The sequence below is a fragment of the Dioscorea cayenensis genome, chromosome 20 (genome assembly GCF_009730915.1).
Source record: "Dioscorea cayenensis subsp. rotundata cultivar TDr96_F1 chromosome 20, TDr96_F1_v2_PseudoChromosome.rev07_lg8_w22 25.fasta, whole genome shotgun sequence".
NCBI classification, from domain to species: domain Eukaryota; kingdom Viridiplantae; phylum Streptophyta; class Magnoliopsida; order Dioscoreales; family Dioscoreaceae; genus Dioscorea; species Dioscorea cayenensis.
Genome location: NC_052490.1, coordinates 32,349,303 through 32,487,673, shown reverse-complemented (window position 1 = coordinate 32,487,673; position 138,371 = coordinate 32,349,303). Strand labels below are relative to the sequence as shown.

The 138,371-nt window shown below is 33.0% G+C and overlaps 19 protein-coding genes, 1 long non-coding RNA gene and 1 pseudogene across 35 annotated transcripts in view; 11 read left to right on the top strand and 10 right to left on the bottom strand.

Moving 5' to 3' along the window:
• The window catches only part of LOC120251107, a 2,552-nt gene extending 383 nt beyond the window's left edge, over positions 1–2,169 (bottom strand). Inside the window, exons 1-2 of the mRNA XM_039259647.1 lie at positions 2,013–2,169; positions 903–985 (exon numbers count right to left, since the gene is read on the bottom strand). Of these exons, the coding sequence (XP_039115581.1) occupies positions 903–985; positions 2,013–2,091 (162 nt within the window). The 5' untranslated portion in view covers positions 2,092–2,169. The remainder of the gene's footprint in view (positions 1–902; positions 986–2,012) is intronic.
• An 812-nt stretch (positions 2,170–2,981) lies between these two features.
• Positions 2,982–4,729, top strand: LOC120251664 (protein ABIL2-like). 2 transcript variants are annotated; one of them, XM_039260269.1, is made up of 9 exons: positions 2,982–3,171; positions 3,238–3,320; positions 3,412–3,562; positions 3,654–3,753; positions 3,837–3,917; positions 4,014–4,050; positions 4,141–4,250; positions 4,333–4,436; positions 4,529–4,729. In XM_039260269.1, exons 1-9 carry the CDS (start codon positions 3,076–3,078, stop codon positions 4,700–4,702), a joined length of 936 nt encoding a protein of 311 aa, XP_039116203.1. In that variant the 5' UTR covers positions 2,982–3,075; the 3' UTR covers positions 4,703–4,729. The 2 variants fall into 2 exon arrangements, with proteins under 2 accessions (XP_039116203.1, XP_039116202.1); XM_039260268.1 differs by having other exon boundaries at positions 4,014–4,068.
• A 24-nt stretch (positions 4,730–4,753) lies between these two features.
• On the bottom strand, positions 4,754–7,025 carry LOC120251663. Of its 2 annotated transcripts, XM_039260267.1 has the most exons (4): positions 6,851–7,025; positions 6,060–6,497; positions 5,626–5,978; positions 4,754–5,261 (listed from the first exon to the last, which is right to left on the bottom strand). In XM_039260267.1, exons 1-4 carry the CDS (start codon positions 6,998–7,000, stop codon positions 4,778–4,780), a joined length of 1,425 nt encoding a protein of 474 aa, XP_039116201.1. In that variant the 5' UTR covers positions 7,001–7,025; the 3' UTR covers positions 4,754–4,777. The 2 variants fall into 2 exon arrangements, with proteins under 2 accessions (XP_039116201.1, XP_039116200.1); XM_039260266.1 differs by having other exon boundaries at positions 4,754–5,249; positions 5,626–6,497.
• A 963-nt stretch (positions 7,026–7,988) lies between these two features.
• LOC120251662 lies at positions 7,989–14,721 on the bottom strand. 2 transcript variants are annotated; one of them, XM_039260264.1, is made up of 15 exons: positions 14,669–14,721; positions 14,312–14,436; positions 12,919–13,120; positions 12,763–12,834; positions 12,531–12,605; positions 12,032–12,129; positions 11,548–11,683; positions 11,232–11,330; positions 10,953–11,048; positions 10,444–10,503; positions 10,244–10,345; positions 9,569–9,992; positions 8,567–8,886; positions 8,391–8,452; positions 7,989–8,183 (listed from the first exon to the last, which is right to left on the bottom strand). In XM_039260264.1, the coding sequence occupies exons 2-15, from the start codon at positions 14,432–14,434 to the stop codon at positions 8,010–8,012; spliced, it is 2,043 nt and encodes a 680-aa protein (XP_039116198.1). In that variant the 5' UTR covers positions 14,435–14,436; positions 14,669–14,721; the 3' UTR covers positions 7,989–8,009. The 2 variants fall into 2 exon arrangements, with proteins under 2 accessions (XP_039116198.1, XP_039116199.1); XM_039260265.1 differs by having other exon boundaries at positions 10,953–11,045.
• Positions 14,722–15,747: 1,026 nt separating this feature from the next.
• LOC120251894 lies at positions 15,748–30,530 on the bottom strand. 4 transcript variants are annotated; one of them, XM_039260543.1, is made up of 17 exons: positions 30,081–30,530; positions 26,726–29,425; positions 24,438–24,909; positions 23,727–23,955; positions 23,249–23,413; positions 21,587–21,859; positions 21,248–21,493; positions 20,249–20,638; positions 18,746–20,104; positions 18,536–18,592; positions 17,979–18,407; positions 17,445–17,668; positions 17,192–17,325; positions 16,835–17,092; positions 16,571–16,749; positions 16,333–16,481; positions 15,748–16,221 (listed from the first exon to the last, which is right to left on the bottom strand). In XM_039260543.1, exons 1-16 carry the CDS (start codon positions 30,496–30,498, stop codon positions 16,386–16,388), a joined length of 7,629 nt encoding a protein of 2,542 aa, XP_039116477.1. In that variant the 5' UTR covers positions 30,499–30,530; the 3' UTR covers positions 15,748–16,221; positions 16,333–16,385. The 4 variants fall into 4 exon arrangements, with proteins under 4 accessions (XP_039116477.1, XP_039116478.1, XP_039116479.1 ...); XM_039260544.1 differs by having other exon boundaries at positions 26,726–29,462; positions 30,081–30,302; XM_039260545.1 differs by having other exon boundaries at positions 26,726–29,405; positions 30,081–30,302.
• An 8,562-nt stretch (positions 30,531–39,092) lies between these two features.
• Positions 39,093–51,647, top strand: LOC120251273 (general transcription factor 3C polypeptide 3). 2 transcript variants are annotated; one of them, XM_039259831.1, is made up of 18 exons: positions 39,093–39,463; positions 39,570–39,672; positions 39,999–40,106; positions 40,665–40,846; positions 42,033–42,228; positions 43,181–43,441; positions 43,765–43,911; positions 44,648–44,726; positions 45,628–45,741; positions 45,872–46,038; positions 46,300–46,418; positions 47,312–47,435; positions 47,536–47,607; positions 48,729–48,855; positions 48,948–49,062; positions 50,534–50,721; positions 50,796–50,908; positions 51,127–51,647. In XM_039259831.1, exons 1-18 carry the CDS (start codon positions 39,189–39,191, stop codon positions 51,394–51,396), a joined length of 2,760 nt encoding a protein of 919 aa, XP_039115765.1. In that variant the 5' UTR covers positions 39,093–39,188; the 3' UTR covers positions 51,397–51,647. The 2 variants fall into 2 exon arrangements, with proteins under 2 accessions (XP_039115765.1, XP_039115767.1); XM_039259833.1 differs by lacking the exons at positions 50,534–50,721; positions 50,796–50,908; positions 51,127–51,647 and adding an exon at positions 50,154–50,526.
• Positions 51,648–54,064: 2,417 nt separating this feature from the next.
• Positions 54,065–60,754, top strand: LOC120251678 (RNA-binding KH domain-containing protein RCF3). 5 transcript variants are annotated; one of them, XR_005533470.1, is made up of 9 exons: positions 54,067–54,998; positions 55,209–55,685; positions 56,639–56,887; positions 57,036–57,305; positions 59,035–59,117; positions 59,208–59,316; positions 59,406–59,532; positions 59,630–59,814; positions 60,321–60,754. XR_005533470.1 is itself a non-coding variant. In XM_039260291.1 (8 exons), exons 1-7 carry the CDS (start codon positions 54,279–54,281, stop codon positions 59,527–59,529), a joined length of 2,049 nt encoding a protein of 682 aa, XP_039116225.1. In that variant the 5' UTR covers positions 54,065–54,278; the 3' UTR covers positions 59,530–59,532; positions 59,630–59,916. The 5 variants fall into 5 exon arrangements, 3 of the variants coding, with proteins under 3 accessions (XP_039116225.1, XP_039116224.1, XP_039116223.1); XR_005533469.1 differs by lacking the exon at positions 60,321–60,754 and adding an exon at positions 60,221–60,294; XM_039260291.1 differs by lacking the exon at positions 60,321–60,754 and having other exon boundaries at positions 54,065–54,998; positions 59,208–59,311; positions 59,384–59,532; positions 59,630–59,916.
• A 3,858-nt stretch (positions 60,755–64,612) lies between these two features.
• Positions 64,613–66,231, top strand: LOC120251157 (bidirectional sugar transporter SWEET4-like). Its single transcript, XM_039259696.1, has 5 exons — positions 64,613–64,752; positions 64,929–64,965; positions 65,063–65,441; positions 65,524–65,643; positions 65,774–66,231. Exons 1-5 carry the CDS (start codon positions 64,710–64,712, stop codon positions 65,957–65,959), a joined length of 765 nt encoding a protein of 254 aa, XP_039115630.1. The 5' UTR covers positions 64,613–64,709; the 3' UTR covers positions 65,960–66,231.
• Positions 65,542–70,143, bottom strand: LOC120251158. Of its 2 annotated transcripts, none has more exons than XR_005533388.1 (3): positions 69,743–70,143; positions 66,444–66,534; positions 65,542–65,664 (listed from the first exon to the last, which is right to left on the bottom strand). It is a non-coding gene; the product is annotated as an uncharacterized LOC120251158 (long non-coding RNA). The 2 variants fall into 2 exon arrangements; XR_005533387.1 differs by lacking the exon at positions 69,743–70,143 and adding an exon at positions 67,517–67,990.
• Positions 70,144–73,221: 3,078 nt separating this feature from the next.
• Positions 73,222–73,868, top strand: LOC120251886 (LOB domain-containing protein 1-like). Of its 2 annotated transcripts, none has more exons than XM_039260536.1 (2): positions 73,222–73,377; positions 73,472–73,868. In XM_039260536.1, exons 1-2 carry the CDS (start codon positions 73,228–73,230, stop codon positions 73,694–73,696), a joined length of 375 nt encoding a protein of 124 aa, XP_039116470.1. In that variant the 5' UTR covers positions 73,222–73,227; the 3' UTR covers positions 73,697–73,868. The 2 variants fall into 2 exon arrangements, with proteins under 2 accessions (XP_039116470.1, XP_039116469.1); XM_039260535.1 differs by having other exon boundaries at positions 73,222–73,392.
• A 201-nt stretch (positions 73,869–74,069) lies between these two features.
• On the bottom strand, positions 74,070–78,490 carry LOC120251482 (protein NLP3-like). 3 transcript variants are annotated; one of them, XM_039259998.1, is made up of 5 exons: positions 78,115–78,490; positions 77,033–77,604; positions 76,515–76,562; positions 75,392–76,424; positions 74,070–75,222 (listed from the first exon to the last, which is right to left on the bottom strand). In XM_039259998.1, the coding sequence occupies exons 1-5, from the start codon at positions 78,419–78,421 to the stop codon at positions 74,210–74,212; spliced, it is 2,973 nt and encodes a 990-aa protein (XP_039115932.1). In that variant the 5' UTR covers positions 78,422–78,490; the 3' UTR covers positions 74,070–74,209. The 3 variants fall into 3 exon arrangements, with proteins under 3 accessions (XP_039115932.1, XP_039115933.1, XP_039115934.1); XM_039259999.1 differs by having other exon boundaries at positions 77,033–77,595; XM_039260000.1 differs by having other exon boundaries at positions 77,033–77,608; positions 78,115–78,413.
• A 5,352-nt stretch (positions 78,491–83,842) lies between these two features.
• On the bottom strand, positions 83,843–84,832 carry LOC120251465 (transcription factor RSL3-like). The gene is made up of 5 exons (XM_039259980.1): positions 84,524–84,832; positions 84,325–84,432; positions 84,168–84,233; positions 84,024–84,089; positions 83,843–83,938 (listed from the first exon to the last, which is right to left on the bottom strand). Exons 1-5 carry the CDS (start codon positions 84,830–84,832, stop codon positions 83,843–83,845), a joined length of 645 nt encoding a protein of 214 aa, XP_039115914.1.
• Positions 84,833–96,297: 11,465 nt separating this feature from the next.
• Positions 96,298–100,730, bottom strand: LOC120251960 (annotated as a pseudogene).
• A 1,789-nt stretch (positions 100,731–102,519) lies between these two features.
• Positions 102,520–102,992, bottom strand: LOC120251787. Its single transcript, XM_039260434.1, has 2 exons — positions 102,836–102,992; positions 102,520–102,745 (listed from the first exon to the last, which is right to left on the bottom strand). The coding sequence occupies exons 1-2, from the start codon at positions 102,953–102,955 to the stop codon at positions 102,638–102,640; spliced, it is 228 nt and encodes a 75-aa protein (XP_039116368.1). The 5' UTR covers positions 102,956–102,992; the 3' UTR covers positions 102,520–102,637.
• Positions 102,993–104,011: 1,019 nt separating this feature from the next.
• Positions 104,012–107,732, top strand: LOC120251148 (protein LOL2-like). Its single transcript, XM_039259686.1, has 4 exons — positions 104,012–104,168; positions 105,269–105,376; positions 106,909–107,018; positions 107,376–107,732. Exons 1-4 carry the CDS (start codon positions 104,081–104,083, stop codon positions 107,445–107,447), a joined length of 378 nt encoding a protein of 125 aa, XP_039115620.1. The 5' UTR covers positions 104,012–104,080; the 3' UTR covers positions 107,448–107,732.
• A 990-nt stretch (positions 107,733–108,722) lies between these two features.
• On the bottom strand, positions 108,723–111,303 carry LOC120251464 (protein AMEIOTIC 1 homolog). The gene is made up of 7 exons (XM_039259979.1): positions 111,256–111,303; positions 110,508–111,124; positions 110,005–110,465; positions 109,818–109,914; positions 109,665–109,748; positions 109,067–109,552; positions 108,723–108,972 (listed from the first exon to the last, which is right to left on the bottom strand). The coding sequence occupies exons 2-7, from the start codon at positions 111,120–111,122 to the stop codon at positions 108,901–108,903; spliced, it is 1,815 nt and encodes a 604-aa protein (XP_039115913.1). The 5' UTR covers positions 111,123–111,124; positions 111,256–111,303; the 3' UTR covers positions 108,723–108,900.
• A 3,092-nt stretch (positions 111,304–114,395) lies between these two features.
• On the top strand, positions 114,396–117,188 carry LOC120251269 (riboflavin synthase). Its single transcript, XM_039259828.1, has 2 exons — positions 114,396–115,314; positions 116,830–117,188. The coding sequence occupies exon 1, from the start codon at positions 114,457–114,459 to the stop codon at positions 115,291–115,293; it is 837 nt and encodes a 278-aa protein (XP_039115762.1). The 5' UTR covers positions 114,396–114,456; the 3' UTR covers positions 115,294–115,314; positions 116,830–117,188.
• A 1,457-nt stretch (positions 117,189–118,645) lies between these two features.
• LOC120251271 (signaling peptide TAXIMIN 1) lies at positions 118,646–119,479 on the top strand. Its single transcript, XM_039259829.1, has 2 exons — positions 118,646–119,057; positions 119,151–119,479. Exons 1-2 carry the CDS (start codon positions 118,951–118,953, stop codon positions 119,272–119,274), a joined length of 231 nt encoding a protein of 76 aa, XP_039115763.1. The 5' UTR covers positions 118,646–118,950; the 3' UTR covers positions 119,275–119,479.
• Positions 119,480–119,719: 240 nt separating this feature from the next.
• Positions 119,720–121,667, top strand: LOC120251268 (GDSL esterase/lipase At1g28600-like). Its single transcript, XM_039259827.1, has 4 exons — positions 119,720–120,129; positions 120,249–120,470; positions 120,555–120,980; positions 121,328–121,667. Exons 1-4 carry the CDS (start codon positions 119,880–119,882, stop codon positions 121,588–121,590), a joined length of 1,161 nt encoding a protein of 386 aa, XP_039115761.1. The 5' UTR covers positions 119,720–119,879; the 3' UTR covers positions 121,591–121,667.
• Positions 121,668–124,635: 2,968 nt separating this feature from the next.
• Positions 124,636–129,332, top strand: LOC120251109 (GDSL esterase/lipase At1g31550-like). Its single transcript, XM_039259649.1, has 4 exons — positions 124,636–124,910; positions 125,089–125,310; positions 128,091–128,516; positions 128,940–129,332. Exons 1-4 carry the CDS (start codon positions 124,640–124,642, stop codon positions 129,209–129,211), a joined length of 1,191 nt encoding a protein of 396 aa, XP_039115583.1. The 5' UTR covers positions 124,636–124,639; the 3' UTR covers positions 129,212–129,332.
• Positions 129,333–134,565: 5,233 nt separating this feature from the next.
• On the top strand, positions 134,566–136,231 carry LOC120251062 (GDSL esterase/lipase At1g28610-like). The gene is made up of 5 exons (XM_039259604.1): positions 134,566–134,819; positions 134,938–135,159; positions 135,255–135,406; positions 135,497–135,764; positions 135,840–136,231. The coding sequence occupies exons 1-5, from the start codon at positions 134,570–134,572 to the stop codon at positions 136,100–136,102; spliced, it is 1,155 nt and encodes a 384-aa protein (XP_039115538.1). The 5' UTR covers positions 134,566–134,569; the 3' UTR covers positions 136,103–136,231.
• The last annotated feature ends 2,140 nt before the right edge of the window (positions 136,232–138,371 follow it).

Genomic DNA, 138,371 nt, shown 5'->3' with positions numbered 1-138,371 from the left:
GCTTAACTCTGTTTATTACAATTGTGGTAATGATAAAAATAAAATAAAAAACTGGCATGCATAAAATGGTGATTGGAAGCATAAAAACATAAGAGCCCAACAACAGAATTTTCAACTCTAAATTATTGTCTTCTGATTACCCTATTCTTGACATTTATGTATTATTTATTGACTTGTATAATACTGGTACATGGGTTACCAAGAGCCTTCAGAAAAGTTTTGATTTCACTAGGGAGGGTTGTTCGGGAATGCCTGCACAGCAAGGAGAGTTTTGAGGCTCATCATACTACAACTACCCTTTCTGTTCTCTATGTATTTTAATCTTTGAAATGTTTTTCACCCTTCAAAAATCTGGTTGTCATATATCACCTTTCAATAATCCCTTAAAAATTCATCCACATATACACATAAAAAAAACAAAAACATAAAAAAATAATTGGTTCATGAGAAGTTAATGTCAATTCATAGTTCCACAATGGCTATTTAACTATATGAGAAGTTCATGTCAATTCAAAGAAAAATAACAAGAAATAGAAGCATAAATATGGGATAAATGATTTGTTGCAATTTCAGGTAAATTTAGGAAGAAGCTCGCAACTAGATTTCATGAAAGCCTAGAATTTTTTTTTCCTAAAAAAAGGCACCTATGATCACAAACAATTAGCCTTGTTGTCAGAAAGTGATATAAAAGAAACCAATGACAAAAACAAAGAACAGGAATTATATTACTTGATATGGAGCTTGTCGTTGTGTTTACCGCCAGATTAGCGTAATAATTAGTTTTAGGAAGCAATAAAATCTTTGACAAAAAAAAATAAAGAAAAAAAAGGATGGAAGGCTGCAAGTGAATGAGAAGAGAATTTTTAAGCATTTTAAAATTAGCAGAGCAGTGTTAAACATACATCACTGAGAGCTGGTTGAGGAACCTCCTTGGCTGTATCAAATGAATCCAAGATAGGCCTGACCACGGCTGGAAGGAACAGACCTGAAATTGCAACATAAGAAACCAACAAACTCAAGGCCACACACACACACACACACACACAAAACCTGTACTTAACAAGCATGATTTTAAGAGCTTTGTTTCTATTTCATTAATGATTTTATAAACGAAACATGATTACAATCATATTCTAATGTAGTGATCATATCAGTTTTTTTGTTTGCTGCTAGTCTTATCTTACAGATCAAGACTAAAGTAAAAAACAAGTAGAAAATTAAAACAAAAAATTACAAATGATGAGAAACACAGTAGTAGAAGAACATTCAAGCAAGACAGACACATTCAAGCTAATGAACCATAGGAAAAGGTATTTCACGCATAGAGATAAGAGCAAATTTTATGCCAAACTTCTAGTTTTAATTACATTACAACACTTCCAAACTCTTATGTCTATAAATAACTGAAGACAGGATTACACCACACAATGGAGCTGACCAACAAATACAACGAACCAGCAAACATATCCAATGTTTGACATTCGAGAAAATTACTACAACTATCTTTTACTGCACTTCCACCTAAAACCACAAAAGTTTCTGCTTTTCCTGATTACCACATAACTTCATAGAATTTTTTTTGTAGTGGGAAGGATTAAATTTACAATTTACTCTCAAATAAATAACAAAAATTTCCATCGTAAGAGCACAATATACTGACCAATATGAGCTGCACTTAAAGCCACATATGAATTTAATTCAGTATAGAGTAAAACAAGCATATCAAACACAAGTTCAAGTTCAGTTTAATACCCAAAGGCATCAGTTAAAAAAAAAATAATTTAATTCTTACTTATCAAGGCATGGTTCCAGGAAACAAGCAAGCATTAAAAATCCAATTTTTCCAACCCTAAAACTTGTAATCAATCAATCAGCAATTTTTTTCCAGTGTATATTATAAAAATCACTCCAAATTCTCCATGAAATTCATCATTCCACTCCGATCGAAAAACAGCAAGGTTTACAATCGAATCAAAAACGAAATCGATTGAGAATCAGATGGGAAAGAGTACCAAAGCCGGCGATAAGACAGGATGCAGCTACCACAGGCTCTTGGACGACGAAAATCTTCAGCTTCTCCATGATCCCCATCTCCTCGCTTCTTGTCGTCGTCTCCTTCTCTTCTCCTCGATGCTCTTTCTTCGCGACGACTGAAGATCTAGACGAATCCAGAAGCCGAGTTTGGGCCGAGTCAGTAAATCACGTGAAAAGCACGTGAGTTGTAAGTCAGTAAATCCGTTTTTTATCCAAAGTTTAAATTAAATTTTTTTTTTTTTATGTAAATCTCCAGGCATCACATGGCGGACATACTTTAGTGATTGGCCAAATTAATAAATCTCAAAAATATTGGTTCACTTCAATATTTATATATCTTTATAAACTCTTAATTGAAATACTTGTTGTTTATTATGTTAAAAAAATTATAAATTTTACTGGTAACTAATTTTACTGACTTATATAAAGAAAAACAATATATGTATATATATAATAAGAGATTTTTTTTCTTGGATTTTTTTAACAGATTTGAGCTGAATTTCGTTGATTTTTTTCTTGGTTCACTTCAATATTTATATATTTTTATAAACTCTTAATTGAAATATTTGTTGTTTATTATGCAAAAAAAAAATTATCTAAATTTTACTGGTAACTAATTTTACTGACTTATATAAATAAAAACAATATATGTATATATATAATAAGAGATTTTTTTTTCTTGGAACTAAGGGTTTATATATATATATATATAATTTCTTTTAATTAATTGATTAAAATATAAATCAATATAAATTTATTGATGCAAAAAAAAAAAGGTTATAATCCTCTCCATTCATAATGAAAACCAGGCTTTGTAAAAAGTTTCTGCCGCGCCTGCAGTAAACATACTTCATTATATTGCATGCATGAACGTTTTCATTTTAAGCAATATAATGAAACCTTCTTTGAACTATTTTCTCTCATCTTAGCATTTCCTTGCTTATAAAATAGCAACAATAAATTCCTTGTTTTCTTCTTTAACTTTCAGTTGGAACAAGTAAAACATAACAAAGATTAGCTTGGTATTTGTCACAATTAAGGATGAAGACTCTATCACATTCTTCCTCTTCTTCTTCTTCTTCTTCTTATGATGAACTCTCCATTCAACAAAGCCTTCTCTTTTCAGACAGTCTCAAGGTTACAAATTGAAGTTATTTCTTAACATTTGTTTCTCTGATCTTTTAACATCTCTTTGGTTTTCAGGAGTTGAAGAATTTGAAGTCACAATTGTACTCAGCTGCTGAACATTTTGAGTACTCTTTTGCAAATGACATCAACAGAAAGAAGTGTGTTCATGTTATAAAATTCAATGTATTTAATTTGTTTCATATTTATTTATTTATCTATATATTTATTTATTTATTTATTTGGGTGTAGATTGCTGAATATGTTGAAAGCTTATGTTGTTAAGGCATTGGTTAATAGTGTGGATCATTTGGGTTGTGTAGCATACAAAGTTAATGATCTCTTTAGTGAGAAAATGGATGAGTTCTCTGAAACAGAGCTCAGGCTGTCTTGTTTAGAACAGGTATACTTTGTGATTTTGCATTTGTTTCTTTAATTCACTGAATCTGTTAAGTTTAGGACAATTTTATCTTGTGATTTTTGGGTAATTTCAGAGAATTCAAGTGTGCGAAAATAAGTTCAAACAACAAGAACTTGTTCAGCAGAAATTGGAGATCAAGGCTCCCAAGTTTAATAAGAAGTACATTTTATCAGGCAAGACATTCTTTCTTATGTTCTAAATTGAATGCAATTAAACCTTTGGAAAATATTACTGTTTAATACCACTTGTCTTTCAGATGGGAAGTTCATGCATGAATCCGGAACAAAAACTCTTGTAATTTATCAACAAATGAATGAATCAAAACAAATCAAAGATGGTAGTTACCACCACTGTGCTTCATTTTTTTTTTTTTACCATTATTGATGTTGATCAATGAATTAGAAAGCTCACAATGTTTATTCACCTGAAACAGTTCATGCAACACTAAAAACACGATCGAGCTCAATGCGGTATAGATCGAACTCCTGGTAACTAACTAACAAATGTTCTATACTTCTCTTTATGTTGAGCAATTCTGATTTGCCGAATGTTTAATGAAGCAAAACACAGTCAAGCTCCTCCCTGCAACGAGCACGGTCCTTATCGCCTTCTTACAGGAAAATGAGTTACATATCACCATCACAACGTGCTGGGAAATTTTTGTCTTCAGGTACTACTTTCATCTCAAATCTCTTTTTCAATCTACTCAAATAAATTAATCTGTGAACCTTATGATGCTCACTGAAACACAGATAAAAGAAGAGCGATCTCACCGCATCCATCGTCAGATGTATTGATAAGATCAGGATCATTCTCATGCAGGCCGATATCTCGAAGCTCATCAATAGTGAAGAGGGTATTATACTCATCATACATTGACAATAAAATTGCAAAATATCAATGATATCATTATGTATTCAGAGTTTAATCACACTGTTAATGCAACAGCAACATCCTTCAAAGCCTCAGAAATCAGCATCTATGAGGCTGCATGGCGAGAGGAGTGATTGCAAAGAGTCCGAACAAAACCATAGCAAAAGCAAGAGCTTGCTCAAGTCCCTGCTCAGTCGGCATAAGGGAAGGAACGAGGATATGCTGTTTAGTTACTTGGACGAATACTGAGACTATTCCCTTGAGTATAGGTTACATTAACGGATGAATCGTAACATAAATCATGCACCTACAACACATATATGCTTAAGCATGGTTTGTTTCATATGAACATTTTATAGCACGACGATAAACAGCCCAACCTAGTAGTAGACCTGCTCCGGCCAAGCCTAGGCAGACCGAAGAAAGAATAACATTCTTTTGCTTCTTCCGGCTTAACCTTGTTGATTCATTGCTTTCCTTGTTAGACGGTCTTTGTTTGAATGAAATCCAAGGCAGGAAATTATCGTCATTGAGCTTGAGCTGGAGGCACAGGATTTCCATTTGCAAGATGTGTAACCAGAGTTTATATCCAAATAGATGAGATGCTTGTCTAAACAAAAGCTTGATTATATGTTGTTTCTCCTCGTGAGCTTTCTTTGCAGCAATTTCGGCTTTTCTAGCTCGAGTTTGAGAGTGACAGAGAGCTTCTAACAGCTGAGCTCTGCTTGGATCAGCTTTAAATGTCAGTCCGCCTTCTGATGGTTCTTTTGTGGGAGTGTTGTCTTCATGAGAACCACTGCACACAATTCTGAATCAAGTTAAATTTGTAAGACATGACAAAGATGAAGACAAGGAAAACAGATTTTAATTACTTTCATTCAAGCAAATAAAAACAGTCCATAGCAGCTTATTCAATCCTCAGAGCTGAAGGATTGGTCTTTATATAATATTATTGTCGAAACTTAGTGTGAACATTTGTTGGTGCATTTATCAAAATTGAACTGAACCTCAAAAAACTCCTGCTCAAGTGTGTGGAAATCAAGTTTCCATGATAAAACTATGTCCGAATAACTATCCTGGCCAACAATGCAGCATAACATTTGTTTGCTAAACATAAACAGAGGGTAGCAATATACAATCACCACAGAATAAGAGAGATTTGTGATAACTACCTGCTACTTATTGAAGGCGATTTATGCGTGAGCCAAATGGGATTGCAGCTTCCAGCTTGTTGTGACTTTTGACAAGAAGAAGATGATAAAATCAGATCATTATTGAACCTCTTAAGGCAAGTAAAAGGGCCTGTGCAGACAGGCAGTGCTTGGGTGGGTCTAGGAAGATCACAGTTCTCAATATGCACTAATGATTTTTGCGCAACCAATGAAGCTAGCTCATTTTTATCAGCAATGCGCCACCATGGCTCAGATTTACTAACTCCATTCAACAGTGTTTCTGCATGTAAACCCTTCTCAGTTTTTTCAGAAATCATATGGCCAACAAGTTCCCATCCTACAAGCTCCTCATCCTGAAAAAGATATTCACTCAAATCAGTGTTATTCTTAGACGGCAGCCGCGAGTCATGGTTGAATGTCTTGAGTTTTCTCACTTCTGTCTCCCAGTCAGATTTCAGAGGATGATTAGTCCTTTTATGTTCAACATCAAGGGATTCTTCCAGCAGTGCATCCACAATAAGTCCAGAGGCCGACGTTGAATTTCCGAATCCCTTTTCTCCAAACTCATCCTCTGAAGCATGTAGTGGTTCACATATAACTTCCTTCTGGCAGCCCAAAGTTGGTTGCAAGCATAGCCACCATTTTGGGTCAGGGGGAGCAACGGAATTCAAGGATTTCCGGCCTAAGTTCACAAAATCAGGGGCAGGATTATCTTGAACACTTGAAGCATTAGAGTTATTTACATCAAACTGAAGATTAGATGAGGATGAGGGATAACATGCTAATTTAGGAGCTCGCTTCGCATCTTCTTGAACAAAGCATCGATGTGCAGTACGTTGCCAGGCAGCCCTTGTTTCTGCAGTTGCCATTATCTGCAATTTTTGGGAAGCTTTATTACTTTATCTGTCAGGAAATAGAATAAAAACACAAAAACAAAATTGTTATGGTTCCTCAAGAAAACAATGGGGTATTTAAAGTGCTCATGATCACAGAATTTAAAAGAATCAGAAGTTTTCCAGTTAATGATAAGAAGAAAGGAAAACTACAATTAGTTTATTCTATCTCAAAATGCACAACAGAACAGAGTCCTTCAAGAAAGAAAAAAAAAAGTGGGGGCAGAAGATAAGAAATTGGAAAAACCATAACAGATCATCAAACCAAATCCATTCGCCATAAAAATCGGATGCATGTATGTAAATCCAAGAAATAGGATAAGACAGTAGACCTTGTAGAAGTGATTCGTTGGAGGGCATGCATGGAGATCAATGAGGCCCAGAATGAGTTGAAGAGCCAGAGAAAGAATGGTGATGCCTCTCTTCTTTAACAACGTTGCTTCAGCTTCAAAAGGTTCTTGTTCCTTTGTAACTTGCAGCATCCCATTCACCAGCCCAGTACATATATTGCCATTAATTATTATATTTATTTATACATAAATCTAAAAATACCATATTTTTTTTAATTTTTGATTTAATCATTTTATTGGAAAATTGGCGCGTAGTACAAAGTACAAATAATAAGTGCATCCATAAACAAACGTAACCCTTCGCCGAGGGCTACGGCCAAGAACACAACCCTGGTCCCAACTCCTAACTCCATTGACATTTTATGCACCAAATTGGGACATGATGATCCTCAAAAACCAAAGACTGATGTGGGGGATATTCTGGACTGATGTGATAGCAAGGAAACAACTTGTTGTTTTCCATATGCTCTTAATACCATGATGAATTAGATACATACCTGATTTATCTTCCAATTTTGCATTATACGAAAAAGTAGATTTTATAAAAATATATACCTTGGATCAGTGATTCTGTGTGCTGGAAAACGCTGGCAACTTTACACAGCCGCAGGATTTCGGCAAACTGGCAATTAAGTGGTTCAAAGTTTGGTCAGCAATCCTTTTTTACATGAAGCGAATCATGAGTGAGTACACAGGTTGAAAAAGAATGAGACTTATCAGGAACCAACAGAAAGTTGTATCTATGGGCTTTTTTCATTAGTAAACAATGTCTGTCTGGTGTTCTTCCAACTCAAGACCGATACAGTGGAATGAAACCTGCATCCTTCTCAATGGCTGATCTTTTTTATGCTCAGTCTGCCTAACTTTTCTTGTGGAGTTCCAGTTGTCAAACCATTTGATATTACTCGCAGATTAAAACAAAAAAAACCATCAGAGATGGGTGTCAGTCTATTGAAAGTAGGATTCTATACCATGTTGGTCAGCTGCAGTTGTCCTGTTTTTATATGACAGCTTCTAGTTTGAGCACGTGGAAAGGCTTCGCTAGTATAACGTGTTTCGGCGAGCTTTAACCTGGCAATGTTCTTCCATTACTAATTTGAATCTTTTCATCAAAAGATGGTTCTGAACTTCTAATATGATGTTAAAAACCCAAATCAAAAGTAGGAAAGTCCTCCGCAGTATGGCACTTTGTTGATAATGACTCAAACTCAGAGTCCTTGTATTTCTTGTCGCTTTCTATGGCTGCACAAGTGGGTCTTGATGCAACTGAAGCACTCTCACATATTTCCCCCTCTTTAGTGCTCGTGGCAGGAGTCTGCATGAATGTTTCAAAGTTATACGCTATCTACATTTTATCATGATACCAATGTGTGTAGCTTACATGGCCTGATTATTGGAAAAATTACCTAGTTTCCGTTGTAAAGCAGATTTATAAGAAATTACAGAATGCAGGGAAGCTATTTTCTATTAGGTTACTGATGGTGCAATTCAATTTCTATGTAGAAAGGAAAAAATATCCAACCTGAGCAAATTTATCATTATTCTGGTTGCCACCACCACTTTGTAAAATATCACCCTTCAATCCTGTTAAATAACTACTGTATCAATCTCTTGATTAAGATTCTACACCCATGGATAATAGATATTTGCAAAGTTCAGCATCAGAAAAAGCAAAAGCAAACCAGAAAGAACATTTACCAGAAGTAGCACTGGTTTCAATATCAGCAAAAGTTTCCTTCAGAATGTTTCTAGAAGAATCTGGAAGTTGTTGCTCTACAAGCGTAGAACTTGCAGATGTTGCAAAGGGAACGGTTTCATTTGTGCTGGAAACAATGTGCCAAAACAGTCCTTCACCTGAGAAAGATGTACCTGGTGTAGCTGTGTGACTCAGTACAGGTAGACTGCTGGCATGAGCATTTGTTTCCCCACGGATGGAAGCTGAAGTTACTCTTCCTTCAGAAGATTTCACAGAGCACCCCACATTTAATTCATCTGCTGACGTTTCAGATGTTAACGGCCTGCGCGCAATAGAATCAATTAATATGGAAATACATGATAAATTTTGACATAGTTATATATTTTGCCAAGTCAACAATAAATTCCGATCACAGAATATGGATGAAGTATTAATGCATTGATCATATGAGAATTTGGCCATTGCATCAATAATTATGTTGTTCTTTTTGCCAGCGTCAAGTTCACAAAAATTCTCAATGCCTGACGACCATTTGTTGATCTCGGAGCTTTCCTTGAGCCAGTTCTTTGCTGAAAAGAGTGTTACAAAGGGATGAGAACCAGAAGGCCCACAACTGCATCAAAATGAGGAATATGCCGCATATCCTTATTGCAGGTGGCGAAATTATGTTTGCAGTAATTGACTCAACCAAGACGACAGAATTTTAGTTGGACATCATACAGATTAATGAATATATTCAATTTTCTGCCGGCTGCTGAGGCATGACTTCAAGTCCACAGAAATAAAGAAGCGAAGGAATAGTTGGAATAAATATACCCTCTAGAAGCAATCACTAATAAGCTTCAAGCACATTAACTTGCCAAGGTTCTCCTAAATTTTTATCATTCAAAACTGTTCGAGGCTTTTCATAATTCAGGTGAAAAAACATAATGTGCGAACCTACTACCTACTGCATACTAAATTTATCCAATCGAATCAAATAAAAATGAAGCAATGATCCATACCCAGATAATATGTGGACTGAGTAATGCGAATTATGTAATGTTGATTTCTCTCCATAGTTGGTGCTCATTCCACTAGTAATGCCTGAATTTGAAAAGTCCTCAGAAGCACTGGAATCTAACGATTTTCTAGAATAACCACATTGAATATGATTGCCTGCACTAAGTTCACAGGAATCTGCTTTAGAATTATCTTTTGCTGGTTCAATCAGTTGTCGTTCCTCTTGAAAGTTATCCTCCAGAATCATGCCCTTGCTCTGCACATCCAAGTGATTAAAGATGGAAGTAGAATGAACCTGCCCTATTTGCAGAATTCTGCCAGCATCCTTCAAAGATTGTGCTGGCTGAACCAGCTCTTTAGACAGTTTTTCGTGGACATTATTGCTCTCAGAAACTGGCTTTCTAACTGTGGTCAAGATCTGGCAGGCTGGGGAAGAACGAGAAAAGTAAAATAATATTAAAAAAAAGCAAGTCACAAAATTTTTAAACAACATTTGCTTCATTTTGCTTTTACTTTTGTACTTGCACAAATAAAGTAAATATTCACAGCTAGATCTCCAAAATGCACACCCTTTTAAATTTCAGCCGTCAGAAACCATCAATGATAAAAAACAACAAAGGAATCATGCAATAGTATAGATTGATATCATCACTTCAACATAAAAGACAGAGGCAAACCATCTCGCAATGACTTATTAATTTCTGTCCTGCTCATGATCTCTCCATGGCTTGTGGTGCCAGTATCTGTAACTTCCCGTTGGGTACCTTCCGGAAGATCCACTAGATATAGACCAACAAAATCATCGGAATAACTATACAATAATTGCATATGAAATGGCAGAAAAAACTAAGGAAATCATTAGTCTTTGTAAACTTGCCAGTAGCTAGGGAGCTGGGGACAGTAACCTTGTAATGGAAGAGAACCTTCTTGTCGTCTACTGTACATTGATAAAATATCAGTCATAACCTTCAATAAAAATAAAAAATACGAGCAAGAAATATGTTAGTAAATAATTGGGTGAAAAAATATTTAGTAGCAGAATCCTCCAGAAGAGTAACCACCATTAATCTAAACCAAACGGATCTATCTTTAAATTGAACAGTAATCTCAGCATAGTTAACACAGCTAAAATACAAGCAAAAGCTAAATTCACAGAGCAACCTCATACTACTTCGTCTTTCCATTATGACATCAACACAACAGATCCTTAAGTATTAAGATCATGCTGGATAGTTAGAAAGTTACAGTCCCTTTTTCCGAATATATATACCCATGACACTCGTATAATGTTGGAGAGCCTACCAAACTTATGCCCAAGCATTTTTGTTGAACAAGAATGCTCTCAAATATATCATCCTTAATGATAGCAATTAAAATGAGACTAACCATCTGATGTGGCCATGATACTTCTATTCTTGAGTTTTCCAAAACTTGAGCTGCTAGAACATGAAACTTGACTGGACGGACCCTTTGAAATATCTCCTAGTTGATCACAAGCGCGTTAAGATATACACAAGAAACTTTTAGATACAATAAACCAAAAAGGAGAATGCATAAAAATATGTCATAGTATACATTCATCAATATGAAGATTACCATCTAAGGGATGGATATCATGCACGATCATGAAATTTCATAAGAAGACAAGAATGGAAGAGCCATCACCTGAATGCTTGTTATTGATCACTAGTCTTGCACTTATAAAGTTGCTATTGTTTAAGCAGCCAGAATTTGCTTCTTTTTCTGGAGTGGCCTTCCTGATTTCTACAGATAGATTGATGAGAAAAATGACAGTTAAAACAAATGGGCAGCAGACATATTGGAAAAAAAAAAAAAAAGTATTTAATTTCAAACAAAATTATCGCTCATTCAGTCACCGACCCTCTAAAAAAATTGTGAAAATAACAAACGAAATATATCATGAAATTTGGCAATTGAACCTAAAAGATGAATTATATTTAAATTTCTGGATTAGTTTTACCTCCCTCAACAGTCCTCAGCTCAAAAATCTCAACCAGATAATTCGGCAACTCAAATGTCTTCCCGGTCTCAATGAATTCTGAAGACTTAACATACTTGCTGCCGAGAACAACCCCTTCTTCATTTAATAAAGTAACCTGAAAACTTATGAAATCCATTAGTGAGAAACTAACAGCTAACAGAATTTAAATTGATCCCAACAGGTTTTTATTCATATATTATCAAATGTAACACATCTCGCTTTCACTGCAGGCTATATTCCCCATAGAAACTCACACACTATAATAGAGTTTGAAGAGACAAGTCTTTGTCACATACTTGCAATGTATCATGTTATTGGCATGCATAGGCCATCAAAAAAATAAGTGACCACTTCCCATAAGAAATGGATACTGAAAATGATATTGGTAGATATTCTGAATCTTCAGATGGACAAAAATGAGAACATTTTGAGAGGTCACACAATAAAGCAAAGAAAGACAAACCTGGTCCATATATGAACCACAAACTGAAAGCCGCAAGAAGCCATCGTGAAATTTCTTTGCCTTCTGAGTAATTTGAGTAGTGTATAAGGCATTCCATTCTGCACAAGCTCACAGGCAATTTTGAGGAAAAAAAATGAATCAGTAAGTCACATCTGTCCAAGCTATCGAAAGTCAAAGCATACAAAGATAAGGAGAGTTGTGAAGGGTAGAAAATAATTGCTTTATTTGATAATCATGCCAATAATGTGAGGTAATCTTGTGAGAATTTTGTTATTCTTTTAAAAAAATTTTGGACGAAGATCATTTCACAATTTCTCTAAACTCGCAGATCTCAAATTCACTTGACTGTGTTATTCTAGGAGAGAATAACGTCTTTGAGCCCTCTAGCAATTTAATTATTGTACTTAATTAATATAGGTCACGTTGCTAGAATAACTGGTGATGCTTTTAGGAAAAAAGAAAAATAAAATAAAAAGAGAATTATAGTTAATGTATTAACCTTTCACAGTGGTCCCTGAGGCATTTAATAGACTTTGTGGCTTTCCAAAGTTCTCAAGTTGCATCTTCTGAGTTACTGGAGCAAAATAAAATTATTTATTCTCTGAGGTCTAGATTTTTCATGCATGATAAAACATATGATCAAAGTGCCAACCAATGAGACGGAAAAATCAAGTGCCAAGTAACATCAAGAATAAGAAAGAGGAGTGTGCAATAATAACAAATTTACTAACCTCCTTCATTCATGTTTGTAGCATTTGAATGGTTTTGTGGCAGTCTGCGGTGCAACATGCCTTTCTTTCTCTCTAAGGATAGAAGCATTGAATGAAGACTAAAAATAATCTTTAAAAACACCAAATTTTCACTTCATGTGAAAGATATTTGTTTACCCTTTTGAGGTCCAGCCCCGTGTCTTTCAGTTGATCTGACACCTGTAACATTTATATCAGCCAAGGGGGCGCGGCTTTCTTCAAGAACCCCAATATCAACAAGATGAGCTTCCAAGGTTACTGTCCGCCCACATTCAATCACGTCGTCATTTTTTAAAAACTTGCTATCTATTAGCTTCTCGCAGTCATCATACAACAACGCCTGAAATTATAAAAACAAGTTACCAATGATAAAAGCATCATCATAATTTCTAATACCCCAAACAAAGTGAAATTGTCTGCAGAGCAGAACTTGGAAGTTGACTTCTTGTCTTTTTTGAGATATTAACCATAAGGCCATGGGCAATCTTCAACCTGAATTTGATCCGTAACTAGGTGAGGCATGCTACCTAATAAGCTGGATGGCATGTGGGGAGATCTTCACAAAGAGTGCTGGACATAACTTCTTAAAAATTAACTCTGATATAGGTGATATACTGGAATCAGTTCATGTGATAAACAAAGTAGTGCTTCATCACAGGACAACTTATTCTTTAGGGGCCGTTTGGTTGGCGGTAATGTGCAAACATTACCTCCTGTTACGTGGTAATCTTTTCACATTACCACGCTTTGGATTATCGATGCTAGTAATATCGACTGGAATCGTGATTACTACCTCGAAAAGATTACTAAGAAACTTGGTAATCCCATTACCACCAAAATAGATGGCTATGTTGGATTACCAAGTGAGTGGTAATCGAAATATTTTTGGACAAATATGCCCTTTGTTTAAATATAATAATTTTTCATACTTTTATTTGTTGGATAAAAAGATTAAATTTAAATAACATTATTTTTTTGGAATATGTTTAGCTTCAAAAAAATTTAATTTTTATCCAAAAATTTTTATTTTTATTTTTAAATTTAAACTTGCATAAAATAGTAGACACAAGGGTATTTTAGGAAATTTAGAATATTACCAAGTTTATTACTATGTAACATGAGTTTCCAACCAAACATGGTTATCATGAATTACCACAACATTCCCCGGGCATATAACATTCCCAATTTTATTACCACGTGAATCTCGTTACGCAGAATATATCATTACCACGAACCAACGGGCTCTCGCTGACTTGCAAAGCACAAAAAAACCATGCAAGTCAAGAATTGTTCCAACCCTAAAACAGAAAGAAAAGAAAAAAAAAAAACCCTAGCATAACAGAGACAAGAAATGTTTACTCTAAATATCAATCGCTAATATGAAATAGCTCCAAGATTTCCCATTAAAAAAATTCACAAAATTCATTTCTTTCGTGAAAAATATCTCTTTCTATTCATCAGAGAACATATCAACAAGCATATCAAGACAACAATTTTATTGAAGATCATTCAAAATAATACAAGATCTCACCTTCTTACCCGAGCCATAGAGCTCCAAAACCCCATCTTGATACACCTTTCTCTTCTGCTTCAAATGCTTCGTGTAGGTCACTACCCATCTCTTCACAATCGGCATATTTGTGCCACAATTCATATCTAACTCACAAATTCCATCCACAGAAACAGTGATTTCAACCAATTTGAATTCAATAAAACCAAAACAACCACAGAGACCATCAACAACAAGAGAAACGAAACAAGGCAAAGAATTGTCAGGGCATTGATCACAAACACCAAATTCCAGAGTCAAGAAATCGATCCAAAACAAGAGAATCGAATGAATTCACGAATAATCTCAAGAAAATGAGCAAGAATCGTGAGATCGTACCAAATTCGTGCTCGGAGTCTGGACGGCGATTTCAAACAGCCCGCGCTTTTTTCTTCGAAATGCTTTTCATATAAACTTTGACGAACTCGCGCGGGTTTTAATCATGACCATTCGTTGTTTGTGAGAGATGATTAGCAAATTAAAGCCGGTAGATGTTAGCACGGCTTCAATCTAAACCGTTCATCGCACTCAATCAATCTGAGCCGTCCGGCAACTGAGAGAAAGGAATCGAAGGTCCATGTTAGAGCCGGTGAATGTTGCGCCGTCTTTCATTTTATTCGTTATTTATTTATTTTTTTTTCCTATTTCTTTTGCATTCAATGTTATCATTCATTCAAAATTGTTTATTTTGACTGATTCTTTTAAATTATAGCTAGTGTAGCATGCTTATGGCACATTTATGTGAATCTATAAAGATAATAAAGCGAATAAATTTGTGAAGCTTATACTTCAAAATGATTTCCTTTTTCAACTTTATATAGTAAATAAATAATTATTATTTTTAACAAAGTTGTTCATGTGTCACCTCAGTATAGAACTAGTAATTTAAGCTTGCACTTGTAAACCCATGGGTACTTGTTTGAAACAAACGGGTTGGGTAATCTTTTATTTACTTGTAAAAATGTAGGTAAAACGAGCAAGTAATTATTCTTTAAAGATTAGTCCTCGTGGGTATGTGAAAATTAAAACACGCTAAATGCAATGGTACCAAAAATACCCGGTTGTCGATGAATAATATAAATAACGTGTTTATTTTATTAAAAAAAAATAAAAAGTTAAGATTCATACTTAGAGACTACAGAGGCACCCACAGGATACCTGCAGGGATACAGGCCAAGTAATACATTATCCATAAATTTACCGAGCATTCACATACTCGTGGGTAAGGTGACCCATCGGATGGGTTGGGTTGACCTGGCTAACATTGAGGCATTTTTCATAAAACATAACTTCTTTATTATAAACTATTAATAATATAAATATATATGTATAAAATTCCCATTAACTATAATAATGATGAGAAAAAATATACAAAAGGCAGGAAGAGAAATATAAGATTTAAAATTACAAAAGTCACATGATTCTCATTGCAGTAATACTGAAATTTATAGAATGAATGTCACCCTTACGCATACCAATTATATAATATTACAATGAAAACAGACAGAAAACTATATAATCTTGTAAAGACAGCAGAGTTATTAGCTTTATGCCTGTACAATAGTTTTGTGTGGTTTTCATAACAACAGTCCGCAGACAAAGCCATAAAAGCAAAGAATACGCAAACAGACGACAGAAAATTGGACTTCTGAAAGAAAGAACAAAGAGAACAATCTGAAGGTCTTCTGGTGCTGCTGCTTAGAGTGGTTTTAATCATTCTTCACTTGATCAACAGGTGTTTGACATCAGATTTTCTCGGCATTCGAATTTCTTTAAGCGCAGAAAATAAAGGGATTACTTAATTGAAGGCATTCCCTGCATCATTGATATGGTTGGATAGTTTCTTGGCTTATATTCTGCGTGAAATCCTCAAAGTCTTCCGAGAAATAACTCTGCCGGAAAGGGAACAGAGATGGTCTTCACGGTTAGAAAGGCGATAAAAAACACAATGTTAATGCTCAGATGAAAACCCACAAGATCTTATGAATACGCGGGTCACTTACTGGTTGAAGTTTCAGTAATATTGAAACACTGACCAATATGATAGCTATTCATGTCAAGATGTTTGTCTAAGTTGCACCAGTTTCACTGAACCATCTCCGCCGCATGATAGGAAACCATTAGAAAGAACCTGGATATTTGTTACCCCAGCCTGCAATGTGAAAATTGAGAAAATGGATGAATGACAATAACATAACTAAGTTTTCAGAATTTATATATATTTCATCTTAAGTAGAATACCCTGACAACGCCAGCGAAGCCCCTAGAGTTTGGTTGAAGAAAAGTGTGCTTATCATGGAGTTTTGGCCAATGGAAAACCAACTGTGACTTTTTAGCGTCCCAAAGCTTGACATCACCATCTTTACTACCAGTTAAAAACAAACTAGTATGCGGGATGGTTGATATTGTAGTAACACTTCCTTTAAACAGGAAAAATAAATAAATTTCAGAAAATATATTAAAGAAAACAATTAGATATATGTACACACCACAGGAAGGACATACCTGAATGAGCTTTCGGTATGTACCAAAGCATCCCATTTGCATTTTCACCATGCTTTAAAGTCTCAGTGTTATTATTTTGTATAGAGGAAGACTTTAGGTCCTGATCACCCGATTGCCGATGTCGCTTGGACTTTCCAGTTGCAATGTAACGGAAGTCATGAAGACCCACGTCACCACCTTTTCCGCCTGTGACTATCAATGGCGTAACAGAGCCACTCCCAATGTCACTGCCAAAGACAGAGAGAGAACGAGCACCACCTGCAGATGAATTCATTGTTGAAATGTTTTTCTTCGAAACAAAAATTAAATGCTTAAAAAAAAGTCAGATGCATCAACATGTGATATATATCACGGCACCTTCATGACAGGCAAGAGAAACTTGAGATGTTGAAGGTGGAGCCAATGTATCCCATACAACAACATTAAGACAATTTGAACTATATCCAGTGGCTGCCACAACTGAACCACTTGTTCCCAAATACGCAACATCCCTGAAATCATATTATGGTAAGTTGACATTAAAATAATAAGCAAAAACATAATTTGCAAGAAATAAGAGTTCAGGAGTGAGGAGATAAGTATAAAGCCTAGATCAAAACAAATTACTTACGACGCGTGATTACTAAAGCAGAGAGATGACTCGGTAGGGTGGACATTGCTTCTTCCTCCAACCTCGAGTTGCCATGTGCATACAGTTCCATCTAATGCAGCAGTAACAAAACGGTGGCCACAATGGTCAAATTTCAAAGCAGAGATTGATGCTAATGCATATGGTGGAGGAACATTAGCAGCAGGAAGGACCCCATAGGTAGCCAAAGCTCTGTCCTTGCCAAACTGCAAAATACAGCATCACTGGAAAATCAAGTAGTGTCTACTTCATATCCTTGAAAGTAGTAAATCATGACATAAAAATGAGAACTTAGCAAGTGTGATAACAGACTACAAACCCAAGTGGTAAGCTCTGTAATGTAGCAGTTAATAGTTGATCATAACAAACACTGCAGACTACTTATTACAATAAGAATCTCTAATTATGAAGATACAGCTCTCAGGTTGATAGCCACATGTTTAATCATCTTAGGGATTATACAAAACTGAACCAATTCGTAAAAAAAAAGCATGATAATCAAAATAGTTTACTTACCTCCCAAAGGTAAACATGGGTGTTGCTAGAACCAACTAAAAGGAAAGGCTTTGAAGGATGACTTGTCAAGGCACATGATCTAATGTTCTCAACCGTTGCTGGTGGATCTACATAATCTGTGACATCCTCTTGTTCACCCCAACCTAAGCCTGAGGCCCCAATTCCAGCATAACCTGGAATGCCAAATGCCCCTCCGCCTGTCAAGTCCCTTCCTGGTCTTGCCAAAGAACCATGCCCAGTTGTTGCTCCACCCAACCCAAGGTGTAACCCTTTTTTGCCTCCAAGACCAATGCCTGTTGAAACAAACGTAGGAATTGGAGTAGATTCACACCCTGCCCATCCACTTTTGGGCCAATCTGACTCTGACCAGATATAGTCTTGTTTCTCATGAAACGATTCCTCCATATTCCAATTGAAGAAAAGAAGTCCCTAGAGAAAAAGCAATGGACTATGATCAAGCTAAAATATACCACATTAACAAAGCAAAGGTGAATAAGAGATGTTTCTGCAAAGTCGACTGAGGAGGATGTCGTTGATTTGGAGAACAAATAGTGTACCTTGCGGTTACTTGCAAGTGCAACTTGTTGTTCATCAACCGAGTTAAAACAAATAGACTGCATACGTAAAAGAATTAAAGAGCATAGTTAATTAGACCATCCAAATGAAATTCCTCTCAACATGTGAAGTTGACAGAAAGAGTCCTAATAAACAGATCCCATACTGTTAATTTTGTATACAAGAACAATTTATATAAAAAAGGGGAATACCTCAATTAGTTCTCCATTTCTCTTAAACACATCCTTCGGACTGTGGAAAGAAATGGTATATTCTTGGAGAGTTGAATCTGTTCTTTTGGCCTCAAGAGGGTCATTGGTTTTGAAGACACTATTCTGAGTAGGTAATCTAAACTCATTTTTAGAAATCTCATTGCTTACTTGAGTTTCAGTTTTACGATTCTCAGAGGTGGCTCGATCAACCAGGAAATCTTTATAACCATCTTGCCAGACAGTACACTTCGCCTTGTGAGAAGGAAAGCAATTAAGTCTGTCGTTCAAAAGGTAAGTAACAAGATCCTCAGGATTAAGAGAAATTTCACAAAGTAAATCTAGCAAGGATTCAATGTCCTCATTTCCAGTCAGTTGCAATCTGCCAACTCTCTGACTAGAATTATGGCACGCAGATCTGGGTTGAGACTGACCAGATTCATACAACCAAGGAAGAGAAGATACAGGCAAGCCTTTTAATGCTTTCTGCCTAAGTAATGCCGTAAATTGCTTGCTCAAAGAAGAAAAAATATATTCCAGAGAGGTTATTACCATCTTCGCACTGAAAAAGGGGAAAATATTTACCATGGTATTCTCACCATCATGCATTTCAGTCACCGAGGAATTAGTCAAGTGATGCTTGGCAAAAGTAACTACATACAGCCATAAACAAGCCCCTATTAGCTGCCATCTATCATCTTCTGATATAAATCCTATTCGTGAATCAATTTGTTTTAGATTATTTTCTTCACATTTAGAATCTGGAATATTGCAGATATCATCCCTTGGCATGTCATGAACCCTCGACTCTGAGGTCTGACGTAAAATTTTCATCAACTCACTGGCAGTAACTCCAAATGATGACTGGTTGTTTGCAGACAAATTTAAAATTGATCTGAATATCAGAATTAGATCTTTTACGTCCCTCTTAATCCAAGCAAAAGCAATATGCACACAACATTCATAAAAATCTAGAACAACTAACGCTCTAGAAGTCAGAACTTCATCAAGAATACCACCATTGTAAAGTTTGAAAACTGATCTAAAAGTGCTCAATGAATAGAGCAAATTCTGCAGGCAAAAATTGACTGGATAAAACTGACTGTAGTAATTCTTTCTAAAGTCGACACTATTACTAAAATTCAATTTCAGAGTTGAATCAGTCAAACCGCAGAAGACCACATATCTAGCTACCAAATATGAGATTTCTTTGCTTGATTTTAAAAGCATCCTTGGCAGATAGGAATTTAAAGTAAAACCATCAGGGCCATAGCAATCGGTTTTCCGCCCTCCAAAAATATAGCTCTCTAAAAACAAATAACCAGAATATAGATGTTCCTTATTGCAAGACAGTATTAATACCTGCAAGGAAGAAAAGTGATGACACCAAGTCAGAAAAAAATTAAAGGAAACAGAAACAAGAGATTTCCAAAATAAATAACAAAGTGAATTATTGGAAGCAGAATGGGCAAAAAATTGTAAGGGTTTTGAAACTGCATTTCATACCTTGTTACTCAAGTCAACTGGATTCAGTGAATATTTCTGTTCAAATGTTGACATCACCATGTTCAGCTTATCTTTGAATTTCCTTATCTGGAGTTCCTCTTTCTGAATATCACACCCATGAATGGTCAATTTTTCTGACGGTACTAAATCAGTGGATGGGGAGTTTAGATGATCATACAGCAACATTGTGATATACTGCAATGCAATACTTAATTTAGCATTTGACTCTAGATGACAAGCCACGTCTCCCAGCAGCCAGTTGCAAGCTCCATTACTCAAGAATGAATTCAGTAATCCATGGAAAATATTTTGACTTCCAGTGCCTGGTAAGTTTATCTTATCTTTACCCTCTATGCCAAAAGAGGAAGCCAAACATTCAAGCGCTTCAAACTAGGAAGAAAAAATATTACAGTTAGATTTGATTGCCAACAACTTGAAACATATATGAAGCAAAATTAGAATATATTATAATGTGCATCCTATCACATAAGATGCCATGTTCAAAAGAAGGATATGTCAAACTTATCCATCAGTGGTGCTTGTTAGAACTTTTCATGCTACAGCTTACAATCAGACCCTTCATGTTCTAATCAATATATAAGAACGTTCACAACATTTTGCAGAGTGGATAAGACAATTATATAGAATATCCATTTGACATATATATATATATATATATTGTGGATTAACCACAGACATTGAGATTGATAAGAAAAAAAAAAAATATATATATATATATATATTATATATAATATCTAGTTGATTTTCTTTTTTGATAAAATTATATAAAACAATGCATCATGTTAAAATAAAAGGGTCGGGATATCCATCCAGTTGATATTGAAAATCCAAATTGTGATAGAAAATCAAATGACCCCATATCTGAAAAAAAAAAACTACACATGTACAATTTAGTAACATGCAAATGACAATAATAAGTGTCATTCATAGATAGAAAAAAATATTAGTTATAACAGAAAAGGCCTAAAATGAACTTACAGGTAGTCCACATCTCTTCAAGGCAATCGAAACCATCACCATTGCTAATTTGGACAGCGTTATAGCCAAGTAGTCACCAATTGAATTTTTCAAACTATTTTTGGTAGCTAAAATCGCACAATAGCGGCCAATACTTGGATCTAAAAAAACAGCCTTATTGGCGGAAGTAGGGGGTTTACTGGTCGTAGGCCCCATTTGACAATTGATTAAATTATTCATGCATTGAGAATAATTCCCCAACATGCACTGCAAAACCAAAATCATACACTTCAATTGAATGGAATGAAGAAAAACACTCAAAATGATTAGTAAGAGCAATAAGGATAAAACAAGGCTCACTTCAAACATGCTCGAAAGCCAGTAATCCCCTTTTTCTATTGCAGAAGGTAGCAGAAAATTTGATATAAGTTGGTGCTCCAGTGGCCCGCCAATCCCCTGAATAAGCCGGCAAATTACAAGGGCAAGTTGTTCATCGCCAAGGTTTTTTGCACAGACTGTAACTGCAGAAGAAGGATCACCTCCCAACAAGAAAAAAGCAATAGCAAGTTCTAGTTGATGCCTTCCCATTAAAACGTAGGCATTCTTTAAGGCAGCTGCTTTGTTTTTTTCTTCCTGAATAGTTGTAGATACATGAAATCATAATGTGCATTCAAAACAAAATGGCAAATGTACTGCAACACAATAAGCAAAAGGTAAATGACATCTTTTAAGTGATAAAACAATTTCCAAGAAAAACATTGAATATATTGTGAGCTTCCACATAAGTTTTGTTCATGAACAAAAGAGTGACAGATCAATGCTGAGAGTAAAATTCTTGCCTTCTTGCCTTCTTACCACAACTGCCCACTAGCAAAACAAACATAAATGAAGTTGATAGAAAAAATTGATAAATTCAAGTATCCCTGAATTTAACCATATTCATTAAATAAGCATTTTAGATGTGTTCCATGAGCTAACTTTATAATTTGCAGGGTTTCTTCACGTCAATTTACTGAATTCAACATTAAATCTTAATGATGCATAATATGTAAGAACAAAAATCAGGCACTGCAAAGTAAATAAAGAATTAAGCCTTCAACATTAATTTACCTAGATCAGGGTTCATAGTTAGGATTTTTGACTTAAAAAATATTTCACAAAGCATTTCAGGGGAAAAAGGGAATGAAGAACTAGTCTTTTGACAAAAGGAATAAAAAATGTGTGGAACTTACTAATAATGATCATATATTTTACAAAACAAACAAACTGATATTGAAGCCAAGAACAAGACATGCCTTCTTAGAAATTACAAAAAAAGGCTGCACTGAAAGATAATCATGATAATATTATATTATAATAGAAGACCAAAATCCACATATAGATCAAGCTTTCACATTCTAATAGTCATATCATTTCTCCAAAGAATACGATCAGCATCATTAAGAGACTTCGATCAGTGGAGACAAGCTGTTTATATATTAAAAAAAAATAATTAAACTAATATAAAATCAAATTAGGATGAGATAACATTCCAACTATATAAACTAGAAACAAAATAGACCAATAAAGTATATTCTAATAGTGAGAAATAGCTTAAAAGGCTCAAAAAAACCAGCCTCTTCCACAGGAAAAATGGAAATAAGTCCAGCTCTCATAAAAGTAATAGAAGTAATTAACTAGCTAAGGTGATCCTTTTACAAGAAGCACAATTACCTCTACTGAGTTCTTCATAAACTAAATTGGAAATGCATGAGGTAAGAAGGCAGGGGCAGTGTTTATGAAATTTGTAGGCCTAAGACAGTACGAAATTTTGCAGACGTAGTTCTCCCCAAATTCGAAACCCATAATGGAAAAAATTAACTGCCAGCCCAAAATTCAACAACCAGCTATAACATTTGATTCGCTTCTTTTACAAACAATATAACAACCATGGATTATAATGGTTAAGCCAACTACAAGGAGAAAAGGATCTGCATATTGATGTAAGCAATGACTTAAATATACTCATCAATGCTGCAATACCTGGAAATTCCGTGAAAGAAATGCAACCAACAATTTGTCCTTCTCATCTCTGCTGATCTTGAACAAACCAGCTAAAACTTGAACCCTGTTCAAGGCTAAGTACAAAAGCGCACAATCTTTTGGATCCTTCTTTTTCAGATATTGTGACCGAGCGAGCTTCTCCATCTACAAGTTCAGATTTAATCATTTAAATAAAAGAGAATAGAAAGGATGCTCAATTATAGATTCATGTAATAGCTTAAAGGGGAAAGAACCCAAGATAAAAAAGGTTATAAGTTTTCCCACGTCCCGTCAGTAGATAGAATTTGCATTCAAATTATATGCCAATGTAGCACTCCCCACCATAAAGGCATAATATCAGGGGTTTAACAATGAGACAGGACAGAAAAGCCTACAGAAAACCGAATAGAATTAACACATAAATTTCATTCTTCTTATCTATATGAAGCCTTGGATAAGGATGGAAATGTTTATTTACCTTTGTTCGTAGTTGTGTAGTATTTGTGAACCAAAATCCTACTCCTATATTTCGCATTTCTAACCATGATGGTTCTGCAGAGAGAATAGAATCATAAAGATTCTCCTTGCAATCAGACAGAAAGGCCCATGAGGCCAATGCAGAGTCAACAACAAGCTCTTCTGCAGCAGCAGATCTTCCATATTTACGGAGAAAGTATAAATGCTGATATCGCACTCCAACCCAAAACCTTCATAGAGAAGCAAAGTAATATAATCAATATTGTGACTGATAAATTCATGACTACATGCTGCTCCATCTTCATTTGGTATTTATAAAGAAGATATGCGTCTCTCCTGTCTAAAGATTAATGAGTGAATTCTTATTTCCAATTAACTCAACTAATGTCTAAGTGAATCAGAAGATATTATTGAAGGAACTCAAAAAGGATTTAAGAATCAATGAGATGCAGAAAGCAATAAATAATAATCAAGACTCCATTACCGGAAAACAAATCCACAAGTACTTCAGAAAATAATGGATAGGATCACAAAAAAGTGCAACGTTGGTTCAAAACTCACAATATGATGAAAATGTAGCTATAATAAAATTCAATATCCAAAACAAGTTGATAAAGCCAACATCTGTTTACTGCAAACTAAAGTAAAATCTGAAAGACGTAAATGCAAAAATCTTAGCATGATTTCAGTTGGAAGTTTCCGAACAAAGTACCTCCTGCCAGGTTCATCAAGACTTTGATACACAGAACCACCACTTGCGCCACTGACTTCACCCACAAGATCAACAATTGACAGGATTTGAGTTTTCTCAATGTCAATTATACCAGGAATATAGCAAGTCTTCTCAAGAGTGTCAATGAGCCCAGTTATTTCAGATTTTTCAGAAATAGGAGTTAAAATACTGTTGGGAGCATTAGTAAGTGAATCAAACTCTCCAAACTGAAGCAAGTTCCTTTGAGGTTCAAAGCTCAACATTGAAGAGGAGATGTCTTGACCCCACTGAAGCTTTTTATCGGATAAACTTGTCAAAACAGTTTCCGGGAAGTATGCTAAAAGTTGAATTTCTAAAATCTTATGAGAAGGATATTTAGATTTACCGATCTCCAGAGGACCAGCAGAATCTTCGTTAGACTTGATAGATTCCACGAGATGGCCCAGAATAGCAAGCACATGCCTCCAATTTCCTACAAAAATTTGAGTTCATAAAGCACTCAGATGTTCTACCTGGATGACATATGCTCTTAAGATAAGCCTAAGCCTAAGAAACATCATTTAGGAGATAGTAAAGCCGAAACAATTATTTAGAAGATAATTTTTGGTTTAGTGGAGTAGCAAATAACAACTGGTACACTATCTCCTTTTCAAGAAGCAACAAGCCAAAATCTAACTTTATCAAGTTAGGAGAACTTAAAAGAAAGATATTCGAAGAAACTGAAGTCCCCTTTGAGTTAACTATGAAGGCTCTTGATAAGTTTATAATACTAATCTTACTCCCCCATAAAATTATGAGTAACAAAGAATGAAATCAGGTCCTGACTGTAAGGCTGTTCAAATTAAAGACATTCACATATTAAAACCTCATCCCTTTATGGACCCTGAAATCAAATGAGAACATAATTGATAAAATTGAACTTAAGCCACATCTGAAAAGCTCCAAAAAGAAAGAAGGTGAGACCAGAGACAAATAAAGCAACCAAAATAATTTTTAAAATTGAGAAAAGCTTTCTCATAATCCATGATTTTTATAAGCCCAATTACTCTGCAAAACATTGAATCTCTCAAATTTGAACTTTTTGATACTCTCAAAATTTTGGAAATATTAATATATATAATTTTAAATTTTTAAAATTTCCAAAGAAATAATTATTATTTATTTTATTCAAAAAAAAAAACCCAAACAAATGCAGAAAATTTCACCTAAACTTTCTAGATTTTTTTTAAAATTTGATATTTTGAGTTATGCCAAATTATTGTTGAATCCAAAACTTGCAGCCTATTGAAAATGAAGATGTGAAAATATGAGGGGTTAAAAAGTATAAAGAAGTCAATGATCAAGTGTACATAAGCATGGAAGCTGGAAAATGAAACCAATGGGACCTCATTTACAACAGTTGCAAAAAATAAAAGGGAAGTATGCAACATTATATCGCATTTATAGAGTGGCCAAACAAGGTGGGTGATGTAAAATGTTATCTAATCAATGATTGACAAAAGCAGAGAATTATAGTTGCAAGGACTCCAATAATTAACCATATAAACCCAAAGTGGATAGAACAATGGGTACTAGTGCTCTAAGGGTAATGTCAGACACACATCAATGTTTAAAACAGGAAAACGATAAAATATAGGCAGATTTAGCTATTATGTCTATTAGAGTAATTAATACTCCCGCATTAGTTAATTTGGTAGATATAAATCTACATATATACATTTGGGACTCTCATCCTATTAACTTAAGCTCCTAGGTTGAATCTAACCCAGATAATATATTTAGTTTTCATCTAACAGAGTATCAAAGCTTGATTTATTTGATTTCTTTGTGCCTAGCTAAAATAGACTAGCACGTACCAAGGGGGCATATTGGAATAATTGATAGTTCCACAACGGTTAATTTGGTAAATATGAATTGAATATATAAGCTAGAATCTCTCATCCTATTAGCTTAAGGTTTTGAGATGAATTTAACCCGGATGATATGTTTACTTTGCATCTACCAATACCAAGTAGATAAACAACCCTACTCTGCTAATCAATAGGTTTAAGAAAATATTATTTACAAAAAAATTGCCATGCACAAGGTTACTGAAAATGCCACATTAATATTTTCAAGCCCAATATATAAAAAGACTACAATGTGCTTTTGTTTTAAATGTTTATTTATCTACACCAAATAAACCGGAAGATAAATTTGATATATCAAAAGAAAAAATATTTTGAATAGTATGATATCACTTGAGAACAATTTTAAAATAAGTGGCATATTGCCCAGCTTTATCATACCTGAGTACAGAAAGTGCATGAGTGCCTGAGGATGATAGGCCACCAAACAGCCATGTAATCTCTCAGAAATATCAAGAACACTATATAACCCGCTTGCACCAAAATCATACAGTTTTCCCACAAATTTTAAATTCTGGCCATCATGGTTGTCATTGTGATTACTCTTAGCAACTATTGGTTCATTGGCAATACATATATCCTTTTCAGTATAAAGAGCAAAAGGTGAATTCTTGTTTGTTCTACAGACAAATGTTGCAGAGCAACCTTCATTAAGTATGTTTTCTGCTGTGGATGACCACTGACTGAAAAGAGATATATGCTTCTCATGAACAAGTACAGGAGATAATTTAGGTCCCCAACAGAAGTCTTGACACACAGGGTAAACATGAGATTGTGCAATACAAAACCATATGTTCATATCTTTTGACTCCTTTGACTTCACTAAATCTTTCTTGGTTAATCTTTTTGCAGAATATACACACAATGTGTTTAGCATACAGACTCCAAGGAGCAACCGGCCATCCCCTGTAGTCATCCAATTCAAAGCAATGACAGCCCCAGTCAAGGATATGACATCTTCCAGCAAAAAATTCCCACCACCTATCAGACACACAGGTTCCCATATATGAAGGTTATTGTTACTTTGTCCATCCAAGCCAATGGTAGCAATTTTACCACCACAAGTAGACAAAGAAACTGCACTTACTGGGCCTTGATGAGCATTGAGCATACCCACAATCTCCCATGGAAGGAACTCACTTCTAGAATTTGTAGTGTTTCCACCATAACATATTCTCCACAATTTCAACGTGCCATCAGAGCATCCTGTAGCCATAGTGTACATGCAAGAATTCATCTCAGAACCGGTAGAAAAGGCGACATGATTTTGGACAGGTAATGCTTGAACATCAGGTGGGAGGACAGCAACACTGGTGACTTGGTCATGATCATAAGGATCTGGTAAAAATGATGAGCACATGCCAGCAGTTGCATATACTTGTTTTCCCGCAAAATGGACTACATTTCTCTTCAAATCAGAGACCATCTCAGAACCAGAATCACATTTACAGTTGCTTCCAGATGGATCCTCCAAGTGCAGGACCACTTTCCATGATAAAGCCTGAAATTTGTCCATCCATATGCCACATAGCAAGAAGCCATTTGGAAAAATAGAGCATCCATTGGTAGAAGTCATTGTTGTGGTGAAAATGTGGTCAGGCGGACCATCACGACCAAGCCCACCAAAGGGAATCGAGAGTATTTTCTGACATAGGAGAGCCTCTTCTTTCTCAGATACTTGAATCACAAAACAGTCAATTCCATCAGCATGCGCTAGAAGAAGAAAGTGGTTCTCCCCCAAAACTAAAGGTGCCCACCTTACGGCAGAATATTTAGTAACCGATGATATATCATGGAGAATAATTTTTCCCAAAATTTTCCCTAATGGATGGATGGCTGCTGGCACACGGAAAGTGTAACTAGAAACAGTTGAAAGGGACCAGAAAAGGAGGGAACCATTACAATCTAAAGAGACAGCAAGATCCATTTCAGAATAACATGGATGCACATCAAGTTCCACTATCTTCCCAGTGTGGCCATCTTGTTTTAAAACTCCACCTGAAACACATGAAAGACATTTCTCCATGCTAGTCTGACATGACGATTCATCTTCTTTACTATTTGACATTGGATTATATAACTGCAACCAACTGAAAGAATTATCTGGTAACAACTGAAGCAAGGAGCAATGAACTGGTGGACCATATGGCTGAATTCTTGAAGCAACAGCGTTTACAAAAACTGGTCGATCTTTGAGATACAAATGGTCAGAATTGAAATTTTTGCACCCTTTGAATTCCATCAACTCCTGTGTCTTCCACAAAGTGACCCTTGGAAATCTTAGCGGGGCTGAATCATCGAGACAATGGATGGCCCAGAAAGTCAAGGCTGACCCAGGACCCACACTAATAATCCACTCACATTTGCCAATATGATTATGTTCAGAAGTTTCTGATATCAAACAATAATTACCTCCTTCAACTTCACAAACTATGCCTCCATATTCTGTTGCCCAAGAAATATATATGTCCATGTCAATAGTTCCCCTTAAATGCTGGTTTATTTCAATTACTGCAGTAACATGATATGTTCTTTTAAGAGTTTTTTTATCATGCGCATCCTTACTCGATTTTTTATTTCTCCCATTTTCAATCTCACTCCACAATCTTACTGTGCCATCTAAACAACATGTCAAAAGCACATCCCTCCATGAGCGTGAAATATTTTTTTCTGATTGTGCTGCATTTGATGGTCTCCACTGAATCATACATACAGGTTGAGGCTGAAATAATTGGAGCTTAGTAAATCCAGATTTTTCATCCCTATGATAGACTGACACACATAAGCATTCCTTGCTAGACATAGGTGATGACTTTTTTCCATCTGCTCCAGTGGCTGTCATGCAATTGGATGAACTTGCAGCAGTGGCTATGGGTCCTTGAGCAAACAAGGTTGCAGAAACCATAGTTTGAGGAATATCTGAACTGGATTTCCATGCCATTTCCCACGACATGTTCTTTCTCACCCACAAGGCAACAGAAACACCTGCTGCAATGAGGCCATCGCCTGATCCCGTCCATTCAATGGCCTCTACTGTGAATGACTGCACAATTCCTGCAGTCTGCCTCCAACAGAAAGAACCTGAAGTTGTCAGATGTCTGGTTACTTTAACATCAACCTAGAAAGATGTTTATAAGTTCTCCTCAATTAAAATATTCAAAAAGAGAAGCCATACATTTGAAAGAATAACAATCACACAAATTTGACAGATACACGAAATTGCACTTGAACAAATATATGCAAAACAAACAAACAAACACAAACAAAAAACAATGAAATGAAGTCCATCTGGGTTAGAGTGAATTCATGCATTCAATAATATAACAGGTTGCTAGATTTGTATTTATGCAGTAGATGGTTTGGAAAATATGTATGAACATGAGAAGTCATTTTGCTATTCCAAAGTATAGTTCATCTCATGTTCCTCTTATCAATTTCTTGTGGTTTACATTTCCAATCTAATTATGGATCTCATGTCCCTATTATCATTGAACTTCATCATTTGACAATGATACATCTTTACAAACATCTTGACAACCGAACAAAGCCCACAAACATTGTAAATGGAAGGATGTTGAACAAGTTTACGTCTTTTATGCAAATTTTTAACTACGGAAGATTTATATCGCAGATTCGATAAAAGGAACTTGAGCCATAAATCGTTCGTAAACATTCAATGCCATAAATTTCTCATGTTTCGTTGATAAAAAATAAACAATGTGATGATATCTCTTACTCGGATCGTCCCCGGTGCACGGTGAATAAAACCGGATAAAATTTCCGGCCGCCGCCGCGATCTCCCCCACCGAAGGGCGTGCTGGACACCACCTGACAGCATTCACGTCCGCAAGCTCATCCCCGCCATCCGAAGGAGGTGGCTCGATGACCTGCTGCAAAAGCGAGCCAACAAGAGTCTCGTGCTCGTATAGAGGATTAGGGAAGTGGGAGATAACGAGCAGGGAAGATGCACCGTATGAGACCCATGAGGCGCCGCCAAACTCCGGGAGCCAATCCACGGCGGACTTCCGGCGATTGGGGGCAGGGGGGAGAATTTGGGATCGGAGGAGGTGGAACGGGAGGAGGGAAGCGATCTCATCGGGATCGTTGGGGAGGGTGGTGGCCGGCGCCGGCCCTCGTCCGGCTTCTTCCACCATGGCGATGGTTCTCTCGGCGCGGAGGGAAACGAGTGAAGAGATCTCGCGCTTCTCGGAGTGATGGGAAGAATACTACTACTGTTTAAAATTACTAAAATACCCTTCATGATATTTATAATTATAAATTAATAAAATTCTGTATATATTTGCTGATAACACTTTTTTTTAATTAAATTTAAAAATAACTAGTTAAATAAGGGTAGGGGTGAGCATTATTTGGAACAACCGAATACCAAACCCGAACCAAGAATAAGTAGTTTGGTTCTGTTATCGAATTTTTTCTGGTTTGCTTTGGTAATAATTCTATTGATAATTTGGTATTTGGGTTTGTTTCGGTTTTTTTTTTTTAATTCGGTTTAACCGAACCGAATTATGCTATATAAATAAAACAAAAATTATATGTAGACAAGGCTTTTGTATAAGTTATACATGATTAATTTATAAGCTCATTACTTAATAAGTTATAATCAGCCTAAAATGATAGAATGATGAATTAAAAAAATTATGAAATAATAGTTAAATTAATTGCCCTATAAATCATTTAAAAACTATTTTTTATATAATTTCGGTTAAATAATAAATTTTGGTTAATAACCGAACCAAAAAAATTTGGTTTAGTTAATTTTGGTTTTTACCTTTATTTGGTTCAGTTCGGTTTTTATTTTTGAATATATTTTTTTTCGGTTAACCGATAATTTCTGACCAATGCTCTCTAAATTAGGGGTGGTTTGGTTCATAGAAATTGAAGAGTTAGAAAATTACAAATATAATTGGTGTCTTGGAATTCAAAGAATCTATACATACTATTAAAATACTATTAAAGTAAATATATAAACTGCTTTAAGAGCAGTAATTTAAAAAATAATTTTAATATTTTTATTTATATTAAATATGATATTAATAATTGAAAATTTTAATTGCATAATAGGCATTGATTTAATCATGGCATTAATTCGATTTTATATTAAATATTTAATATGATGTTTTAATGCAAATGGATAGTAATTGGAGAGGATTTTATGGAAGATTAAAAAAATCATGTATTTAAAGTGGCATTGAAAGTACTTTGGGCTAGCCCAATGGTAACTACCCATGGTTGTAAGTGAGAGGTCTCGAGTTCGAACCTCTCAGCTTACAATTCATATTTAGGGTCCCATGTGGGAGTTCTGTGTGAGGATTACCTCGCTCTCCCTCCGGAGTTACATGACGGGGGATTATTCTCGGGAGGTCATTCAAGCCCACCGTGAACCCGTGCAGCCTCTGCATCCCGCTTTGTCATTTGCTTTTGTCGTTTGTCGACTTTGTCAAAAAGTGGCATTGATTTCGTTATGACCATTAAATCAGTTTTATATTAAATCCTTCCTATTTTGTTAAAGTTAAAATATTTAACAATATTTATTTGGCATTATATTAAATATTAAATATGCAAAATATATATATATAGTATACTAATAGATAATATTATTATCTATACATATATTTAAAATATATGTATGATCTGGGTTGAGAGCATTTCAATGAATAATTATGATTTTTTAAATATTATTGCACTTAAATATTTGTTTGCATTAATTATAAAATAAGTAATATAAAAGTTTAATTACTTTCATTAATTTTGCATTAAATACTCCATAAAACCTTTTAAAACCAATCATAGTAATTGAAATATATTTTGTTTTGTGATAATTGTATGCCTATAAGGAGTTATCAAATCATAATTTTTTTTAGTCCATTTGCAAGTCATAATTGAAAATGACCATTTATCTTATATTATATCAAATCAAATTAGAAAAAATTGAAGATATCAAAATATCGAATATTAAAGGATGAAAGATATTGAAATTTCAGAAACTAGATGTATTTCTTACAGAAACCAAATGTATTTCTAAATATAATCCTTAATTTTATTTTATTTTTTAATGAGCTATAAAAGAGGTTGTGATATCTATTATTATGCAGTTAAATTTTCTTTACCCTTTAATTTATATGCTATTTTCTTATTTTTTAATACTTCTTCTCTTGGGTTCTATTCCATTTGGATTTGCTTTATTTATCTTCTCATAAAAACTTTGTGTATGATGTTATAATCTCATTAACTAAAATATTTTATTTTAAATTATGTCTATATGTAATATTGCCTTACAACCACCATAATTATAAAAAAAAACTAAAAAAAGAACTAAAACAGAAGCAAAGCAAGGGAATTATAAAAAAAACTAAATTAGATATATAATCTGTTCTCAAGTGTTTCAAGGAATAAATTTAAATATTTTTTATTACATTCAAGTTTTTATTTATATTATTTATAATATTAATAATTAAAAAGCTTTAATTGCATTCATTTATGCATTAAATGTCTATAAGGCCTTTGAAATCCAATACAAGAGTTTCCATTGTAGAAGTTGTATAATTATATATATATATATATATATATATATATATTACCTCAAAAACCCTTCACAAAATTTTTAAAACTCTGATGGGAAGCGAGGAGAATGCCTATTATTAAATAAGATCTTTTAATGAAAACAGACGATAGTCTAATTGGAGAGGGTGTCAAGGAAGATTTTTAAAATATTTTTTTTTTAAAATTTCCCATAGCATTATGAATGAATAAGATTTAATGAAATTGATTTCATCATTAGATATTAAGTCAGTTTTATATTAAACATTTAATAAGACCTGCTCATGAAAAGGGATGGGCTTTGGAAATTGAAAATCTTTGTTAAATTTATTTGGAATTATTTGTTTAGAAAAAAATAAACACATTTATTTGGTATTATATAAAATATGAAAATAAAAAATAAAATATTATGTTATTAATAAAAAAATATAATTAAATGATAAAACATTAATGGCATTTATTTGATATTGCATTAAATTACAACATGGGATTTATTTTTTAAAAAAATTATCAATAGTTTTATATTTATTAAATGATATAGATTGGGTTTATGGGAAGATGAATAGACAATTATAGAAGAAGATGAAAAATCTAAAATAAAAAATAATAATAATAAATGATGGTGTTAATATATATTGCACATATTCTAATGAAGATGAATAACAATTCTTTTTCATGGTATAGGTTTGTTTTTCACGTAAGTGTCCATAATGTTACTATTTAGTTTGTCATAATTTTGGTATTATTTTTAATTCGACTGTTCAATCATTTGTTGTTTGGTTATGTCCTTTTTATTGCAAATATCACAATTGTCTATATGTTCTTATTTGGATTAATTTGCAGGTAGTGAAAAGCCAAGTATTCTGGCAAAAGTTTTTTAAATCTATTTTTTTTAAATTATTCATTTATATTATTAACATAGATATATAATATCCTATTTATTTATTATAATCAATTAAGATATATTTTTTTTTTTAATTTAATATAAATCATCTCAACTATGTTTTTAAAACTAAAAATAATAAATTAAATTTTTTTTTGTATTTTACTCTAATTCTTAATCATTTATATTTCATGTCTAAACTACTTTTTTGTGTCTTATTTAATAATGTATTTTAAAAGTACTGAACATTTTTTAAGGTTAATTTAATGTTTTTATTATAAAATTATTAGAAGTTTATTAAAAGTTTCTTCTAATTTATATGTATTATATATTTTATTTTTAGCCTTTAAATATATTGATTTCTCGATACTTAATCTTCAAACTTAATTTGATAAGCTAATTTATTAAAAAATAAATAAAACAAAACCAATTAAAACCAAACCAAAAAAAAAAAACTCTGCCATAAAATTAGTAATATTGTAATTATAAAATTTTAAATTGCAAGGATAGAGATGCTTAATTTGTTTTTAATATATTTTTATTCAAATTTTATATTCTTTCATTATTTTATTAATTTCAAATGTTATGTTAATAACATATAAAAATAAAATTTGCAATCACAAGATGATACAGTAATTACTATTTCTTTAATCAATTATCTATGTCAATTAATGTTTTTCAAATATTCTTTTTTCAAATCTATAAGATTATCACTCTGCAAAAAATTTAATACATTTAAGTTTTTATTTATATTACTTGTAATATTAATAATTGAAAAACTTTAATTGCACTTATTTATTTATGTAATAAACTTTAATTATATTATTTTTATAATATGCTCCTATAGTGTTTGAAAGAATATATTTAAATTTTTTTATTACATTTAAGTTTTTATTTATATTACTTATAATATTAATAATAGAAAATTTTTAATTGTAGTTTTTTATTTATGTAATAAATATCCATAAAACCTTTGAAATCCAAAGTATACAACAATTTTCATTGTATGAATTATTTAATTATATTATTTTTATAATTTGCTCGTAAAGTGTTTTGAAGAACATATTTAAATTTTTTTTATTACATTTAAGTTTTTTATTTATATTACTTATGATATTGATAATTTTAAAAAATTAAATTGCACTTATTTATTTATGCAAAACAATGATGGGAAGCCGGGGAGAATGCCTAGTTCTTAAAATTCCAATTAATTTTGAGATTTGGAAAGTTTAACAACTCTGGTGATCCTGATGTTTGACTAAGTAGGCTTGAGATGTCAGACGACATCTTCTGTCTCCTTAGCTCCCTTTCCCTGTTTGTTTTTTTACTGTCTTTGACTATTTTGTACCTATTCACCTCTGGTGAGAGATGACTCTTCTCCTGTACCTCTATTTTATCTTTGTACTGTTGTTTTCTTTTTAATAAATCTGTGGTTTATCCACATTTTTTCAAAAAAAAGTTTAACAACTTTTTTAACTCCAAGATCTTACTTTTCAAAATTTATAAACTAATTTTAAAATTTTAATGGTTTCTAATTTTTATTTTACAAACCCACATAAAAGATATTATGCTCTAACTCCATGATAAAAGTCACTCCTCACTTTTCTTTACTATTCTCTCACTCATGCATTCGTATTAGAAGCTCTAGCTCGTTAAAGTTGCAAAGTAGTGTTATTTTTGCAATAGGAGATTGGTGTATCATAAGAAGCATATGCTAGTTTAAACATAAACACATCCTGTGAGCCCCACCCCTTAATCAAATCCTAACCATTGCTTTTATCTTTTAATCCTAGCCGTTGGTTTTAAGGGTCTCATCGTCATGGATTTCGTTTCATTTGAGGTAAGGTTCCGAGTTATTTTGTTATTGCTCTTTCTTATACTTGTTTGTGACATGTTACTAGTTAGGGTTAGGGTTTGGTGAGAATTGATTTGATTTTAGTTTGAGGATAAAATTCAGAAAGTTCCTGTTAGCACAATAGAGATCTCTAATTTATTTCGAAGATCTAGAGATGGAATTTGGAAGAGCTCAGAATAGAAAAATTGTAGATCAAGATCTTGTTTAGATTGCTACCAAATTTCAGAATTTTTGGAGTAGTATCCTGCAAATTATAAATTTTTAGACGCAGGTGACGCGGACAGGATTTCTGTTTAACCCTTGAACAGTTTTTGATTATTTTCATAATTGTAAGTTCTATTTTAGATTTATATTTATATAAGAAAGTTATATAGGACGATGTTATATTTGATTCTACAAAATTTCAGAATTTGTAGCCATGTAAATTGTAATATATGAGCAGATTTCTATAGGTGTGCTCAATACTATTTCTGCAGAAAACATTACGATTGCTTAGACAATTTTATGGTCTTGTATATGGAATTTGGAGAAGAGTAATATAACAAAGTTATATAGTTTGATATTACCTAAATACCTGCAAAATTTCAGATTTTATGCATTTGTAGTTTGTGAGATATAGCCCTATTGGTATAAGTGTCTCGGATGATATTTCTGTGAAGAATTATGGCCATTTTTGATGATCATGAAGATTAAATTGGATAAGGCAAAAAAATAGGAAAGTTGTTCATTTCTGAGTTATCTGATTGTCAATAAGATTGTATTACTTTTGAAGTTATATGTTGTGAGATATTTTTTTATTGGACTAGGCATGTCTGAAGCTATTAGTTTACATAGTTATAATTTTTAATACTGGTGGCTTAAATTCTGTAGGTCTCAAATCATTGTGAAGTTTGGATATGTTTTAGATGAATATGCCTAGTTTACTCATAAGTTTGAAATTTTTATTTGGGTTAGAATTTGCAAAGCTACGCTGATTTTAATCTTAAGGTTTGTAGGGGAATTGGTTATTGGTCTTAACCTTGGTAATTTTGTTAATGTTTGTTTTGTTTTTGCATTCGTGTGAATTTTAGAATTTGTTTATTTGTAATTTTGATGGGTTATTCCCAAATTAGGACTTCCTGAGAAATACTCGATTGGTGTAAGAATTCAAAAATATGGCTGCAATCTTTTTCTGTCCGTGAGGATCCCACCAGAGCGCCTTCTACTTCTAATAGGCCATGAACTAGATCAGAATCATTCTCAACGAATCCATAGGTAAGTATCATACATATAAATCATGTTATATGTATATACTTTAGTTTTCTGAACATCTTAAAATTTTGAGAAAAATAATGATTTTATGTATTTATTTATATTTTGAATTATTTATTTATTATTATTTTTGGAATTATTTTAAATTATTTTAAAGTTACAGATATTTTATTTTGGATAGAATTATCTGGAAGGTTTAAATAATTTATTTACATTTGGATTACTTAATTTTTGAATTCCATATATTTATTTACTTTCTGATTAATTACTATTGTGTTTTTCTTTATTATCTATTCATGTTTGGATTCAATTAACTGGATTATTTTGATATGATAAAAATGGGATCATGTGACTGCAAATTACTTGCATTTTGCCCAGTATGAATTTTGATAGTTTATTGTTTTGTGAACATGAAATATTTTGACAAATTACTCGTAGTCCCCAAACTAACTTTGTAATAACCCTGTCATTGGGGGTTAAACACTAACCGTGTTGACATGTACTATGATATAGAAATTATAGTTTCCCACCGCTTTCCATCGGTGAAGAATAACGGCCTCTGATAAATCTGGCTCGGGTCACCGAGGGTAAACTTATGAGTTCTGATATTCTAGCTCGGGTCACCGAGGATAAATATATGAGTTATGTTATTTTGTTTTGGCAATAGTTGTTTGGGGACCTATATGCTTGGTTTTGACATCTATGTTTATTTGAAATAAATTTGATTTTTGATTTTGATTTTGATAATTTTTTATTTTTGCAAATGATTCCTATAATTTTTTAGTGGGTGCTTACTGGGCTGTCAAGCTCATAATTTATTGTTTAATATCTTTTTAGATCAAGAGTAGAGTTGAGTGACTGATAGCTTAGCGGGGATCGTTAGGCAATCGTTGAGTATTAGCATGTATTAAGTCCCGGTTTTTGTGGGGCTATGTTTTATTTGTATAAGTTTATATTATTTTTTGCAATCCACTGAGTTTGATTCTTTGTTCCTTTTGGATCAGGTTTTGAGGCCTTGTATGCCTACATGGTTTCGGCCTTGTAGGTGTACGGCTGTTTGTCGGCGGCCCAGGTCCATAGAGCTGGGTTCGGGGCGTGACACATCCAAAGGTGTCGAACCAACTTTAAAAAAAAACTAAATCAAATACAAGCCTTAATATTATCAAAATTATTAGTAATTACATCATCTTTAAAATTGATATTTATCTTTGATTAACTAGTGGTTGTAACATGAGAAAAGCTTCTCAAACAAATTTGGCCTTCCCTTTATGATTTATTTTTTTTAATGAAAATATGAAGAGAAACAAAGAGGTGAAAGTACAAAATATGAAGAGAAGTAAATTTGGCATTAGGAACCAAAGCATAGTGAAACCTCTCAAATACAATATAATAATAAAAAAAAATATTTATCATCAATTTGGTAAATTTTTTTTTTTGACCATCCCCTTATGCTTTAATTATGAGAAAGTTTTGGATTTTATACTTTCAAATTGTTGTGTATTTATTTCTTTTTTAATCTTTTTAAATTTGACCATCCTCTCTCTCTCTCTCTCTCTCTCTCTCTAAAGATTTTATTTTTTAATCTCTCTTTATAGAGTTTTTTTTTTATTTTTATTTTAAATAAAATTTTATACAAATCAATCTTTATCATCTAAACCATAATAAATTTTTTATCTCTCTCTCTAGTTTTTTATTTTTATTGAAAAAAATCAAATTTTATACAAATATCAAATTTTATACAAATTAATCCTTATCATCTAAACCATAATAATTTTTTTTTAAAAAATCTTTACAAAAAATTATTCTTTAATTTATTGATATTTTATAAATTACTTTATCTAGTATATATTTTTTTAAAATATATATTTTAGTTTTTACAAATTAATTTATATAATATATAAAATTATATTCTTAACAGAATTTTTGTAAAAAATATTATTTAACAATTGATTTTTATAATCTAAACTATAAATTAAGTGCCATGTCACCGGTTAGGTCATCGGGTTTTTATCCGTTTTCGATCAAATTTGAGTTAAGTGCCATGATCAGACCAGTCTTATGGCCGGTTTGTGAGTTTTTTAGTTGAATAGGTTGGACCGGTTCGGGTCTGTCAACACTATTATTAACCCAACGAAAGAAAAGTAAAAAACCTAATTAAATCTTTACTTGAATAATAATTATTTATCTGTCAGCTAATAATCCGAGTTGCAGAAGATTCGATTCAAAGCTCTGCGCTTCTTTTGCTCGACGGCGGAGAAACCAGTAATTTTGAAACACCTAAACATTCTCTCTCATCGATGGAGCCCGATGACCTCGTCGATGGAGTCGCTGAAGAGCCACTGGCTCACGCCGTGGAAGGGGAGGAAGATGGAGATATCGAGGAGGAAGCGGAGGACGAGGAGGAGGAGGAGGAGGAGGAGGAGTACCGGCTTGAATTCGATGTGGAGATGGACCCTTTGGGCTTGGCGCAAGAGGGTGTTGATGGTGGTGTGGAGCTTTACCGCCAGTTCGAGCGTCTCGAGTACGAGGCTCTTGCTGAGCGGAAGCGGAAGGCCCTCCTGGACCAACCGCGGTGAATTGATACTCCTCTTTCTTGTTGGATTTATTTGAAAAACATCTTCTTGGATTCAACAATCGAAGAGTTACTTTTGTACTGGTTTGCGATTTTTTGCTGATAGGGGTGAGCCTGTGAAGAAGCCGAGGCAAGATGAGTACCTGGGAGCGACCATGGAGGAGATCAACGAGATGATGAACTTTGGTTCACGCAGGAAGTCTAGAGCTGTATGAACTCTCATTCTCATTTGAAACATAAAGCATTTTGTTCCTTTGTTGTGTTTTAATATTCTCTGAATGTCTTCTTTGATAATTTTAATATCTAAAATGTGATATTTGGTGTGAAAAACTAGTTGAACAAACACTTTGGAACCGGGGAAATGTGTAAAAAAATAGGTGCTATTTGATTGTTTTTAGGATCTTATAAACAGGAATTCTTTGGAGTAGGTCATTGTTAAGTTTTTCGTGGTATTTGCTTTTTCATTTGCAAGGTTGTTTAGTTGATTAATGTACCTTTTTGCTCGTCTAGGTCGCTGACTTTTGTTTATGTTCAGCGTAAGAAACGAGGAAGGCGGAAGGGATCACGGAAGAAACTTAGCCCTGAAGTCACTAGAAAGATTGGTGATGCTACTCTTCATTATGCATCTGGAGATTATGACAAGGTGATTTCTTTGCTTCCACAATTTTGATTTCTGGTTTTTGGCTGATTTTTTTATCATTTCAAACATGTTACCTTGGTTGGATATTGTGTATATTGTTATTCTTTATTTTTTTTTAATAGTAGAAGCTAACATCGACGTTGATGCTAGAAGCACAAGAGGCCTAATTGTTCTTGGTTTGATGGGAAGTATGCCCTTAAACCCAAAAACATGCAGATGAGATCATGAGAGTAAAATGGGTGATTATGCTAAACAATTTATGGGAATTTGGGATATGAGATAACAAATATTGGATTCTATAGCACTTATAGTTGCAGTTTGTTCATGATAAATTCCTTAATGCTCCTGTTCCAAGCTTGGTAAAATTTTCTTTTAGAAGATTGATTATGTATTTTGAGTCTTTTCTAAAGTTAACTATCAAAATTGTGATTTTTTTTTGGTTATTGTATGATAGTACTCATAATCTATAAAATACAAGCAGACTTAATTTTTGCCATCAGATTGTTTCTGTATATTATTTCAAATTTCAATTAATGAGGCTGTTCCTAACATTAAATGCAGGCAATTCCGTTACTAGAAGAAGTTGTGCGTATTGCCCCAAATTTGCCTGATGCGTACTATATACTTGGTCTTATTTATGATGCCATGGGTAACCGGAAAAAGGCTCTTAATTTTCATATGATTGCTGCACATTTGTCACCTAAGGACCCAGCTCTCTGGAGAAAGCTCATAGCGTGGTCCATGTATGCTCTCTTAAATCCGGACAATTTAATTTTGTGCAACCTCAATTTACTGTATAATAATCCCTCGACATGTCTTGCTAGAATTAGCTGTCACTTCTTTCTCATTATTATTATTTTAATTCTTTCATGATGTATGATACTAACCTACTTATGTTTGCTCCTGTCAAGAAAAATTTGAATGCCATTAACACTTCTAGTCTTTACGTTTATCTTTTGATTTGTTTTAGATTAGGTTGAAAAACTTTTAGCTTGTGATGGATATTGAGTTGGGCTGGTTTATCTGTTGGTAGTTTCTGAATATTTAAGTTTTAGTTTTCGCAGTTTTGTGCTTTAGGTGCCATAGGTGCTATACTAGACATCTCGGGTTGAAGTAACATTTCCATAAATGGTAAAAGTGTATTATTGCAGTGTGATTTGACATAATGTAGTATTTACTATGACTGATGGGCCAACATATAGAATTGTAATTGAGTAAGTTATCTCGCTCTCTTCATCTGGTTTATTCCTCACTTTCAGTGTCATCTACTTATGTGGCAGTTCCTATTTAAGCTTTTAATGCAAGGTTATTATCATTTCCAAGGATAAAATTCATTTAATTTGGAATTGAAAATATGCAGCATTTGTTCTTATGTTTGTCTGGTTTGTTTCCTAAACATTTTTTTGGTTTAAGCCTTCTCATGTTTTAAACAAGTCTCCTGTAAGTGCTTCTGTGGTTTAAACCTTCTCATGTTTTAAAACAAGTCTCCTGTAAGTGCTTCTGTGGTTTAAACCTTCTCATGTTTTAAAACAAGTCTCCTGTAAGTGCTTCTGTGGTTTAAACCTTCTCATGTTTTAAACCAAGTCTCCTGTAAGTGCTTCTGTGTTGTCTATTTCTGGATATGGATATTCTCATTAACACTTGATGTATATGCTAGATATGTTGTAACCTGACTCATATCTGCCTAGCTGTTGCCTGTTGTACATTCTGAATTTGTGATTTATCAATATTTTTTTTTATTAAATCTTTTCAACTGTTCTACTTTTATGGAATAACAGAAATATTCTTACATGCCAGCTAGTTTCTCCATTGCATATTTAGATTTCTACTTTATGCATACAATGGAAAGGTTCTCTTTGGGAAATTTTCTCTGCTTTAGTGACAAATTGTTGGTGTTTCTTCTTATGCACACCATTTCCTTTAATGCAGTGAAGAAAAAAATACTGGTCAAGTGAGGTATTGTCTTTCAAAAGCAATAACATCAGATCCAAAAGATGTGGGACTTAGGTTTGACCGGGCTTTGTTATATTGTGACCTTGGAGAATATCAGAAGGCTGCTGAATCATATGATCAGATAGTAGCTCTCTATCCTGGCAATATTGTAGCACGCAAGATGGCTGCTAAGGTTAACATGTTTTTGTGTTTTTATGTTTTTATGGATCCTCTCTTTTATTTTCTCTCTCTGGCAGGAATCAAGAGAATGAAACTCTACTTCTACACACAGTCAATATTACTTAAGTTAGTTAAGTAGATATTAGTAAATAGGTGTAGCTGAACAAATCTCTCCATCAAAAGCCATTTATAATAGCGAAGCAGTTGCACCTTTTTCTCACTGAATCAGACAGCTTAACGTGACCTTAATTGTTTGAGATAGTAATCTGTTTCATTGATGTTTTTGACCAGTTTTACAAAAAATCCTGGGTCAGGTTTCTTTGATCATATCTAAGTATCAAATGGCTAAACAATCCTGCAGCAGTGCTTATAGTTGGGTCCAGTGAAGAAATGGATAAACTTCCATGGCTTTAACTCAGTAAACAAAAGACTCACGTCCTTAGTTTAAATAATGCCTGACTTATGTCCTTAGTTTAAATAATGCCTAATCTAATTACGTCTTAAAAATTAATCAGCACCCAAAATATATGGGATTCTCATAGGATTAGTATATCTTGATTTGAGGATTCACTATTCAGTGAAAGTTTTGGTTGTTAAGATTTATGATCCCTTAGTTCCATACTGAGAACTTGTTCCTATGCAGCTCGTATATTAATCTTGTCAGTCAAATAAATATTGTATTCTTTTAGGGCAACCATTGTTTAAAATTTTTGATTAGTCATTTTATAACTACTGAAAGGTGATCTATCTTTTGCTTTTCTCCTTGGTTTATGATCTGTATAAATTAAGGCAATTAATTTAATTTCTTGTTTCAATCTATTTCACTGAAACTTAGGTTAGAATTTATGACCATGATATCATGTGCACCCTCCCACAGAATATAACACAACATTTAACAGAGTTGCTAATATTTTAACGCATAGTCTCATAGAGAATGGGATTCAAATGTTGTGTGATTGTGACAGATGTACCGAGAATGCAGTCAGCTTGAGAAGGCTATTAGTATTTTGGAGGACTATGTCAAGACCTATTCTTCAGAAGCTGATATTGGCACTTTTACCCTGCTCGTTGACTTCCTTATGGAAAATAATTCACATATTCTGGCACTTCATCAGATTGAATATGCCGCTAAGTCAGTTTGTCGATCTGATGAGGAATTGCCACTTCATCTGAAAGCGAAAGCAGTAATTTGTCATGCATATCTTGGAAATATTGAATTTGTTGAGGTATTTTCCTTTTTAGGTGACATCTTATGCATTTTCTTGAGTTGAAAAAAATATTTGTGATGAACCAACCTTTATCATGTCAAATCTCTCTTCCTTTTCTTGTTCCCATGGTGATATTGACATCTACATTATTTATCCATGTTCTTTGCTAATTGTTTCCAACAAGCATGTAAACGCTTATCTCATGCTTAAGAGCTAGTGTGTTCAAAGTTCAGGTTTAAGAACACTGCAAGTTCAAATGTCTGTTTTTGTAGATGCCCTTTCATAGCTCTTGTTAAGATGTAAAATGCCTCAACTAACAAATTATGTCCAATCCTTTCCAGAATTTCCTCATGGATGTGGAATCAGTGGGCACTGAAAATTGTGCGGACATGATTACAGAAATTGGCGATTCATTGAGAGAACTTCAGTATTTTGATGCTGCATTGAAGTTTTACTTAAAGTTGGAGCATACCGCTGGTGAGGATAATGTAGGTAAACTGTGTGGTACTTGTTCATCTATTATTACTTCTTCGTAATCTTGGATATCATGTTAAAAGTCAGCGGTTGTTTGCCAATTGACATTTATTATCCTGAGAACATATTTGATATAATTACAAATTATTTTCTCTGGCAGCATTCTTTGAATTATTACATATTTAATAGTAAAGATATAGCTTTTGGCAAAATTGATATGGTAATGTGCCAGATTTTGTGTGCTGCCTGCCTAATTTTAACTAGTTTAGGGATTCTTTGAATAATAGATCATGAGGCATTATGATATTGAATTTTCATTTATGTATTTTGCTTAATCAATTTTCATGTTGGTTGCTATACATTATTATATAATTTTTGTATTATTTTTTTTTATCTTAATCTATTCATTTTTATCTTTGGTGCATAAAAGTAATCATAAATTCCCTTTTCTGCGTTCAACAATTTGAAGGTTATATATTGCTATTCAAATAATTATTTTGTTTTGCTGAAAAATCTTTCCAGCTTAATCTTTGTATATGTTGCTTGCTTTATTCATAATGATTTTCAGCTGCCTTATGTATTGTTTTTCTTTAATTGTTGTTCTTTGAAGCTCATGCTTTTGACCTTTTATATGATTTATGTATAATGTCTTTCCTCTTTTATGTGAGGCTGTATGATGCTTCTGGCAATGTACTTGGTAAATTCTACTGCAGTTTAATTAAATCCATTTTTCTTGTTTGAATTCTACAGGGTAACTTACATCTAAAAATTGCTCAATGTTATGCATCCAAGATGGAAAGAGGGCATGCAATTTCATTCTTCTATAAAGGTTTCCTTCTAATTTCTCTAGTTTATGACTAAAGAATCAAAGGGAAGCTTTTGGTTTGTAAAGTTAATTTATATTTTAGTCAGACTGGTACTAATGCTTTTGCAGTTTTATATCCATTGAAGAATGCTTTTGCAGTTTTATATAGTCACCTTTAGTACTTTATTTCTGTGATTTTATAACTCAAGTTTTAAGCATCTTTCTTTGAAGCATAGTCATGAATGTTGGACGGATTGTTGTGTTATGATCTTACAAGAATATCAGTCATCATGTTGTGAACTAATTTGTTTTTAGCAATTATACGATCATTAAGCATTTGTTTTCTCAAAGCTCTCCTATTCCTTGAAAAAAAAGCTCCCTTTGATTTTCTTGCCATGTATTTTCCATTTTTCTAGCAAATCATTGGCCACCTGTTATGTCTTATATTCTTCTTGCCTTGTTTATTTAGTTATGAATCCAGGTTTTTATCCACTCTACATCGTGCCATCTTCAACCTCTGAAGTGATGGATATAGTATTGAATGTTAATGGATGTGATATAAGTGTGATGCACTTGAGTCCTTGAAGATGTATTCCTGTGTCCTTTAAGATAAAGTAGGTTACATGCTGCTAACTAAGGTTATTTGATAGAAGGATGCACTCCTATGCTCCAATGAATCTGATTTCAAGAAATTAGTGTTGTTGTTCTGCACTTTTTTGAAATTTGATGTGTATGAGATACTCTGAGCTAAAATGGGCTTTGCATGGTCATCTAGGGTTAGGAGATTAAAAGATACACTTGTCTTTATGGTTAGTTAAAACTAAAATGAATTTGCTATTTAGAAATTGATGCTTCAGTTGTGTGCTTGATGGGTTTCAAATATTATTTATACTGTTTGAAATTTGAGAGTTGCACTTCCTTTCAGCATTATCTAGGCTGGAGAACAATATTGATGCCCGTTTAACCCTTTGCTCTCTCCTTCTCGAGGAAGGAAAAGAGGATGAAGCAATTGGTGTGCTCTCACCTCCTAAAGATCTGGGTAATCAACTGCAGTTATTTCCTTTGCATTATGAACTTTGATTAAATCATCTTTGAAGCTCCATTTTTTCTGCTAGTATCCATCTTTTAATTTTTTTTGCTCCCTAATGTCCTGCAAAATATTTTTCCAGAACAGATATCCAACTTAGATTCACTAGCAAAATCTTGGTGGCTCAATGGGAAAATTAGATTACAGCTTGGTAAAATATATCACGCGAAAGATATGCTCAAGGAGTTTGTTGATGCCATATTTTCATGCATCAAGGACACCCTAACAATTGAGATCTTGAATCAAAAGGTTTTAATGTCTGTGTCCTATGAAAACTCTCTTTTTATTTATATTACAGATGCACTTTTCTCTTTTTCAACATTTATTCAGCAAATGATTATGTTGCATTTGCTTCCTCTGCTTTATGCCATTACTGCAATACTTCAAGCCCATTTTTTCTCGGCTGAAAAGCCTGTAGAATTTGAGGAAGTAGATAGTATTTGTTAAGTAGTCTGACCAAGCTTCTTTTATGTTATACTTCTGATGCTGGTCATGTTGAACTCGGAAAAGGTGAAATCAAAGAAAAAACTTACAAAAAGCGTGCTTGTTGAGAGAGCCAAATTGTTGGATGAAGAACAGACTGCTAATGTGTTTCAAGGTTTCAAACCAATTGCAACTACATCAGATTTGTAAGTTTTCTATACATAGTGATTATGTGAATTCAGTTTCAAAATGTAAAGTGCTTATTACTTCTTTCTATGCTTTTCTAATGTGTGATGTGATAGTAATTCCTGACATGAAAGCCTGAAGCTTCTTGAGCTTGGGTTATAAATTCAGTAACATGTACTGTAGAAATGCTAACTCATGGCTTTCCATGATATACTTAGATCCAATTGCTTATGTTGATGATTTCCTTGAAGCCCTTTTTATTAGATTAACTAATGGTCCTACATCAATTGATGTATTAACTTTGGACTTGATTGTGCAAGTTTTGGTCTCTTATCCTACAATCTTAAGCTTTTGGGTTGAATTGAGTTCATATAATATGTTTGGTTTGGTTTGCATTTTAACAATTTTGTTTGCATTTTAGCCATTTTGTGTGTTCATTGCATCTTCCAGTTAAGTTATATTTGTACCCATATAGTTGTATGGGCGTGTGACTAAAAATTTTACATCAAATACTCCTTGAAGATTTAACAAATCTGTGGCCATTGATTGTCCATCTAGATTACCCCATATAGCATTGCCTATGTTTGTTTCATTGCGTATGTTGTGTCTATGCATGTTTACATTTATTGGATCGCATGTTTCACGTGAATTACTCATATATGATTTAATTTTTCACCATTTGTGTAGTCCTCAAGTTTCATGTGAGCGAATCAAATGAATTTTGCTTGTTTCTTTCATATTTCTTGTCTTTGGTTGCATAAATCCGGAATCAATGTTGAGAAGGTAGTTAAATCCCTTGCTGGAGAGTAAATGCGAGCATTTTAACCCCGTATATTATTTAAATTTTATATGATCATCCTTCGCATGTTTTCATTTTCCATACTCATACATGTCCTTGCTTTATTGCTTGGAGAGTCAAAGCATCTAGAGCTAAGAAGTCACTCCAAAAGAAGGCAGTTATCAGAGAAGAAAAAAAAGCAGCAGCTTTAGCTGCTGGTATGGATTGGCAAAGTGATGATTCAGAGGATGAGACTCCAGTGAGATAGTGTTATCTTGTTTCTTTTGCCTGGCTTATCTCTTTTCTCTTTTATTTTGATATGACCAATTTCTATTCGGTTTTGGTTTTGATATATCCAGAGAAAGTCACCACAAGAGCCTCCTCTTCCAGAATTTTTGAAGAATGAGGAACATTACCAACTGATAATAGATGTTAGTATTTTCCTTAGTGTTTCTTGGCTGTTAACTTGTTTGTGTATCATCTCTTTGGTGTTTTTTGAGCTTCAGTTGCAATATGGTAGGTTATTTGGAATTTTGTTTCCTGAATATGTGGATTTCAAATTCTAAGTTATGTATGTCTTAGTAATGATTATGGATAATTCAAGTCATGTTGTAATTCTAATGATGTTAACTCACGTAAAAAAGGTGAAAGCAGTAACAATAACATGCTTGCTTGAAGAGCGCCCCTGAATTTTATCTTGAGGTTGATAGTCTAAAGCATGTTGAACCAGTTCCACTTGAAACATTTCTATAACTTGAGCACCTCCATATTTTCAGAACAGGTGAATTAAACATAGAACTGTTCATATCAGAAGTCCTTGAATATTGAATTGTGCACTATCTTTGAAGTGAATATATATATATATATGTATGTATATATTGGTTCTTTCAACTGTGAGGCACTGTTATTAAGTTAAATCATGTTCTATTTGTGATTCCAATAGGATGTAAAAAAAAGTTATCATACTCCTATTGGAGACAATAGTCAAATTAGCATATTTAAACTTGAATATAGTTGACTGATTTTTGCTAATTCATGACTCTTTATTGTAAAAGTATCATCTGAATATTTAGGCATGGTCCACGGGAATTAATGTATTGCAGAAAGTCAATTTCGTGAAAAGCCAGAACCATTAATTTCCTGATTACTATGTTCTGCTCATCATCGTATCATGCCTTCACTCATCAGGGCACACCAGGGCATGAAACTTAGTTTTACATTGCACTCACATGTTGTAACCTTTTGCTTGCCATGAGGTCTACATATATTTACTATAGGTGGCTAGGGGCATTTGCCTTCTATGCTTCAACCTGATTTGTTTCTCACAATCCAGGATGGTATCTTGTGTTTCTCAGATTCTTGCTATTCATAACAAGAAATTGAATGATGTTTTAGATGCAGCATATAATTATTTTGTGCTTTTAGTGGTTGGCTTGCTCCCACTCCCTCATATTTATTTTCAAAATCATTGTGTGTTTTCTGCATGATTATTTAACTTCTTCTATCATCTTTATTAATTTAATTTTTTATATTTTTTGTTTAACATTTGTAGCTTTGTAGAGCACTGGCATCCTTGCGACAATATTCGGATGCTCTAGAGGTTATTCTTTTAACTTTGAGATTAACAAACAGTACTATTTCTGACAAACAAAAAGAGGAGCTTCGAGCTTTGGGTGCTCGTAAGTATACATTTCCCCATTTTCTTACCATAGATATCCAAATTTTATCCATTCAAAAATCCTAATTTTTTTTTTCTGTCTTTTACATTTAGAAATTGCGTACAACACAACGGACCCAAAGTATGGATATGGCTTTGCACGAAATATAGTTCGGCAGCATCCTCACAGCATGGCAGCCTGGAATTGCTACTATAAGGTTGTTTCAAGGTAAATAATATCATTAACTTCAATTTTTATATGCTGTCTCACACCTGGGCCATCTCTTAGTTTTGTCCTGCAATTCTTATTTGCTGAAGCATGTTATACACACAGGGTTTGTTCTCATATTTGTCTAAAGTTTGATTGGTCAACTTCATTCCATATCGTGGTTCATTTTATTCAATCTTTTTTCTTAGGTTAATTTTGGATTTCGCCTAGGATAAACAGAAAATAGTGACATGAAGTTGTGGAACCGCACTTCAACCTAATGTGCAAAGTATTGAAATCTAAATAAAGTTACAGTTGTAGGCACACGTTTGGTAAATTATAACCTAATCAAATAGTTCAAAATAATCACCAAAGTCAATGGAATGTAGAGCTCACTTTTGCATATCAAAGCCCTACTGATTGAAGCTCACCTCATGAGATGCTTTATGCTGTACATACTGCATTCCATAAAATAAAATTAAAAAAAAAAAACAACAACAACAACAACAACTTAACAGCTATCAGTGAATTGTGCACGCAGAAGTAGATGTAGATGACCATGGAACCTACTCCTGAACCTAATTGTTGGAAAAATTTGCACTGTAGGCTTTTTGTAAAAAGGTATATATTATTACTTAAACATGGTCATTCCATTTTGACAAAAGACCCATAGTTCAATAGCTTTGAGTCTGTTATCCCAATCATGATTTTCCTACCCCCAGAGGTAAAGGGAAGGTCATTCTCTTCTTGGCCGGTTGTGGGCGAGGAGGGATTTGGACCCCGACACCGTGGTTCGTAACCACGTGCTCTAATCCTCTGAGCTATAGGCCGCACCCCGTCTCCACTAGATCTGTTCCTAAGAGTACCCTCCAAAAGAAATTTTTATTCTTTTCAGCTATTTCAGGTTAAGAAGATGTGAACGCGCGTTTTTCTCTATAAGACTATAAGAACAGTGTGTTCCAAGGTGTGAATTGGGAGAGAAGAGATGTCATAATTGGGGTTTTGAATAAGATGACCTTTGCATTTTTTTTTTATCTTTTTCCTATTTTATTTTTTATTTTAAAGGGGTGTTAAGCTTTTTATCATTATGGCGTCGAGCTATTTTTCTGCAGGACCTCCTCACAGTATTGTCACTGCAGTAGAGTTTAACCACTAAGTTCAGGATGGATTGGTGTGGTTTTTCTACACCTTGGACACCAGAATATCGAATCATCAACGAAGAAAGGATGAGAGACAAGCATATTGGCTAGTGATTGTGAGGATCCAATTCTTGACTGGAAGGGACACCAAAGGCCTCTGGCCTTCCATCCCTTGAATAGATAGAGAAGGAGGGCGGCCCCTGTAAATGGCAAAGCAGAGACTGCTGCCATATGTTACATATTCTATTGTTGTTACTAGGATAGTAATGTAGCTTACGTCAAATTTTAGTACCCAATATATTAAATTTTCTAGTAGCCAACTTATGCATATTAATTATTTGATTGTGTCGTAGATTTGGAAGCCGGTTCAAAAAACACCCCAAGTTCCTCCACCATATGCGGACACAGAAAGATTGTGTACCTCCAATGATCATGCTGGGCCATCAATTTACCATGTTAAGCCAGCATCAATCAGCTGCTAGGGAATATCTGGAAGCATATAAATTGCAACCAGAAAATCCACTCATCAACCTTTGCGTAGGTATGAATAACATAACTTCCTTTCCGGTATGAGTATTTTGCAGTAAATTTATCAATCTACTCTTCCCATTACAGGGACTGCCTTAATAAATTTAGCTCTTGGACATAGGCTTCGGAATAAACACCAATGTATGACACAAGGCCTAGCCTTCCTCTATAACTATCTACGCATCTGCAACGACAGTCAGGTATGGTTTGCCAATAAATTTTTCTTGCCTAATTAGAGAATCTCTAGTAGACTCTGACAAATTATTCAGAACATGTTTGTGTTATTTTTTTCACTCTTTGTAAAACAACACGATTTACCATAGCATTTTTTTTTTCTATTGAAGCAACAAAGACGAATTTTATACCATATGATTTTGTATTCCTAATGTATGGAGTTCAATGGTCATAAACCTTTCAGGAAGCAATGTATAACATCGCCAGAGCATATCACCATGTCGGCCTTGTTACGCTGGCTGTTTCGTATTATGAAAAGGTTCTTACTACTCAAGAGAAGGACCATCCCATTCCTAGACTTCCTTATGAGGAGAACTTTTCGGCTTCTGATAATTATCATCCGGGGTTCTGTAGTCTTCACAGAGAAGCAGCCTACAATTTACACCTGATTTACAAGAAAAGTGGCGCTGTTGATCTTGCTAGACAAATCTTGAAACAATATTGTAATCCTTAATCATTTCTTGTTGGTTTTATGATCCTTTTGTCTTGTAAATTATTGTTTTTTTGGTCGAAGATAATGATTATTTTTGAGGCAAGGTATGGCCAAAATTAGCCATTGCTTGTTTGTTTAGGTTGAGTGAGGAAAAGAAAAACAAGGAAAACTATGCGTAGTTTTTTTTTTAGTAAGCTGTGGATAGGTCACTACACACAAACTTTATTTAAGTTTCAATCATAAGAGAAAATGTATTGAGAGGAAGTCTTCAATCTTGTGCCGGGCAATATTTTTTTCTTCTTTTTTTTTTGTTGTTAAAATTATATATCTATAGATCGATTAGTACTCAAATTATCACTTTAAGATGTGAGCTATAATTAAATATCAATATTCTAATGAATTATTTGAATTAAATAAACATTGTTATTGATTTTAATTAAGATAATTAACCACTTTAAATAAATAAATTTTATTTATTGAATATGCAAGTATTATTATTATTATTCATTTTAATTAATATAATTAAATATTTAATTATAATAATTAAGTATTATAATTATTATAATTAATAATTTAGATTAATGATTTGTATTTAATTAAGTACATGACCAGGGTAAAAACATAATTTCACTCTAATTATTATGATTAAATATCCAAATTAAGTAATTCATGTGTATTGTTAATTGTTAGATTTATCATAATATTTATTTATTGAATGTTCAAGTATTATTATTCATTTTAATAATTTGATTAAATATTTAATTATTATAATTAATTATTTAAATTAATGATTTGAATTTAATCAAATAAATGGGTTGAAAAATCACTTCTTGCGCATTCCCTCATCTAGGGGAACAGTTCATGGCCTCCTATGTGGTAATGAGGTGGTCCTTATAAAAATAAAATGGTTATTTATGATACATATAAAATATAATCATGATTGGAGCTAACCCCGATTCAGTTTAAACCGTAGAATCAAAACCGGAATCGGCACTATTGAAATCGAACTAGAATGGTAAAAACAGTTTCTATTCCAAATCGAAACTTTAAACCGGAGGTTCTTTTCAGTTGAAAACCGAACCATCGGTTCCGGTTCTATTTTTACTTTAAAATAAAAAAAAATATAATATAATTTTTAATATATTTTAATTAATCAGAATCAAATTATTTAGAATCAAATTATTTAGAACTGAACTGGAATCAAAACCGTATTGGAACCAAACCTAAAATCGAAACCTCAAGACTATAGTTCGATTCAGGTTCTATAGTTTATAAAACTAGAGCCTGCAGTTTCGAACTGAAACTTAACTATAGTCAGGTCAAGTTACAGTAATCAAAACGCAACTCAAATATTTTTACAATCCAAAAGCAACATGACTCGGGTTTTCACATTTAAATGGAAAAAAGAAACTTTAATTAATAATGTTCTTTAAGACTTAAATCTTAGCTTCTCTCTCTCTAATTATCTTAAATAACATAATAATATAATATATGCCACCGCTAGGCAATGGCATCTTATTTCTTAGCTAACAAGCTGTCGGTTCTCATACTTAAAACATGCGGTTTAGGACTCTATTTTAGTTATAAATTATTGAATCAATTGAATTAAAATGTGTAATAATTTACCTTAGAAGTCTGAAATATTAGAGTATTCAGCAAATCCATAACATTTAATTTAATAATAAATAATAAATGAAATTCATATAGGATCCAAAAACACTAAATCAGGCCTGATTCGAACTCGTTTTAATTGTGTCTAAATTGAACACGAATAAAGACCTCAATCATATACATATCACATACTTTGAATTCTAATGAATGGAAGATTACAAAAGAAAATTCTCTTGTGTTTTATCAAAAAATAAAAATTCTCTTGTGAGCCACAAGCCTCTCATTTAACTTTTATTAATTAAACTTTAGTCTTTTGAATTCTTTGTTATATATATTTTTAGTCCGACCATCAATGCATTCATTTTAATTTATAATACCTTGGTTTGACTTTTTATCATCAAATAATCTTCCAAAATACTTAAATTTATTAATGATATTTTCTTTTGAATGAACATAATATTATTATTAAATTAATAAAAAAACACTTATTTTATTTATACAACAAGAACATATACAGTAAGAGACAATGACAATTCATTCATGTACATTCACTCACTCAATAAAAAAATCCGGTTGTAAACCCGCCTTCATCCAAAATTTTTTGACACCACTACATTCAACACGATTTTAAACCCAACAATAAAAATTCTGCAAACCAAATCTTAGCCAGTGGATTTAGTGTAATTAGACTAAAATACCGTTTCAATTAAAAAAAAAACACTTATAACAGGAGATGTGATATTATTATTATTATTATTATTATTATTATTATTATTTAAAATCAGTGACAGAGAGAGTTACATTTCATGGCTTGGCTATACTTTTTAAAAAATAAAATAAAATAAAATAAAATAAATCCAGCAAAGAATTGAAACTCCATTATTCCAAATATATATATATATATATATAAAGTTCATAACCGAATAACGACCAAAAAAGATAAAAAATAAAAGGTTTACAAAATAAACCCACCCCCAAAAACCACTCTAAAAATTACAAATATCACCCAAATAATCTAAAAAAAAAAAAATCCTCAATTCAAGTAATCAACACACAAGACATGCATCCCTCTCTGTGTGTCCATCTATTTCCTCTTAGGACTAATAAGAGGACTCCAATGAATGACTGAAGACCGCCATTTCCTCTCTCACTCGTAAGCACTGCCACCAAGCTCACCACCACCACCACCACCACCACCAGCTCACGAAGACAATCCCTAGAAATCCGCACAATGAGCTAAAAACCCTTCCTTGCAACACTCGCCCACACCCACAAAACCCTAGACTGGATTGATGGAGCGATCCCGCTCCAAGCGCAGCAGCTACCACTATGACCATGACTCTGACCCTCCAACCCCTCCTTCTCGATCCAAGCCTCGCCGCCACCACCCCTTACCCCCCGCCGCTGCCCACCATCATCGCCGCCCCGATCGTCGTCCTACCAAGCTCCCTTCCCCTCCTCCTCCCCCTCCTCCTCCTCCTCCTCCTCCTCCGCCTCCCCTTGCTTCTGCTCCTGCAACCACTGCCACCACTGTGTTCCGCATCCTTTGCCCGGAAATCAGGGCCACTGCCGTCGTTGGTAAGTCTGGGAACTCTATCAAGTTCATACGGCAAAAAACGGGCTCGTGGATCACTGTCCACGAGCTTGTCCATGGGGACAATGAGCGGATCATCGAGACGTCGGACTCGATGCGGCGCGATCCTGATGGCCGTCCCCCTCAGTTCTCGCCTGCACAGGACGCGCTGATTTTGATCCATGAGCGGATCGTGGACACGGAGCTGGAGTTTGGCGGTGGCGAGGATGGGGATGAGTTCGGCGGTGGGTGGGAGAGGAGTGGTCGGGGGAGGATTACGACGAGGTTGGTTGTGCCGAGGAGTCATGTTGGGTGCCTGCTCGGGAAGGGCGGGAAGATCATCGAGCAGATGAGGATGGAGACGAAGACGCACATTAGGATCCTGCCTCGTGATCAGTACACGCCGCAATGCGTCTCGCCCTCCGAGGAGGTCGTCCAGGTACCATCTCCTGAAGCAAAGGCCTCGCCTTTTAGCAATGTCGTGATCTATTGCCACTATTTGTTTCAACTATTGCCAATCAGATGCCAGTCTAGTCATGCTGATGAACTTTAGATGCTGTTAATTTTGATTTTGTTTTCAATTTTAGGGATGTGTGTTTGTTATTACTATAGAGAACAATGTTATGTACCTTTACTGTTTTCTCAATAGGTTGTTGGAGAAGGTATTTGTGTGAAGAAAGCTGTGGAGATCATCTCCTCTCGTTTATTGGAAAGTCTGCATCGTGACAGGGGCCCATTTCGTGGGCGATTACATTCTCCAGAGCATTATTTCCCCCATGATGATGATTTCATGAACAATGCTCAAAGTCAATCAGCACTGGAAGGCTTTGATGTTGGATCAAGGTCTTCCACAGGAGCAAACCGAGCTAGAAACAAGCTACATAGTTCAAACTCATCCAGATTTGCATTTGATTCTGACGGTAATCAGGCCGTTGACAATTCACAGTCATTATCTTCCGATGATATTATATTTCGCATTCTGTGCCCAAATGAGAAGGTTGAGAATGTCATGGGGGTTTCTGATGGAATTATTGAAATGCTTAAGTCTGATATTGGTGTTGATGTGAAGGTTTGTGATCCTGTTCCTGGGTCAGATGAACGTGTTATTGTTATTACCTCTGAAGAGGTAATTGCTGAAACCCTTGCCCCACCAATGCAACTGCTGTGAGCTCTATTTGATAATTTTGTTTACATGCCGTAATTTTTTTTTTTGTTTGCTTTTTTGCCTTTTAGCTAGTTATTTCTGCATCTATGTCTTTAGCACCGATCCCTTAACTTTGCTATTTTTTACTCTCCCGTCTGTTGCAGTTTACCACCTTAGATAAACCCTGAACCATTCTTTTTTTTAGTATTGGTAAGGCTTTCAAATCCATTCTTATACTCACGTAGCAGCATATCTTCTTTTATGTAAACCAGTTTTTTTGGTGTAAATCCTCTATCTTACACTACAGAAGTTGAATAATTAGCTTTTAAGTTCATTTTGTTTTATCATTAGAACCCCCTACAATCATAGTTCACTGTCTTTTGGATATTAGAATAACTCATCTGCTGTACACATGATTTATATGAATCTTGAGGAAACATGTCTTCCGTTGTATGGTCTCTTAATTTCTATAAGAAAATAGTTGGGATTTTTTTTGTTTTTTTTGGAAGTTATCTTGATCAAAAGGATTACTTCAGTGTAACATTATGGCATTTGGAATGCTGAACTTTTGTTTTGCAAGTACTAGATTGTTTGATCACTGAATGGTCTGAACCTAGAAGACACATACTCTTGATTATGCTTCTCGAATCCTTCAAAGCTGCCTGCACCAACTCATGCTTCAAATCCTGTCATGTTAGTTTAGGGATAGGAACCTTCAACGGTGACATCCAATCTTGCTTTATTTTTGTGATGCTCCCTCTCTTTTATATTGAACGCATTCGTTCTTTCCAGCTATTGTGAGATTTTAATCCCCTTTGATTTCATTTTACCCCTGAATCTATGTATGCTGACATTTGCTCTTGCTGAACACTGGCAATTGTTATATTTTATCTTTTTTTAAGTTTGTATTTAACTTGCAAAGGTTTATGTTTTAGGGTCCTGACGATGACCTCTTTCCAGCTCAGGAAGCTTTGCTTCATATTCAGACTAACATAGTAGATCTTGGTCCTGACAAGGATAACATCATAACCACAAGGCTTCTTGTTCCAGCCAGTGAAATTGGCTGTCTAGAGGGAAGGGATGGATCTTTATCAGATATACAGAAGTTGACCAGTGCTAATGTTCAGATATTACCAAAGGAAGATCATCCACTTTGTGCGATGGATGCTGATGAGCTTGTACAGGTTAGTTCTGAACTTACTGCCTGTTGGCAGACCTCTAGGTACTAAGTTTATCTGTCATTATCTTTGGGAGACCATTATATCAATCATGACTATTTTAAGACTAATTATGATTCCTTTTATTGATTGTAACACTTGTACCAAATTCAAGTGCTTACAGATTGTTGGTGAGATAAGAGCTGCTCGCAATGCTCTTGTTCAGATTACTGCACGATTACGTAGTCACCTATTTCGTGACATATCCATACCAAAAGATTTGCTGGCACAATCCAATTCTGCTTCAAACCATGCCAGTAGTGTTAGTGCAGTTGAGCCCAGCTCACCTGTTAAAAATTCACCTCTTGAAGGCTACCAAGGAAGTGATCCGTCTGCCTCTGTTCGTCATAATACACATGCACAACCAACTACATGGCAATCCAAGGTACATACATTTCTTTGATGTGTAATTTTCTTCCCTCCTTTGGTATAATTGTTGCGCCATGTCTTGACATATTTTCAACAATTTATGTGTGTGCCATGGCAGCTGCAAGCTCAACTTTCATAGTATTCAATGCATACTAACCATGTGCTTTGTGTTGGGATTAGTATCCATTTTTTATAATACATGTTAATGCAGTCATATGCACAATCTGAGCTTTTGTATGCCCCAATTGTGAGTTGTATATTTCTTTTTGTCTCCGATGATACTATACTTGAAAGTAATATTCATGTTAAAAGAGATATCCTTGAGAAGTTCCTCATACATGTTCACAAACAAGTCAATACGATGTGTATCTCTCCTAAGGACAATCTCAATCAGGCCACCTTTCTGTGAATGTAATTATTGTTGCCACTTCACTAGTACCGTCTAGCATATATTCTGCCAAATCTCAGTTACAGTTTTCTGAGTCATTGCCTTTCTACAGCTAATCTTTTTTGGGAATGGCCAATTGTTATTATTCAGTAGGTTTTTTTTTTCTTCTTACTTTAACAGATTCTATTCCTTGATGGCCCATGTGTAAAATGCAAGCACACCTTGCTTGATTTTTGGCATATATATGCCTGTCCTCTTTGTTCATTTTTCATCAATAAAGTGTTTCCTTTGAAACAAATTTTTGTTTTCAACTTAGATATATAATATCTCAAAAACAAGGTCTTTACATCTAATTGAACAGGTCATTTAATTATCTCCTCTTCATGGGTCAAGGTTGTAAGTGCTTGTTCTCATACTTGCTTGTCTGCTGCTGTTAGTTCTTTAAGTTATTAATTTGTTGGCTGTTGCTCTTCCTCTTCCTCAGCTTCATCTACCTTATTAATCTTATAAAATTATCTGTTCCGTATCTTCTGTTTGTGCAATTAACGATAGCCTGACAACTCACGTGGTTATATTGTCTGCCTTTCTCTTAGTGAATCCGTAAATTTTTTATACTTAAATGGGTTACTTGCTTCCTCAACTCTTATTTCTTTCCCCAGAAAATTTTAGAACTCTTTTTGTTATATTTTATTTTAATGTTTCTGTGTCTAAAGATGTTACAACAATGCAATTGTATATCATAATTGCATTTTGGTCTGGACTTATATGTAGAATTCCATATTGGAGTCCTTTATTTCTTGTGACTTCTGAAAGACCATTTCTTCTGGTTCACTGTCATACCTCATTTGTAATCTCCTATTCCTCATTTGCCTCCAGTGCATATCCATGTCATTTTCGAAGATCCTGAAACACTTGCAATGTCTAGGAATTTCAATTCAGAGCATCACATTTGCTACATTGGCTATAGGATTTCAATTAATATGCCACTCTATTAAATGTATTGTGTTTTTTTATTCTTTTTGATGATTGTCCGGAAGTGATCCTACACAGGTACCGCTAAGCATCTCCACCTATTTATACAAGCTTCTCATGCATGACTTAAGCACATTATCCTTGATGTTTGTTTCCTTCTGGCTATGGTTTTGTTTTCTTTAGACAACCATCTTAATTGCTTTGTAGGTAGCCTCAATTCAACAGTATTAAGTTTTGTTGTGGTAGCTTGCAAGTGTGGTTATAAGTTGAAGACATACAACTGTCGGTTGTTCTAGTTAGATTGTGTACCATATTCCAATGTTTCTACATTTCTAGTTTTAGCAGGCGCAAACAATATATATTTATGTTCAAATTGTGGTTTCAGGAGACTGGAGGAGTTGCTAGTGGACCATTGGAGCAGGATGATAGCACTATAAATGATGAAGGCCGAAGAAGTATGCCAAGAAGGTAATGGATTTTCATCTTTTATAACTACATGCTTGACTCTTACTACAATTCTCTTATAATCAACTATTTTGATTTTCTTTTGTGTCTCAGACTCAGCGCACCACTAGTTACCAAGACTACATTGGAAGTCATTATACCAGAGCATGCAGTTCGGAGCCTAACCATGAGATCAGGAAGCAAGCTTGCTCAGATTAGTGAGGTCCACTCGTTTCCAACCATGTTTCTTTCTTTAACACCTTGTTAAGAGTTTAGAAACTCATTTGTAGGTACTCCTTTCTGTTTGAACAGTTGTCGGGAGCAACAGTTAGCCTTCTTGAGGATGGGTCTGAGCAAACAGACAAAGTCGTTAAGATTTCCGGGACACCTGATCAGGCTGAAAGAGCCCAGAGCCTGCTTCAGGGCTTTATACTAAGCAGTGAGCTCTCTCTCTCTCTCTCTCTGTATGTGCTTGTGCTGGTCGGCTCAATATTACTTCTTGCTGTGATTATGATGCTATCTCATCCTTTTGTCAGCACAAGATGATGTTCCAATGAGCTAATAAATAAACAGCTGGTGTGCAAAGCTTTACTGCTAGCAAAGGGATAATACTACTTCAACACCAATCTGGCTATCACCATTTACAAATTGTCCCTGATAACTCCGAGATATTTCATTAGTAATTGGAAGTCCAGCATGGCAAATTTTAACTTGTACAAAGGTATGTTGGGCTTCCATTAGGATCACATGCCGCACAGACACAGTGTTCTCTGCCTCTCTATTTCTCTCTCTTGAGCAAATTATGAAAAAAAAAAGTTGCATCTTTTTGTTGCCCTTGTTTTGCATGTCTTGAACAGAAATATTAATTTATCACAATTTTCATGCGGATATATGAAAGAGTTTATGGTGTACATGCCATTCAAGCATTGGTCTTGATTCTTGAATCATTTTGTTTTTTCAGCCTCCATTTTTACCCTATATATTACAACAATAAGTATTCAATTTCAGAATTTCTTTCCAGATCAAGCATGCAAACTTTTCTACACTGTTTACTTATATTTCTAATTAACAATCATCATTCATTCTATTTGGTCATCCTCCATTGCATCCAACATGAACATCATCAGGAGTCAGGACTGGACTCATTTACTCATTTTGTCATCTGATCTGCTGCCATTGATTACTCCAAAAGCTTTGTTAGTACATACATAAAGTACATTGTTGCAGATTCAAGCAAACTATGATCAAAAAGTTTACTGGGGAGCTGCCCAACTGCAATCTGCAGGTGAACAAACAAACAAACAAACACTACTCATTACAAAGATGAAAAAGGAAAACCACAGGTATGATTTATTTATCAAAAAAAACAAAAAAAAATTCTTTCCTTCTTAGCTACAAACTGTATCTGGGATGGGACCATTCTATAATCCTATTATGTCAAATCAATCTTTGGTATTATTATTGTTATTAATAATTACAATTAATGTCAACTTTTTCATGATTAGATTCTTCATTTATCTCTTATTGTCTTGTGCCCCTTGTCCACTTAAAAGTCACCAATTCTCCAGACTGAGATTTGTACTTAGGGTGGTGAGATTTGATCCTCATATTAGATCTCATTTAACACCTTGGTGAATTCCATGCAATTAGGGTTAAACAAGTATTAAATTAATACCTAAAATTAGGGAATCAGAATTCCGAATTTTATGGGGGGATTAATTTGGCCGACAGCATTTGTAATGGTGGAGCTCTCTCTTCCCTTCTCTTTCTCTCCATTATTATTTGCTTTTGAAGTGTTGTTATTTACACATCTCTCTATTCAATGAATTGAAACCTACTTCTTGTGTTTTGTATGTTTTAACTTTATTATAATCTATATATATATATATATATGTATTTTTTTTTTCTTTTTCTTTAAGTGTTGGAAAAACAGTAGAAGCATCTATCTGAAAATGGTGATTTGGTCTCACACACTTCAATATTGTATTGTTGAAAACTATCACATTTTGTTTTGCTGGAATGTTTTGAATGATTAATATTCCTTTACTGTTTTAAGCCTACTGAGAATAATTTACTTTTGTTCCCAAACCTAATTACTTTTCTATCCACTAATCAAAAATATAAAGGCCTTTTTGTGTGTATGCTCTCAAAAATTATAAAAATATTCTTTTGATTATTTTGAATTTTTAATTTAATATTACCGGCGCAATAGCTGGAAAGTAATGAATTTATTTTCTATGCAGAGAAGTTTAGGGTTTTGCTTCTCTCCTAAAAAAAAGCTGAGTATAGTGTTTTAAGTTTATTCATATTGTCCGAAATTTAATGTAATATTAATATAAATTTTAAAATATATTAATTTTTTTTTTTATATAATGAGAGCTAAATAATGGCCGATGCATATAAACAAAAAAAGAAAACTAAGTATAAATAAGTGAAAGCCTTGGCAGCCTGACACATGTGCTTTGACATTTGGAAAGTTAAATAGAGTTTTTTTTAAAAAAATAGATAATAATGATTCTGATTATTTGGCTGCTAAAAAGGATTGACAAATAAAAGAATTAATGGAAACATCAAACATATGATAAATGTTGATGTAATGAAGGACTTTATTTTTAAAATTTAATGGACGAAACTATGCCAACATTTAAATGAGATCTCACTGTGCTGACTTAGCTTTTCTTAATTCAACTAGAAAGAAACAAAAGAAAAGTACCATTGGAGAATTGAAGTAAAGGCATGACAAAGGCAAGCATAACCATCCCAACCAAACGTTCAAAATCTTATTTTTTAAAAAATAAATTTTGTATAATATAAATATAAATACATATCTTATAAAAAATATATTCTTTACGCATCTCCAAAAAAGTCAAAAAAGATCAAAATTTATTTTAAATTATTAATCAACATATTTATTGGCTTATTATCTCTCCTTTGCTTCTCTCTCTCTCTCTCTCTCTCTCTCTCTCTCTCTCTCTCTCTCTCGTGTTAAACTATATATTTATTTATTTACTATTATTATTTTTAAAATATGATAAGCTCCATTAAAAAATAGACATGTACAAAATACACTAATTATAATGGTTAAATAATTTTTTTTAGAGATTTACCATATGACCTCTCTAACATGTGAGGCAATAAAAATGTATCACATAAACCCAAGATAATATATTAGGAATCATAACTCCACAATAATAATTCTTCAACTATATAATTTCGAAGAGGTAGAAAATATCATTCCTGTCACAGGAGATTTATACTGAAATTTATTATATAGTGAATGAATAATACTCTATAGCATTGGAATGTATGAACAATAGTACTGTATGAGTAAGGCTTCAAATTCTGTCCCCTCACCCACTTTATGGTAAGTTATCACTGGATTGGTATTTTTCAAAAATTATTTTACTGATATTTATGATATAGATTATTCATATATTACACCCGCATATGTATATGTACATATATTAAGAACATATATACACATATTATATTGTGAGAGTATATATGCATAATTATCCACTTTTCATAGAGTATATATACAAACAAAGTCCATTATCCATTCTTACACGGAAAATGTGCTTATATATAAAATATGAATATAAAAGAGTAAAAAAAAACAATAAAAGTAATTAAATAGGTCCCAAACACCAAGCGAAAATGGAAGAGATGGAAGGAAGGCCACAAGCTTCCAGAAGTAACAAGAACTTACCAAAAATAGTAAATATTGTGCTCTAGTGGAATGGGAGCATTTTTCTTACAATGGCCACGCATGAAGAATGTTTTTTGTGCCACCTTTGCCTACTCTATGCTTTTTCCTTCCATTAATTCAAATTCTATCAAGTTCCATCATGAACCAATAATTCCTCCATTGTAAACTCATAATTCTCCCATTTCTATTACAAACATAACTTTAATGAGTATGATATTCTTTTCAAAACCGGATTAAAAAAATAATTAATTTTATCTAAAAAGTGCTGTCTATTGGCACCATCACAAAAGGTTTAATTTACAGGATTTTCATTATCTGATTTTGAAATATACTGAATGAAGTGGCGATGAAGGTCCTAGCTGTAAAAATGGACTTGTAATCTAATCATTGTATCAATAGAGTGGAGCGTACGGGTAAACTATTATTACTCATGTGTATATGTCTTTAAATTGTATATGCACATATCACATTTGTCAAATTATCTTACCTAAAAGTTTATAGATATATTCCCATTAAAATTTATTTATTTAAACCATGTATTATAATTAATGTTGTTGTTTAGACAGGTATTAGTGAGTCTTAACAAAATGAATTAGCTAATTTTTATTGATTCTGATGATTTGTTAAATAAATTTGTTTTAGTTTAATTTTTAATTTAATTTGTTTTGATCCAATTTTTTAGCACTTAAACTATTAATTAAAAAAAAGTACTTCAACAATATTTATATATAAATATATATATAAACTTCTCTGAGTCAATCATTGTTTACTTTTTCTAGATTTCATTTTGATTGAAAGGAATCTCAAATGGCCTCCTTTTGTTGTTTTTTGCATCTCAATGTGCTTTGTTTCGGTTTGTCATTTCTTCTTTTAAGATCTGCCTCTCTAATTCAATCTGTTGTGAACTTCATTCTTTACTTATTTTATACAAATTATTTTATTAAATTTTTGAAATTAAATTTTAGTATTTTTCATTAATGATCACAACTCACTCACGAGAATAAAATGTAACCGACAATAGGACATAACCTAGTGGTAGCCACCATGAATGATTGGTGAGTGGTGCACCCTTTGTGATGTTGTACTATATAAATATATTGTTAAAATACTGTATTAGTACTGTCCACCCATGTTCACCGTGTTCTATATTCACCCATTGCCTGTGTATTAGTCTGCCCCATATCTAAATCCATAGTGAGTAATTAAGTCACCGTAATTGGTTCACCACTCTATTTATTTGTCTCTTTGACATTTTTTGTGAGCATGGCACTTGGCCATTAGTCAATAATAATAATAATAATAATAATATTATTATTATTAATAATATTAATGAAATGAAACCACTCCTCACAAATTTATTCCCAATGAAGCAAAAAAATCATCTCAAATCAATGAAGTGGCAGCCAACAACCAGTGACTTATCATCATCATCTATGGATTCTATTCCATTCCTCAAAAACTCAAAACATTGATGTAAATTTAAAAAAAAAAAAAAAAACATATGTGCTATATGTTCTTGATGATGCATATTATCTCGTTTATATAGTTTCTTTCCATGAGTAAAAACTCTTGATTAAGTGCAAGAGTTTCACATATCTGTACCTTTGATCTATTTTGGTTGTCAAATCCAAAGCAACCACTTTTTTTTCCTTTTCATTTTCTTTTTGGTAAACAAAACAAAAACCATTTTTTTTAATAAAAAATTTATAACTTTCTATCAAATTTACATTGCACATACACATACATATATATTTAAATTATTTTATAAAAAAAGCTAGAGAGTGATAGAGAAGGCGCACCATATCACAAACCACTATATAAACAGCACCACCTTATGCTTCTCTTTGCATTAAGAAACAACAACAACAACAGCAACACAAGCTCTCACTTATCTCCAGATCTTAACCATGGTTTCCACTGAGATTATTAGGACAGCGGTTGGGATCATGGGTGGGTGTTGTTTTCTATGTTTTCCATACCATTTTCATCATGTCTTCATCCTTTTTTTTGTTTTTACTTTTTTTCATGATCATGCACTTAAATACATGTATCATTTGCACTCACAATAAGTCTTAAGTTTCTATATTTTAGACCTCATTAACACTCTCCAAACTCTTTCTTTTCAGGGAATGTGATTGCACTTTTGTTGTTCTTATCACCATTGTAAGAACATAATCATACTTGTCTCAAATCTTTTTCAACACATATATAATACAAAGCTTTTAAAACTAAACTAAACTAAACTGTCTTCATGTTTTAGGCCAACGTTCTGTAGGATATGGAAAAAGAAAACAGTGGAGCAGTTCTCGGCAGTGCCATACTTAGCAACACTTCTCAACTGCATGCTTTGGGTGGTCTATGGACTTCCATTAGTTCACCCTCATAGCACTCTGGTGCTCACCATCAATGGCTCAGGCATGGCCATAGAGCTCTTCTACGTCCTCATGTTCATAGTGTTTTCCGATAGGAAAAACCGACCTCGAGTTATCAGCATGTTCGTCGCTGAGCTCGTCTTTGTTGCTCTCGTCGGGCTTATGGTCTTGCTTTTCATCCATTCATACCAGCAACGTTCCATGGTCGTCGGAGTTCTCTGTGTTTTCTTCGGTACTATGATGTATGCCGCTCCGCTTGCTGCCATGGTAGGTTCAGTATATGCATGAGTAGATATCTTTAATTGAATAATGATTCAAGAATCAATGGTTGTATTTACATGGGTTGCAGAAACTGGTGATTCAAACAAAGAGCGTGGAGTACATGCCTCTGACGCTATCTGTAGCTTCTTTCTTCAATGGTGTTTGCTGGACTACTTATGCTCTACTGAAGTTTGATCTCTATATCACTGTATGTTATCTTTCTAATTCTCTGAAAAATAAATACACAAAGTATCAGAATAATATTTTCAGTTCAAGAAGAAAAGTTTTGAACAACTGGTATTGATCTAAACAGTGAAAGAACATCGTTTTTGGAACAGATTCCAAATGGCTTGGGCGTGATGTTCGCGGTTGCGCAGTTGGTATTGTATGCACTTTACTACAAATCAACACAGAGAGAGACGGAAGAACGGAAACTAAATGAAGGGCTGGCCATGCAGGAGGTGGTGGTCATCGGAGAACCGGCCAGCAAGGCTTACAGTGCAGCAGCCCAGAATGGCCTGTGAAACTGAGCCTCTTATTTTATTAATCTATGTATGTGTGTGTGTGTGTGTGATTTACTTACAAGATTTTATTTTTATGCACTTTATCTCTTCGTAAGTACTAGCTCTGGAAGGCTGATTAGAGTCTTCAAAGAGTAAGCTAGATGCTCTTTTTGTGATCAGGCAAATCTACAGAAAATGTATCCTGGGATAAGAAATGTAAGGGTGCATGCATTTGAAGTTAAACAAATAAAAGACTTCTCAGCCTGATGTTTACTGGGAAAAATATTGAGCAATTTGTCTGGTGATTGTTTATAAATTAAGTTGTGTTTGGTGCTTTGCGAGTATACCTGATGGAATAACAAATAATTATATGTACCGGAGTTAAGAATTATTTAGCTATGACAAACAATCAAATCTGTTCGACCGAAAAAATAGCATTGGCACAATGAAAAAGGTTGTCTTTTATCTAGTGATATTTGATAGAATTAAAGAAAAGAATATGTACCTAAATGAAGTATCATGTAGCTTTGACAATCACCGCCACTTGATAAATTTGGGGTCTTTTATCTGGTGATTAGGTAGTTCTGTGAAGTCACCTGGATAGAAATTAAAAAAAAAACAAATCTCTCAAAACAGTACGCAGGCAAACAAAGGAAGGAAATAACTAAATTCAAACTATTTAGAAAGGCACATTTACGCCTTTAATGTCAAAGATCAAATAGAGTAAGGGCTATCCACAATTCCACTAAGAAATACAAATTTAGTGATTCCAGGAAAGCAAATAGACTCCATGATTAGCATCATTCCAGGAAAATATGCATATATTAGTGAAACAAATCCACATCTTGACAGAAACCCTGTCCAACAGCATCTGTGAATTGTAAACCGCCACTGATTCATATATCCAAAGCATGATTACATAACAGCATTAACAAATAAACATTATTTAATTTCATTATCAAGTCAACAGGATTTCATTTGCGTGAGTGCAACGATCACGTAATATGTATTCTTTTTCATCTAAAGCCGACGCTACATAATTCCCGGACCAGATGGCAAGCACTAGAGGGGCTTGTAAAAATGAACTACAATAATATTTGTACATACAAGAATATTTCAGGAATCACAAACATCACTAAATCCACAAAGCAAATGGAAAGATTACTGTAATAAAGCTAAGATTCTAGAAATCCTGACATTTAGTATCACATGCAAAAAAGATGCGGGAAAAAGAATATTTAAGGCATACCGGACTCTTACAACCTGTTTAAAAATAACATGAACGGTTTAGACATTTGCATCCAAAAGAAATGAGCCACTTGCCCTGCATGCTACATGGCACAGTGTCTGTCAATAGTGTCATAGGGATGAACCAAAACATATCCACAGGAAATTTAACATGTTTCCAAGTGCTCAAAACGATCTAAATTACTTCGTCCATTGAATATTAAGACTTCTTTCATGCACTTCTAAATTGAAAACTTAGAATAACTAATATGAGTTTGATAAGCAGCACGACACCAAGAATTTGGAATAAAAACTAAAAGAGGAACTCAGACTATTCAAATTCTAGAGTACCCTACGCCTCAACTTGATCATCGTCAGGCAAAATGAAATATCATGACATCCACATGGAGCTGATGGAATAACAGAACGTGAAATTTACTAGGAATACTGTTAAGGCATCAAAAGAAAGTAAAATAGCAAAATGTATTTTGTGGACAACAACTACTTATTCTGATGCTCAATCTCCTTCCATTCCTCCACTCATAAATTTATATTTGCATATGAATGTCAACTTCCAAAGATAAAAAAAATTGCATTTCTGCTCTTAGGAAACATTTTCCAAGCAGAATTCCATCATAATCAAGTTAATCAATGTAGCAGCAATTATTTGGCTTCCCACCAATAGTTGTAGCATGCTTGATGACACCAATCTAATATTTTCTGTTGGAAGAACCTTTTTGGATTATTTTTTTCTCTAGTCCAGGGTCCAGATTGTTTACTGCAGCAGTTTACAGTCATTGCTCTAAAATGGATAAGATGTTTCTCTCTTTCTAAATCAATTGAGATGATGTCTCAAACTTCCACTTTTAATTTGTCATATCTGGTTCTCATAAACCTCCACGCTAAACTAACTATCGTCACCTTCATGATTGAAATTCCAAAAAATGGAACTTATCATTTGAAGGCTAGTTTGTCTTATTTCCATCATTCCTAATAGTACTAGTACTAGCAAAAGCAAGATGTACCTATATCCATAGATGGCACAAGGTAGCATCCCGATGTTTGAAAGGCTTAACATAATAAGGGGGCCATTTTGCAAGCTGGAGTTAGAGGGGCATTATATCTATACATGTCTTTGATTTGAAATAATTGCATAGTAGATAAGTAATGGCAAAATATGCACATTTTGAGATTCATGAGCATGGAAAAAAAAACACATGTTTCGACAATAGTCCGACTAGGAAACTGATCAAGGGAACTAAAGGAAAGCTGTTGAGGAAAAAAAATCTAGATAGCATGATGCCAATAGATCAAAGAATGTCATGATACCAAATTCCAGCTATCATCCCTGGACGAAGGTCAACAATTCAAGTGCTCAGTTTTAAAAGCCCAGAACGACAAATCACTGTATTATTCATTCCATTATGCATATAAAGCACTTAGTTTCTAAGCTCATTTTCATACATCCTGGTCTCAGCCATAAAATCCACATGCCAAAGCAGCAATGTTTATTTGTTTGAGAAATTAATTCTGACTTATTTCTTCAAATCTTGGACTTGCTAAGATTCAAATTTATCAGGATCAACAACGTTTGATATTATTGAGCATGTAGAACCAATCATTCTAGAATGATGCAATCTGAAGCTAATAAGGTGTCTTGACGATCGAAGGCCCTCCACAAAATAGAACACAAAAACACTTTCATATCCTTGCTAAAATAACAAACTAGTCCAAATGATGCGCAGAGGCAATAACAATAACAATGCATCAAATGCAATAACAAACACAATATGACAAAATTAGACCTTTGCCATCAAACAACCAAAGGAAACACAAGTAGTGCATCTTAATTTTGTCTTTTACATTTACACATAGTACAAATTTGAACTATGGAATGGAAGAAAACATATCAAAATACTTGTCAGTAGTAAAAGAAAAATAAAATAAAAAAATTGCAGTGCAGGAACCTAACAACAGCAGCCTTGAGACATGGCAGAGACAATTAGCATCCTATGTTTAAGGGAAAGAATAGATTCCACGTTTCATCTAAAAGCAAAGGACAAACGGTATGAGCTCATCAAAACACATACCTCAAGACTATAAAAAAGTTGTTCTTTCAATCCATTTCAGCCAACACCTCCATCGTTGCGTGAGAAGGATCAAATTCCAGTTATCATGTCATGGTCCAAAACCTCAACTCCACAATCAATCGACCAAACACCGCAAACATGTCAACACATAACATCCTATCTAATCACAAGATTCCAGATGCAAGTAAGGAAAAACACAAATCATAGATTGCTCAAAGCACCTACCTCTGCAATTAAAATATCCACCCACAACTCACTTAAACCTCAACAATCATACGAAATACAGAAAAAAAAAATTATCATTCAATTAAATTCAATAAATCAAAGAAGACAGTAGACCATCATCACTATACACATAAAATTCAAGCCAATAAAAGACTAGAAACACATTAAACCTACAACAATGCACCAGAAAATAACAATAAAAAGCAGAAATTTAGCTGCAATTAATATTCAATCCCAAAACTCAAACCAAAGAAACCAGTACCGACTTCCTCAAATCAAACACAGGGGCCACATCGTGCTCCTCAGCAAGCCCTTTACCAATGCCCTAGTGTCTCCGAGTGCACACGGGGAGCTGTTTATAGGCCATCAAGAGCCTGGCCTCACGAATACCAACAAGAACGATGCCCTCGGTGCTCATGGTGACAATGGGGCAAAGCCGCCTTACAGTGGCCATTGCCGAGAATGGGAATGGGTAGAGCGTTGGCGTGCTCCTGGCCGGGAACCTTGAAGACAAGCTCACGATTTTCGTTTGCGGTTCTTGCGTCCCTTTCCCTTGATTTCTGGCATCGTGAGCTGCGACTGTAAACCCTAACCCTAGCTTTTGATCCGTCGAAACTCTGGTTTCTCTGGTTCCGAGTATTTTTCACAGATGGCGGGAATAGAGGTTTGATCGAGCCGGCTGAGTCCAGCTCTGGCTCGGCTCAAATTCAAGATGGATGAGCTTGAGCCGAGCCGAGCCGGCCGCTTGAAAAAATTGAAAATTTGTAAAAGTCGATGAAATAATAGTATGAGCTTTGAACGTGGCTAATTTATTAAAATAATGTTATTTTTTTTATTAATTCCCAAAATACGCATTTCTGTAACTATTTACGGAAATGCGCATTTTATATTTTTTTATTATTTTTTTTAAATTAGCGGGTCCCACGGTCATTTTTAATATTTAAATTTAATTTTTTTTAAAAATAGAGGGGCCTGTTATATTTTTAATATTAAGTTTTTATTTTTTTTAAAACTGCGGGTCCCGGTAGTTTTTTAAATTAAAAACATTTTACATCCAAACCCTTATAATTTTTATTAATTTTTATAATTTTTCACTTCATTATGTTATTTTTTTACTTTTCACTAATCATGAACTCACGTTAATAATTTAAATAAATAATTTTAATATTTTTTTCATAATAAAAGGGGTTGTTGAAATAAATTATCGATGACGTCAAGACCCAAACTTTCATCCATAAAGAGTCCCATCGGATGAAATTAATACTTTAGCTGTGCTTTTTGAAAGCGAATTTGGAGAGCTTTATATACGCTCCACCCTAACAAACTGAAGACTAGTGTGTTTTTAGAAAAAGACTTTGGAGAGTTTTATATACGCTCCACCTAACAAACTGATGACTCAAGATTAATTTCATCCAATTCATTTTCAATGAATGTGTGAGGCTGCATACGCCAATAATAATTCATTTCAACAACCCCCTTATTATGAAAAAATATTAAAATTATTTATTTAAATTATTAACAGCCAGTTACAATTAGTGAAAGTAAAAAAATAACATAGTAGAAGTGAAAAAAAAATTATAAAAAAAATTAATAAAAATTATAAGGGTTTGGATGTAAAATGTTTTTAATTTAAAAAACTACCGGGACCCGCAGTTTTAAAAAAAATAAAAACTTAATATTAAAAATATAACGGGCCCTCTGTTTTTTAAAAAAATTAAATTTAAATATTAAAAAATGACCGTGGGACCCGCTAATTTTAAAAAAAATAATAAAAAAATACAAAATGCGCATTTCCGTAAATAGTTACAGAAATGCGTATTTTGGGAATTAATAAAAAAATAACATTATTTTAATAAATTAGCCTTCGAACGTCTATAATAATATATTTATGACCATTAAAAATTTTTTAAAAAATCATAAAAAAATTACCATCACAATAGTCGAGTGGTAAACACTTATAACTTTTTTGCAAACTAGATTGAAAAAAAAAAACATAAAAAAATTTGAATTATCTGCAAATTTTTTAATATAATAACTATTTTTTAACCCATTTGAGTTGGGAGAAATTAGTAATCAACGAAATTATTTCATGAATTAAATTTTTTTCTTATAGTTTTCTTTTGGTTGTTTGGAGGGTTTATTAAAAACTAATAACTAAAAAAATATGTAAATTGAATTTTAAATTACTGAATTGGTATTTTGTGGGTGGTATTGGAAAGGTTTGAAATAATGGTTTGGTTGGTGTTTTTGAAAGAAAATATCTCAAATAAGAGAAATATGTATACTGTTCTATTTGACTGAAGACAAAACAACGGTTTGAAATACTTAAAAAAAAAAAAAAATTAGCCAAACACCGGTTAGTGTAGTGAAAAATTATATGGGTACGAATGAAGAAATGGAGGGTCAAATTTTTTCCTCTTCAGAATTATAGTAGTAATGTATAATATTATAAAAATATCATATTTTTAACGGTTCACTAATGAGTTGTATTCTTTATCTTTTCATAATTATAAGGTAGAGAAAATTTACCACAGTTGGATTATGATCTTTAATATATTATCGTGAACGCATATGATATGTCATCATTGTTCTGTGTAGAGGGTTATTAAACCATCATAACTAGTATACCACCTTACATATTTGTCATTTTGATAAATCCTCTGTGAAAGGTTGTTGTTAATTTTATCAAAATAAAAAAATATTAATTATATATAAATATAGCAAAAGAATAAAAATTGAAAAAAAGAGTAAAAAAAGTAAAAAAAGCACATTTGGCATTTATGTATATTTGGTTGATTTTAATAATATATTATTCAAAAAATATTTTTGTAATTATAAAAGTTTCATGGATGAAAACGGTTAGACGCTTGAGGCACACTTCTTCGTGTGTCCTCTATCCTCTTTTCGGCCATAAGTTCATTTCACTCTAAACAAAATCCATGCGTTTTTCGGTTTTGCCGACAACCATCCAAGGCTTCAATTATTTCATATATCAATCAAATTCTTAGATGTTGATGCTTTATATCTTTCACCTTTATATGTTATTTTATTTCTTGTCACAATGTTATCAAAATTTAAGTATTCTCATAAATTACATAACAAATAATAATGTTTTAAAATTTTATTTTTTAAGTATTTTTCAAGTTTCTAATTTGAATTATTCTTCGAACGATACAACTGCAATGGAAAGGAGTCAAATCTTCGTTCGATGTTTATTTGAGTGAGAAATGAATTATCACATTTCTATTGTAAGAGTAATATATATTTAATGTTTGACAAAAACTTAGAAATTAAAACTAATGTGGATTTTTTTTTTTGGACTGAAAAATGGGCTGGGTTAAATAGTAAAACAAAAAAGAAAAAAATATATGGGCCTAAGGTATGTTCAACAAGAAAAAAAGAAAAACATGCAATTGCTGACTATCACATCAACCTTTTCTGGCTTCATTGAATCAAATTTGCAGACAATGAAGCATGAAAAATCCTACTGATACCATTTGGGCCCCAATGCAATGCTTTTTCCTAACCAAGGAATTTAGTTGATCTTATCTCACACTTTAAACTACTTTGAATCAAAGAGTAAATTTGAGCCAAAAAAAGAAAGAAAGAAAGAAAACAAGCAAAGTAACAGATTAATTTTGCTTCCATTAATTAGATGTTGCATCAATATGAGTATGTTCATCTATCTATAAATAGTGCCTTAGGGAGTACTATAAGCTATACAAATAGTTGTGTCACAACTTGTTCATGACTTCTCCATGCGCCGCTTGTCGAATGCTTCACCGGAGATGCAATGCTAAATGCATGCTAGCTCCGTATTTCCCCGCAGATGAGCCAGGGAAATTTGCAGCAGTACATAAGGTGTTTGGAGCTAGCAATGTTATCAGAATGCTTCAAGTGAGAAAAACCAAGGTGTAGTTTTTCTTTTCAGCAGAAATGTTTGTGTTGAATTCTCACACCATTTTGATTCCTGGCAATGATTCTGAAACAGATAGTGGATGAAGAGAGAAGAGATGATGCTGTGAAGGGGTTGGTGTATGAAGCTTATGCCAGGCTGAGAGACCCTGTCTATGGATGCACAGGTGCTATCTTTTATCTGCAGAAATGTGTTGAAGATCTTGAGAAGCAATTGAGAGAAGCACGGGAGCAGGTTCTCCAGTCGCGCGAGCAGATAGATCAGCTGATGAACTTTCTGATGAACAAGGAAATGATATGAGACTTTCAAAGGAATGTGTGAATGTGGTTCAAAGGTTGCAGTTTGTCTATGAATGCAGAGGAGTAAGAAAAGTGTAAAAGTGCAGTGTTAATTTCTGCAACCAGACTGACTGAGAACTGTGAAGAGTCCCTTTGTTTGTCCTGTTTTATATATGAAAGATGGGAAATAAGAACTAGAATAACAAATTTTGACCAAATAAACAAATTTTATGGATGAGAGATCAGAGTAATTGCTGTAAAATTCCAAGCATATGATAGAAGTAAATAACTCACCACAATGTTCACATTATTATCTGTTCAATATGGAAAATGATAAAATCATCTCACTCCAACCATACAGCATAACTAATAACAGAAGTTCATGCACTGAATCATTGACGGAAGGCACCAAACAATGGAAACTAGATTTTATTCATATTAACCTCTCACAAATGATACAAAGGAAGTAGGTTCACTAAAAAAATTGTACACTTGCTAGTACAGTCTAACAGAAAAACAGTTTGATGGCTAGACCTTATTCAGAGCTCTCACACGAGCTTCCAAGGACTACCACAACATCATGAACAGCAAGCCGGATCAGACGACCTCCTGACAATTTTGCAATCTCCATACACTCCTCCAAATCTGCATCACAAGCTAGTACTACCCACTCATGATCATCATCCAGATATTTAATATCAAACAAACCATTCTCTAATTTCAGTCGTTTGGCAACTTCGTCTTTCAAAGCCACAACACCTGCGTTGCATGGCAACCGAAACCTTATAATATCTTCTTTGTAACTTGCCTTAATGGTAACAGTTCTCGAATCTTGTACTGCGGCAGGCTGGGAAAGACTATTGTTACTTGCGTTCACTTGCTCATCTGGACACCCCTCCATTGTAGTAAAGAGAAGTTTCAAATCTTTAGAACTACCTGAATCCTGAATCAGCATTCCACCAAGAAGTGGTAATTGATCTGCTATTTCCGCCGCATCAGGCATTGAACATAATGCAGCCGCATTTGGTTGGGATCCCAAGCAATCAACTGTATTCAGCTGTTGTTCTAGGTTCAATGGAGAAATAGGAACACCCAGACATGTTTCATTGATTGGACTTCCCTGACATGAACCCTGTGACGTATGAGAGTTCCCGCTTGGTTCTCCAGAAGAGCTTCTAGATTTTGAAGAATCAGCATGTTGACCAGGCTCTGGCTGAGAGCCAGTTTGATTGGAAATGAGTTTCTGGTGAACAAGAAGCTTGTTATGATGATCATCTCTTTCCGGTGAGTGATGTGGAGACAATTCTTTTTCCTCAGGAGCACCATTCTGTTTAGAACAACCCAAACCAGCGGGCCAAGAAATGGAGCCAACAGCAACAGGAATTGGACATGTAAGAGAGGTAATGTTAAAAGTTCCTTCTGCACCTTGAACAGATTCAATTACTCGTTTCAGCTTGGAAAGAGACCGGTTGACCTTGTTGATCTTGCGAGATGGCCAGCGAGATATCCCATGTTGCCTACAAATGCGCTTCATGGTTGTAGGACAAACTGTCATCACAAAGTAAATAATTAGAGGATTCATCATGGATAAAAAAATTATTACGTGTCCCACAAGCTACTGCAGATATTTTTAAAATTAAAAATAAGCCTTCATATCCATGTTTGCGAAAATGGCCTTTGCAAACAAATACCAGCACTAAGTTGGTGCAAATCTTACCACCAAGGCTCTTGGCTGCATCTTTCAGGCTCCCGGCAAAATAATGTTGCAGAACATCTAAACTGATTGATTTCTCAGCTTTGCCTCTTCTCCTTTCAGTTTTCTTTTTTGATTTGTCACCTGCACTGGAATTAGAGGTTCCACATCCATCTGAATTAATAATTTGGTTGCTTTCTTTACCAACATCATCATCAGTCACAAAAGGCTGCTCTTGCGCATCCGTATCAGGTATAACATTTTCATCATACGGTAAATCATCAAGGGGGCTAGGATATGTTCCACAGGATGCATGATGAGATAGTTCCTTTCCTGGGCCACCAATAAGATGAGCTTTTACTGCATTTTCCTCAGTTGAAAGCATGCCACTGAGTTCAATCTTTAATCCTTCCAGTACTTCTGCATCTCCATTTGCATCTGTTGCAGACATGTTAATGATTTCAACAAATACTCCACCATCAGGTAATTCTGTATTAGCTGCAAACTTCAAGCTACGACAATGCTGCTTCATTGTAGTTAAAATTGAGTCCAACAAAGCCTGTTGGTCTGTAGAGCTGTTCAAGTCAACAGGCATGAAGAACTCTAAAATGTAATCATCGCTCCCTGATTCAGAACTTTGTAAACATATAGCAAAACAGCTTCTCAATCCAAACCATTTGGCATAGTGTACAAGAGGATACTCAGTTTTACTGAATTGGGTAACATCCCTAGAGAAACATGCTTGGCGGGCCTTGTATGCCCGGCCAGCTACCCCTTGCCCCTTCTGAAGATGATGTTCCACACAGGCATCCCTAAATCCCCACATGTGACCATCAATGATATAAAATGCCACATCAGTAGTTGACATGCACACTTGCCCCATACAACTTCCATCAATGCTAGAACAATTCTTTTTCAACCCACCACCATGAACTAGCACATTGCGATGCCTACAAGGAACCCAAGTCTGAGCCAAAGGCAACTTGTGTGTCTCACAAACTGCAGTTAAAATCTCAAGAATTTCAGCAAAAGCAGCTTGGCGACCTTCATTACATATCTGATTCAGGAGTATTAACAACCACACATACTAGTGAGCAAAGTAGAAAAGACAATCTACTTTGATGCAACAGGCTTATTAATAACTGACCTGAACACGTGGGTGATCCATGATTTCAGAACTCTTCAGATTTACAGCCTGCAGGGAAATGAATAGGTATTACTGGTAAATATACCGGCGATAGCACCGGTCACAATTGTAACAGAACAAAATTAAGCAATAAAAAAGTGGTATCAGTCCTTTTAATGACAATGTATTAGTTGGCAAATTTTTTCGATATCAGACGTGAAAGAAGTAGCTACTATGATAATCCATAATAAAACAATATGATTCACTAATTTATCGGTGCATAAAAAAGATTTTAAGTTGGTGTACAAACAAAAACCTTACTTCACCTCCTCTTTCTGCATCCCTTTCATATGGAAAACTGAAATATGAATGACACAAATAATAGGTCTACTAGTTGATTGAACATAAGTGAAGATTTTATCAGTTTAATATCATAGAGAAAGAAAGAAAACTCCATGCTTGGGAAGCACATGCTTCACAAAAACATAATCAACTGGAAAACAGCAATTAAAATGATATGGAGCTAGAAACTCACAAACCTCAAGAGCTTTGCAGACTTTATCAACATCAGGAGCATAATTGATCTTCTGCGACGTCATTATCATCTCAACAACACCAACACAAGATTTACCAGATGAATCGAAAACTGGCAATGCCAATGTCCCCCGAACATCATAATAAAGGGCATGATTAAGCCTAGGATACTCTTTGCTGCTATAGTATTGCACATTAGGAGTCCACTCTGGCTGCTGCTGCCTATAAACCCGCCCCGGCAATCCCAACACTCCATTACTCTCCTCGTCAACTGAAAACATATACATCAAAGACACAGTCCGGTACTGCAGCAGCCCGATGCTCTGTGGGTCAAGAACAAAGGGCTGCCCGGAGGTTGTGAGAACATGTCTGTCCCCGTCCTTAACAGGAGCCCAGACCTGAACAAGAACATGCTGGTCTGTCAATTCTTTGAAGTACCGGAGTGCTTGTGACATCCGTTCCTTGATTAAGAATGAACTATCAGAAACCCCCTCCACATGAGGCAACTGAGGTTGCTTCGCTCTTCCAGCCTCCCCATTATTGTTTACATTCACAGTCTCAGAATCCCCTGGAGATGCTATCTAATAAGCAATCAGAAAATCGCCCAAATGAAAAATAAGGAAAAAAAAAAAGGCCAATTTGTCAAGATATAGATGGAAAGGGAAGGACTGGAATTCCTCGTCAAAATTAAATTTTTAGTTTTCCCAGCCAGTTTTCAATTTTTTAGAAAAATAAAATTTTGCTTTTTTTTTGGGGGGCATGGTTTACAAAATTAGGCCGAAATGTTACACAAAGATGGTTGCTTTCATGCATTTTTTCAAGCAGGAAACCATCAGAGACCATGGAAAAAGCACAAGAAACAAATCCACCACTGAAATTTCCAGTCACGATACGCATGATTGAGAAGACAGACATAAAAAGAAGTCAAAGTCCAGATGAAATCGTCGCCAAACCAGATTAAATCACAAGCAAACAACCGATCAAACAGTTGAACCAAAACAAAGCCAACGACATTCACAAAAGCAAATCCACACCAATCCGCAAACCGAGAAAACAAGCGAAACTCAAAGCGAGAAAAGAGTCGGACCACGAGAGGCGAGGTGCTCGGAGTGGAGAGATCTAGTGGAAGACAACAAGTCAGCGGAGATCTCAGCAGCTCGATCCTCAAAGAACCAAAGAGGCGAACCAGGAGGAGGGAAGGGGAGTTGTGAGAGACCCTGAGAAAACGGAGGCGACGGCGAGAGAAGGAACGAAGACAACGAGTTCCCTTGAAAACCGCTACTATCAAAGGGCCAAGAAGCGGCGTCCACGTCGACGAGATCGAGCTCCATGACCTCGTTCGGCGGCGCCGGCGGCGTGACGGCGGTCTGCGGCCCCGGTTGTTGGTTCTCCATCAGAGAAGCTCACGAATGGCCGCGATTCCATCTGGCAATTTGGAGATTTGGGCAACTTGAAGAACTAGTGGGTGATCGGATCTAGAATATGATAATGGGGACAACCGAGTGGGCACGATGACGCGTTTTCAGCCGTTGGATGTTAATTCAACGATATAGATTAAAGTCCGAGTCCAACTCGTCTCGGTTGGATCGGAGCTATTCCCCCAACGTGTCTAAATCAATTATAAAGGCGTATAATTTTTTTATTTATTTATAATAATCAACCAAATTATTATTGTTGTTATTTTTTTATTTTTTTTAAAAAAATATAAATATATGTATTTATATAAGAAATATCTTGATAAAGTTAATTATTTTGTTTTTTTAAGAAAAAAGAAAATTTTTGTGGATGTGTGTGAAGTGGTGTAAGGATCCGTAAGAGAAATAAAAGGGTGAGAGTGGATTATGAGAATCTTGGTACCTTTTTAGAAGAATGCAGCCAAAAATAGCAGAAGTTGTATGTATGGCCAGTAATGTACTGCACCTCAAGCTCACCTCCACCAAACATGTCTCATCTGGTTGAAATATTAGTTTTTATTTTCACCTGCCCAGTGAATTGCATGTGCTTTCAATTTTCCATTACATAAAAAAATTAATAATAATAATAATAATTGTTATTATTATAAAAATTTTTGGTTAGATGATAATAACCGAGTGGGTGAGATTTGATTTGTAAGACTTTAATTATTATGTTTAGAAAAATATTTAACATAATAGAATGAAGGTCCCCGGTTGTGAAAGTGAGTTTACAAATCTGTCCTTTATTGATCAGGTGAGAATGTATAGATTAATTGCCATTGCCTCTATCCTCTCATTATGTATGTGTTTGTCCCATTTGTCAAACATTAATAATAATAATAATAATAATTGTTATAGTTGAGTATGCATTCCATATTTGATTGGGAAAAAAGAGATAAAAAAAATTAAATATTGAGTTGGGGATTTATTTTTGTAAAGGTTGACTGCAAATTTAATAATAACAATAATAAATGTTTATTGGTATTAATATTTTAAAATTTTTAAAATATGTATTTAAAATAATTAGCTTTTTTTAAATAGGTTTATAAGGGAGGTAGTGCAGGATCAGTGTTTATCCTCTCAAATAATTTTTTTTTTTTTAACCTGAAGTCAAAGAGTAATGATATTTTTATTTGATTTATTAGTATAACATTTCGGCTATTTATACAAAATATATATATATATATATATATATATTGTGGGCATTTACAAGTTGAAAGGTTCCTTTTGACAAGGAAAGGTTGATCTATGCTTATTTCTGGTTGTGGATAAGGATTAGTTAATGCTATTAAGTCAAAAGTTTTTAAATAGTAATATGAAATGTGTTCAACGTTGTTAAAAATTAATTTGAGGTAATATTTTTTTTTCTTAAATAAAAAAAACTTAATCATAATCTGTGGCTCCAAACTGGAAAAGGAGCAAGCGGAAAGCTTTACAATTCACATTCAAGCATAATTTTGACATCCTCTGCACAACCTTTTGATGGGTAAAGCATGCGTACACGACTTCTAATCTAATAATTAGTTTTTTCTTTTCATTGTGACTTTCATGGTTTTATTTTGACTTATTACATTTGTTATTTAAATGGCCGTTTATTTTGAAAAAAAAAATCTAAAATGCAAAAGCAGGGAGAAGTAATTTGAAAAAGTAATTTGTATTTATATGGCAGACATTCGGAAAAGATTTTTTAAATAATGTGGATGTTGATATGGATGCTTATTATTATTATTTTTACTAGGTGACAAATGCCCCCCTATTAAAGGAATCGTCTAAGTAAAAAAATCATGATGGAGGTACACCAGTTACGGTGATTTATAGATTATTTGGAAAAATTCCCCTGCCATGTAACTTTGGAGGGGTGAAACACTGTTTCTCTCACAGGAGACCCACACTTAGACTTTGAACAGTAAAAAACAGTACTATACATGAGTGTACAGAGCATAAATAGTACTACCAAAGGAAGGATTCGAATCTTACTCTCTTTTGTACTCTTATGTCATATCATTGGGCTATATAATGGTTGACATATGAATGCTAACTAGGTAATCATGATCATTTCAAGAACCCTGTTTGGAAAATTTATATTGTAAAAATATTATTATTATTATTTTCTGAAATTGTAAAATATTAATATTACTTTTTAATAGCTCCAATATTTATTTAATAAAAAATGGGGGAAAAATATGAAGGAAAAGCTAGTAAGAAAAAAATGGGTTTATATAAAATTTCAGTTCTCCTATTTTCATAAAAAAAATTTAAAATAATCTTAGCTCAAAATTAAAAAAAAAATACTCAAATTGGGGAAGTGACAAGTCCATATAGGGCATGGTCAATTCACTTCATTAACTTCCTGTTTCTGCGTTTTTGCTCATATTTTTCATTTTTTTTAATCTCATATTTTAATCACTAGCAATGGCCATGTTTGGTTTATGTACCTCTACGTATTTTTTTTACATTCATATATTTATCATTTTTTTTTATTTTTGTTTAAATATTGGGTCTAGTGTCTGTTAATGTATATATATATATATATATATATAACTCAGTTCTTATATAGGTTTTTTTTTCTATTGTTAATTTAGATGTAATAATTATTATTTTCCTGTAAACAATCTCATAGTTAGAAAAATTCAAACCAAATCAAAAGGTATTTGGTCTAGTAATATTGATTTGATTTACATAACTTTTATTACTCAGGTTAAAAATAGTGATACCTGATAAAAAACTAAATTTGCAAGAAAATTTTTTTGCAAAGAGACCAAAGTATAAAGTAGAGAGAAAGGGAAAAAGAGAAAATTAGGGTTTTGCTATTGAAAAGGGAAAAAAGATAATAATGAGTACAAAATAAAGCGTATATAAAGCCAAACTGAAATAAGTTGTTGTATAAAAAGACTATAATACCCATATAAAATTAGACAATTAATAAATAAACTCAATATGCTAACATCCCCTCAAACTCAAGATACATTTAACAGAGAGCATCGAGAGTTTTTGCTAACCAAAAATTGAAAGTGTGGAGTGGAATTCGCCTTGGTGAACAAGTTTGCAAGTTGCGTGAACGTAGAGACAAAAGGTAATGTGATGGTGCTACTCTGATAATGATGATGAGTAAAATGACAATCTATCTCGATATGTTTGGTGCCTCATGAAAAACAAAGTTACATGTAATGTGCATAGCACTGGTATTGTCACAATACATGGGAGTGGGGTTTAAGAGAGAAACACCCATATCGGCAAGTAACCAACACAACTAAACAATTTCAGCGGTAGTGGATTCCATTACACGGTATTCTGCTTCAGTAGATGAGAGAGAGACAACAGTTTGTTTTTTCTCTTTCAAGAGATAAAAGAATCACCCAAAAATATACAAAAACTAGTAGTAGACTTATGATCGGAAGAATCACCACCCCAATCGGCATTCGAGTTGGCCCGTAGTTCTAGAGTAGATGTGGAAGGAAAAATTAGACTTTGAAATTGTGTTCCTCGAAGATACCAAAGAATACAAAACACCGCCGCCCAATGAACTGTAGAAGGAGAAGCAACAAACTAGCTAACAATATGAACTACATAAGCAATATCAGGCCTAGTGATAGTGAGGTACACGAGACAACCAACCAAAGTACTGTACATAAAAGGATCTGACAATGAAACACCATCAGAAGGAGATTACCGAACATTAAGTTCAAGAGGCATATCAACTATGCGAGTGTTAGAGAGGATCCCAAATCTTTCATCTCAAAATCACATGCCAATTTGCATTTTTAACTTAGCGATTCTATCCACATCATCTACAGTAATAATCATATCATTATCATCAACATATAAAGAAATTATAAAACCCACATAAAATTAGACAATTAATAAATAAACATAATATATACTAACAATACCAAGTGTCTAACTGTGGGAATAGAGTTGTAATTCAATCCCCATGTTAGTCAAGTGAGGGCGCATTGACAAACTATCATTAATTCTATATGCATATCTCTAATTTATTTTATGTGCTTCTCACTTTTGTGAAAAATAAATAAATAAATCCAAAGCTGTTACAAGCGTTTTATTCACACTAACTTTATTTGCTCATCAAAATATTTCTTTACTAAAATTAATAGACAACAATTTGAAATAATGGTAAAAATACTTTTAAATTTTAAAACCTCAAATGACACGAGGTTAGCAAATCAAAGGAAGGTACCCGGCAAGTTCATTGTCTTATGTTGACTTAAGTATCAATATTGATTAACTTAATGAATGTTTAGAGCTGGTGCTTAACAAGTGATGGCAACTTTATTAATCTTATAATTAGCAAATGGGAGCCAAAAACTAATATGCTAATCACTGTAAGAATCCATAACACCCCCCTCACTGACTTATTCTTTAATTAATCACATAAAGATCAGTGTGCCGACTTTTGATTAAAAAAATTAATAACAATTAATAATTAGTGAGTCTTCGTGCAACCCTTGTTCTCCAAAGTGCCAATAATTTGGGAGGATGATGCAACTAGATGAACCATTGAAGAGAACCATGATATGAATCTTAGCAAACCCCACATTGTTTAGGATAAGGCCTTGACTATATTCCAAGTTTTAGTGGATTAGTTTTTTCATTATTTATATTTCTTTTAACTTTCAATAATTTTTTTTAGAAAGAAATAGACACATGAGGAACATTTTCGATGATAACAATAGTTTTATTTGTTTGATGTAGAAATTTTATCCAGTGATGTGTATATATTTTAACTATGTTATTATTCATTGTGTTTTCCATCATTTATATTGAGATATAGCTAGCTATATATTTCTCATATTTCTATTTTTTATTATATTATTTGTTTTATTGTGATTCATTTTAATAAAAATAATTTTTTGCTTACTATATTTTTAAGTGTAAAGAGATTGTGTCTCGAATTCTATTTGATATGATTTGAAAAGTTCGCAATGTGACTTATATGATTTTTTAAATTCTGAGAATTTTTTGGAAAAATCTAAGTCAAATTGAGACTCAGACTATAGTCTATTTAAATATATTTTAGAGTCTTATTATAATAAAAATAATTTTGACAAATTAATTCGCGGCCACTATATTCAATTTTCACTTAAAATCATTTCTTTACTCGACAAGGGTTTTTATTTTCCCAATTTTGAATTTCTCATGTAAATGTGTGTTTTTTTCCTTTTGCTTAATATTGTTTGTTATTTTTTATCATCCAATGGGAGATTGTAGTTAATAAAATATGGAAGGCATTAATATTCACATAAAATTTGCTAAAAAAACACAACAAGCGCCAGTATAACATGGAAAATAATTAATCACATACACAATTTACATTAAAATAAATAAATAAATCACAAATGGCCTTCATTTTTCTGGTGGAAAAATCTTTAGATCAAGTCCAATATTCATACCATTGTAAGCAAATGGAGCATACATCCATAGCTCATCAGAGCTCAATAACTGCAATTAATCACACTGAAAAAGTTAATTAAGTTCATACATCACAAAATTATCTCAGTAACATAACAATTTAGTTTTTAATTACCTTAATTTGAAGCTGCATAAACTTAACATACTGAACAGCTTCTTCAAGCATTGTGCTAATGTCAACCTGTCATATAATTATAATCACTTCATAGAATTAATTAAACACTATTTAAACTATTTAAATAAATAATTTATCACTTACTTTAGTACCATTAGGCACAAGTTTTTGCAAAATCCTCAGCCTTTGATTGATCCTTTCCCTTCTTTTCTGCAGAAATAATCAAACCTTAAAGTATCAGTAAAACATCGATACTTTAAATAATCAAACTATTTCTGAAAAAACTTAATCATATAATCACCCTTGCATAAAGGCTTTGAGGATCAGTAGCAGTTCCTTTACTTGCTCTAGTTTTGCAACTCAAATTCATACTCGAAGATCCTTTCGAGCAAGTCGACTCACTCACGACCTGCATTACAGTTAAACAACTCAGTACTGATTTTCTTTTTTTCGTATTTATATAGACTAGAGTACTTGTAAAACATAAAAGAGATTGATACCTTTTTCGAAATGCGAGGCTTCTTTTTAAGAATTTCAAGAGGAACAACTTCTTCATTCTTTCTCTTTGAACTTAAGTTGTCTTCAAGATCAAGAGCAGTGCTATTTGATGAATTATCAATCAAACTCATTGATGCATCCATTGAGTAGCTAAAAAAATGAGGCTCTTGTGACCATAAGTATGAATTAGCATCCTCCAAGCAAAGTGTTTGCATTCCAAAACTTGAGTTTTGATCTCCAAACAATTGAGAAATAAAAATGGAAGACTCTTCATCTGATAATGTACCATTGAATGAGCTACAGCTCTCCATTTTGTGGTACTTTAGCTTGTTTGTTGTCTTTGAGGTTATTAATATGTCTATAAATTTTAAAAAATAAATAAATAAATGAAGATCAAAACCGTGTACTTGAGAGTCAAATGTGGGGACTCACAGTGTACAACTCATTACAACCTGAATTTGAAGAATAACTTGATAAAAGAAAGGAAGTTGGAACATTTATAAGATTGTTAATAAAGTTTAGGCTATATGATAAGAAAGTGTTAATGGTGTCCCATTGAGGAGTCTAAGAGTCCAAGGTGGATGATTAGAGAGTCATTAGTTTAGGATTAAGGTTTAATTAATCATTAAATGATGTCATTGAGATTTTCGGGAGGTATAGTTTGGAGCTTAAAATGAGTTGGAAATTTTAATTTGGTGAAGGAGAGAGATATCCGGAAGAACGTGGAGAAGGGTTATGATTTTATTAATGAAATCAGGAGGAATAATTAAGGGGAATGGGATCTTGTAAGTGGAATTTTGTCTTAATAAACTTATTTTAGGGTCCAGTTTGATAAGCAAATAAGAACACATGCAATACATTACAGTATCAGTGACAGTTTTTTTTATTATTATTAATTTATAAAGTGGACAAATCACAATTACATTAAAGGAGAGCGAATAAAATCATGAACAAAAACAGAAAAATGAAAAATAATTGACAACAACGATGTCAACAACTACAAGAAGTGGTACTGAAATGTGAAAAACAACAACAAAATCAAACAGGACCACAGGAAGTGGTGAGGACCAATGATCGAAAAATAGAAAGGTCTGCCAGAAGACGAAAATTAACTGACAAAACCACAAACAAGGATAAGAAATGCAGACTATTTTGTACAAGTGATTGTGTTCCAACACAAGAGTTTATACTATTCTGTACTTAATGTTTAACAGACAATACAAATTTTTTATCATTTTGTTGATATCAAATATGTAAAAAATAATCTCACCATCTTATTTGAACCAAAGATGGTTATGTCTTTTAATTGTACTGTAATTTTGATAAAATTTTTGTAATATATTTTTTTGGCAAAAAAAATTGATGGGTGTTGTATTTAGATTTTTTTGTATTGTAATTCTACTGTATTTGCAAAATGAATGGGTGATAAAAAATTTTTTTTGTGTAATCTTATACTCCAAAATTTCCTATGAAATGGACCCTTAGTATTTCATTTTGTTATTTCCTTTTTCATTTTTTCACAGATTGAAATTTTGATAACTTATAGGATTTTAGAAAAGTTATTTTTATTTATCTACATTACATTATTATTATTATAGTTTCCAGAAAAGGTTCAGTCAATTATTGAATATACTAATGTCACAAAGTAGAAATAGGAAGGGTCCATTCATTCAATTATTGATAATATTTAATCATTCAAGAGACAATTAATCATGAGCATTGATTTCAAATGAAAAATAATATTATAGTTTCTGAGGTTCTTAAAAATTCTAGAAACTTATGGCGCCATACTTTATAGATATAAATTAATGTTACTAAAATGGTGTTCAAATGGAACGTTAATTAATCACTTAAATTACATATATATATATTGTTGTTTTGGATGTTTTCAAGGAATGCTTGGACGGCATAACTACTTTGTTTTTTTTTGTAATTATCAATCTGTTGGTTCTACATGAGTCATGCATTGAATTTCACTATTTACGGGTAGTATGTGTGTATATATATTCACCAATAGGTGACAAGAAATAAATAGGTATAAAAATGTATAAATTATGATGGTTTCAAACTTTCTGTTATATAATTTTGAACAGGAAGAACCATTGTTTTTTTTACATGAAACTCACTGTGCATTTTATAAGTTGAGAGATTCGAACTCAAGTCTTCTCAATGAAAAACGCATAAGAACGGCTGAGCTATGTCATGTTTATTATATGTTTATATTTATCTATATTCATCCAAGGAACAGTTTAATTCATAATAATTTTAAATTATTACATGCATTATTTAATTAAAAAACAAAAAAAATTAATTTTTTGAGGCATAGAGCTTGCTCTCCTATGTACTAGCTCATTTTTGCTATAATTTGAATCTTTCTTCATTTTTTCTAATTGAACAAAGGAAAAGTCATCTCCCTAGTTTTTAAATTTCATCAAACAAAACTAAAATAATCAAATTTATACTTTTCAAACTTTATTTTTGTTTTTAATGAAATCTAAAATCTAAAATCTAAAATAAATCAATGAGACTTTTACGTTAACATGCTATATTGTGGAAAATATGACTGTACGTTAAGAAAATTGAAAATTACAACAATGAAAAAAATATATATGATAAAAATTAAAGTACTATATAGAAATCTAAATAACAAAACAACCATTGATCGAAACTTAAAAAATCAATCTTTATTTTATAAACGATAATGTTATACTCACATAATAAGTTTTTAAAATAGCTCTCCCAATTGACGTGGCATCTTCACCACCCATGCTTTTTTCTCCTCTCTAATGAATACTTGTGAACCAATCGTACAAGTCATGAACAATGTAACATCAGGTCCCCTCTCCCTTCATTATCAAACTAATGTGCCATCTCTATATCATCCGTAACACTGAAAAGTCAAAACATGAAGAGGTTTTACACTCTCACGCTTTAGCTCCATAATCACCTTCCTAAAACCCTAACTCTTCATTTTGGATCTTTCATTAAGTTCATCGGCTTAATTAATCTTCGTGAAATTCTCTATTAGTTAACTCAATATTTACATTATTTTGAGAAAATAATAGCTCCAGAAGCAGAACAATTTACTGTATAACTATAACATTACTTTTTTATGAAACATGAATTTCCATTGGCTCTTTAAAATGCATGGTCTTCGTTAAATTTAGGACCAAGCCCAAAAAACATTGGGCCAGTGGAATTTGTCTGTCTATGCATACTAATTTGACTTATGTTGACCTTTTAGTTAAGCTCATTCTAATAAATTTAGGGAATGTTTGGCCTTGCTTAAAAAAATATTTTAAAAACATAAAATTCCCAAACCTTTAATCTCATTTAATTTATTTTTTATTTTTATAAAATGGGTTAGTATCATTAGTAAAAGTTAATTTTTTGGGTTATTTTGTTGTTTTGGCAGATAAAATAAAAATAATATTTATTTCGACCGTGAACTACAAGAAAATTATTTTTGAGATGCAGAACTTAGACTGAATAAGTTTAGGTAGTTAAAAAAAATATTTTTCACTAAAAAAAATATTGGATATTTATTTATTTATTTACAGAATAAAAAATAATTTTACCAAATAAGTTACAACTTTTTATTTTTAATTTTTTGAGAAAGCATCTGAACTTCCAATTTCTAACTTCCAACCGACTTCAAACAAATCAAAATTTGCTACAAAGCTATCAATACTAAATTATTGAAAAAAGTAATAAAAAAAAAATTAATAGTTTTATCAGTTAAAATTTGCTTCGGCATTAAAAAAAACTCACTTTTTTTTTATGGATTAACTAAAGTATATTTTCAACAATGATTTGCATCATTGCATGTGAAAAAAATGAAGGACTGAATATAATACTATGATTTTACAAGGGTTTATTCATAAAAAACCCTCTAAAAAAAAAAACAAACAAACAAACAAACTCACCCATTCAAAACGCTCTAAAGAAAAAAGAAGCGCACAAAGAGAACCATCAGTGCGATCGCTGGAGAGCTTCGATGATCCCAAGGTTCCCCTCCAATGGCGGCGAGATCACGGTCTCTCTCGCATTGGGAATTCCCCATCCGATGTCCTCAGAAGTCCACCACCGATGCCCTGGGCCTCCTCTTCTTTCATCCTCTGAGGTGATTTCATTCTTTATGAAATCCAGTAACTTCGTTTATATGTTTGATCTTTTTGATCTCTTTGTTCATATATAAATCACATTTTGATTTTGTTTTCTTGTTCTGATTCTTTGCTTTTATGCCTTCGAATTGATAGTATGGTTTCAATCTATGATTGTTGGAGTGATTTGTGGAATTGTAGTAGTATTCACTGAGGCATATTGATGTTGAGTAGTGGTGATATTCTTACTACTCTAGCTGATGATGAATGAATATTTTAGAATTGAAGGGATTTCCTTGGTTGAAGAAATACCCAAAATTTTTTTGGCATTTTAGTTTCCTTTTGATGTGATGGACAAAAAAAAAAAAAAGAAAGAAAAAGATAAATTCTATTGTACAGTTTGAGAGAGAAAACAAAACATATGGGACACTGATGTAGTGCTATGTTCACAGTGGAATAGAACTGGATTGTACCTTATTATACAAGAAATTTGTTGCCTTTTCTTTTGCAATGTATGTCTAGTAAAGTGGATGCATCACTGATGCATTAGATAAAGTGATTTTCTGAAATTTTTGTGCTTTTTCGGCTTCTCTTCTTGCTCTGCATTGAGTGGATCTCTTTGTTTGAAGGGATTATTATCAAGTCTTTTGTGAGATTGTTGTTTTATTTGTGTTGTTTGTTTTTATGAATTGAGTTGGTAAAGATATTGAGAAGAAATTTTTTGGCTTTATTTTGTACATATATGTATAGTAAGATGCATTAGATGAAGACAAGTGATTTTCTGAAATTCTTGTGCTTTCTTTTTGGCTTCTCTTCCTGCTCAACATTGGGTGGATCTCTTTGTTTGAAGGCATTATTATCAAGTCTTTTGTGAGCTTGTTGTTTTATTTATGATGTTTGTTTTTATGGATTGAGTTGGTAAAGATATTGATGAGATCTATTTGATCTCTTTATAGCAATAAACAACATTACATAGAAATTCTACAACGGGGAAGATTATAAATAGAACAAACACAAACACCACTTGCTTTGAATATTATTGGTGATTGTGGTAAAGTGATTCCTGTCTCTCATTGCTGTGGTGGAAAAATCTTTAGATCAAGTCCATTGTAAGCAAATGGAGCATACATCCACAGCTCATCAGAGCTCAGAAGCTGCAATTAGGAGTAGCAAAGAATAAACAATATCTAGTTAGTACACAATCCTCACACCAATACTCTGTAGTCAATATGAAAATCATTAGTCTATTCTCCTTCTTATACTTTAATTCTGCTAGTTAAAGAAACATATTGATATTTTACCTTAATTTGCAGCTGCAAGAACTTGACATATTGAACTGCCTCTTCAAGCATTGTGCTAATGTCTACCTGTCAGGTGATACTTTACTAATGAGATCTAAAGCATGACAAAAGTAGCCAGCTAGCAATGAACACTTGGCATGCCTGTCATCTAATACTTACTTTAGTGCCATTAGGGACTAAATTCTGTAACATCCTCAGCCTCTCATTGATTCGCTCCCTCCTCTTCTGTCAAAATCATCCAAGCACATGCAAATAATTTAGTTATAGTTCATCACACGACAGTTAATAGATTTAGTGTTATTGAGTGAATTATAAAGTTCTCTACCCTTGCATAGAGACTTTGCGGGTCAGTAGCTGCCCCCCGACTTGATTTACTTTTTCCATTTGGATTGACAACTTCAAAGCTTTTAGATGAAGAGCTTGTTTGCACCACTGCATCAAGTTCTTGCGAGGCATATGATTCACTCCCAGAGCTATAACAACTAAAGCTCTGCCAGTTTGCTGTTTCTGCAGTGGCAGTGGCAACACTTCCCTGAACCTGCATTTCAAAAACAAATCCATACTTAAATACTTACATGAACTCAAACTTTAGCCAATGCACTTGACACTCACCATTGTAGCATTAATCTTAGACTTCTTATGACTTGCATTCTGGAAATCCTCAGTCTTTCTCTTTGCACTTGATGTGTCTCCAATAGTCAGGTACCCATTTAAATGCATCTGTCCTACATTGGAAAAGCCGAGGGATTGTGTATTGCTGTTGAAATCCTTGAGCACACTAGGATCACTGAAGGAGTAGCTTTCTAGAATATATGGAGGGAGGGCACTACTAGTAGTGACACAAGTAGTAGTGCCAGTACTAGTGCTAATACTTGGATGATGTTCTTGAGCACAAAAATATGAATCAAGAGCATGATCATGGTTAGAACAAAACATGGATTGCATTGCAATACTAGGGTTGTGGTCACCAAGCAATTCAACCATGAAATTGGAGGACTCTTCAGCATCAAATGAGCTCCAGTTTTCCACTAAAACATCTTCAAATGGATCCATTTTTTGGCCTGGACTTTTGAGTGGAGATGGAGAAGGCTTAGGGAAAGATAGTTTTTGTCATTTCTTTGCCTTGTTTGGAAGTCTATTTATAGATGGGAAAATGGAAAACTTTTTTGGAAAATTATACTTATTATAATGATAACAACCACATTTAATTTAATTGAATAATTCACCTTGTGGTAATTGGAGGGTTTTCACAAGAGTGTGCACTCCCATATGACCTGAGTCACACCACAGGCCAAGATTAAACCTAATGAGTAGTATTTCTTTTATTTTAATTTTTTTCTCATGTATATAAAAAAAAATAAAAATCATGAAATTTCTCCTAATATAAAATGCAAATTTTACCCTTTTTGGGGATTTGGATTTTTTTGCTTAATTATATATATATATAATCTGGTATATTGCATGCAATTTTCTAAAAGGACCTTTAAAAAGATAATATTAGAAATTTTATTTCCTCCTTGGGGCCATATGTTTCTTTTTAAAATTTAATTTTTACTTCATCTGTTTATTGTAGCTAAGTTTATCCACTTCAGGAACTTTGGGCAAATTTTGAAACGATAATTACTCACTGGTTGTAAGTAGAGATCTCGAGTTCGAATCTCCTCACCACAATTTATATTTAGGGTCCCCTGGGAGTTCGTGTGAGGATTACCTCCGCTCTCCCTCCAGGGCTATACGTGGTGGGAATTATTCTCGTGAGGTCATTCAGCCATCGTGAACTGCTGCACCTGCACTCCACTGTCTCCTTTGTTTGTCGTCATCGACTTTGTCAAAAAAGTTTATCCACTTCTTGTGAAATTGTGTTACAATTAACTTTTGTAGTATGCTTGTACTTTCTATGTACTTTTTAATCTACATGATTTATCCATCTTTTCAATAAAAAAAGAGTAATCATCAAATAAAATTTTAATTTATTTTGTTTTTAAACATTCAAGTCCGCATAAAATTTATATATTTTTTTAAAACATATCTAAAGAGAGTTTCGCTTATAATTTTATGTAATTTGACTTCATTAATATTAAAAAAATAACGTGGAGCATGTTAAACAACAATTTTTATTCTTTACAAATATTTCAAATGATACGGAAACTAATAATACAAATAATATATAAATGGAAAAAAATATGGTGTAGTTTTCTCCAGCTCCTGCTTCCGTGCACCGCGGGTCAACACATTGTTCCACGTTTCCATAAATGCTAATGTGTTCTCTAAACCGGGCTCTAAGTGTGTGTCTATTTAAAGAATGATTAGAATGTTCTTAACTTATAATTATAATTTAGGTGATAAAGAATTTAAATCATGCCATTGTGATAGCTGGTTTGTAGAATGAATGTTTTTTTTTCTCTCTAACCATGAGAGATAAAGATGGAATTATTATTATCATTATCATTATTATTATTATTATTATTATTATTAATATGTTGGGCTTGGACAAACAAAGTTATCTAAAAATTAATTTTTTTTAAAAAAAGTGAATAAACTATAATTATATTAAAACAACAAACTAAAAACAGTGGTCAAAGAGAATTAATTTTGGCTTGATAAACTCATCATCTAATCATGAATTATGAACTGATTTATCAATTAGAAGCTTGAGATGGGATGGGGATATAAAATTTTGTTTGGTGAATGAGAAAGGACAACAAGAATATGGAGAATATTATACTGAGATATTCATAATATCCTTCTTAGGATTTTTACCTCCCTATGATGATGAGAAACTATTCATTTTTATAATTTTTAAATTTTATAAAAATTATTATTATTATTATTTGGACATTAATGTCGACGTTATTCTAAATATACATATTTTTTATTATTATACATTGTCTATGTATCAAAAGAGAGTCAACCTTCTACCCTCACATTGGAGTAAATTATCTTAACTGCTCTGCTATTACTATATGATGCCATTTTATGAAAATTATGTGCCGCTACTAATGTCAAAGAAATATAAATTATATATATTACCAGAAAAGAATATTTATCTAACCATAATCATCATTATTTGGTTTTTAATGTATACAGATAAAACTCAAATTAAATATTAAGTTCCAATGATTATTCTCAAATCAGTAAGGAGCAAATCATCCATTTGCTTGCATCTCAGCACGATCTAAGATTCTAAGTGAAAGCATTGTGTGGGATTTCTAATTAAGTGGTTGGGACCTAACATATATATCATGCCAGAACATCAGATTTTATCTATGTATATATATATATGATCTTCTAATTAATTAGTTATACTTCACCTTATATATTTACAATTTGAGAAGAAGAGATAACTTGTAATTAATTAATTCATTAATATGACTCAGCTATATACGTGTCCTTTTATTTATTTATTTATTTATTTATTTATATTATAAGTCTACAATCATGCATGGGGGAGAGAGAGAGAGAGAGAGAGAGAGAGAGAGAGAGAGAGAGAGAGAAGAGATTAGATTAGTGTGGAGTTGTATCAATAAATTATATATGAAAATTGATACCATATGTGTGATCAAAGATGAGTAATAAATTCATACATTTATTGAATATATAGGAATATTATAGGATTAATTTGTTGGAACATACATGCATATATATAGAGAGCATTTATTTATTTATTTATTTATGTATTTATTTATTTATTCAGGGGTTCTTCTTTCCATTCCCTGGCTTTTTAATTGGATCATTGTCATCATTAGCTTTCCCATTTTCATAATCCAGCGAAATCTCCATGAGAAATTTCCTCTCATTAATCTGCATATTAAATTATGTATTAGTTTTATGGAGACGTTACTTATAATATATATTATACATGCAGCATGCATGAAATGAAATTAAAAAAATCTTTCAGAAAAACTGGCTAGAAAATAAACTATGTATAATAGAGGCTTTTTAACCATTTTGAAAAGCTTATGCAGTAATAAATATAAGATTAACAAAGACTCTCATTTGTTTTATGTTTCATGTTTCCCTAATGAACAAGCATTATAACACAATCAAATTAAAACCATGCAGGCATGCATGCATGATACGTACCTTAATGTTCACCAGTTCAACACTCTGAGTTTGAGCAACTCCTTCACCATTCATACTTCCAACTAATTTACCTACATGGATTAAAACACACAAAGTGTATATACATATAAATATTCTGAAAAAAACAAAAACATTATTAAAAATTAAGACTTGCATGCATATCATACATATGTATATATATAAATACCTGAAGAAAATGAAGAAGAAGGGTGACAAAGAAGAAGGAGAAGAAGGAGAAGAAAGAATGATGGTTTTGCCATGGAGTGCATGAGAGTGAGTTTGTGTTTATGTCTATATATGAGGCATGTATATATAGGTGGTTATATATGAATAATGGAATGGTCCACATTAATGGATGAATATGATAAACAAGAAGAATATGGAGTACTGATGGTGAAAAATCCATGAGGCCACCAACAAAAGATTGATAAGTCAACACTGCACTAATTAACTTAAATTTGGAGTCACTGGTGCCATCACTGTTCCTCAACATCAAGACCTATCGACTTCACACATGCATGTTTAATTGTGACCAATGAGAGACCTTAGTGTTTATTTTCTTTTATAACCTTATTTATATTTATAAGTTTAAATAATTCGTGGTAATTAAGGGCAGCCTTTTATAGAAATTAATAACCTTTAATTGGTTCCAATTTGTTAAGATATTAATTAAATATATAAAAATATTAACAGTGATAAAAGATAAAATAACTTTATAATATAAATTTATTATTCTAACAGTTTTTATAGTAGAAGAGTTGCTATTTCATTTTTGTCCAAAAACTCAAAAATTGAGATTTGATTATATAATTTAGCTATATTTATTTTATTTTATTTTGACAAAGTAAATAAATCACAGTGATTATGAACGTGCATAAACTTTCTAAATATATCACACGCCTTCACGCTATGCTATGGGGAGTCAAACCCTAGTCTTACTTATATGCAGAAAATCTGACACCAATAAACTAGTATTTATTATATATATATATATATATATTTACGTATAATTCTACAATGCACACATAGCAAATTACAAATTCCCAATAATATTCTAATGCTTCACACTGTTATTTTATATTTACATGTTTTAAATCTACTTTCATCAATGCTTCTCAGTTAATATGGATATCTTATTTTGTTCATTGGCAAATTAAATGAGAACTGTTTGCTCATCCACTCACTCCCCGCCGACCTCTTCCAACTTTCTTGTAGGATCAACACTGTCATATTTCTCAAAAATAAAAAAATAAAAAAATAAAAAAAAAAGAAAAAGAAAAAGAAAAAGAGCTATCGTTTGTTGTGGTGGCCATCATATCATATCACATCACCAAGCTCATCCCCTCCCAAAGTTGACCATCTATCCATTTCCAGATCTTTTCTAGTTTTCCTTCCAAAGTGTACAATTAATTAAAACATAATACTCACTTAATTACTCTTATGCCCATTCAATAATTAGCCAAATCAATATAAACGGCGCGTTTGGATTAATTTCTTATTTGGTCCAACAAATATAGCATATCATTAATCTTACCCACTTTTTGCATGTGATCAACCCAAAAGCTTATGCGCCTTATCTTTCCAAAGTTCATAAATTATAAATTAGACTATCTTTCAAATTCAGTACTAGAGTTTTATAATTTTGAGATAATATCATGTAAATAGAATAGAATGAAAAAGCAATATAATTAATCAACTCGTGTAATAGAAATGGTTATATATTTTAATTTTACAGAGTCTTATAAATATTTATTGCACAAAAAAATACAATTAATTTTTTTTAAATTAATAATATCATAATTAATATAAATAAAAAATTAAATATAATAAAAAAATTAAATTTGTTCCATAGAAAATAAGATTATACTTTTTTTCAAAAGATTATACATCTACTTGTTGATATGTATAGATAATAGTTTGTTTACACTAATTTTATTTTCTTATAAAAAACTCGCTTTAATATTTAGAATAATTACTAAAATATTTGCATCATAAGTATAGAATACTAATATAAACAAATATTCTTTGATTAAATATTAATAAAACAGATCTAAAATTAAATGCAAATAACCCTTCACACACTCAACATCAATAATAATGGTCCAAGACTCCAACATGACAAATGGTGTTAATTTTGTGGAGATCTTGAGTGCTAGCACTCAAAGTGGAGAATAAAAAAGTTGTTTGACTAAATACCAGAGAATTAAAAGAAGTTGCCTGATTACATATACATACACTTTCAAAAGGAAGTTATGAAAGAAAAAGCTCTGTTTATGTCCATCTACATCATGAAGAAAAGTACACTTTTTCGATTTAAGATGAAGAAAAGATAACACATTTTCAATTTTAATGAAGCAGTGGTTTATCCACTTTTCTTTAAAACAAAAAAAAAAAAATACATTTGTTTATTATTCGCGGTCAATATTTGATAGCTGCTCTTATGTGTTCAGTATCGGTCTTCTAAAATGGTAGGCCCTTCTTCGGTGATGGTACAACTGCATCGAGCATGATCGTTAGAAATGGCATAAAATTGAAATCAAACCAAACTTATTGTGAGAAATAAAATGCTAAGAATGAAGCGAATATTTAAGTGTGGACGATAAGTCATACCCGGATCAGGATCTCCGATGAACTTTACAAGAAACAAGTGGCATGCACAAATAAACTCCTTCCTGAAAACTTGATTGGTTCTCATGTTCATCATGTGGTCATAAGATGCTGGAGATTTGTAATGTTATTTATCATCAGTTGGTAGCAGGCATGAGAATAATAAAAATGGCAACACGAGACAAACAGCTAATAAGCATGCAAAAGAATAGATTTATTGATACTCGAAATTATATTTGTGCATGTTTCTCCAATGATAACGATTATCACAATACGAAGAATTCATCTTTACCATGAAAAAGAATCACAATTCCATAAAATAGTTTGCATTTTGCGTGTGTGTGTGTGTGTTGATGGTCAATAAAAAATCTAATTCGAGGTCATGTGTTTTGCACCTTCTGAGAAAGATTGGTTATGTCCATGGTCTTCACCTTATCTTCATCGAGCAGTCAAATTATCCAGAATGTTTGATCCTGTACTCAAACAAGTACACAATTCCTGCCATTTTAGTAAATGAAACCATACATATCTATATAAATAGAGAATATAAGGAATTATTTGTTTCAAACTAGAAAACTGACTTAGTTTCACAAAAGTATTTAGCAATAGGCTAGTCAACTAATGGTAGAATGTACAACGGGATATAACTCAAAACTAATTTCAGCAGGATCACCAAAGAACGAAAACCTGACTATAAATGACAATAGTAATAGAACCTAATGCAAGAGAGAATAAGTACACATGCATCATACATTCATAATTTAATTAGAGAATAAACTCTGACAAAAATAACAATATGGCAATGCTGCAATTGCCTGGAAAAGGAAATTCAGATAGAAGAGAGGAATATAGAAAAGGCACATAAGGATGCATAAATGCATTAAGTTACTGAAATACCTCCATAGACCTGAGATAAATTAATGCATCACCGTAAAAAGCCTTGACAAAATGCAAAAATGAATGCACCAGTGGCCTACTTTGCATAAAACAGAGAGATACAGTTTAGACTAACCAACTACAACCAAAAAAAAAACAAAGAAGCAAGATGGAAGGAAATATCCAGAAGAAAAATGGAAGTCTTGATATCAAGCTGGAGGAAGAACCATGCAAGACTTTGAACCATCTCCATGGGATCAACACAAAATATCACTAGCAGACCCAACCTTGGGCAACTCACAAACTACAATGCAACACCAGCATGAATTCACGATGAAATGCAGCTACATATACAGCCAATGCATATAAATAATACCTAGAGGCATGCTATGAAAATGACGGGATGCTACAAGCATATTGCGCTCCCAGTCATGGGAGATTGATTCACTCTTTAAAAATGTTTGCAGAGGTGGGCAGCTGTTATCCCACTTTGTAATAAATACCAGAACAGGAACCCCCCTCCCTCCATGGTGCAGATGCATGAGTTAGCAACAAGACCATTCTCTGAAAGATTCCTTTGTGGAACAATAATTATAGACTGATGCATGTTCATCATCAGCAAGAAACAACATGGCTGATGGCTAATTTAGCTCATTCAGCTAACACTTTATTGATTAAATGACTATCTGAGGATAAGCATTCTTCCAAAAAGCTTTGCATGAAACCGCCTGCATCATCAGAAGAGCAGAATTAGCTAAGTCTCCCAAGAGTCCTGCAGTCTTATAATAGCATCATCCTTAGTAAACACTATGTGCCCTCACTTATAATTCGAACTCTCACCAGATGGGCGCTAGAACTACCCGCACATAATCACTACTCATACTCCCAGAAATGTACCCTCACCTATGATTTGAACTCTCATCACTTGCGAAGGGTTCTAATGGAAACCCGGTTAACAATAGACCATTTGGTTGTTGGTACACAAGTTGTGTACTTGCACGATTGTTTCAATCCTTCAACAACGCAGATAGCATGAAGTTTAGCAGTTTAGCGCCACACTAACAATAGGTGCCAGCTTGTCTGGAGAAGGGCCCAAAGTAGAACCAAATGCATAAGTCAGCAACTTCTCTTGGTCCACTCAGGTATTGTACGCAATGTCTTCTTGTATAAAAGGCATCACAAGAGGAACTATGTCATCTCCAACAGTCCATGCAATAAGACCCAAGCATGTACCACCTGCCATTGCAACATTCCAAGCCCCTTCATCCTGATCCTGAGCTGCTTCCTGCTTCAGGAGTGCCTCCAATAGCATAGGAACCAAAGCAGGCAATGCTTGTTTGATAAAATAAAAGCAAGGACCATCAGAATCACCTGAAAATTCACCTTCAAATTCATCTAAGATGCCAATCTCTTCATCCCAGATTAAGCTCCAAACATACAGCTTGAAGAGTGGCAGGCTCCTGATCATCTTCTCCAACAGATTTTCAGTGATGTTGAATATGTCCTGCATGTATGACACAAGCTTCCCGTAGTAAGTGGCTGAGATGGCAACCAAACACTCAAATGCTGCTTGCCTTATCTTCAGCTCAGGAGACTTAGTTGCTTCACAGACAACTTTCATGATGTAGTCTCACTCCACATCATTCGTGAAATTTACGTGTGCAAGTCCGAGTACATTATACAATGTTCTAAATGCAGCCAAATCTGACATCCAAGTTCCCTTCAGAAGCATTCATACCATGAACTACCACAGTAAGTATCAGGTTTATTTGATCTTGGTCGACAACTTCAGGAGTGTGTTGCTTGCTTGACATGGAGTTGAAGTTGGGGGATATTTGACAACAGAGCTCTGATAAGTTCAGGCCACTGATTGTTAGGCAATTCAATGCCTGTAGTTTTAGCAATAACTTGTGATGATGAAATGGATTTTGCATCAGAAACAGGTGAAGAAATGGTCTGCAGAAGGCATCCTTTGATCTTGTTTTTCATAGCTACATCAGAACTCAATCATTTGTGTGCCAAGTTCATTTTTCCTGTGTTTTTCCTTAGCATCATAGGCATTCTTGAGGATAAGGCCAACTAACTTACTACTATCCACAGGCTGTTCCTCATTCACCAGCTCACCAGAAAGAGATATCAAAAACCCTGGAACATTCTGTTCCCGAAATTGCTCAAGGCTTTCTTCTGCCTGTTTGTGAACACAACCACCAACTGATTGTGCACTCAACGAAATTCGTGTACCTTCCATTACCATGGTCTTTCTGAATTGAGGAAAAGCAATAGATAAATCAGATCTATATAGTTAAATAAACACTTTAAACAAAGAATCAATATAAGAAATAATCAAATAATAAAAATCATCTCTTTTCTATCCTTGAAGAGACTCTGAGGAATTTGCATAATAGGCATGCTGATACAGAGATCAGCACAACAATAAACCAAATAGTAGGCAAAGTTAATGCCACAAGAATTTCACAAAATAGTTCTGCATCTCAAACTACCCTAAGAAGGTGAACTAAGAATTTCAAAATCCATAGTGCACACAGAAAGTCAATGTAACATACAAAGCCAGATTCTAAAATGGATTCATTATATAATGCAACCTGGATGAGAAACCCAATCAGCATGAAATGCATATCTCATAAGAAATTCTTCTGCCCTCTCCTAAACCAGAACCAAAATTCTACACCTACATACCAAATAATAACAGAACAAAGAGAATTTGCAAGTAAAAATTCTGAAAAGCATGAAGCAAAGACCAATGCATCTCACAAAAACACATTTAGGCAATACCATTCCAGTAAGATATATAGATCCAATTCCTGGACCTTCCTAAATTTCTCATTCATTCAAGCTTCGCAGTGGTTTGTCAGTATATAGAAATCAATTATCCACATATCTCAAAGGAAACCCAGAAAAATTCCACCTTTCACCTTATTTGTTTAATAATCTTGCAGATCAAAATAATTAGGACAACAAAAGATATCACTTAACTGAAAATCCAAGAAATCAACAAACAAATCCAAAATTCACACAATCAAAATTGTGACAAAAAAAAGAGAAGCAAATAACAGTTTGAAAACACGTACTTAAATTCCAGTGAACGATTGCAGCGCAGGAGAGTGGAAACTGGAGACCTGGCGCACAAACAGAGTAGAAGAACACTGGAACGCTGGATGGGAAGTATGGAAATGAGAATTTTTGTATTAATTATTAAAACATATTTCATATTAGCCCCTCGCTTTCTTCATATCTACGCTAAACTCCTAAAAGCCGCGAAACCAACCAAAAGTCGAATAATAGAAAACAATTTCGTAAGTTCTCGAGGGGGTATGCGTAAACAGATGTGTTTATAGCGGGACCCAGAGTTGGGACTTATAAACGGGACTCTTTCCGCTTATTCTGCTTCATAATTCTCTGATAGGTTGCACAAATTACACGTGGGGTCCATCCTAGTGGACCCAATTTTTATTTCTATTTGCTTGCGTATTTTTTAAAATATAAACCAGAATTTATGTTAAAAACCAGATTAATGGTGTAAATGCCTAGTTTTATAACCAAACTCTGTAAAATATTTCAAACTTTTTTTTTCTTTTTTTTTCCAACTTTTATTTATTATTATTATTATTATTATTTTTGACAAAAGTCGATGATCGACAAAGAGAGAATGACAATGACGAAAAGTGTCATCGGGATTCACGGTGGGCATGAATGATCTCCCAGGGAATACCGCCACGTATACCCCTGAAGAGGAGACGAGAGGTAATCTTTCCACAGTAACTCCCTCGAGGGACCCTAAATATGAACTACGAATGCTGAGAGGTCAGTGGGTGATTCATCGGGCTAAATTTGCAGTGCTCCTAAAAAGATATTTTTTATTCCAACTTTTATTGTATCAAAATATACCATTAATAGCAACCATTTTTTAATTAGTTAAAATTACGAAAATTTCAACATTATTTCTCACCATTTTTTGATATAACATCGTATTCATTATTTTTTTAACAAATCAAATTACAACTCTGATTTGAGAAAAAAATAAATTATTCTTATGAGAAAAAAAAAGAATTACCACTCTTATATGTGGTTTACTATCATTTTATTATATATAATTCGCAACCCAATCGCACTCAATTACCCTTCTTTCTCATTCTGTATTATTATTATTATTATTATTATTATTATTATTATTATTATTATTATTATTATTATTTGAATAATCATCTTGTATTATCCAACAACACTGGTATGGTCGTTTACTTAAATCCCCTCAATTTTGTACATTAAATTTTAGTAAATAATTTTTATAAAAATAGGCTCACTTGTTGATCAGTTCACATTCCATGAGGTTCCTTTGCCTTTCCATAGAGACAACCCGAAGAACCATGGAAATATATATATATAGTTTATTTAATTAATTATTTATATTAAAATAATTTGGGTGTATTTCATTTTAAGCTGATATGACTTCACACGTCGTAATTTTTTTATGGAGATAATTTCCAAATAATTTAAAAAAATAATAATAAACCATACCCATTAAAAATTTATATTTTTATTTCCAAAAACGCAATATTATTTTATTTTTAAAAATCAAATACCTCCACAAATTTATTTGGAAACAAACATGCCATCCCTAGTCATTCCTCATGAAATTTTTTTAATTAATTTTAAATAGTATTTTTTAAATAATTATTAGAATAAAAAAAATATCAAAATTGCTCATATTTTATTAAAATATACATAAAAAAGTAAAATAAAAAAATTTTGAGATCGCCCAAAAAATACCCACATATCTTAAAAATAAGATTAATATTTAAATGTTTTTAAAATAATAAAATATAATAATTATAAAACCATATCTTTTCTATAAAACCCAACACTCTTTAATAAATAATACAAGTATGAATATAAATTCTATTAATAATAATAATAATAATAATTAAAAAAACAAAAAAAGCATAAACATTGAACAACCAATCAAACAAGAAACAAAAAGCCAAAAACAAACAAACAAACAAAAAACATAAAAAAAAATATATATATCATGAAATTTCAACACCGATTTGGAATCTCATTTCATCACAAATATACATCAATATAACAAGTTTATCGAACAACAAATACCAATTTGACGAAGAACAATTCATCGATGAGCCGTGACAAGGGTTTCAATGAATCGCAAGCCATCGAATCTCGGAGAGTATCTTTCCGTCATCGAATACTGTTTCTCAACATTGATCTTCTCGATGCCCTAATTCGGATAAGACGAACAATAAGAACAATAAGATCGAAGATGCAAATCAAATTAGAAATAGATGAGAAGGGATTAGAGGTGGTATACTTGGGATGGAGATCGGGATCTGGGATCGGAGAAGAGAGCCGGCGACGAGGCGGAGCAAGCTGAGGCGGCGAGCAAGGTCGCCGACGACGCCGCGGCCACCACCACGCCGGTTCTCTTCATGGATCCTCGGGGAGAGAGAGAGAGAGAATGAGAAGGATGGACGTTTCTCTCTCTTCGCGTTTATAAATATCTCTCGTTATTGGCTGAGGGGAATGTGGAATTACTATAATACCACTGTAGTGATCGTGGTTTAGGCTTATATTACAAGGGTGATATGGTAAATTATCATAGGATATTTCAGATCTACTGGGGGTGTCCAAATTCGATGAAATTTTGACACGTGTACGTGAAATAGAGGGGTTGGACGTTACACGTGTACGGTGGAGAAGAGAGCTTGAACGTCCTCTACGTTTAAGATTTTTTTTTTCTTTTTTAAATTATTTTATTTGTGGTTGAATGAGTATTGTTTGGATGGTGGTGTTGCGCGTGTGTTGTTGGGTGGACGTAGTTTGTTTAGATTGGATTATTAATTTTGATTTTTTGATGATAATATTATGAATAATATTGCAAACATTGCTTTTGTTTGTTTGTTTGTTTTGATAATGTATATATATATATATATATATTTTAATAATGTAGACTAGGTATCCAACACAAAGTCCTAAACTATATTTTTAGAAATGAGTTAAATCTTTGATTTATATGAAAAGTTAATTGTATTAATATTTGCTGGTTGATTGTTGCTATATTTATTATATTATTTATATTTTATTTATTTGGTTGGATGAATGTAGTATGTTTAAAATAATTTTTGTATTGTTTTTCTTTTTTCGGGTTTCACTTATGGTGACCCGATCCATTGTTCTGTTTTTTTTCTCCTCTTTTTCTTTTCTGTTTTTGTAATCTGCTTCACTTTTGAAATGCATTCGTGGTCTATTCATTATATATATATATATAATTTTGTATTATTTCAAAATTTTATGTTCAATTAACTTAAAAAAAAATCGCTTGATATTTTAAATTATATGTAAACTTTCAAGTTAGTACTTATAAAAAATTAGGAGGTTGTCGTTGCAAAATAGTAATGGTATAAGGAAGCAATTTTAAACTTTTCAAAGGTCTGGCACGTAAAACCACCATCCCGAAATTTATAATTTATACCCAAAAACTCGCCGAAGTGCTTCATCTCCTCTTCTTCTCCTCTCCGTCCTCGACCTCACTCGACTACGAACTTCGATCAGTTCAATGGATGTAGAGACGCCATCCTCGCCGGAAACAGCACCTCCTGGATGGGAGCATGTCAGCCCAGTACCACCTCCTCAGCCTCCCCCAGGTCCGCAATGCATCCATCACTTAGAGGTCGGATTTCCTTGTTTGGAACTTCCATTGATCGCTTTGTTTATCGATAGAATGTGGGATTTTTCTCAATTTCATTCAACTGAGTTCAATTCATCTCTTACAATGCTTGAGCTTGACTGTAAATGTATGTTTGCTTTATGGGATTTCTATGTTTTTGGTTGCTTTGTTCCAAGATTTGTGTTTGAAGTTCTCATGGTGTGATTTTTATGAAAAAATTGCTTTTTGGCATGTTTTTATCCTCTTTTTATGCTGGAATTGTTGGTTTTAGCTGAAATTGTAGTAGAATAGGCCCGTATTTTGCTTGGTGTGAATTGTTCATTGAGAATTTGGTGTGTAGATGTGTAGTTGGAGATTAGTATAGTGTGTTTAGGAAGTTATGAAGGTTTAGTTTCCTGTGGGATATATGGGAGTAATTGGGCTAAGCATTGAGGAAATTCTATTGGAAGAGGAATATCTTGTGGATTTGTATGGTGAATAAAAGATTACCTTTTTAAAAGGTACTATGAAATTTTAGTTTCGAGGCATTGGAAAATCACAAACAAAAAAGGAAGAACTTGCTCCTAAATTTTATTGTGTGTTTGGCTTCTGTTCCTAATTCCTGTAAATAAAATATAGCCGTATTTGTAGAACTCCTACAGGTGTGTGAGGGGAGTTAATTGCCATGGCCTTGTCTTTGTTTGTATATTAATCAGGTACACACAATTAACAGCGAGCAATCTTATTGATGTGCTAACTGTCCACACTTTTTTTCACTGTTGCTAGTTCAAAATCAGTGACAATTGTATTTCTTCATTCTTGATTAAGCCACTCTATAATGACTATAAGTGATCCTCTCTGTTCTGATAGTAACATCATTGATCCTCAATCTCAGTTGAGGAATGCAATGACAACTTTGACCACCAGATGCTTTTTGGTGGATGTAGCACTTCCTTTATCATTAAGTTTCTGTTCTTAAATTTTAGGCGAGGTGGCTCTCTGTTATATTATTGTATAGTCAGACTTAATTCTTGTGAATGATTATCATTTTTCTTAGATATGCTTCTCAACTTATGCTGTTTCATGAGCTTCTTGCAGAGATGGGTCAAATGGTCTGTGGAAAGTGTCGTGAACTGATTTCTTATCCACAAGGGGTCATCCGTGTTAAGTGCCCCTGCTGTCAGATTGTGAACTTTGTACTGGAAGGTACATGATTTGTTCTTCTCCTGTCTGTCTCGACTTCTAAATCTTGACAAGTATGGGCTAGTTAAGAAGACTAAATACCAAAATGAATACAAGTTATTATGACAATGTTAATGCTTTTAGAGTGTCAGTGAGAAGAGAAGGTCCGAGTAAAATGCTAACAATTCTTAGCAAATTAGGATGGATAAGGAAAGAAACTGCATTACATTAAAGAAATTTTATGCTTTATGTAGTAAGGTTCCATATGAAATGTTATCATCTTGCTAAAAATTCTTCAAAGCTGAAAACTTATGTTCATCAATAAAATTTCAGTGAAGCGATCTCTTTTACAATTAATACTATCTGGGATGTTTATCTTCTTTGTGAAGGGTGTGGATAGAAGCATTCTCCTCTATTTCTCTGGTTGTCTTTTTTTCTTTTGGTCCAACTTTCCTATAGTTTAGGCTGTTTAGCACTTTTAGTATGATGCAAGTATCTCTACAAACAATAGATTTTAAGCTTGTGGATCACAGAGATTTGGTGGATGCAACTATGGGTGAGCTATGAGGAGGATTGGTTCAGCCAATATGTACACTGTTGAACAGATATTTTGCTGGGTTGGGAAGAAAACCGTAATATTTCTTACTTTTTTAATGCCAAAAACTATTTCAGAAGCTCATGATGTTTCATACGCATGCATGAAACATTACAGTAAATATATTATAAAAGAACAGTACTATTGCTGGCACTGAAAAAAATACCTCATAATAGTTAGTTTATTTAAAAAGTTTCAATTAATGAATGGACAAGGAGCATGATTAGCAATATCCATTAGAGATTCACTATAAAGATACCTTTTCTGCGGTCATGTGTACATAGCTTTTAAAAATCATGGAGATTACTCCTTTATTTAATAATTGTAGTTAAATAAATGGCCAAGGAGAACTGGAATAGATATGAGACTAACTGTAAGGAAATGCTTTCATGCATGGTGCATCCAGTTGAAATTGGATTCTGCACTAATTGTACCAAGTCCTTGACAGATGCGTAACCGTTGTGCCTTGCATATGTTGTGTCAAAGATTATCCTAATGCAGAATTTTGATTTAGTGTGCAGAAAGATATCATAACATTGCTTTGCCCTGATCATCTTGTTTATATTCTAATATGACCTGGAAGAAAGGTCTTTAGTGTTGAAGTCGGGATGCCATAAAATAAGCTTGAAATATTCAGCTTGATAGCAAACCATATTACTATCAGTTCTCATTGTCTCCTTTGGTTGTTACTACAACATACTACAACCAATTTAATGATTAATAAATCCTTCCACCTTGACAAGTCTTTGATCCATTGTCAAAGGAACATATATTTGAAGCCATCAGCCAACTGTCATTTACTTGTGAACCACACACCCATATTGAATAAGTGTTCACTTTTTTATGTGTTCAGGCATGCTTATGAAGTCTTGTTCATGAATTTACTCATGTATTTGAGCTTTGCTTCAGATTTTTTTTTTTTTAAATTCTCTTTGGTTACAAAACGTTTGTTTTCCTGCAGCACATCAAGTTGGTAATGTGAAGTGTAGAGGATGTGATGTTCTATTGATGTACCCATATGGAGCTCCATCTGTGAGATGTTCCTGCTGTCGGTCTGTGACTGAAATTGATGTAAGTAGTAATGTTCTTATTGCATATTCTACTTTACATTGCACAGTTGTCACTGTATTTCTCATATAGAACACTATTTTATTATATTAAAAGAGAGTGAGCTTTCTTTGATGTGTGAATTAACCAGTGAACTCCAAAAGATTTCTTTTTCCATCCACAAAAAGTGCAGTTTTCTTCTCCTACCAAAAAGAAAGAATGGATTTCATTGAAATGATTGTTCATAGAGTATCAGGTTCATTCTCTATTATATTGATTTCCAAATGATTCTGAACTGTTTTCATTTATTTTCATATATTGATATGTTTCTGCATCACTAAGTAAGAATTAACTGTTTATGGTCTGACACTTTTTGTACAGACACACAACATGAGGCCATCAGTTTCTGTTCAACAAGGCCAACCACCTCCACCTCAACATTCATCCAACTAGATGATGGTGATGATCTCCTGTTTTAGGTTTCTGGGTGGTAATTGAGAAGCATCACCCAATTCTCCAATTCTCCATTCAATGTATTATTCTGACCTGAAAATTTTCATTGGAGATTTTTTAAAAATTAAATTCGTAGCATAAAGGTTTGTGTTATACTGACTGCATTTTTGAATTGGAGAGCCAAACGTGGTAATATTTTCATATTACTATGTAACACATAGTAATTTTGCTACATTACCATGAATTAAACGACCCCTATCAAAGGTCGAGATCGATTTTTTCCAATGTTTTGTTGAAGTTTTTCCAATGTTTCGAAGAAGTTTCCATAGTATGTGTGCGGTGACTTATCTGGTCTTCTTTTGTGTATATGCCTTGTGGAAAAACAAAATCACAAATTTCTTCATAAAAGTTTTCTATCAATAAACCTAGGTTCTTTTGTATATCCGTAGTTAATTGTTGATTACGTTAAATTATTAAATTATTAAATATTGAAATCTGTTTATCCATCGCATAAATGTAATACTTATAGAGATGGTATATTTTAAAATATAATTTTTTATAAATTATAAATAATGACTGTTGAAAAATGAAAAATAATATCACACAAAAAAGAAACCATTCTTTTAATTTTAAAATATTTATTTCAATTACTGCTGATTAAATAAAAAGTTATCAATTATATCAATTGTATAATATATATATACTTAAAAAGTGGATAAACTCTAATTACTGAAATATCAAAAAATACAATGCCAGAGACAAACATATGTACATCAACAAAAGAGGGAGAGAGATACATGTAATGAAGTCACTCTCACAAAGCTGTTTGAGATCACATGAACTCCATATTGCACTTGACTGTCCTAATGAAATCGATTTTTACCTCCTTAGCTTCAGAAGATGTGCCAAATATTTATCTCCGAATATTTGTTTTTGTGAGTCCACTGAATTTTTTTCCCCTCAGACAGACAACATCTAACTTGTGCTTAATTAGTAAGATGACATTTTCATTTAAATATTTATTTACTATTTTAATTATAATAAATTATTACCTAGATTTATGAGGATGCGCTTGTGATTTCGTGTAAGTGTGTGTGCCTGGAACATGACATTTTTCACTTATATTTATTTACAAGACAGAGAGATCAGATTGGCTTACAATCAAATACCTTAAAAACTACCAACAAGCAAAACATCAAAACAGTAAACAACAAACTAAACATATCATATTAATACCCTCAGAACTCAGAAGCATCATTAAATGCTCATGCACAAATAACAATCAGAAAAGGAAAAAAAAAAAAAGAGACAGAGAGACACAGAAAGAACACAGTCCACAACACACATACCTTTTCTTTTCTCTACTTCTCTCCACATAAAACTCCAATGCATGCAAGAGCGCCCCCACAAACCAACCCAACACGTAAACTAAAACCATACCAAATATATCACATCAAAAGTTGGACAAAGAAGGCGTAGCCAAGGCCAACTCCGTCGTCACTCCATTCTTAACCGACGCTGTTCCCTGTTTCACCATAACTCCAAAACCTCATAAGAAAATCACCAAAATAAATAATTAAAAAATAAATAAAAATAGAAGAAAGAGTTCATGCACGTACAAGGGGGGAAGGAGAAGGAAAAGGTGGTGAGGTAGCTGATGAAACAGAGGGAGGAGTGGGAAGCCCACAGCCACGGAAGAGAGTGTCATGGCCTAGTGCCACTGCGCGCGGTGAGCATGATGATGCCATGTCCGGCCATAAGAACGTCCCTTGGGGCTTGCATATCCTGAACCCACTCTTCCTTACTGCAGCCCGCTTACTTACATTAGTACTAGTTGTAGTGTTAACCTCATTACTGTTGTTATTGCTGTTGCTGCTGTTGTTCTTGTTGTTGTTGCTGTTGCTGTTTATGGGGAGATTAATGATACTGCTGTTGTTGGTAATACTGCTTGATTCTCTACTCCCTCTCCCTCCTTCCTTATGATCATCATCTTCTCCATTTCCATCTCTCTTGCTGTTGTTGTTGTCGTTGCTGTCGTTCTGTGTAATTACCTGTTCTATTCTCATCTTCTTCTCATTCTCTTCCTTTAATAACTGCAACTCTTGCTGCATTGGCATGATATGATCAGTCATGAATAATCATGAGATTATCTTAATTTGTTTAACTACTAGATCGAGTTTTACACGCATGCATGATTAATAATGATATGTTATTTACCTTTAGTGCTAGCAAAGAAGAGGACATCTCAGCCATTTCAGCTTCCACCTTGGTCTTCCAGTCTAGCAAAGTCTGATAACTCTCCTGCAATTAATTAATTAATGGTTAAAGAAGAGACAAAAGGAGAGAATGCAGGGAATGCAGGAATGGTACCTGCCAAGGGCTGCTTCCTTTTTCAGCTTCCGACTGTGACTCCCTGGTCTCCACCTCCAGTTGCTTCTGCGAGCTCAGAGGCTGCTGCTCCATATCCCTTTTCCAACATGCACACCATTCCAGAATCATCACAAACTCTCAAAAATTAAACCTTTACTAAGCAATAATCAAAAAAGAAAAAGCAGACCTTTTGAGGTTAGTGAGCTCATCTTTGAGCTGAATGAGCTGAAGCTTACACTCTGAACCACACTGACAAGGAACAATGGCGTCGCCGAGCTTCCACCCAGGCGGCGGCACCCAGTAAGGATCAGAAACCCCAGCTTTCCGGCGTATCTCCACCAAGTCCGCAGGCTCAAGCCAATACTCCATAGCTCCCTCAGCGTTATGCCGGCGACGAAACCTCTCGGCACCATCAGCAATAGTCTTTCCGGCCATGTGTTTGAGAAGGTGGTCAAGCAAACCAGTGTCACCGATGTGTTTCCTTGCTTCCTCCCTCAACGCCTGCCGAATTATAGGCTTGCCAAGCTTCGCTCCCTTCTCTCTCATTATATCCAAAAGCTTCAACTCCGCCGCCTCGTACCTCTCCGACGACCACCTCTCCCTTGACCTCTGGCTCTGCTCCTCTTCCTCCTCCTCCCTGATGATCACCTTCTTCTTCTTCTTCTTTTTCTTCTTGTTCCTCTTCTCCACACTCTTCTTCATCTTCTTCTTCTTTCTCTCCTTCTTACTACCACCTTCCTCCCTCGACCTCTTCTTCTCCATGGACATCTCTCCCTCCTCCTCCTCCTCCTCCTCCTCCTCCTTCATACCAATGGTCGGCACTTCTCTATGCCGTCCAATATACTTCACCTTCCTCCTCGCTCCCCAAGCCAACAAACCAGCACTCTTAAGCGCCAAGAGACACCCACCCGGCACCGAAGGGCTCTGTATCTCCTCCTCTACAACCACCTTCGCCGCCGGCACCACAACCATCGCCGGCGGACAATCCAACACCGTAGGAGACACAACCCAGAAACTCTTCATATGCTTCTCTTCATCCATCTCTATTTCCGGCACCATCCTCTTCAATATCCTCACCGCCTGGTTCGTCCCCATCACAAACTTCTCATCCAACTCCGGGTTCCTCCCAGTGTCCAAGTCTCCGGCGAAGTAATTCCTCAACGCCAACACGCTCGGAAACCTCACCGTGACGTCCAACCTCGTCGTCTCACTGACCTTCACTACTCTAATGGATTTGAGCTGAATGGGAGACTTTGGTGGAAGCCCAGCATGATCAATCTCATAGAAACCTTCAACTTCGAACATGCCTGAAATTAATTTCACCACTTCCTTCCCATAATACCCCTCCACTGTTTTATTGCCCTTCAAGGGCATTGTAGGAATATATAATATTTATTTTTTTATTTAAAAAAAAAACAAACAAAAAAAGAATTTGTACCGTTGCATGCAAGTGCATGGCCATAAACGGAATTCGCCAGTGCTTGTCGGCTCGCCCCCGTCGTCTCGTTCCTTTTAGAGTAGTAGTACTTCACCTGATTTTTTTTTTTTAAATATATTAAAATCAATGAAGAAATTGCTCCGGTTTTTTAACTTTTAATTCATTAATTTAAGAATAACTGAATAAATAAATGGGGAAATTTTTAAAAATAAAATAAAATAAAATAAAGGTGATAACGACCCACTGCACGGCACCACCGCAACGGAATCAAATCCCAAATCCTCGCCGCGCACGAAGATCTCCTCGGCGAGGAATTCATTTAGAGTAATATTAAAACATAAATAAAATTCCAGTTTGAATCACAACCAATTAATTCTCTGTTGATGGCTGTGATCTATAGATCACTCATTTTTCCTTTTTGTTCCAAACCCAAAAAGGATTATTACCGTACTGGATCCGGCCGCAAATGCAGGCATTGTCTCAACGGCGTCCATCGCTTCCTCTTTCTCTCTTTCTCTTTCTGAAAAACAGCACCTTTTGCTTCACCGATCCTTGCAAGAACCCTAGAAAGAAGGAGAACATCAAAGCGATCAAGGTCTTTTTACCATATCTTTCACTCAAATTGGAAAAACTAGAGATCAAAAGAACAAGAACAACGAAAATGGATCAAGAGCTAGCAACGCTTTCAGGGATTGAGAACTCACTCTGAAACTACAGAATAAAAAAAAAAATCACCATTTTTTCAAGCAATTAGAATGAAAAAAAAGGAAAGAATTACCTCTAGATTTGAGATTTCTCCAAGGTTTCTTCGAAGCCGTGGATCAGAGGGAGGAGTAGTAGTGGGAGTGAGACGCTGCGGCTCTAAACATTCGATTCTAACAAACGAGAGTGAGAAACGAAGAGAGAGAGAGAGAGAGATGGGAATATATATAACGACGATGGTGTCATGAGCATGATATCGCCACCTGGGACTGGCGCGCGCGCGCGCGCGCGTCTCTGCACGCCTGCCAATCATCTACGAGGACATAATGACTGATATGCCCTCGAATCTTTAAGTTAATTATTTTTTTAGCCCATCTCAGGGAGTGATGTGGTGTGTTTAGTTTTGGAGTCATTTTGGATTGGATTGTTGGGTCTGGTTGGGTTGAGTCTTGGTGGGGTTTTTAGATGGCGCCATCAAAAATTAAGGAAATTGTTTTTCCCACCTTTTTTTTCTGCTTTCTGGAGTATTTTTTTTGAATTTTTTTAAACTATGATTTTTTAATTAAAATCAATTATGTATATTAATCTTTTCAAATATGTTTTTGTTGTTAAAGGTAATTATAACCTTTAACAACAAAAACATATTTGAAAAAATTAATGTACATAATTGATTTTAATAAGAGTGTTTTATTCTCTTTTAAACCCAAAGATGGAGAGTTTAATTTTGTAGCATATTCATATTTATTAAAAATAAAATACTTTTTTTTTACATATAAATTAATATAAATAAAAAAATAAAAAAAATTTATTTGGGTTGGCAAGTAAATTCTTTGTTTTCTAGGGATGCCAACTTGGGCTGCGATGCTATTTCTGCTATTCTTTTACTATTTATCAGATTTTTTATTATACTTTGAGTGTTTATTTATTTAAGTTTAATAACAATGAATACACTACAATATTATTAAGTAAAATTTTGATTATAGCTGACAAACCCATGTAAAACACAAGACAAATAAAAAAATTGAATAACTTAACAAACTTTAACAAAAGTCACACTAACACAAATATACAGTTTTAATATGCATCCGTTGTCAATGAGAGGGGAACACAAATAGGCAATTAACAAAAGGGAAAAAAATAGTTACATCAAGAAATAATTAACAATCATCCCGAAGAGCTCTAAGGAATACATGACTTAGCCTGGCCTAATGTTTAGTACTATTTTTTCTAGATCTATAAAAATGTGAAACTTAAGAAAGTCTAGATTTGATTTAATCGTTGAAGTAAATTTTTTTTATATAAATATGAATAAATTATAGCTTTATTAGAACAAAAAGAACGAGAATATTGAAGTGAAATCTTCGAATCTCCTTATTTTCGTTTTTGTAATGGGATATAACAATATATATATATATATTTATATATATGTATGTGTGTGATCAATTTTAACCATATATGTATCAACAATTAAAAGTGCTATTATTTAACTTTTTATATATTATATATTATATATTGAGCCCATGCCTTCTGCGAACATTCGTACAAAGTTATTATTATTATTATTATTATTATTATTATTATAATATATGCAATTGGGCAACTATGGATGTCCTTAGAATTGAATTTTAGGGATATCTATTCCGAATATGATAATCTAATGGATGCGGCTGCTGTTGATCTATTAAACTTTAGGACGTCGATAATTTCTTTGTTGCCTGTGTTGACAAGCAATAATTTTTTTGCTCCACTTGCATTACCTAAACCTTCTGCGTTACCTCCTCCAACCTTCGCCTTACTCATTCCTTGTTGCCCAACGTTTGCCTCTCTCCTATCCCATGTTTAGCCCTAGTAGCTAGGGGTGGACAAGCACAGTGTTTAGGGAGGGGTAAAGCAAAAAAAGACTTGACAATAAATTGGAGAGATAACGAACAAAAGAGTGTATAAAAAGAGTAAACATAAGGAAAAAAAAAAATCTAACAATGAAGTTAATGAGAGGTCACTATACAGTGGTCATTAGATTATTAATAAACATTCATAGATTTTAGATCTTAGAATGTGAGTAGAGAACCAGCACTCATATATATATATATATATATATATATCCTCTATTAAATTCAGCATAGTAACTGGATTAATTTCAACCGTTAAAATCCATTTAGAACGGGGACCATGGGCAAACACTGTTCAGCTACAAAATTATTTTTTTTAGGAAGAGGAGCGGGACGAACTCACTTAAGACCCAGGAGTATGCACAAGCCTCGATGGAACAAGTGGGGACAGGGCCGCACTCACATCCCCAAAGATTATATTCTACAAAGTTGTTCCTATCTCTTATTTTATTACTCTGAGAATGTTCTATGGACTTCCCCAGATTATATCACATAATAATAATGTTCTGAAAAAAGCAAGCTTGGTTTCCCAAAAACGTTGAAGTCTTTTATACGAGGATCTCCAAATAAATAAGTGATCTAATAAATCGCTCGCCAAGTGTTTGTCAAAATGCTTCTTCTCAGACAAATGGCCTTAAGCTCTCCCTCCATCTCCTTCTCTTGCTCATCATCCCCTCCCATTTCTCGACTCCCAAAGCCCCCACCTTCCATAACCCCTTCCCTCTCAAACCCTTTTCTCCGATCCCTTCCTCTCCTTCGCAATCCCCGAATCACTCGCTCTCTCACCCCCTTCCGGTCCCCTACTCGATCCCTCTTCACCGGCATCGTGGAGGAGATGGGCGAGGTTCTCCACCTTGGCCCTAATGATACCGGCGGCATTGAGCTCCAAATCTCGGCGAAGACCGTGCTTTCTGGCGTCCACCTTGGTGATAGCATCGCCGTCAATGGCACTTGCCTCACCGTCTCCTCGTTCGACCCCGAAGCATCGCACTTCACTGTTGGGCTGTCACCCGAGACCCTCCGCAAGACCTCACTGTTCGGCATCAGCCCGGGGGATTCCGTTAATCTGGAGCGTGCCCTCCAGCCCATCTCCCGCATGGGTGGCCACTTCGTTCAGGGCCATGTTGATGGCACTGGAGAGATCGTCTCTATGGTGCCCGAGGGGGATTCGCTCTGGGTGAAGGTGCGCGCACCGCCGGAGATCGTGAGGTATGTTGTGCCCAAGGGGTTTATTACAGTGGACGGGACGAGCTTGACGGTTGTCGGGGTGTATGATGAGGAATGCTGCTTTGATTTCATGCTGGTGGCATACACGCAGCAGAAGGTGGTGATACCGTTGAAGAAGGTGGGGGAGAAGGTGAACTTGGAGGTGGACATACTTGGTAAGTATGTGGAGAAGCTGCTGAAGTGTGGCATTGGTGCCGGGGAGGATGCTGGCCTTTCTTGATTGGAGAGGGATGTTGAAAAGGTATTGAATTTGAATTCCTTATCTTTTCGCATTTGATGTTGGTTGGTAGAATGAACTGGCCATATTTGAATTACTTTGAAGAATAAAAATGTTGTATTCTGCTGTGTTTGTTTGGGACTATCTGCAAAGTTTGCATCCATTTTGGTGTTCAATTTCACATTCTGCCATGGTGAAATTGTTTATCATCTTATATTGTTCCTAGCATTAGGGAATATGGAGCGTGTATGCTGAATTTTGCTGCCTGTTAGCTTAATATATGAAGGCTATATGAACATATGTTATATGCTATCAACCATTCCCAGAAGCTCTGAAATGTACTGCTTTGCTTTAAGTAGTTGTTAAGTTGCTTTCAGGTCATTCCCATGATCCGGGACTACTCATTTTAAATTGACCAGGCATTTGCAGATATTAACCAGTTCCATCATGTTGTTATGGATAAGAGCTTGCTAATTAACATTTCAGCTCACTTGTTTATGCCGTATTTGATTAGGGTATTTTAACGTCGTTACACACTGACATAATTTCCTTGCATCTCTGTGAGTGAGATTAATGGGATTATTCTCACGTACAATTTAAATTTCACCTGTCTTGGACATTTGTAGAATGTTTACTGGTATCTCATTTCTTTACTCAACATCATTGTAAATGGATGTGAAGTAGAATCCCTGAGGACCATTACTTAGTTTTGCAGCAAGGAAATTGGTGGGAAGTTGGTAGCGTAAAATGTAATACAATCCCAGGATTTCAGTCTTATCTAATTTTGTAAATAGCTGTTGGAAAGTCTGAAATGATGACATGAAGGGATTCCATTAATAGTGGGCACATCGGGGTAGAGCAATAATTTTTTGATTTTGAAATTTGCTGGCTTATAATTGAGAGATAGATCTTGATTTGTCAAGCAAATTCTTTCAAAATGTGGTGATGATTGGCGAGGTGTTCTACAATATAAAGTTTTTGAAAGCGAAATTCTCTTTTTCTAAGGATAGCTAAGAACTTTGGATAGATTTTGATGTAATTGGTGGCCATAAGGATTGGAACCATCACTCGAGTTCTTTTGTTGGTTTCAATTTTCAAGTCTGGAAAAAAAATTCCATTTTCCCACTGTTGCTGTCTCCTATGTTCTCATTCAATTGTATATACGGGAGATTCCTTTAGACTGGTTTTTGTGCAAGAGTGATATCATGATGTATGAAACCTATGCCGTTAGTATGTTTAGCTCCCTGATGTGCTGGAAAAGAGTTGTGTATGTTCCTTAAAGAATTTCTAGTGAAGAGTGTTATTGGTGGTTTAGAGCATGCCTTTTTGTGTCTATTTTTGTAAAAATGGTAGGTCTTCTTATTTGAAGGATTGTATTAGTCATTTGCTGGTTTCTTTGTTGTTTGTTTGCGTACATTATGCTTCTTTTGATGGTGAGAAAGGAGGATGCTCAAGAAAATATTCCAGATTTATTACCTAATGAGTGGGTGCATGCTTGTGTTTTGAATGTTACCTAACCATTGCAATGTTCTTGTTTAGATCTCCAGCTTTTACGGTCTCAATAAAAAAGTTGGGTGATTCTTCCATTATTTGTCCAATAACTCCAATGATGAGTTCAGAACTTGCTCGTGTATCTTGAAACAGCATTCTCACTTTATGTAAATGAAATATCCTTTAATATATTTTAATGGGTTGAACAAAACTCACACTTTGGCATGTAATGTATTATGCTCTAAGTATAAAGTGGTCATGTGGAAGTGGAATTTGGTTGTGAAAAGGCAAATTGGATTTTGTTTTAGAAAATTCTCAACTCTTAATTACCCATTCCTTTTGATGAAAATTTTAAACTTGTAACCTCTTCTTCCCCGAAAGAATAAGAGCATACAGTATCTCTACTTTTTATTTATTTATGTTTCCTGCATCATGCTTTTCCTTCTTTGGGCTGCATCAAACCCAAATCTAGTTCCTTCTGGCATTCATGAATGAGATGGCCCTAGTCAACAAATTGGTGCATTCGGAGTAGTGGCTTCAAGTCAGACTATGGGGTTGAGATTCTATTCCTACCTTTCTTTATTGAAGCTTTGTAATTTGAATTTTTTAGGTTTGGACACATGTTATCTGTAAATGATGTTTCGTGAAGATTCCAGTTTATCAATTATCAGATTTATTTCCAATGTTGTCTTTGCAATACACTGTTGAATATTGACAGTCCTTTCGGTGGCATGTTGCCTTTTTTTAGTTATTGAATTTAACTGTGTTAGCTATAATTACATACTTTTCATTATCAGTTTTTCTTTGCATGCCCCTGGTTTCCAAAATTGAGTAGACATCAAACTTAAATTCGTGGATTTTTTATGAGTCCTTTTGCTCTGTCTTTGGTAGTTATGAATTTTTTATTTTATTTTAATTTTGAGAATTGGCTATTCAGCATCATTCTTTGTATAGTATAGTTAACTAAATTTTAGGGTATTCTAATTCAGGTAAGTAATTCTATCCTAGTGAGATGCTTTTCTTTGATGTCTGAAACTGATAAATACTCTATTTTATAATAAAACCCATGCTTTCAACAGAAAAGAAAATGGTATTTTTTGTTACTGGTGTATATTCTCAACATACTTGCAGCAGTATATGTTTATAAAAGACAATCAAATGTTTACATTGATAGTAATCCTGATGGGAACACTGTGATGGTCTCTGTGCGATAGCATTCCGAGCGTTTTGCTTTAGAATCATGCCAGTTGTAATTTCTGCACTTCAATTCATGGCACAAGGTTTTTCTCTGGAGTCAGGGGTTTCTGGCACATGGACTACATTGTTGTATTGCAGAACTAAATATTCTCTGGAGGTTGAACTTGCAATTCCTCCACCTCTTGATGATTGTCTTGTATAGCCATCTGCTAGGAAATATATTACTACTTGACACTCATTCGCCAGTTCTAAATTTTCAATAGTATTCTTTATGATTGCATATTCTTTATCACTTTGAAACTGATGGTTTGGACACTTTCCAGCAGAGCTTCTAGGCTGTGGAATGATTGAAATACTCTTGTGATAGTAACATAGTATACCAGATACCTCATTCTCCCATAATTTTGTTCTTTGCCGGCTGGAAGTCTAGCCAATATAATGTCACATCTGCATCTTCATGTGGTTAGCAATAAAAGTCAGGTGATGCACCAGAAAGTCTATTTGATCAAACATGTTGTTGAATAAATCATGCTAGATTTTCCTCCGATTTTATCATTGTTGCACTAATTCCAGATTCTACTTATTTTCCGGCTAATTATATATACATGTGTTCTCCTGCGCAGGCTTCAGAATTATCTATCTGGTTCACAGTTCTTTATTTCTTGTTGAGACACTTGTCAGAGCACTTGTTGTCATGGAGTTATTAAATTTCTGTTTACTTTCTATTCATCAGACCTCAGCAGTTACTTGGCCTTATTATATTTGTCTTGTGGCAAAGGTAGGAAAGACGTGCTTCTTTAGGTGTACCAATTATGGAATACCAAGAAAGCACCCTTTCACCCACTCCCACTTATCTTCTCCATATGCTCATACTCAGCCATCAGAAAGTCAAGCCACAAAAAAAAACCTGTGTTTTTTTTTTTCTGTGTCTTTGGTTCTTTTACAGGTTTTGAAGAAACAGAGGAAGAAGGCATGTGCTGTGATTGTGAGTGCAGGCCATTGGGTTGGCTTCTTGGCCTTCCCTTTGCCTTCCTTTCTCTCCTTGTTTCACTTGTAGGGGTGATTATATGGATTGTTGGGTAATTATTTTCACTATTTTTGTTTTTTTTAGGTGTTATTTGCTGTAAAAACTATTATTATTTTGAGTTTGTGATAAATTTACTTGTGAGCAGGTTGTTGTTGTCCTGTATATGCCCATGCTGTCTTTGTGTGACTGTGCTGCTGGAGTTGGCCATTGAGCTCATCAAGGCTCCTCTTCATGTTATGGAATGGTTCACTTCCCAAATCCCCTGCTAACCATTGTATTCATTTTCTTGTTTTCATGTTTTGCTTTATTTGAAGATTGTTGCCAGTTTTCAATAGACACTATATATTGATTTGTCAGTCCCAATCTCTTAAGATTATTTTATTTATAGTATTCTTTCCATTTTCTTAGTGTTTCAAATTGAATTATTTCTTATCTGGGTATTGCTGTAAATTATATAAAAAAAAATTTGACTGATTTTCTTTATATTAGTATAATAATAAGTTCTATTATATTTAGAGTATTATTAGTAATTTATAATACCGTTACTATGATAAATTACGAGTACAATCCCATCACATCACGTGACAAAAATTCTTTCAAAAACAGACTATTTCTAAAACTTTTCCGAGCCCCAAAAAATTGCCCACCACTCACCAAAGATATTTTTCAAATTTAATTAAAAAAATATATAAAAACAATTTTAAATTATATATAAATATATATATATATATATATCATTTCTATTTCATTCTCTATTTACATGACAAACAGTCCGATTAATAAAACATAAAACCTAAATATCTTTTCCCAAAAACAAGCATATCAAGCCCATGCCCAGAGTCATTCTCATTCATGACCATTCACTCCAATTATCATGCGTCACCAAACCATCATGCCCATCCTCTTCACTCTAGTCATACTTTTATTAGTCAACAGTCCTCCGCCGGCCACCGCCGCCGGCTGCTACACCTCCATCTTCAGTTTCGGCGATTCTATCAGTGATACCGGAAACTTCATCGCCACCGGTGCATATAATCCCATTTGTAACTCACCTTATGGTGAGACCTTCTTCCATCATCCTACTGGCAGAGCTTCTGATGGCCGTCTTATTATTGACTTCATAGGTATATATATGATAAATAATAGTACTAATAATAATAATTATTATATATATATATATATATATATATATATATATATATATATATATATATATATTATTAATGAATTTAATTGGCTGCAGCTGAAGGAGCTGGATTGCCTTATCTGGTGCCATTTTTACAAGGGGAGAACAAACACCAGGATTTCAAGAAAGGCATAAATTTTGCAGTGGTTGGAGCAACTGCGTTGAAAACAGACTTCTTTCAGAGCAAGGGAATAACACTTCCCATGACCAATTACTCACTTAGCTTCCAAACTCAATGGTTCAAACGATTACTACCATCTCTCTGCTCTTCTGACTCTGGTAATTAGATTCTTTCATTTAGTTATCAAATTTTTATTTTCAAATAAATTCTAATTGTTTTATTTTTTGTTTTTTGTCTGGCAGAATGTAAGAACATGCTTGGAAATGCATTGTTTTTGATGGGAGAGATTGGAGGGAATGATTATTATAATGCATTCATAGATGGGAGAAGTGTAGAAGAGATAAGAACATTTGTGCCTTTTGTTATCAATGCTATAAGTTCAGCTATTAGTGCTTTGATTGAGATTGGAGCAAGAACATTGTTGGTTCCTGGGAATGTAGCACTTGGTTGTATTCCTGCTTATCTTGATTTATATCAAAGCTCTAACCCAGAAGACTATGATCAAGAAACAGGTTGCATCAAGTGGTTGAATGAATTCTCACAATTTCACAACTTACTTCTCCACAATGAATTAGAGCTTCTTCAGCAATTGCATCCTCATGCTACTATCATTTATGCTGATTATTATGAGTCCATGATGGCTATTTTGCAATCCCCAGAACAATACGGTGCGTAAATTTTTATTTTTAAATTTTTTTAAATTTTTTTGATAAATGTGACCGACACAGTTAAAAAACACACAAAAAGACAATTCAAGTCTGTCTGTGTATCTTAATTTGGTTAATATAAAAATTGGGTTACAAACTCATTCCTATAGCCGGAGACCTTTAACATTATTGTGTTTAATGTGTTTTGAACCTAATAATAAAAGTTCTGTAGATTAAGTTTTACGCAATGAGATACTGGATAAAATATTATTTGGCATTTTTTTTGTATTTTTCTTTTAGCATAGTGTAATGTTAACACAATTCATATCCTTCAATTTATTATAATACATATGTTTTTATATGTATAGGTTTTGAGAGTCCACTTGTGGCTTGTTGTGGTAATGGAGGTTATTACAATTACAACAAATCTTGTGTCTGTGGAGAGGTATGTTCAACAGTGTGCAATGATCCATCAAAACATTTTTCATGGGATGGATTACACCTCACTGAAGCTGCTTATAAGGTCATTGCAACTAGCTTGATCCAGGGGAAGTATACTAGTCCTCCCATCACTCATACCTGTTTTTTGGGAACAAATACTGAGCAATTGAGCTCAACATTCAGTATGTAAACTGTAAAAGATGTATTTTGTTTTACTGGTTTTTATTAAATAAAAGGGATGAAATAAATATAGTCCTTTATGTATATCATGACTATTAATGTTGCAAATTTAGTCTAGGCAATAATTCTGGAAAAATTTAATGGTAAATGAATATTGGTTGGTCTGCACTCTGCATCTTCTATAGTCTCTCTCCGTTTGGTTGTGAGTCTTGTAAATTGTGATGAGGAGAAATTAATAGCTGTCGGTGGTGGGGTCCGGACACTAAAATTGCCTTTAATAGAAACATGTTGTTTTTGTTAACTCTTAACCTCTAAAAAAGTTTGCATTTTCTCTTGTCATCTCTTAACTTTTTCATATTACTAAAAAAAAATTCATTTTTTACAAAATTAGTGATAATTGAAGGTTTTTTTTAAATAAAGATGGTCAAATAGTTTTTCGTCCAATGGCAGTGATCCCATTGTATAAAACTTGGTTTGTGAAATTCTTATTGTCCTAAATGCATTAACTAGGAAGAAAATAAAATAAAATTACATAATGAGAACTCAATCTCTTCGGGACTCAAGATCTTTTTCATATTATAGAGTTGGCGACTTGGTCATTACCTTCTTGATAACTTGCATACATAAATTATGTTTAAAAAAAAAAAAAACCAAGATAATTTAAAATAATTCCTATTGAACTAAAAAAAATTTAAACAACTCAAAATAATTCAAAATTTTAAAAAAAATAAATGGCTTATATTTAATTCATTATTAATCAAATTAAGTTACCTTCATATCATTTTAGAAATAAAAGGAATTAAAATTTCCATAATTTTTTTACATTTAATCGGAGTTGTCTTCCACTTGCTATTTGTTGGCATCAATTTTTAAAATAATAAACAAATAAAATAAAATAAAATAAGCAACATAACACTAAATGTAAAATTAAAATTAAAATGATTAAAAAATGCTAAGAAATTATAAAAAATATATAAAAAAATAAGTAAGTTTTCACTAAATACAAAATTAATAAAATTAAACAAAGACAAAGTAATTAAAAAAATAAAAAATAAGAATAAGAATACCAATTAAAATAAATGAAATGACATTAAATACAAAACTAGAATAATTAAAAAATGTTAAAAATTATTGGAAAATTTCAAAAATAACTAAAGGAACACTAATAAAAATTCAGGAAATTAAACAATGCTATTATCCTTAGGATTTATAGCAATAATAATAATAATAATAATAATAATAATAATAATAATAATAATAATAATAATAATAAGAAGAAGAAGAAGAAGAAGAAGAAGAAGAAGAAGAAGAAGAAGAATTAGACAATGCTACAAAGTATATGAAAAATTAAATAAAAACAAAATAACTAAAATAATACTAAATTACAAATAAAATAATTATGATATTTTCAAATGCAAAATTAACAAAAGTAAATATATCCATGGAAATATAACTATATAAGAAAAATTGAAATTTTAAAAATTTGAATAACAATTAAAATAATGAAAATATCACTTAGTAAATGTAAAATTTTAAAATATAAAATGTTAAAGTGAAAATAACAAATAAATTAAACAAACTAACACGAAATCATTTTGCTACAAATAAAATTAAGAATTATATAACTGATTTGTAAATAATTAAAACAACCAATGTAAATTTAAAACCAATTTTATTCACTAGAGATTGAAAGGATTAAAGAGTTTTGAATTTGAGATCAAAGAGAAAGTTTAGTGTTTAGAAGCTTGGAGTATTGGAATTAGACAGTCAGAATTTGGTAAAATAATAATAATAATAATAATAATAATAATAATAATAATAATAATAATAATAATAATGTAGATGTACAATGTGGAGAAGTGTAGATATAGAAATGAGAAAAATGAAAAAAAAAAATAGTAAAATATTTTTATATATATATATTTTTTAGGAAAATATTTCCGCTAGGTTTAGTTTAGGGCAGATTTTGGCTTTATACATGAAAACCAAATACTTTACTTTTATGAAATTCATTGTTTGTCGAGTCAGATTTCAGAACTCACTGTAATCGGGATTACATTATAATAGTTTTTGCTAGATTTTGGCTTTTTACGCCCAAATCGAGTACAGAAACCAAATCTCGAGATTGAAAAACCAACGATATATATACATGCATGCATACATACACATATACACATACATACACATGTATATATTTATATAAACATATACATGTATTTTTACACATATCCATATACATACTCATATACATATATGTATATATATATATACTTGTATAGATATATACATATATACTTATATATATTCACATATATATATATATATATATCTACAGACATATACATATATACATATATATACTCATATACATATTTTTACACATATACATATATATATACCCATATATGTATATGTATATATGTATATATACACATACATATATATACATATACATATACATTATATACTTATATATCTACATGTATATACACATATATACATGTACTTATATAGATATATATATATACTCATATATATATATATATATGCATATATACACATATATATACTCATATACATATATGCATATATTCATATATACACACATATACACATGCATTTTTCAATTACAAATTTACAAATCCTTTCAAACAAACATAAAATTTTATAATACAGTAATTTTGATTACATCCAACTAAACACAAAATTTGACTGCACTGTATTTTAAAAATCAAATATTTCTAATTACATTATAAGAAAAAATTCACTACATCTATAATTAGATCCAACTAAACGCATCATTCATGAAAGTAAAAACCAATGTTTGTTCCTTGTTTGGTTTGTTGGTGAGATGGTGGGTGAGGGAAGCCATGGATAAGTGTGGAAAAATATTTCAAAATTTTTAATTTAAAGAATAAAAATTTATCAACACGTAAATAGTTGTGGGCCCTCTCTATGAGGGAACATGGGAACATGTGGATATTAAAAAAAGAAAATGTAAGGGACCATCCGTAACTTTCCCATTTTTAAAATAATGAGAACAATATTTTCACAAGCAAATGGCTTCCTCAAAAATCCAAAGTCAAATGGCTTCCTCTTCCACATATCTTTCATCCCTTATCTTCACACTCATTCTTCTTCTCCTTCCAAGTCACAAGCAAGCATGTTTCACTTCTATTTTCAGCTTCGGTGACTCTCTTGCAGACACCGGAAATCTCCTCTTCTACCTCAACAACAACCACCGTGTCAGTCAACTTCCTTACGGCCAAACTTACTTCCATCACCCTACCGGCAGATTCTCCGACGGCCGTCTTGTTATTGATTTCATAGGTATATATATATATATATATATATATATATATATATATATATATATATATATATATATATTAGTTTAGTTCATATACATGTTGTAGTTTTAATATATGTTTGATAATAATAATAATAATAATAATAATAATAATAATAATAATAATAATAGTATGATAAATGATGAAATAATTAACAGCGGAGGCACTTGGGTTGCCATTAGTGCCACCTTACTTGCCCGGCGGCGATAGCCGGAACTTTGAGAAAGGTATCAACTTTGCGGTGGCCGGAGCCACTGCATTGAACAATGACTTCTTTAAAAGTAAGGGAATCCATGTCAACTGGAACAATAAGTTCACTTTGGATGTGCAAGTGGAGTTGTTCAGACAGTTTCTGCCTTCCATTTGCTCAACTATTTCAGGTTTGTTTGTTTTTTTGTTTTTTAAGTTGATGAATTACTACATATAATATTATGTCTCTTAATTTCTTGTGATGCATGGGTTTTGTAGTTAAACTTTTTAAATTTTGTTTACATAATTTATGTTATCCACTCTCCTGCCACTATTAAATTAAATTTATTTTATTTTATTTTTTAAGAAACCATAAATGTCTCACCTCTATTGTTGATCAGTGATCATTTGGTTAGCTTGCCAATGATTTTTTGATTTATTAGTACTGAGTTATTTAAGTAGGTGTTTTTTTGAGGAGTCGAAATTAAACCTCATGGTCTATGTAAGATTAGAATATAATTATGTTGATATATTAACTTGGCACTGTGCATGTTTTCGATGTTTTTTTTAAAATTGAAGGCATTTGTCATCTATTTATAAAAAATTCAACAAAAAAATAAAAATAAAATAAAAACAGCTTGCTAGCTTTAAAATAAAGTTGTTTTCAATGAGGCTGATCAATTAAATGAATGTGACAAGTATACTCTTGGAAAAAAATTAAGAATTTGTATATCTCAAGCTTTTCTTTGTTCGAAATTATTATTATTATTATCATTTATTTATTTATTTTTTGTTATTATTTTTGGGCAAATACAACATCATATTATTTTTATTTTTATTTTTTATTTTAAGGGTACTATGTCTGCATATTTGATACAGTTTTAAATATAATATTCACATGTTCTTTCCTTTTTGCTCACACTTTAAGCAACATTGTAATATCTATATAGAGTATTAGATGTCTATATATTTTACTTTTATTTTTATTGCAACATATATGTAGGTAGAGGTGGGCATGGGCCCGTTAACCGATCTGGCGGGCCCGATCCGTCTGATTGCGGTTCACCGGTCTACCAATCTAGACCCGGCCCGACTGGGACTAGAACCCACCGAGCCGGGTTGGCCCGTCTGATCTGGCGTGTTCGGGTCACAAGAAGCCGGGCCCGGAACTGGCCCAGCTTCCATGTTGACCCAGCGGGCCGGCCCGGCCCTCCGGGTCAACCCGCCAGGTTGGCCCGCCGGATAAAATAATTAAAAAAACTAAACAATTCTGAAAATTCAAAAAAATATATGAAAAAATTCAAAAAAAAATCTGAAAATTCAGAAAAAAAATAGAAAAAAATTCAGAAAATTTTCTAGAAAAAAAAAATAAACTAAAAATTGAGATTAAGATAAAAGTAGGAGTTGGGAAATATTGAGATTAAGATAAATAGTTGGGGAAGGATGATAATTAATTTCTAAAAATTCAGAAAATATAGAAAATTTTAAATTATACTAAATTTGAAAATAAATGGTTTGCACTTATTCCGTTTACTTGTTGAATTAAGTTGCCTATGTATACTCGTGGGTGTGAGAGGAATCAAAACCCACATAGTTCTTTTACATTGTGTAACTGGTCACCCATTATTCAAAGATATTTATTTTTTACTAATCTATTTATTTTATAAATTGATATACATAATTTAACAACAAATTTTTGTAATTTTATTTTTTATTTTATAAATTGAAACAAAATAATCTAATATATATGTGACAAATAAGAGTGCCCCTATTTAAGAGAATTTAAGAATGTGCATGTGTAGGGACTTAGTATTTATGGTCAAAAGATGATTAACAAAATAAATATTTTTAAAAAAATATTTATGAAAATTTATTGTTTGATACTTTGATATTTTACAGATTGATTTATATAATTTTTTTAATTTATTATATGGCCTCTTAATTTTTTATAAATTAAATATATATGTAAAATATTTTGATCTATATCATACATCTATCTATATATAAGTTTTGCCAATAAATGTTGAAAACAAATTGTAGTTCAAGTAGTTGAGTTTTTGCTATTCAAGTTTAAGGTCATGGGTTCAAATCCCATGACCAATATGGTAAAAAAAAACAATAACATTAAAAAACCCAACTATAGTATTTGAAGCCCGCCGGGTCAAACCCGGTTCCAAACCGAGTTTTAACCTGGCGGGTCAACCCGCCAGGTCACGGGTTGGGAAAGCCCTAACCCGTAACTGACCCGTCTACAGTACGGGCCAGTTATTGGTCAATGATCCGGCGGGCCGAGTTGCTGGACGGTCCGTGCCCACCTCTAGGCAGATGAGTATTAATATCTTATTGATTACTGATGTCGCGGGCCGGGTTATTGGACGGTCCATGCCCACCTCTAAGTAGATGAGTATTAATATCTTATTGATTACAGATGTCATGTTTCACATCAGCATCCTCTCTACCATGTATTAAAAATGACATATTTCAAACCACATCTAATTTAGGTATCATATCACATCCAAAAATATTATATATATATAATAGATAAAGTTCATGATTTATTTAATAAAAAACACTACAATAGAATTAAAGAACACGTACATAGACATACAAAATTTACACTATACACCACAACTATATTTAAATTTTTTAAAATATATAAATAATATAGTATAATATATTGACTGTATGTAAATGCTTAAGATAAAAATTAATAACATTCATTCAATACACCTTAAGACCTGATTTTTAACAGAGTGGTTATAAAAGAATAATTCTATAAAATGTGTTAATTTTTCTGTAAAAGGTCACACTTCAAAAAATTTGTCATAAATAACGGATCACTGTTTATAATTAGGTTACATCCCAATTTTGTTATATATATATATAAAATAAGTTTTACCTCATTTAATGTATTTTTAAATGGTTAACTTCTAACAATATGAATCTATCTTGCACTTTGATGTTTCCACAGAATGTGAAGAAAAGTTAAGTAGTGCACTGTTCTTAATGGGAGAGATTGGAGGCAATGACTACAACGATCCATTTTTTCAAGGGAAAAGCTTGGAAGAAATAACAACATTTGTACCTTTAGTGATCAATGCTATAAGTAGAGCCATTACTGAAGTGATTGAGCTTGGAGCAAGAACATTGTTGGTACCTGGGAACATACCAATTGGATGCAACTCAGCCTACCTTACTTTGTTTCATGTCTCTAATAATGAAAGCTATGATCAAGAAACAGGTTGCATCAATTGGTTGAATGAGTTCTCACAATACCACAACCAGCTTCTCATCAATGAGCTACAGCTTCTGAGGAAATTGCATCCCCATGTCACCATCATCTATGCTGATTATTTTGAGGCCCTTATGCCTATTTTCCAATCACCTGAAAAATATGGTACGTGTTCACATTGATTTTTAGTGTTTGTTTTAAACTTATTGTTACCTGTCTTAATTTAAAGTATGAGTCTAACTTGCTTACAACTAGACTTATTTATTTATTTATTTTCTTATTTTTGAAAAAAAAAAAAAAACTAGATCTCTAGTTTTATAAAGGACAGTTCATGGGGATAATAATAGTTTACCTGTGCGCCTTCACCCGGCCAACACTGGGATAGGATGACAAGCTTGCTTTTACGGTCATACATCTTTGGCACCACTATATTTGCTAATCAAATCTTACATAGTGGAGCAAGTATCACTTGACAAAATATTTAATATTCATTTGAAATAGAATATAGATATATATATACACAAAAACAAAACGTACTTAACTGTTGTTATCTCAATATATATGTATATTTTTTCGACCTACTCCCAGGGTTTCAAAGTTTCCCTCTAAGTGCTTGTTGTGGTGGTGGAGGTTTGTATAACTACAACTTATCTTGTTACTGTGGAGACTTGGGATCAACCGTCTGCATGGAGCCATCAAAATATGTTACTTGGGATGGAATACATTTAACTGAGGCTGGTTACAAGCACATTGCCACTAGTTTGCTTCAAGGTAAGTATACTAATCCTCCACTAATCACTCAAACATGCTTCCCTGAAACAATTGTAGATCTTCATGATTTTAAGCAATATTCATCTTAGAAAATTAAATTCCTGTGTTTCCCTTTTGATGGGAAAAAAATGTAATGAGGATGATCGGTTTTTTTTTTTTGGACTTGTGTAAGTTTATGCCGGGAGAAATGTCCTTTCAATGGTTAATTTCTCACATGTATTTATGCTTGAATGGCACAATTAATGAGCATTATTATTTGAAAATAATGGAAACAATTTTTGTTTGAAAAAAATAAGAATAAACTATTTTTTAATTTTTTTTAAATAGATAAACTACAAATATTACTGCAGCAAGCACCAAAAGACAAACAACAAAAGAATAAAAATACAAGGTCCACTAGAGTTAAAAACAACAAAAACAGTAACGGAAAAAACACAACCAATGTAATTATGTAAGCGCACACTTAAAAAAAATAAATAGACACAAACCCTGGGTTAAGAGAAGGACTCCGCCTAGAGGCACGAACAAAGGAGTCCAACAATAATAATAAAGAGGGTACATAAACTACACAATCACACACATATAAAATCTACTTGATATAAATAACTAACAAGACAAAATTGAGGGTTTATAACAAAGTCTCTCAGATTTGATAAAAACGGAATCTTCACTCAAGGTGTTCTCACTCACTCAAATAATGGAAACAATTAAGGGGTCTATTGGCATTGTTGCCATTTTTAATTTCATATTTTGGATACAAAACTAAAAATAACATGTTTTGTATCTTATTTTTGTTTTCAAAAATTTTGGCAACAATTCTCATATTTAAAAAAAAAAAAATGGGAAACAAGATTTTTATATTTCCGACTTTTTGGAAACGTTTTCAAAACTCTTCCTATTCTACTCCTCTCTCTCTCTCTCTTCCCTTTTAATTTTTAATTCCTTTTATTTATTTTATTTATTTTTTATTTTTTTTAAAATATCAAATTTTTTTCTACAAATTAATACTAATAATTTCACAAATATATTTTTAAGAAAAATCTTTATAAAAATTTATTATTTGCACTTGATATTTTGCAAATTAGTTTATATAGTATAAAAAATTATATTTTTATAATGTATTTATGAAAATTAGTGTTTTATCCTTGATTTTTATAAACTAGGATAAAACATATAATATATACCTTTATTTTTTTAAAATCATAAAGATCCAATTTTAACATATATATATATATATATATATATATATATAGGGCAAACCCTAAATTATTTTTTAGTTTCAAATGGTGCAATTTTTATGAAATATTTTTTACCCAAATAATATCAGTCTATGTTATTTATTTATTTATTAAATCAAGTAAACTAATATAAAAAAATAAGGTTTTATAAAAAAATTTAAAAATATAAATTTGAAAAAATAATAAAAAAACATAATAATAATATTTTTGTTTTCATTTTTTAAAATACACAGCAGTTAGTATCCAAACATGTTTTTGTTTTCAAAAATTTGAAAATAAAACAAAAACAAAACAAAAACAAAATGAAACAAAAACAAAAAAAGGAAAAAACAGAAACAATGCCAAATTAAACCATCCCTAATTAATCATGTTTGTTAAAAAAAATCTACGGGGTTAGTTCACGTAGTACTTTAAGTTTTTTTTTGTTGAATCAATGACCTTTTTGTCTATTGGTATCATGTTTTTTTTTCCATATGATATTTAATTCAGAGAGGATTCGAGATTAAACCCTAAAACTCACACAAAATGAAGGGAATAGTATTTTATAAAATTTTAAAGTTCATATCATATTAAAAAACTAAATGATTGTTATTTAAACCATCACGTAAATAATATATATATTTTTTAAATCTTTCTTGGGCAAATAATGATGACGTTCATCCACTTTTGTTATTTTGTTTCTTTCTTTTTAGGGGTGGTGGGTGGTGACCCCTGTGTGCTTGTTCTTTTTGTTCTCCTTGACCACATCTAGTGGTCGAAGTATTTGTTATCTTCCTTTATTTTAATGCAGTGTGGTTCATCCACTTTTTCAAAAAAAAAAATAATAAAAATAAAAATTGATGACGTTGGTTGTTAACATCTACAATTTGAGCTCTCTGTGAACATTCATAGTAAATTATATGTGACACTAAATTTTTGCATTTGAAATTTCAAAGCAAATAAATTTTTTTTTTAGAAACTACTAATGTAACTCACTTTGCCAACAAAACAAAATAATATTACCTGAGAAAACTGACTTACAAATTATACTCTCTTTTAAATATGAGTGTCGGTGGTCCAGAGACACGCTTTCCAACTTGTTTCTCTGTTTCAATTCTTCCTTTTTTTTATTTTTATGTTTTTACTCTCTCTATTTGACTGTGTTTGGAGGAAATGATTTGATGATTTCCACAAGGCATTGATAGGTAGTTCAAGTGATTATGAAATCAAAACCGTTTTAGTACATGTTCTTTGTTCATACTTAAGTTTTTTTTTATATTAACATACGATAAGTGCTTCCCATTTAAAAGATAATTAAAAAGACAGACATACACAAAAGTGCATTAGTAATGATGATTTACTAATCTTTGTTTTTTAACTCCACTAAAGTTAAATTATGTGCAGATGTTTTTTTTTTTTTAACAAGAAGAACTGACAGTCCGAAAGCCCTATTAAATCGTTACGGGCGTGCATAAGCCTTGATAGAGCAAGTGGGGCGGGTCTATGCATACATGGCCGTTAGGACCACCCGCTCACAACAACCGCTTACATCTTTCAGAAATGTGCCCTTAGACGAGAATCGAACTCTCACCATTCGATGAAGAGCTTTATCGGCGACTTGTATACCAATAGACTATTTAGATGTTTTCTTTTTAATTAATATGTGGTTTATGTGATCTGGAGGAGGAATTGATTGAGATGGGAGCAAGAACATTAATGGTGGTTCCACGAAGTTAATCATTGGGATGCCTCTCAGTCTCAGCTTCTCTTACTCAATACCCAAGTGAAAGTGATTATGATGAGAAAACAGAGTGCATGAACTTGTTGAATGATCGTACTCAATTTTACAATCCAATGGTGCAAAATGAACTTCTAAATATCCAGTATCAACATCCAACATATTCTTTGAGGTGTAAAAAAATCTAACATAAAAATAATCCAATATGACAAAAAAAAAAAACATTTTAATTCAACTCAACACTGTTACAAAAGTTTCTTTCAAGAGTTAGATATTATATTTTGTATTTTACTTGGGAATTGTGAGTTTGATTTGGTTGATTTTTTTTAAAAAAAATAGATAAATAATATTTATTAAAAATAAAATAATATAACAATAACACCAAAAAGGAATAGAACGGGGAAGTGATATAAAAATATCAATTTAAAAGAAAGAGAAACTATCCCCGGTGAAAAAGAGTGAAGCTCCCACCAGGACGTGAATTGTGAAAACAACTAAAATACTAAACTAGTCGGTGGCCCTTGTAACCACAGCATGGCCTGCATTATATTTGTGGTGAAGAGACAAAGGCTTGTGATGATCCTTCATGTCAGTGATGTGCATGACATAGGGCCCATCTCACTCAATTATTGAAAGCTTTCCCTTCCTTGCCTTTAATTAATCAATTATACTTAATTATGTCCACAAAAAAGTATTGTAGAGCACTAAAATGTCATAAATTAATAAATAGAATTGTTTGTTCAAATGAGCAATTCTTCTTTTCAATATATATAAATATATATGTGATTGTTTCACCTACTCCACGTTTAGAAATATGGTAAACGTTTTTCTTTTCTTTGGCAAGTGAGAGATTAAGATTAATTTTTTTACAATATTAATTGAGTGATTTGTCTGTTTTATAAAACAAAAAAAAATTAGTATTTCTCTAAAAACAAAATATTATTATTTTAAACAATAATTAGATATTATTAAAAATAATTTAAATTTGTATGTATATATAACAACCAAACTATCAATGATATAATGCGATAAAAATGAATCAATTAATCAATTAGATTAAATACACAAGCATATTTAATCTTATATGATACAAAAATGATTAGATATTATTAACATGATTAAACATGGTTATAAATACATAATTTATACAAATATAAAAAATAATATATACTGGAAAAATATAATTACACATTATTGTTAATTAAGAAAATAAAATCATATCATTTAATATCATGAAATTTTAAAATCTAAACTATATGATATTGTATATATATAAATATAACATGAATATCAATCTATTGTTTGTCTTCTCTGTTACAATATTTCCTTTAAATAATGTTTCCTTTCATAAATAAGTATCCTAATGAGAGATGGCCCCATTGAATTTGTCATCATTCTCTTTTTGTTAATTTAACAAAGAGATGGACCCATCTGCAAAAAGTGGGAAGAAATAATGTCCACACACTGACGTGAAGGATTTGTGTATGATCTATCATGTGGGAAATGCTTTTGTTTACTTTTAAAAAAAATATATAAAAAATAAATAAATAATTGCATGTGTCACATCAAACTCAATTCAATTATTCTCTCTCCCCATGTATATATATATATATATATATATAATCACAAATAAATAATTAAATAAAATTTAAAATTAGAAATGAAGGAAAAAACCAAACATTGAATAAATATGATATGAATTAGACTTCAAAATTAAAACCTCATTGCTAGTAAAAAAAATCTAAATTTTATTTTTTAACAATTATTTTTCTTTTTTATAATGAAAATAACATTATCGCTAAATTTAACAATGTTTAATAACCATATTAAATATCAATAAAATTAGTTCAAATGATAAAAATTTTGAGTTATTTAAATATCTACTGTGGAAGGTCTATTTTTTTTAATAACTTATTAGACTTTAGTAACTTATTTAGACTAATTTATAATTATTAAAAAAATCAGTGTTAAAAACCTAAAAAAAACCATTAAACCTAATCAATAATTAAGATATATATATATATATATATATATATATATATATATATATATATATATATAATAATTATTCTTATTATTAAAAAATATATCTACAGTAAAAATATTATATTTATTTAAATATGAAAATATATATAAAAACAAACCTAGATATTTCTCCCCCTCCATAATTCTTTTTGTTTTTACTCCATTATGTTCTTCTCAAAATTACCCCACCATGATATTTACTTGCTACAACATGTCACTCTACTGATTAAAAACAAACAAAAGACAGCCATGCATGCACAAAACCAAAAAGGAAAAATAATGCAAGGGCCCCTAGAGCTCTGAGACAAACAACATTATAACACAACTTTGTTCATTTTAAACAAAAGATTGATAACCACACATCACATGGGGTTCTAAAACTATCAAATACACTTTATTTATATACTACCTTATCTTGCTCCCTTCAAACTTATAAGCTCAAAAGAAAAATATTACCAACCCAGGGTATGAATTCCTCTGCCTCCATCATCTTCCTCATCTTGTCTTTGCTTGCAAATATTTCACAACCAACAAGAGCATGCTTCTCTTCAATCATAAGCCTCGGCGGTTCACCGAGTGACACCGGCAATGAGCTCATTAATCTTGAAAGAGAAATCAGCTACAAGCTTTATGTGGGGTTTTTACCAAATGGTGAGACCTTCTTCGGTTATCCCACTGGTCGCTTTTGCGACGGTCGTATCGTCATCGACTTTATTGGTTAGTGTTGTGCATTAAATTTGTATATTATTGTTGCTCTAGAAAGTTTGAGATAATATATATATATATATATATATATATCAAATAATAATGGTAAGATTGCAATGGACATGCACAGCTGAGGAATTTGGACTGCCATATCCACCACCACATTTGGCCGGTGCTGGACCAGAAAACCAGTATTTCAAGTATGGAATGAATGTGGCAATTGCAGGATCAACACTGGCAGAAACATCCTTTTTTGAGGAAAGAGGAACGGCTACACCATTTAGTTATGCTTTAAGTGCTGAGGTTCAATGGTTCAAAGATTTACTCCCTACTTACTGTTCCTCAACTTCAGGTCAGTTTAATTTCAAATTTCTTTTTAATTTCTTCATGTAAATTTCAAGCAGTAATTTTGAGTCACTAGCTTTGTTTTTGACATTTTGTTTGTAGATTGTGGTGAGAAGTTGGCTAATGCTCTGTTCATTGTTGGTCCATTTGGAAGGAATGACTTCCGCACTGAGTATCTACATAACACAAGTGATGATGAAATCAAAACTGTTGTAGTTCCTGTTATGGCTGAGCGTTTTATTTCTGGACTCAAGGTGAGTTTTTCTTTCATATATATAAATATATATATATATATGGTGGATGAAATTAATGAATTAAGGATGAGATGTTGTTTGGTTTTGTAGGAATTGGTTGATATTGGAGCAAGGACAATGATAGTGGCAAATAGTTATCCAATTGGATGTCTTCCTGCTTCTTTTGTTGAATCCCCAAGAAATGATTTTGATGAGAAAACAGGATGCATGAATTGGTTAAATGACATGACTAGTCTTTTCCACCAGCAACTTGAGGCTAAACTACAAGTTTTCCAATCTGAGAATCCCAATGTTACCATCTTGTATGCTGATTTATACGGAATGACCATTGATATGATTCTCTCACCGAAAAAATACGGTAAGATTTGTAAAAAGCCAAACATATTATTTGAGCCCTGACACTTGATAACTTTATTATATATTATCATTGTAGGTGTTGAAGGGAATCCTTTTGTGACATGTTGTGGAGGTGGAGGACCTTATAACTACAACTTAGCTGCACGTTGTGGAGACGAAGGGGCAAAGAAGGCTTGTGATGACCCTACGAAGGCTTTGTTTTGGGATGGGGTTCATCTCACTGAAGCTCGTTATAAATTCATAGCTACTGAATTGGTTAAACAGTTGCTTGCATTGCCTTCAATTAAAGAACAGTGCAAAGACATCAAAAGGATGAAGGATGAACCTTTCTTCATGTGATGCACTGGTTATTCTACTTCTTTTTGCTGTTTCTAGTTTTGTTGCCATTGTTCTATCTTCATCTACTTTTTGTACCACTATTTTGCTCTCTCAAATAAATGAATAAATTGTTCCTGTATCTTGTGGCAATTATCTTCACTTTTTAGAGAGCCGTAAGCGCTCAGTGATTTTCATCTGCTTACTTGTTTAGGGAGTGCTCGAGGTTTCGAAACCTCCGCAGAGCAATCGAAAAATAAAAATGTGTTTGTCGTGATTTATCATATATATATATATATATCTTCACTAATTAACATGCTTTGTTTTCTTTATATATATATATATTCTATAAAATAGATAAGGGTTAATATTTAATTCAATCGGTCGTGCTTTCACAACATGTGAATTGAGATTTTTTTTTTAATAAATATGAGCAAACCAATGTGAACTGAGATGCAAATGCATCACCTTTTTAAAAATATAAATATTTTAGATTAAAAATCAGTTATCAATAGATGTTGGTCTCTCTCCATATTTTAACTAATAAATTAAAATATTTTTTTAAATTGTGTTTTTTTTTTTCAATGCATGCACACACCTCAAGTCCACAGGCACAAATTTTCCCCCTTCCATGTGTATGGTTTGGTTGTTGAGACTATTCTACTGAACTTAAAGTAATTATAGTTATTTAATAAGAACAAAAATTGAAGATTACACGTAAGGTCTTAATGGCATACATAAATTATTAAAAGCTATATATTTTACATATATAGCTTGATTACAGATTATTTAGACTATTAATCAAGAAAAAAAAAAGAAAAAAAAAGAGAGCCTTTTTTTTATAATTACAAAAATAGACATATTTTAAAATATTTACGAATTTAGGTAAAACGTTTAAGTGTGATTCCAGTTTTAGTGCTTTTTAAGAAAAACGAAAGTTGATCTCGTTTTCATTGTTTTTTTTTAAATTTTTGTCTTTTATAGAAAACATGATTAATCTTCATTGATCCCATTTTTAGTTTATTATTTTTTTTATATTATCTTTTTAAAATGTTTATATAATTTTTCATTTTAAACCTTTAAATGTTAATTACATTTCTATTTTTAATTACTGATTTTTTTTGCACTTTAACCTCTCATTTCTTTTGTAATTATTTTCATAATTTATTTGTAGTCTTTTTAACCCATTTTTTTTTAAAAAAATTGTTATTTAAATATCAAATATTATTTGAAATTAAAATTATTATTGTTAATTATTAAAATGGGAACTATTTTATATTATTTTATTAATATTTTGAATATTATTATTACAATGACAATTATGAAAGTATGAGTTATTGAAAATTATTATTATTATTAGTATATTATTATTATAGTAAGAATTATTTTCAATTATTTTGTTGATGATTTCATTATTATTAAAGAAGGAATTATTCCAAATTATTTTATTAATATTTTGATTATTATTATTAGAGTGGGAATTTTTAAGGTAAGAATTATTTAAAATTATTATTAGAGTGAGATTTATATTAAATTATTTTATTAATATTTTGATTATTATTATTATTATTAAAGTGGGAATTATTTTATTAATATTTTGGTTAATATTAGAGTGATAATTATTGAAGTAGGAATTATTGAAAATTATTTTTTATTAATATTAGTAAATTATTATCATTATAGTGAGAATTATTTTCAATTATTTTGTTGATGATTTAATTATTATTAAAGAAGGAATTATTTCAAATTACTTTATTAAAATTTTGATTATTATTATTATTAGAGTGAGAATTATTTTAAATTATTTTATTAATATTTTGATTATTATTAGAGTGATAATTATTGAAGTAGGAATTATTTAAAAATATTATTATAGTGAAAATTATTTTAAATTATTTTATTAATATTTAATTATTTGATTATTATTAAAGATGGAATTATTTCAAATTATTTTATTAATATTTTGATTATTATTATTATTAGAGTATAAATTATTTAAAATTATTATTAGAGTGAAAATTATTTGTAATTATTTTATTAATATTTGATTATTATTAGAATGATAATTATTGAAGTAAGAATTATTAAAAATTATTTTTATTATTATTAAATTATTATTATTATAGTGAGATTTATTTTCAATTATGTTGTTGATGATTTCATTATCATGAAAAAGGAATAACAATTTTTTAAATATTTACAATTATTTTAACTTAATGATAGAAAGATCAAATCCACTAGTGGACCACCACCTTTCAATAGGGAGGAAGATAAAACATCAATTTTTTCTTTT

Coding starts and splice junctions, on each gene's coding strand:
- LOC120251664 (XM_039260268.1), top strand. CDS start 3,076: ATGAAGACTCTATCACATTCTTCCTCTTCTTCTTCTTCTTCTTCTTAT. Junction 4,069..4,140: donor CGGTATAGATCGAACTCCTG/GTAACTAACTAA, acceptor TGTTTAATGAAG/CAAAACACAGTCAAGCTCCT. Junction 4,437..4,528: donor GCTCATCAATAGTGAAGAGG/GTATTATACTCA, acceptor TTAATGCAACAG/CAACATCCTTCAAAGCCTCA.
- LOC120251663 (XM_039260266.1), bottom strand. CDS start 7,000: ATGCTGCAAGTTACAAAGGAACAAGAACCTTTTGAAGCTGAAGCAACG. Junction 6,498..6,850: donor CAACGAATCACTTCTACAAG/GTCTACTGTCTT, acceptor CAAAAATTGCAG/ATAATGGCAACTGCAGAAAC. Junction 5,250..5,625: donor TCGCCTTCAATAAGTAGCAG/GTAGTTATCACA, acceptor AATTGTGTGCAG/TGGTTCTCATGAAGACAACA.
- LOC120251662 (XM_039260264.1), bottom strand. CDS start 14,434: ATGAATTGTGGCACAAATATGCCGATTGTGAAGAGATGGGTAGTGACC. Junction 12,130..12,530: donor CTCAGGGACCACTGTGAAAG/GTTAATACATTA, acceptor GAGCTTGTGCAG/AATGGAATGCCTTATACACT. Junction 11,331..11,547: donor GCTGAGGACTGTTGAGGGAG/GTAAAACTAATC, acceptor ATCTATCTGTAG/AAATCAGGAAGGCCACTCCA.
- LOC120251894 (XM_039260543.1), bottom strand. CDS start 30,498: ATGGTGGAAGAAGCCGGACGAGGGCCGGCGCCGGCCACCACCCTCCCC. Junction 20,639..21,247: donor TGAAGAGATGTGGACTACCT/GTAAGTTCATTT, acceptor TTTTCTTCCTAG/TTTGAAGCGCTTGAATGTTT. Junction 17,093..17,191: donor TTCTCTTGCCTGTCATGAAG/GTGCCGTGATAT, acceptor ATTCATCTGCAG/GTGGTGCTCGTTCTCTCTCT.
- LOC120251273 (XM_039259831.1), top strand. CDS start 39,189: ATGGAGCCCGATGACCTCGTCGATGGAGTCGCTGAAGAGCCACTGGCT. Junction 47,436..47,535: donor ATTCAGAGGATGAGACTCCA/GTGAGATAGTGT, acceptor TGATATATCCAG/AGAAAGTCACCACAAGAGCC. Junction 48,856..48,947: donor GCTTCGAGCTTTGGGTGCTC/GTAAGTATACAT, acceptor TTTTACATTTAG/AAATTGCGTACAACACAACG.
- LOC120251678 (XM_039260289.1), top strand. CDS start 54,279: ATGGAGCGATCCCGCTCCAAGCGCAGCAGCTACCACTATGACCATGAC. Junction 57,306..59,034: donor CAACTACATGGCAATCCAAG/GTACATACATTT, acceptor TTGTGGTTTCAG/GAGACTGGAGGAGTTGCTAG. Junction 59,118..59,207: donor CGAAGAAGTATGCCAAGAAG/GTAATGGATTTT, acceptor TTTGTGTCTCAG/ACTCAGCGCACCACTAGTTA.
- LOC120251157 (XM_039259696.1), top strand. CDS start 64,710: ATGGTTTCCACTGAGATTATTAGGACAGCGGTTGGGATCATGG. Junction 64,966..65,062: donor TTGTTGTTCTTATCACCATT/GTAAGAACATAA, acceptor TTCATGTTTTAG/GCCAACGTTCTGTAGGATAT. Junction 65,644..65,773: donor AGTTTGATCTCTATATCACT/GTATGTTATCTT, acceptor TTTTTGGAACAG/ATTCCAAATGGCTTGGGCGT.
- LOC120251886 (XM_039260535.1), top strand. CDS start 73,228: ATGACTTCTCCATGCGCCGCTTGTCGAATGCTTCACCGGAGATGCAAT. Junction 73,393..73,471: donor TTCAAGTGAGAAAAACCAAG/GTGTAGTTTTTC, acceptor ATTCTGAAACAG/ATAGTGGATGAAGAGAGAAG.
- LOC120251482 (XM_039259998.1), bottom strand. CDS start 78,421: ATGGAGAACCAACAACCGGGGCCGCAGACCGCCGTCACGCCGCCGGCG. Junction 77,605..78,114: donor CGAGCACCTCGCCTCTCGTG/GTCCGACTCTTT, acceptor CTTATTAGATAG/CATCTCCAGGGGATTCTGAG. Junction 75,223..75,391: donor TGCAGCCAAGAGCCTTGGTG/GTAAGATTTGCA, acceptor TTGTGATGACAG/TTTGTCCTACAACCATGAAG.
- LOC120251465 (XM_039259980.1), bottom strand. CDS start 84,832: ATGGAGAGCTGTAGCTCATTCAATGGTACATTATCAGATGAAGAGTCT. Junction 84,433..84,523: donor AGCCTCGCATTTCGAAAAAG/GTATCAATCTCT, acceptor ACTGTAATGCAG/GTCGTGAGTGAGTCGACTTG. Junction 84,090..84,167: donor TTGTGCCTAATGGTACTAAA/GTAAGTGATAAA, acceptor ATTATATGACAG/GTTGACATTAGCACAATGCT.
- LOC120251787 (XM_039260434.1), bottom strand. CDS start 102,955: ATGAAGAGAACCGGCGTGGTGGTGGCCGCGGCGTCGTCGGCGACCTTG. Junction 102,746..102,835: donor GATCCCGATCTCCATCCCAA/GTATACCACCTC, acceptor TATCCGAATTAG/GGCATCGAGAAGATCAATGT.
- LOC120251148 (XM_039259686.1), top strand. CDS start 104,081: ATGGATGTAGAGACGCCATCCTCGCCGGAAACAGCACCTCCTGGATGG. Junction 104,169..105,268: donor ACCTCCTCAGCCTCCCCCAG/GTCCGCAATGCA, acceptor AGCTTCTTGCAG/AGATGGGTCAAATGGTCTGT. Junction 107,019..107,375: donor GGTCTGTGACTGAAATTGAT/GTAAGTAGTAAT, acceptor CTTTTTGTACAG/ACACACAACATGAGGCCATC.
- LOC120251464 (XM_039259979.1), bottom strand. CDS start 111,122: ATGTTCGAAGTTGAAGGTTTCTATGAGATTGATCATGCTGGGCTTCCA. Junction 110,466..110,507: donor AGAAGAAGATGAAGAAGAGT/GTGGAGAAGAGG, acceptor AAGAAGAAGAAG/GTGATCATCAGGGAGGAGGA. Junction 109,553..109,664: donor CTTCTTTGCTAGCACTAAAG/GTAAATAACATA, acceptor ATGCCAATGCAG/CAAGAGTTGCAGTTATTAAA.
- LOC120251269 (XM_039259828.1), top strand. CDS start 114,457: ATGCTTCTTCTCAGACAAATGGCCTTAAGCTCTCCCTCCATCTCCTTC.
- LOC120251271 (XM_039259829.1), top strand. CDS start 118,951: ATGTGCTGTGATTGTGAGTGCAGGCCATTGGGTTGGCTTCTTGGCCTT. Junction 119,058..119,150: donor GTGATTATATGGATTGTTGG/GTAATTATTTTC, acceptor ACTTGTGAGCAG/GTTGTTGTTGTCCTGTATAT.
- LOC120251268 (XM_039259827.1), top strand. CDS start 119,880: ATGCGTCACCAAACCATCATGCCCATCCTCTTCACTCTAGTCATACTT. Junction 120,471..120,554: donor TCTCTGCTCTTCTGACTCTG/GTAATTAGATTC, acceptor TTTGTCTGGCAG/AATGTAAGAACATGCTTGGA. Junction 120,981..121,327: donor GCAATCCCCAGAACAATACG/GTGCGTAAATTT, acceptor TTATATGTATAG/GTTTTGAGAGTCCACTTGTG.
- LOC120251109 (XM_039259649.1), top strand. CDS start 124,640: ATGGCTTCCTCAAAAATCCAAAGTCAAATGGCTTCCTCTTCCACATAT. Junction 124,911..125,088: donor TCTTGTTATTGATTTCATAG/GTATATATATAT, acceptor AATAATTAACAG/CGGAGGCACTTGGGTTGCCA. Junction 125,311..128,090: donor CATTTGCTCAACTATTTCAG/GTTTGTTTGTTT, acceptor ATGTTTCCACAG/AATGTGAAGAAAAGTTAAGT.
- LOC120251062 (XM_039259604.1), top strand. CDS start 134,570: ATGAATTCCTCTGCCTCCATCATCTTCCTCATCTTGTCTTTGCTTGCA. Junction 135,160..135,254: donor TTACTGTTCCTCAACTTCAG/GTCAGTTTAATT, acceptor TTTTGTTTGTAG/ATTGTGGTGAGAAGTTGGCT. Junction 135,407..135,496: donor GTTTTATTTCTGGACTCAAG/GTGAGTTTTTCT, acceptor TTGGTTTTGTAG/GAATTGGTTGATATTGGAGC.